We start from the raw sequence: 141,688 nt of genomic DNA, 5'->3' as shown, positions 1-141,688 counted from the left end.
CTCATGGTGCTCATGGTGCTGCTGCGGCTCGGCGGCTGGGGAGGTCTTCTTGCTGCCTGGTGACATGGCGGCCCCTCCCTGCGCCACCTGTCCATCCACTACTCCATGGATGGACCAGTCGTTTGGGAGGACAGAGACTCATCCTCTCATCCTCCCTGGCCTCCAAATCCATAGCACGTGAATCTGGGGATTAAGTTTCAAGGCGGGTTCAACTAGAACTCAAACCACGGTGCCTGGAGAAGCCAGGATGCTTCCCGTCTTTGTTGTTGTTGTTGTTGTTGTTGTTGGCACTGGGGATGGAACCCGGGGGCATTCTACCTCTGAGTTACACCCCCAGCTCTATTTTTTTTTTAAATAAGTCTGGCTAGATGGATGAGAGTCTCACTACTTGCTGAGGCTGTCCTCGAACCTGTGATCCTCCTGCCACCCAAATACTAGGATTACAGGCATGTGCCATCATGCCCGGCTGACCCTGTTTCAAAATTGAAAGGACAAAGTTTGACCACACCAGAGACCACCTTGTAGCCAAGAGATTTATTGGAGGGGCCGGTATGAAAGCAAGAAACATAGAAGGGGAGGGGGGAGAAAGAAGAATCCAGGAAGAGAAGGAGCGCGTGCTGGGATCAGGGTTATATAGGGGTTGGGGTTGCGGATTGGGGGCTCATAGGCTAGGAGAAATGCCCTTTGAACTAATTGGCTGGAGTCCCATGGGAGGGCGTCTGTGGCCAGGTAATTGGCTCGGGGTCAGCGGGGAATGTCCCTTTCACTGATTGTTCAAGGGCACCAGGAGGGGGCAGGTCTCCCAGGTAAGTGACCAGGTGCGGTCAGAGGGGGATGGTAGTTTAACTGGTCAGACCAGGGCCTTTCAGGAAACTTAGCTCATGGTGGGGGGCGTCTGAAGTAAGAACCTAATTCATCTAACAAAAATAAGAAAAAGGGCTGGGTATGTAGCTCAGAGGTAAGAGGCCTCTGGCTCCATCCCCAGAAACACACACACACACACACACACACACATCGCCCTCTTTGAATGCAGCTCCTTGCTACTCACACAACACGGCCTCGGGCCACTGCACTGGGCCCCACAGAGTCAATATTGACTCCTCATTGTCCCCTTCCCATCTGCTGCCCTGCCACGGTGCCCTGCGAGCCCAGGCCTGGCTTGTGCCCTCTGCTCTGGGCTGTGTGTGGTTCTCCAGCCCCGGGTCATTCCAGGGTGTGGGGTCACTGGGCTCCTCGGTGCCTCGGTGAATGACAGCACCCAGCCCTTCTTGTTTGGGGATATAACACAATATCAAAATAACAAAAGAAATGCAAACGGCGCACCTGTGAACTCTACTAGGCAAATGATATGAAAATAAATTTGTGGAGCAGAGAGTCATTATTAAGCACGGGGGGGGGGGGGGGGGCAGGGTCGGTGAAGGTCTGTACCCCACGAGGTGGGACAGAAGGTAGAAAGAAATAGGGAGAGGCGTGGTGGCACACGTTTGTAATCCCAGTACTTGGGAGGCTGAGACAGGAGGATCGCAGGTGCGTGGCCAGCCTCAGCTACTTAGTGAGGCCCTCCGCAACTTAGTGAGATCCTGTTTCAAAATGAAAAATCAAGCCAGGCGTGGTGGCGCACTCTTATAATCCCAGCATTTGGAAGGTGGTAAGTGGGGTCCCTTCTCCACGTGATCTCACAGCGGAACAGGAATCGGAACCCTGGAAGCCAGAAGCGGAGATATCGCGAGACTCCAGGTGCCTCAAGACTCCAAACATCGCGATGCTACAGATGTCGCGAGAAAACCGGCGTGCCTATAGAACAGCGGTGCCTCCGATCCTCCACGTGACTCAGCCGGCCAATCAGGACCGTGCGCAACTCTCCAGACGCCTGGCCCGTCGGTCCCTTACCCCACGGCTGTCTGGCTCTCCAGAGGGTGCCGAGTCCGAATAAAACAGCGGTCTTTGATAACCCGGTTGGTGTTTTTGCCTCCTTCCTAAACCCCTAACTCTATTTTCAACCTAACATTCTGGTGCCGACCCCAGGAGAACTTTTGGTCCCCCTCTTTTTTTTTCTTTTTTTTTTCCTCCTTTCTCTTTTTATTTTTATTTATTTTTATTTTTTGGTGGTACTGAGGGTGGAATCCAGAGGCTTTCTACATCTGGGCTATACTCCCAGACCTTTTTTTTATATTTTATTTTGAAACAGCGTCTCGCTAAGTTGCTGAGAGCCTCACTCAGTAGCTGAGGCTGGCTTTGAACCCGTGCGATCCTCCTGTCTCAGCCTCCCAAGCGCGGGAATTACAAGTGTGCGCCACCACACCCGGCTTCTCTTTTTATTTTTACTCGCTTATTGAGCCCCGGACTTTCCGACCTGCCAGTGGCTCGACTGCGAGGTACCACGCTGGCATTCTGCTTGCAGGTGTTGCTCCCACCGCCGCTACCGCCACCGCTGCTGCGGTGTGCAAGCTCTGCTGGCCGCCAGGCCATTAGTTGCACCCGCCTTGAGCCAGGCTCATTGGGGATGCACGCCCCGCGGCCGCTGGCACCTGCTCAGCCCGCCGACTGCCTGCGCGGGCCAGGACCTCCGCCTACCGCTTGGACCTCCCACCACCACCGCGAACCTCTGGTGCACGGCCCGGCCTCAGCATCATTACAGCCACCCGCCCTGGCTTGACTTGCAGGCGCAGCTCCACTTGCTGCTGCTGCTCTGTTCCGCCCACCCTGAGCCAGGCTCACTGGCGGTGCTCCCCGGGGCCCAGCCTCAGCATCTGCCATGTCCCTGGAAGCCATTTTGTTTACACGCTGCGGGCCGGGCAAGCCGCGCCACCACTCGTGTGTCATCGTTTGATTGCGCCACTCCAGCGCCAATGCCGCCCACACCAGGCACGGGCGCCGCGCACCCCGGTTCCACCGCGCCCCCAGCAGCTTCTCAGCGCCTCTGCCGCAGCCGGCGCTGGCCGGCAACACGTCACTCTGGTAAGCTCCCTCCGCTTCCCTTGCTTAGCGGGTTCCGGACTTGGGTCTTCTGGTCCACTGGGACCCTGAAATCCAAACGCTTGTTGACCCACTGTCCCCGGTCCACTGGGACCACCCTCCGGATGACCAGGTCATCCTCCAGTTTTGAGAAGGGATGGAGACGTCCTTCCTGATCTCTTGACCCCCCGTTTCCGAACAATTGATCAGGAAAATGGGGACGCCTGTTTCCTGTTCACGAACCAATTATGGGAAGTCGAACTCCAAACTAGCGGAGGACTTAAGCCCTGAGCACCTGTCTGGCCTTGATACGAGTTGGATTGTGGTGGCCCGAGAACAGTTAAGAACTTTTGTATGTGGTCTGGTAAATGGTCGAAGTCTGTATGTCCAGGTTTGTTTTTGTTTCCCTGGATTCTGTGCCTCCAAATGCTCTTCCCCATCAGCTGCCATTTTCCTGCCAGCTGCCATTTTGTGATGGCGCGTAGTCGCTGTCTGGTGACGTCACAGTCGCCATCTTGGTCGCCATCTTGTGACATTACGCAGTCACAACCACGTGACGTTACACAGTCGCCATCTTGGACTGCGCCAGCCTGCAATTTTGCGGAGTCACAGGCACAGTCAACATTTTGTGGTGACACATGGATGCCAGCATCCGACCCGGTTGGCTTGTAGGTGTTGCCTTTCAGGTCCTTAGTTTTCCTTTTCTGTCTCGGCACAGAGGATTGACGGCAAGCTCTCCTGCTCACGCACTATACGCCCTCTTTTACAGGACAAGATTGCTCTGCCTGAAGCTCAGGCCAAATCTACAGAGGGCTCCGCCACAACAGCCTCATGACAAACTGTCTTGCACAGTTTTGGGGCCCACTAAGCTTTGTTTGTTCTCAGCAAAATTCTCTTTGGTGTTTTTATTTTAGCAGGCCCTCTCGTTTACATAGTATGACGCTCTCCCTCTCCAGATACCAAGCAGCCATGAGTATTAAATCTCTGAAATCCGTTACTGATACTCCTGACCCAATAGCATGTCTTCATTTGACCAGACTGACCCAAGCCCACTCACTGCTCTCACGATTTGCCCTTACTTTAATAGCTCCTCGGCTGATAAAGTCTCCTCAAACGCACATCACCAAGCTGTCCAGGGTACCCTCCGACTCATGCTGCAGCCATACTCCCACCTGCCCACTTCCAGAGGACCCAACCTCTCCCAGCCAAGGGCCCCCCCTACGACGCCCCCTGACAGCAGGGAGTAGCTTAAGACTCGGTCTCCGCCCATTATCACCAAAAGGCTGGGATGATACGTTGGGTCCCTTCTCCACGTGATCTCACAGCGGAACAGGAATCGGAACCCCGGAAGCCAGAAGCGGAGATATTGCTAGACTCCAGGTGCCTCGAGACTCCAAACATCGTGATGCTACAGATATCACGAGAGAACCGGCGTGCCTATAAAACAGTGGTGCTTCTGATCCGCCACGTGACTCAGCCCGCTGATCAGGACCGTGCGCAACTCTCCAGACGCCTGGCCCGTAGGTCCCTTCCCCCACGGCCGGCTGACTCTCCAGAGGGTGCCGAGTCCGAATAAAACAGCGGTCTCTGATAAACTGGTCAGTGTTTTTGCCTCCTTCCTAAACCCCTAACTCTATTTTCAACCTAATAGAAGGCTGAGACAGAAGGATTGCGGTTCGTGGACAGCCTCAGCTACTTAGGCCCTCTGCAACTCAGTGAGACCCGGTTTTAAAATAAAGAATAAAAAACAGGGCAGTGTTACGGTGAAATATGTTATGGTTTGGGAATGTTATGGCTGTGGGGAAACTGTTCCCGGGGACCCCTGTTAGGGTCCCAGACACAATTTCCCTCAAACCACAACAAAACCCAAAAAACAGAAAAACAGAAAAACCGCAGGTTCTTGTCCTGAGCTAAGGGTAAGTATACATAGCTCGGACACTTACTGAAGATTTAAAGAAGTTTATTAAAAAGATAGAAATATGCCGGGCGTGGTGGCGCACGCTTGTAATCCCCGCGCTTGGGAGGCTGAGGCAGGAGGATCACACAGGTTCGAAGCCAGCCTCAGCTGCTTAGTGAGGCTCTCAGCAACTTAGTGAGACCCTGTTTCCAAATAAAATATAAAATAGGTCTAGGAGTATAGCCTGGAGGTAGAAAGCCCCTGGGTTCCACCCTCAGTACCACCAAAAAAAAAAAAAAAAAAGAAAAAAAGATCGAAATACAGAAGATAGTTACAGCTCCATGCTAGAATGGCATGGAGGGTGGTCCGAGCCAATTCACCACCCCCAAGATACAACACATGGACTGGACTTTTTACATGCATGACCTCCATCTTGTTCACGTACTTCTGACATAGTAACGTTCCTGTAAGGTACCTCCCCCAGCAAGGTGTGGTGAGGTATCTCCTTTCATGAAGGGGAAGGTCGACCCCCTCCTCCACCCTCCCTAGACTATCATGTCGATCTGTCTTTAGACAGAGGAAGTCCTAGCTCCCCTCTCCTATGGACTTGCTAATTACTTTTAGCTAAGTCAATCTAAGTTTCCATAGCTGTTTGCCTCCTGACCAAAGCCAAGCCTTTCTCTCCCCAGGTCTGTCATTTTGACACAATTATTTCTAAAATATATCTATTAATAATCAGAGCTTTTTCAAATCTTCCTAAGCCATTCCCAATACTGGTACAGGCAGGAGGTGTACCTTGGAGGTAGAATGCCCCTGGGTTCTGTACCAGTATTGGGAATGGACTAGGAAGATTTGAAAAAGCTCTGATTATTAATAGATATATTTCAAAAATAATTGTGTCAAAATGGCGGCAGACCTGGGGAAAGAAAGGACGTGGCTTCTGCCAAAAGAAGCAGGCAATTCCAATGTAAATTAACCTGACTAAAGGTAATTAGCAAGTCAATAGGACAGGGGAGCTAGGGCTTCCTCTTTCTCTCTTTCTTTGGTGGTCCTGGGGTTCCTGGAAGCCCTTCTACCTCTGGGCTACACTCCCAGACCTATTTTATATCTTTTTATTTGGAAACAGGGTCTCCTAAGCCAGCGCGGCTGGCTTCGAACCTGCGTGATCCTCCTGTCTCTGCCTCCCAAGAGCGGGGATTACAAGCGTGCGCCGCCACGCCCAGCTAGGGAGGGCTTCCTCTTTCTAAACACAGATCGACATGATAGTCTAGGGAGGATGAGGAGGGGGTTGACCTCAGCCCTTCATGAAAGGAGACACCTCACCACACCTTGCTGGGGGAGGTACCTTCAGGGACGTTACTATGTCAGAATTACGTAAACAAGATGGAGGTCATGGGTATAGAGAAGGTCGGGTCCACGTGTGTCCCTTTGGTGTATTCGCTTGAGCCCCCACCCCTGCCATTTCCGAATGGGATGGGGCTTTAACTGTCTTCTGTATTTCTATCTTTATAATAAACTTCTTTAAATCTCCAGCAAGAGTCCGAGCTAACGTGCTTTTACCCTCGGCTCAGGACAAGAACCCGCGGTTTTTCAGTTTTGGCTTTTTTGGGTTTTGTTGTGGTTTGAGGGAAATTGTGTTCAGAACCCTAACAGGGGTCCTTGGGGACAGTTCCCCAAAACCATATTCTCCCAATCCGTAACAGGTTCCATCCCTAGTACCTCAAAAAATAAAAAATAAAAAATACGTAAAACTAAAAATAAAAAATTAAAATAAAATAAAAACTCAAGCCAGGCGTGGCGGGGATGCTTGTGATCCCGTGGGGCCCAGCACCCCCAGGAGCCCCGCTGTGTGCGGCCGCGTTCTCCCTGCGTGCTCATTTCTTACTTTCCTAGATGCATCTCTGTGTCTCTGACTGGCACCTGCTGGAATTCTTTCCCATCGCATAAGCCAAGGACCCTGGAGATCCTCAACTGAGGACTCAGCCCTTCTCCAGGGACAATCCCAGGAACTCAGGATGGTGAGGTAGAAGAGACAAAATAAAAGTTTATGTAGAAAGAGATGCATTGGGAAGGGAAGGAAGGTATGGTTTTAAAATCTGAAATCTTCAGTGTAACAGAGCTTGGTTATTTTTATTTTTATTTTATTTATTTATTTTTTGGTTGTACTGGGGTTCCTGGAAGCCCATCTACCTCCGGGCTACACTCCCAGACCTATTTTACATTTTTTTATTTGGAAACAGGGTCTCTTAAGCCAGCGAGGCTGGCTCCGAACCAGCGCGATCCTCCTGTCTCCGTCTCCCAAGCGCGGGGATTACAAGCCTGCGCCACCACGCCCGGCGAGCTTGGTTATTTATTTATTTATTTATTTATTTATTTATTTATTTTTTTGGTGGTACTGGGGTTCCTGGAAGCCCTTCTACCTCCGGGCTACACTCCCAGACCTATTTTATATTTTTATTTGGAAACAGGGTCTCCTAAGCCAGCGCATGCGGCTAGCTTCGAACCTGCGCGATCCTCCTGTCTCTGCCTCCCAAGCGCGGGGATTACAAGCGTGCGCCACCACGCCCGGCTGAGCTTGGTTATTTTTAAGAAGCCGGGCCCCTGGGTTCCACCCCCAATACCACCAAAAATAAAAAAAGAATAAAAAATAGGGCAGGGAGTGTAGCTTTGAGGTCGAATGCCCCTGTGTTCCATCCCCAGACCTGCAAATTAATTAATTAATAATTAATTAATTAATTAATTAATAGAGCTCAGGGTGGAGCGCGAAGGTGGGATGCCCCTGGGTTTCATCCCCAGTGTAGCAAACAAATAAAAAAATGGGGGTTGTGTTGGTATTGGAGAATGGATTCAAAATGTATTTGGTTTTTGTTTGTTTGTTTGTTTTTGTTGGTGGTACTGGGGGTGGAACCCAGGGACTTTTCTACCTTCAGGCTATACTCCCAGACCTATTTTATACTTTATTTAGAAACAGGGTCTCATTAAGTTGCTGAGAGCCTCACTAAGTAGCTGAGGCTGGCTTTGAACCTGTGTGATCCTCCTGTGTCAGCCTCCCAAGCGCGGGGATTACAAGCATGCGCCACCATGCCCAACAATTCAAAATATATTTAAAAATAGCTTTGGTATTAGAAAGTCAAAGCTTGGGTGCAGTCAGGCACTCAGACAGGGAAGGGACCCTGCAGAGCTCCCAGCACCCAGGTGATTAGCAAGAAAATTGAGTAGCCCAGTGCCTTTGCATTTTAAAAGCAAGTAACTTCCAGCACAGAAGCAAAAATTCCCCAAGGATATGGGAGGATGCCACAAGCCTTCAAGAGATCTCTGACTCTGATAATTAGCACACTTTGGGGGCTAAGAAAAGGCTTGGGGCCTGTACTGGAGACAGGGCGGGCCTACAGGAAGGAATCCCCACATCAAAAGACCTGCCCTGGTGGCGCACACTTGTAATCCTAGCATTGGGGAGGCTGAGACTGGAGGATCCTGGTTCACGGCCATCCTCAGCTACTTAGTGAGACTGTTTCAAAATAAAGACTAAGCACCGGGCATGGTGGCATGGTGGCACACGCTTGTAATCCCCGTGCTTGGGAGGTGGAGACAGGAGGATTGCGCAGGTTCAAAGCTGCGCTGGCTTAAGAGACCCTGTTTCCAAAACTAAAAAAAAAAAAAAAAAAAAGGTCTGGGAGTGTAGCCCGGATATAGAAGGGCTTCCAGGAACCCCAGTACCACAAAAAAAAAAAAAAAAAAAAGAATAAAATAGGGCAGTTGGTGTAGATTGGAGGTCAAATGCTCCTGGGTCCGTCCCCAGACCTGCAAAAGAGAGAGAGAAAAAAAAAATTTCTGCCCCAGAGAAGGGGTGGATCTAGCTGGGTCAGGAGGATGATTGGTTAAGCCAAGGTTTGGGATAAAATTCTTTATAAAAACTGTTCTATATCCAAAAACTTCAGTAACTTATTTTCAAGTTACTCCCCTACACTCTCCCCTTTGGGTGCAGGGTTTTATTAATCTGTCCCTTCTTTCTGTCTTTGTAATAATAAAATTACTTAAGTTTACAGCAAAAAGAGTTTGGGTTATTCTTTTCTAAGATAGCTAAGAACAAGAACCCACGCTACATCTCACGTGGGTTCAGCGGTACGGTACCACTGTAACAGTTTTGCTGTAACAGGGGTGTAGCTGGGATGCTCCTGGGCTCCATCCCCAGTACCGCAAAGAGCCCTGCGCCCCACAGCTGCCACCACTCCCTGTCTCGGCTCTCCAGTAGTCCTGGCCCCAAAGAGGAATCAGAAAGCTTCAAAGAGGGAGGCCATGTGACCCGACCACCCCTCTCCAGAAAGCCCTATAAAAAACGTTAGCTCTCCCTGGGAGTGGTGGCACACGTTTGCAATCCCCGTGCTTGGGAGGCGGAGACAGGAGGATCGCACAGGTTCGAAGCCAGCCTCAGCTACTTAGTGAGGTTCTCAGCAACTTAGTGAGACCCTGTTTCCAAATAAATATAAAAAAGAGGTCTGAGAGTGTAGCCCGGAGGTAGAAAGCCCCCCTAGGTTCCACCCTCAGTACCACACAATAATAAAATAAATAAATAATAAATAAATAAAAGAAAGACACAATGGAAAGGGAAAAAGATATGGTTTTAAAATCTGAAACAGAGCTTGGTTATTCCTAAAAAACCAGGCCCATACTTTTAAGACATAATGGGCTGGCTCAGGAAATCCTGAGGCGATTAAAACCCAGAGCTTCAAGCCGCGCGCGCTGGCTTAGGAGACTCTGATTCCAAAATAATATATAAAATAGGTCTGGGAGTGTAGCCCAGAGGTAGAAGGGCTTCCAGGAACCCCAGTACCACCAAAAAACCCCACAAAAAATGGCCGGGTGTGGTGGCGCATGCTTGTAATCCCCGCGCTTGGGAGGCGGAGACAGGAGGATCGCGCAGGTTCGAAGCCAGCCGCACGCACTGGCTTAGGAGACCCTGTTTCCAAGTAAAAATGTAAAAATAGGTCTGGGAGTGTAGCCCGGAAGGTAGAAGGGCTTCCAGGAACCCCAGTACCACCAAAAAAAAAACCAAAAAAAAACAAACAAAAAAAACAAACCCAGAGCTTTATCTTTGGTCAAAGGCCACACCTTTGTTAAGAGCCCCAGGTGGACTCGCCTCTGCTCCCGAGGAGTCCTGGCCCCGAAGGGATCCCCACCGTTTGTGAACCAGGAAGCTTCACGGCAGGATCCCCGCTGTCTAGAGGGCTCTTACACTGTGACAAGTCGACCTTCCGAGCTCTTTGCCATTTCTGAGGGGCCGTCGGGGGGCAGCTTTTCAGCTCTCGCTCTTTCTCCCTGGGTCGCTCCTGCTTTCGGGATGGCCAGCTTTCCCCCTGAATGTGTATCTTGACTTTACTTGAATTAAAACCTCCGTCTTCATCTCTGTCCGGCGCGTGTTGAAATTCTCCCCACAAAAGCCAAGCACCCACAGAAGTAGTCACGTGGCCGTGACACTAGGCTGGTGAGTCTCCCACATCCGAGGCTGTCCTCAAACCTAACCTTCCTCGGTTCACGGTGGTTCCTGTGCTCAAGACCATCAGATCTATCGAATGCAAGTCACAGCCGGGCGCGGCGGCGCACACCTGTAATCCCAGTACTTGGGAGGATCGCAGGTTCGCGGCCAGGCTCCGCAAGTAGTGAGACCCTCATCAATCTAGTGAGACTGTTTCAAAATAAAAACAAATACGGCTGGGGCTGGAGCTTAGAGGTAGATGCCCCTGGGTCAATCCCCACCACCACCACTACTACTAAAACTACTACTACTGATGATAGTGAGCTGTAAGGGAGACAGACTGTAAGACCCAAGCCCGCCCGCCGCCGGGCTCCTCCCTCCTGACGTCCAGCTTCTGAAGGCAGTTTCCCGGCACAGCCTTGGCCCATGAGGTCAGAGGAAAGTTTCTAGACTTTTCCACCAAGTGCTGCGGCTGGTCACTGAGCCAGAGGGGGATTAGTAGTGAAATCCCACAGCTGAAAGATAGCAGCGGCTCCAGGGAGGGCCGTGTGTCCACATGGCTGTGTGTCCTTACAGAACTCAATGATGACCACGGATGACCTCCTCCTCCTCCTCCTCCTCCTCCTCCTCCTCCTCCTTCTCTCTCTTTCTCTCTCTCCTCTCTTTCTCATGGTACTAGGAATTGAACCCAGGGGGCATTCTATTCTTTATTTTAAAACAGGGTCTCACTGAGTTGCAGAGGGCCTCACTAAGTAGTAGCTTAGGCTGTCTGCGAACCGCGATCCTCTGGTCTCAACCTCCAGATGCTGGGATTACAAGTATGCGCCACCACGCCCGGCTCCAGGGGGCATTCTACCTCAGAGTTACACCCCCAGCTCTATTTTTTCTTTTTTTCTTTTTTGAAACAACTTATCTCCCTAAGTTGCTGAAAACCTAAGCTTCTGAGGCTGGCCTCAAATCTGCAATTCTCCTGTCTCAGCCTCCCAAGTACTAGCATTACAAGTGTGTACCATCATGCCCAGTAACAGCCCAAGTGTGTACACACATTACAAGTGCGTACCATCACACCCAGTAACATTCACTTTTGCGCCTTTCCCCATAAAGAACCCCCCAGAATGCTCTGAAGAGTCTCCGGCCACACCCGAGGCGGCTCTAGCCCCCGCCTGCCACCGTCTGATCACATGGGATCTGTTTCTGTCTCGTTAGAGGCCATGAGGACGGTATTCTTTGGCTCGGTATCAAGGGCTGGACACACTCAGGGTCCAGTCAGGCTCCGCCCTTGAGCCGCAGTGCCAGGAGAGCTGGGGACACCAGGAAGCCTCGCCCTCTGGGGCTCACTAGCTGCCAACTCGCAGGCTCTGGCTCTGTTGCCCTCCAGCGTCCATGCTCGGACACCTCCTCGTGCCTCAGTTTCCCTGTGTACAAAAGCAACTCGTAATGTGCCTACCACCCGGAGCGGTCAGTGACGTCTGGTGGGTGCCCCATAAAAGCTTGATGAATAAAAACATCTATGTGTCAACCATTCCCCTGCGGGTTTCGCGGGCGGGGTGGGGGGTGGGGGGTGGCCCCGGGCAGCCGCCGGCCTGCCCCTCCACCCCTCCTTGTCCAGTCACCTTCTCTCACAGGGCCAGGCCCACCATGCTGACCCCTTGTCCCCAGCCCAGGGCCTCCCTGGTCACTGACTGCTGAGCCGCCTCCTCTGCCCCCCCCCCACTTGGCCCTGTCCCAGCACCCAGCGGCCGGGCCAGGACGCCCACGAAGCAGAAGTTTCCCAGGCAAAGCGGACCCGCCCTGGGCCAGACCTTTCTTCCCGTGCCAGTTCCTGCTGGGGAGGCGGGCAGGGCAGGAGAGCTTCCTGCAGATGGATCCCTGGCAGCCCTGGGAGGCGGCTGCCGCCGGTCACACCCCAAACACAGCCCCACACTGGACTGGACCATGTCCCCAGGAGCCCTGGGCAGAGGCTCCGGACAGCAGCCTGGAGCCCACAGCCCAGCCCTGAGGCCCGCAAGCCTGGCGTCCCCGTGAGTGCACGTGTGCTAGCGGGGACCCCGGGCCTCATGTGTGGGACGTGGCCATCCACATCGCCGCCAGAATGACCACGGAGGGTATGCGGGACGTGGTAGTGCAGATACAGCCCTCTCCGCCTGTGCCAGTGCCTGCATCCTTTACCCTGCAGACTGACCAGGGCATCCCACCTCTGGGCTGCACCCAGCCGCTTATTGTTTATTTATTTATCTATTTGTTTGCTTTATTTATTTTTATTTTATTATTATTTGTGTGTGTGTGTGTGTGTGTGTGTGTGTGTGTGTGTGTGGTACTGGGAATGGAACCCAAGAGCTTTCTACCTCTGGGTTATACTCCCAGACCTATTTTATACTTTGAAAACAGCATCTCACTAAGTTGAAAACAGGGTCTCACTAAGTTGCTGACTGAGAGCCTCACTCGGTAGCTGAGGCTGGCTTCGAACCTGTGCGTTCCTCCTGTCTCACCCTCCCAAGTACTTGCACTTTTTGTTTGTTTATTTGTTTGTTTGCAGTACTGGGGATGGAACCCAGGGGCATTCTACCTCCAAGCTACCCGCCCCAGCCCTAGTTTTTACTCTTTATTTGGAAACAGGGTCTCACTGAGTTGCAAAGGGCCTCACTAAGTAGCTGAGGCTTGTCTTTTTTTTTTTTTTTTTTTGCGGGTCTGGGGGTGGATCCCAGGGGCATTCGACCTCCGAACTACACCCCCTGCCCTATTTTTATTCTTTATTTTGAAACAGGGTCTCACTAAGTTGCAGAGGGCCTCACTAAGCAGCTGAGGCTGTCTGCGAACCGTGATCCTCCGGTTTCAGCCTTCCGAATGCTGGGATTACAAGTGTGTGCCACCATACCTGGCTACCCCCGGCCCTTTTAAAAATTACTTCTTGTTTGAAACAGGGTCTCACTAAGATGCTGAGGCTGTCCTTGAACATGTGATCGTCCTGTGTCAGCCTCCCAAGTACTGGGGTTCCAGGCTGTGCCACCACATCTGGCTAATAGTTCCCATTTTTGCATTTTTGCTGGCTCTCAGGCAGAGAGGTAGGCTTAGACTTTAACAACCGTTTTTGTTCTGTACCTGAGATGCTCTCAGTGGGCCTCTGCTGCCCGCCTCCTGCTGTGCAGGGTGGGGGGGGGACACCCTTCCTCCAGGTGCTGCGCCCAAGGCCTCCCCTGAGCTCCAGCTCTCAGGCCCGCCTGAGCACCGTCAACAGTAGCGCAGATGAAGACCCACCAAGACCCGCTCTCTGTCCTCGCCCAGCCTGCCGTTGTCTGGGCAGCTCACACCTCCCGCCCCCGGGTCAGCAGTGACCTCCCTCCCGCTCCACGGAGCTGGGATTGCATACAACTGGCCGCTCCCTCGGGCTTGGGCCCGGCCCTGGACTGTCACAGTGGCCGCAGCCAGGGGAAAGCAGGGGTGGGGGTGGGGGTGGGGCAGCGTGTGGAGCTGGGGGCATTCAAGGGCTACTTGTCCCCCCCGGGGCACACGCTGGATGGGTAGGGGCAGCAATAGCCTAACCTCCGGCCGCCTGCGGGGCTGTGCGTGCAGGGCCTTCCCACCAGGCCCGGGCCAGAGCCTGGGGTCATCACAAGCCTTGTCTGCAGTGCGCGGAGCCGGCCAGGGTGGCCATGGACAGAGGGGCTCTGGGGGACGAGGACCTGTGGGTTTGTAGGAGGAGGTGGCATCTGGTGTCGAGGTGGGGAGGGGCCCCAAGCCCAGGACCCAGCTCAGACCCGGGACTCATCCCCCCACCAGCACCTCGGTGGGACCCCCAGGACACCAGCAGCGAGAGCCGAGGGTGCTGGCCGTCCAGTCTCTGCATGGGGCTCGCAGCAGGTGTCACTGAGCTGGATCCTGATCCCGAGATAAACAGCCAGGCATGCAGAACAGTAACTACAGAGAAGACGATGGGATGGCAGAGAAGGACACACGTGGCCCTTGTGACTCCATCACAGGCCGCCCAGCAACACGAACCGCGTGGACACCGAGGGCCGGTGCTTCTGGGTCCCCACTGCCCACGGCAACAGCGGGACCCTGGAGGCCACGTCACCCCAGCCCCAGAGCCTCAGTCCTGCCCACTGCCACGGGAGACTGTCTCCTGCCCACCACCCGAGCCACCGTGTGTCCTGGCGCTGATCGTCCAGGGTGTCAGGGGCCAGAGCAGGGGCAGGGCCGGGGACATTCCCAAACCAAGATGAATGTGTGGTGGTGGGGGGGGGGGATTGAGAAAGTGCTAGCACAGGAGTAGGGGGTTCTGGCCCGTGCTGCAGCCTTCGCCCTCCCAGCTTGGCCTCCACATCATCCTCCATGGAGGCCAGGAGGACGAGGCTGGATTCAGACTCTCAGGACTCCTGGACATGGGTGCCGTCAGCGGACAAGACAGGCAACGCCCTGCCTGCAGGACCTTCATGTTCTACTGCGGCAAGGAGCAGGATAAACAGAACCCAGGCCTGGCGTGGTACTGTGTCCTGGGGATGGCAACAGCAGGGCAGGTTTGGTTCAAGACCATTTTATTTTATTTTATTTTTTATTTTATTTTATTAATTTATTTTTAAATTGGTGCATTGTAGTCATATATCAATCACATTGGAGTACAAGACTTGAGAGGATACACAAGCACACATCATCCAATTAGCCCTCCTCCAGCCCCCATCCCATTCCCTCCCCTTCCCTCCATCCCACGCTTCTTTGGTGATTAACTTTGATACATTTGTTTATGTACCTCCTGCGTTTTAAAGAGGCTCTGTCCTCCAGTATTACATACCCTCTGATTGGTCACATTAGTTGCTTCACTATAGGGCCCTTTCTATAGCTCAACCTCTTCCTGTTGCCCTTTTCCTCCTAGTTATTGCTGATTAAGAGAAGCGTCTGATTTATATTTTCTGCGATATTTCTCTGTGCATGCTGCATTGCAAGTACCGATCCCACTCTTGATGGTCCCAGTAGTGGCCTGGCTACTCAGTGGACTGATCCAGACCTCGCTGGCTCAAGCAGCGGCCTTGCCTCATGGGAGGTCCCAGTTCTGGTCTCGCTGACCCCTGCACCAGTCTAACCCCTAAGCTGGCTTTGGTCCCGGCCTTGGAGGCCGCAGGAGTGAACTTGCCTCACGCCAGGTTCCGATGCTGGCCATTGGCCCCTGCACCGGCCTAACCCCTTGGCAGGATTCCAATCCCGGCCTCCGAGGCCCCGGCACCGGCCTAGCCTCACGGCAGGCTCCAATGCTGGCCTCGTTGGCCCCAGCACCGGCCTAACCCCTCGGCAGGTTCCGTTCCCGGGTTAGGAGGCCCCAGCACTGGCCATGTCTCACAGCAGATTCCGATGCTGGCCTCGCCTCACGGCAGGCTCCGATGCCGGCCTTGCTGGCCCCAGCAGCGGTCTAGCCCTTCGGCAGGTTGTTATCCTGGCCTCGGAGGCCCCAGTACCGGCCTTGCCTCACGGCAGGCTCCGATGCCGGCCTCACTGGCCCCAGCACTGGCCTAACCCCTCGGCAGGCTCTTATCCCGGCCTCGGAGGCCCCAGTCCCGGCCTTGTCTCATGGCAGGCTCTGATGCCGGCCTCACTGGCCCCATCACCGGCCTAACCCCTCGGCAGGCTCTTATCCTGACCTCGGAGGCCCCAGTACCAGCCTTGCCTCATGGCAGGCTCTGATGCTGGCCTTGCTGGCCCCAGCACTGGCCTAACCCCTCAGCAGGCTCCGGTCCCGTCCTCAGAGGCCCCAGCACTGGCCTTGCCTCACGGCAGGCTCCGATGCCGGCCTCGCTGACCCCAGCACTGGCCTAACCCCTCGGCAGGCTATTATCCTGGCCTCGGAGGCCCCAGTACTGGCCTTGCCTCACGGCAGGCTCCGATGCCAGCCTTGCTGGCCCCAGCACCGGCCTAACCCCTCAGCAGGTTCCGGACCCAACCTCGGAGGCCCCAGCACAAGCCTTGCCTCATGGCAGGCTCCAATGCCGGCCTCGCTGGCCCCAGCATCGGTCTAACCCCTCTGCAGGTTCCAATCCCGGCCACGGAGGCCTCAGTAGTGGCCTTGCCTCACAGCAAGCTCCGATGTCGGCCACTGGCCCCGGCGCCCGCCTAACCCCTCAGCAGGTTCCGATCACTGTCTCTGTGGTTATTATTTCAAAGGTTCCAGTTGTAATGTATCAGATCTCTGCCTCCCCCGAATATTGGCCACTGGCATTGCCACTGCCTCCACCGTTTCAAATCCTTCCCAGGCTCTTTTTCCACTCTGAATGTTGTCCAGTGTTCCTAAGCATGCATGATGGTAGCATTCGACATTTGGTGTAATTTCTCCAAAAAAATAAAGTTGGTAAGATCCGGTTTCTGCTTCTCCTGAATACAAGTCTCCACCACCATCGCGGAGAACTCTTTCAACACCGCATTTCTCCTTGGTCTCCGCTAAACTCTCTCCTTACAGGTGATGTCTGAGATTCTTAACAATATAGAGAAATAGCAGTCCTCTTTCACGGCGAATTTTTTCCATAAGTTCCAGTGCATTTAGATAAGTTTTGTCTGTATCTCCAGTGTCCTGGCATCCATAATGGCTTTCTTACCTCCTCTCCGATATTTTTCTTTATCTTTTTCTGTTCTGGGCCCGGTTTCTCCAGGGGTCTGGCGTGCTACTTGCAGTTCGGCCGGGGGCCCAGAGTCCCGCGACCCGGGCCCCAGCTGGCGTGCCCCGCGCGCGACCCCTGCCCAGAACCCAGCGTCTTACTGGGCCCGGTTTCTCCAGGGTTCTCTTTATTTTTTTCAAGACCATTTTAAAATAAAAAATAAGCCAGGCATGGTGGTGCACACTTCTAATCCCCATACTTGGGAGGCTGAGATGGGAGGATCGCAGGTTCCAGGCCAGCCTCAGGTACCTAATGAGACCCTCCACAGCTCAGCAAGACCCTGTTTCAAAATAAAAAAAAAAGGACTAGGTGGGTGTGGTGGGCACACTTGTAATCCCAGCATTTGGGAGGCTGATATAGGAGGATCACGGTTTGCAGACAGCCTCAGCTACTTAGGCCCTTTCCAAGTCAGTGAGACCCTCTTTCAAAATATAGAATAAAAACTAGGGCTCAGAGGTAGAATGCTCCTGGGTTCAATCCCTAGTACCGCAATATGTATGTGTATGTACACACACACACACACACACATGAAAAAGAGCTCAGGGCCTGGCCCAGGCCCTGTGGTGCAGGAGTGAGTGGCACGCTAGAACATCCTGGGGCCGATGTGGCCACAGGAGAGTTGGCCAGTGATAAGTTGGGTCCTGCACTCATGTGACTTTGTGTCACATGACCTCTGCAGGGCAAGGGAGGGGCTGAAACCCCCACGAGAATTGGGCGTTCCCGCGAGTAAACCCCCATGTCGCGAGATGCATACCTTGAAAAGGAGAGCCCGCGTCCTCAAGCTTCGGACAGGCGTGCGGGCCCCACGGTGCCTCGCCCTGATCCCCGGGAGAGCCGTGCAATTAAAACTTTACATGCCACGTGTACCGGACCTCTCTCGTGTTTTTCACACTCCGCCGTACTCACATTATTTTTTATTTTACTCGCATTAATTTTTTATTTTACTTATCAGCCAGGAAGTGGGGCAGAGGCAGGAGGGTTCTCAGGGCTAGAGACCTTGGAACAAGACCCCAGGAAGGTTCTGGAACTTGTGTCCTGGCCCCTGGATGCAGTGAGTTGATGGGGTGATGGCGGGGGCCAGCAAGGAGACCCCTGGGCCTTAGTGTGGCAGTCTGTTCCTGAGAGACGGCCCTGGGCGGGGGGCGCCTCTGAGGGCAGCTTTGCAGCGGGAGCAGTGGGTGGGCTTCTAGACGGAAGGGCGGATGGACCGGGCGCCCCTTGGCCAGCCCAGTCAGTCGGTTGTTTCTGAGGTGTGTGAGCTGAGGCTGGGGTCCTGGGCAGGGCCTGGCTCTGCCATCTTAGTCTAGGGATCTGTCTCCCCAGGAGCCGGCGGCCTGGCCCCCTGGGGTCGCAAAGCTGCAGTCCCTCTCCACCGTCCTGGAGCACCGTAAAGTCTGGAGCCGAGACTGCCAGGCAGCATCCTGTCTTGATACACCCGTTTATCTACACTCCCAGCAGCCCTCCCAGATGATTACAAACGCTGTATTTTTTTTTTTTTTTTTTGAGGGTTTGGGGATGGAACCCAGGGGCATTTGACCTCTGAGCTACACGCCCTGCCCTAATTTTTTATTCTTTATTTTTGAAACAGGGTTTCACTCAGTTGCAGAAGGCCTCACTAAATAGCTGAGGCTATCAGTGAACCGCGATCCTCCGGTCTCAGCCTCCTGAAAGCTGGGATTAAAAGTGTGCGCCACCACGACGCTGGCTGCATTTTAAACAACAATTTGTTCCTGGGAAAGGCTCTGTAGAGCAATGCTCTCCCCTCCCCTCACTCTTCCACCTCATGGCATGGAGGTTCAGAAACACTGTGGGCCCTGGCTGGCAGAGCGTTCACTTTTCAAAGCACCACTGTCCAGCCCCAGCCCCAGCCCCAGCCCCAGCCCCAGATCCAGATCCAGACCCAGGCCTAAGCCCAGCCCCAGCCCTAGCCCTAGCCCTAGCCCTAGCCCTAGCCCTAGCCCCAGGCCCAGCCCCAGCCCCAGATCCAGATCCAGACCCAGGCCTAAGCCCAGCCCCAGCCCCAGCCCTAGCCCTAGCCCTAGCCCCAGGCCCAGGCCCAGACCCAGACCCAGCCTAGGCCCAGCCCCAGCCCCAGGCTCACCCTAGTCCCAGGCCCAGCCTAGTCCCAGCCCCAGCCCCAGCCCCAGTCCCAGCCCCAGCCCCAGCCCCAGCTCCAGGCCCAGTCTCAGCTCCAGCCCCAGGCCCAGGCCCAGCCACAACCTCAGGGCCATCCTAGCCCCAGGCCCAGCCTAGCCCCAGCCCCAGGCCCAGCCCCAGGCTTACCCTTGTCCCAGGCCCAGCCTAGTCCCAGCCCCAGCCCCAGCTCCAGCCCCAGGCCCAGCCTAGGCCCAGGCCCAGGCCCAGCCACAACCTCAGGCCCAGCCTAGCCCCAGGCCCAGGCCCACCCTAGCCCTAGCCCTAGCCCCAGGCCCAGCATTGCTTGCCTGCCAGCCAGCAGGTTCCACCAGGGCCTCAGGCTCCTGTTGCCTTCTCTTTCTCTGGTTTACTCTAGTTAATTATTTTTTTGGTATGAAAATTGAACCCAGGACCATTTTACCTGTGAGCTATTCTCCCAGACTTTTTTTTTTTTTTTTTTTTTTTCAGTACAGAGCATTGAACCCAGGGGCATTCTACCTCTGAGCTATACTCCCAGCACTTTTTTTTTTTTTTTTTATTCTTTATTTTGAAATAGGCTCTCACTAAGTTGCAGAGGGCCTAAGTAGCTGAGGCTGTCCGCGAACCTGCGATTCTCTGACTCTGCCTCCCAAGTACTGGAATTATAGACATGCATCACATGCCTGGCCCTATATTTGATTTTAAAACAGGGGCTTGCTAAGTTGCTGAAGGTCTACTAAATTGCAGAGGCTGGCCCTGAACCTGTGCTCCTCCCATATCAATCTTCTGAATATTGGTATACCAGTATTAGGAAATGGCCTAAAAATATTTTTAAAAATTTTGGTGTTGATGTATCAAAAATTGGTTTATCAAAAGTAGGGTTTAATGTAAAAAGAAAAGTAGTTAGGGCCTGGTTACTGCCAGATACTCCGGTAGCTGTTATAATGCACAGTGTCCTCACTAAAGTAATTAGCAAGTGGATAGAGGAGTTGGGACCTAGGACCTTCACATTTTAAAAACAGGTTTGCATAATAAATGACATCTAGCAAGAAGCTAAGAATTCCCCAAGAGGGTCCTGACCTCTGTGAAAGGGAGCAGAGACCACGAGGCCCCGGACCTTGTGGATCATTCTGATCCTAACACAGAAACCTAGGCTTATCCTTGCAGTAAGGTGGGAAGGTTTTTTTGGCTGAGCCAAAAATCTCCATAATCATAACAGACGGGGCCTGCAGGGACTTAAGGGGCGACTTACACCTAGGTCAAAGGATGGCCTGGTAGAGCAAGTTGGGGGACTATGTACCTATAAAAACTTCTGTATTGGCTGGGTGTGGTGGCGCACACTTGTAATCCCAGCACATGGGAGGCGGAGACAGGAGGATCCCGCAGGTTGGCAAGAGACCCTGTTTCCAAATAAAAAAAAAGTCTAAAAACAGGTCTGGGAGTGTAGCCTGGAGGTAGAAGGGTTTCCAGGAACTCCAGTACCACGAAAAACAACAACAACAACAAAACAACAACAACAACGACAACAATAACAACAACAACAACAACAACAAAACTTTTGTATTTAGAACTCCGGTGACTTCAAGTCCCCCCCATGCTATCTCAGGTTAGGGACAGTATGGGGCTGTATTAAGACAGTCTATCTTCCCATATTTGTAATAATAAAGTGGCTTAAGCTTCCAGCAGGAGTTCGAACTAGTGTTTTTTCTATACCCAGTTCAGAACAAGAACCCGTGGTTACATCTCTCTCACTGGAACAATGTCGGGAGCCCGACAGGGTCTCTGGAACAGTTCCCTCAACCGTAACGATCGGGATTGACACATGGAGCTGGCTTTTCCCCCTCTTTCCTTCCTTTCTTAATTTGTGGTGCTGGGTGTACCAGTATTGGGAATGGCCTAGGAAGATTTGAGAAAGCTATGATTATTAATATATTTCAAAAATTGGGTGAGGGGCAAATCCGTGCAAGGACTTGGTTTCTGCCTAAAAGCAGGGAACTATTCCAATGTAAATTAACCTAGCTAAAGGTGATTAATAAGTCCATAGGAGAGGAGAACTAGGCCTGTCTCTATCTAAAGACAGATCTTAGTTGAGGAGAATTAGGTCTTTATCTAAAGACAGATCTACATGATTGGATAAGCCAGCTAAGATGGTAGGAGGGGTCGACCTTCATGAAAGGAGACACCTCGCCACACCTTATTGGGGGAGGTACCTTACAGGGATGTTTACTACTCAGAGTCACGCAAACAAGATGGAGGTCATGGGTCTAAAAGGCCGAGTCCACGTGTAAGCCCTTGGGTGTATTTATTTCGAGTCACCCCCCCATGCCATTTTGGCATGGGGCTGTATTTCTATCTCCTATATTTCTATCTTTCTCTCTTTTTCTTTTTTTCTCTTTTTCTGTTTTTTTTGTTCCTTTGGGGATTTTTCGGGAAATTATTCCCAGGGGTTTAACAAAGATCCCTGGGGACAGTTTCCCAATCCGTAACACTGGGGATGGAGCCCAGGGCCTTGTGCATGCTAGGCAAGTGGTCTACCACTGAGTCATACCCCAGACCCATCATTTTCAATTAGTAGACCCAAAGTGTGCTTTACAAAACAAATATTAACGTGTGTATGTGTGTGTGTGTGTGTGTGTGTGTGTGTGTGCGCGCGTGTGCGTGCGTGCGATGCCAGCCCAGGGGCATTCTCCCTCCAAGCTACACCCCCAGCCCTACTTTCTGTTTAGAAATGGTATTGCAGAGCTGGCCTAACCCCTCGGCCGAGGGGTTAGGCCGGTGCTGGGGCCAGCTAGGCTGGGATTGAAGCCTGCCGCGAGGCAAGGCTGGTGCTGGAGCCTCCGAGGCCGGGATCAGAGCCTGTTGAGGGGTTAGGCCGGTGCTGGGGCCACTGGCCGGCATCGGAGCCTTCTGTGAGGCAAGGCCGCTATTGAGGCCTCTGAGGCTGGGATTGGAGCCTGCAGAGGGGTTAGGCCGGTGCTGGGGCCAGCGAGGCTGGGATCGGAGCCTGCCGTGAGGCAAGGCCGGTGCTAGGGCCTCCAAGGCCGGGATCGGAGCCTGCTGAGGGGTTAGGCCGGTGCCGGGGCCACTGGCCGGCATCGGAGCCTTCCGTGAGGCAAGGCCGTTATTGAGGCCTCTGAGGCCGGGATTGGAGCTTGCCGAGGGGTTAGGCCGGTCCTGGGGCCAGCGAGGCCGGGATCGGAGCCTGCTGCGGGGTTAGGCCGGTGCCAGGGCCACTGATCGGCATCGGAGCCTTCCATGAGGCAAGGCCGCTACTGAGGCCTCCGAGGCCTGGATCGGAGCCTGCCGAGGGGTTAGGCCGATGCCGGGGCCATCGGCTAACATCGGAGTCTGCTGTGAGGAAGGCCGGTGCTGGGGCCTCCGGGGCCGGGATTGGAGCCAGCTGAGAGGTTAGGCCAGTGTCAGGGCCAGCGAGGCCAGAACCAGGGCCTTCCGCGAGGCAAGGCCGCTGCTTGAGCCAGTGAGGTCTGGATCAGTCCACTGAGTAGCCAGGCCACAACTGGGGCCGTCAAGAGTGAGATCGGTATTTGCAACGCGGCATGCACAGAGAAATATCGCAGAAAATTAAAACCAGATGCTTCCCCTAATCAGCAATAACTAGGAGGAAAGGGGCAACAGGAAGTGGTCGAGCTATAGAAAGGGCCCTATAGTGAAGCAATTAAGGTGACCAATCAGAGGGTATGGAATAGGGGAGGATGGAGCCTCTTTAAAAAGCAGGAGGTATATAAACTAATGTGTCAAAGTTAATCACCAAACAAGCATGGGATCGAGAGGAGGGAGGGAATGGGATGGGGACTGGATGAGGGCTAATTGGATGATGTGTGCTTGTATATCCTCTCAAGTCTTGTACTCCAATGTGATGTATGATTACAGTGCACCAATAAAAATAAATTAAAAAAAAAAAAAGAAACGGTCTTGCTGGGATCCTTACTAAGTTATTGAGGCTGGCTTCCACCCTGAGATCCTGTTGTCTCAGCCTCCCAAGTATTGGGATTACATGCCTGGCTAATACCTTTTATACGGCACTCAGGCAAAATGATTACAAAATACAATAAGACATGAAGGACCAAGGATAAATGGGCCTAGAACAGAGAGATCCTAGGGGCATGATGGTGGGCTCCGTGAAGAGGCAGGAGGGCTGGGGCGCTGCTCAGTGGTCACAAAGCTCAGCCTGCACAAGGGCCGGGTTCCATCCAGCCCCGGCTCCATGAGTCAGGCAATCAACAGTCAGTGGGAGAGACCCAGGCCCCAGCCTGTGGCCTGCACAGCCTCGTTTCAGCAGGGACACCTCACTTCACCACTGTGCTCTGCACAACACCCCACTTACTGCGCTCGGCCCAGACACGAGCATCCCGGCTCCGTGAGCGCACAGGTGAGACGCACATCAGTGTCGCCCGGCCCCGTCTACACGGGTTTATTGCAAAGGCTTTTGTTTAAAAGAAATGCAGCCAACACAATCTGCTGCAACTGTTTATTATATTTAGAAGTCTACAAATTTGAGCTTTTAAGAAAGATTCACAAAATATTCATTTGAAATCACATATTTGGTTCATCAAATTTTAAATATATTTTACTGTGTTGAACAATATATTCTAGTGCTGTCTAAAACACAGCCAAATTATTTTTCTTTATTGATTTACACACATCCCATAACTTTGAAAACCAAGATGAAGATAAAAATAACCAAACTCTCCCATTACAGCTGCTCTTCCCGCGAACTGGGCTGTTTCCCACAGCCGGCCCTCCCACTCACTCAGTTTAACTCCTCTCGGGGCACTGACTTATGAGCACACAGGGAGTTCTCGGCTTGCCTTTCTCTTGGATTCAAAGAGCAACACCTTGTTAGGAGATGCAATTGGTTCCCTTGGCAACGCGGCCCCTCAGGTTGTGAAGCTACTCACCGGAAGCTGTTTTCCACTTTACAGAGCACACCGCGTAGGTCCACAGAGACCGATGATTTTAAACATTATTTTGAAATCACTTATACACGTGGAGATATAAATGGGGCCGGGGTCGAGGCGGACTCTGATCGCTGCCTCTGCCCCTTCTGGGGGACGTTCTCCAGGCTGCTGAGCATCAGCTGGGGAAGCCTGGGCGCCCCAGGCTCTCGACCCTGGTGCAGGGGGGTCTCCAGGCCCCTGAAGGGGGGTCTCCAGGCCCCAGCTGTCGGAGCCAGAGTCCAGGAGACAGGGCAGGGTACGCTTGGATATGCAGACAGGAGGGCGCGCGCAGGAACGGATGCACAATGGAGGTTACGATAAGGTTTCTACTACATAAAAATAGGAATTTCTCAAAGAAATATTAAAATCAGAAGTGTTTATCTACTGCGTGAAAAAGTAGCAAAACAATCCGCAAGACTGGTCCTCGGCGCGGCCTGTGATGTGGTCACTGGTTCACTTGAAGAGGAAACTTCGGCCAGGAGCGGCTGGGCCTAGGAGCCGTAGCGATCCTGAGGAGAGAGGGCGGGAGCGAGCTTACTCAGCACGCCCAGCTCGCACGCCCCGCGTCCCCCAAGGCTGAGCGGCAGAGCTGGAGGCAGGAGTCCTGCAGCTCCCGATGCTGGGAACCTGGCGGGAGGTGGCCCGGGAAGCAGGCAGCCAGGCCCCCGGTGCACAGAGGATGCTCGTGGGCAGGGGCCACGCGCGGGCCTCTGGGCGCCGTGAAGGAGCCCTGCGGCCACAGACCGGTGCCTACCAGAGGGGAGACCCTGCCTGTCCCCAGCAGTGTCAGGGTGCGCAGGCGCTGGGAGTTATTCTCCAAGGGGGCCTCACCCTTCCTCCCGCCGCTGGACTACAAGCCCCCTGGGAGGCAACAGTGGTCACATGACGCGGCCTGCTCCTCAGAGCCGGCCTTACATCCACAGAATCCTTCTGAAATGAGCCAGACAAAAGAGGTTTAAGAGCCGGGCGTGGTGGGCACGCTTGTAATCCCTGCACTTGGGAGGGGAGACAAAAGGATCGAGCAGGTTCGAAGCCAGCTGCGCTGGCTTAAGAGACCCTGTTTACAATTCTTAAAAAAGTATAGCCGGGCGTGGTGGCGCACGCTTGTAATCCCCGCGCTTGGGAGGCGGAGACAGGAGGATTGCGCAGGTTCGAAGCCAGCCGCGCGCGCTGGCTTAGGAGACTCTGTTTCCAAAAATGAAAATGTAAAAATAGGTCTGGGAGTGTAGCCCAGAGGTAGAAGGGCTTCCAGGAACCCCAGTACCACCAAAAAAAAAAAAAAGTATAAAAAAAGGTCTAGGAGTGTAGCCCGGGGTTAGAAGGGTTTCCAGGAACCTCAGTACTACCAAAAAAAAAAAAAAAAAAAAAAAAAAAGAAAGACGCCTTTCACATAATCCAACATGGATTTCATTGTTATATGCAAGTGGGTTCCATTGAGCTGGAGCCGGGCGTGGTGGCGCAGGTTTGTACTTGGGAGACTGAGACAGGAGGGTCGCAGGTTTGTGACCAGCCTCAGCTACTTAGTGAGGCTCTTGGCAACTCAGTAAAACTCTCTCTCAAAATAAAGAAAAAGCTGGGTGTGGTGGCAACTTCAGCAAGTAGTGAGACTCTCATCAACATAGCAAGATCCTGTTTTATTTATTTTAAAGTTTTATTTGTTATTTTTGCGAGTCTGGGGATAGAACCCAGGGGAATTCAATCTCCAAGCTACACCCCCTGCCCTATTTTTTTTATTCCTTATTTATTTATTTATTTATTTATTTATTTATTTATTTATTTATTTATTTTTTGCGGTTCTGGGGATGGAACCCAGGGGCATCTGACCTCCAAGCTACACCCCCTGCCCCGTTTTTTATTTTTTATTTTGAAACAGGGTCTCACTAAGTTATGGAGGGCCTCACTAAGTAGCTGGGGCTGTCCCTGAACCGCAATCCTCCAGTCTCAGCCTCTCAAATGCTGGGATTACAAGCTTGCACCACCACACCTGACTTTTTTCTTTATTTTGAAACAGGATCTCAACTAAGATGTGGAGAGCCTAAGTAGCTGAGGCTGTCCGTGAACCACGATCCTCCTGTCTCTGCCTCCCAAATACTGGGATTACAAGCATGTGCCACCACGCCCAGCTAGGACCCTGTTTTTTGTTTTTTGTTTTTTTTGTTTTTTGTTTTTTAGTGGTACTGGGGTTCCTGGAAGCCCTTCTACCTCCGGGCTACACTCCCAGACCTATTTTTACATTTTTATTTGGAAACAGGGTCTCCTAAGCCAGTGCACGCGGCTGGCTTCGAACCTGCGTGATCCTCCTGTCTCTGCTTCCCAAGCGCGGGGATTACAAGCGTGCGCCACCACGCCCGGCTAGGACCCTGTTTTAAAATAAAAGTAAAACAGGAGCTGGGCGTGGTGGCGTATGCTTGTAATCCCAGTACTTGGGAGGCTGAGACAGGAGGATTGCACAGGTTTGAAGCCAGCTTCAGCTACTTAGCGAGGCTCTTAGCAACTTAGTGAGACCCTGTCTCCAAATAAAGTATAAAACAGGTCTAGGAGTGTAGTCCCGAGGTAGAAAGCCCTGTGTTCCATCCCCAGTGCCACATACAAAAAAAAAAAGAACAAAAAATAGGGCTGGGGTGTAGCTCTGAGGTAGAATGCCCCTGGGTTCCATCCCCAGCAACAGAAAATAAATGAATAAACGAATGAATGAATTAATGAATAAGCTGGGTGTGCTGGCGCACGCCTGTGATCCTAGTACTTGCTAGGGTGAGACAGGAGGATGGCAGGTTCAAAGCCAGCCTCAGCAACCCAGTGAGGTCTTCCACAACTTAATGAGACCCTGTTTCAAAATAAAATAAGAGCTGAGGGTGGAGCTGGGTTCAATCCCTGGTAACACAAAAATAAACAAAAAACAAAAAAATAGATAATTATGATAGTTCCTGTAACAGTTCTCCCACAGTCATAAGCTGAAAACCTTTAAACAAATAGGAAATTGCCCTTGTGGTTTCTACGAGGCCCTGGGTTATACTGTGGCAAACAAACCAGCAATCCACCGTGGACGGGCCGCCGGCCGCAGTGCGGCCCCTCGCCCACTTACCTGAATGGAAGTCATGATGCCATTGGCGAAGACGGAGAGCTTGCCGGCCACCGACCTCACGCCCTGCTTGAACTGCGCCATGTCGGGGGCGCTGGGCAGCACGCTCGAGAGGTTGTAGTTCCCTGCACACAGAGCAGTTGGTTTGTTTTTTATTTATTTATTTATTTTTGTGTGTGGTACTGGGGGTGGAACCCAGGGGCTTTCTACCTCTGGACTATATTCCCAGACCTACTTTATACTTTATTTGGAAACAGGGTCTCACTAAGTAGCTGAGGCTGGCTTTGAACCTGTGATCCTCCTGTCTCAGCCTCCCAAGTGCGGGAATTACAAGCGTGCGCCACCACAACTGACTAGAGCCGATGGTCTGTCTACCGGCTGTGGCACCTGTGACCTCAGTGGATATGGGCAGCAGGCCGGCTGAGGAACGGGAGCCACCAGACTGGCCCAGGATCCAGGGCCCCGTCCTGTCGGCCGCACTGTTCAGCAGCACCAGCCGAGGGCTCCTCCTCCAGGCTCTGTCTGGGGCCACAGGAAGAGCAGGCAGGTTCCACCCCATGCACCCCTGCCCCAATCAGGGAGCAGGTCACGGGCCACCCCGAGGTAGCGACAGAGGCCAGCCTTCTGTTCTGAGGCCAGGGTGGCCCGGCCTCCGCGGGCTTGAGGCCAGGGGGCGAGCAGGCTGGGCTGGGAGGGCCGCAGGCCTGGGTGGAGCGGCTGGGTAAAGGGAGCTGCGCCCACTGCCCACCGCCCACCCGAGCGGGCTCCTCTGGAAATCTTGCTGGGGAGTGGAGAGGCAGCCAGCCTGGCGGCAAGAGGTCACACAGGGAGGACCGTGGCTGGGGGAGGACATCCTGGCTTCCACAAAGTGGGTTTTAATGGAACATTATATACCGATTTCCCCGAAATGGAGACAAGTTGAGATAAAAGTATTTCCAAGATTCCAGGAACAATGAATTTGATATGGACACAACACGCCGTTGGCTGCTGCTTAGGTGGTGTCGCAGCCGGCGCGGGAGCCTCGGTTCACAGCTCCAAGGTCTGACACAGGCTCTGGCACAACCAGGCAGGACCCTGCGAGGGCGCGGCTGCTGGTGTGTGCGATGAGCGCAGGGGCAGGAAAGGCCAGCCCTGCCCGCGCCAGAGAAGTGCTCAGCTGTGAATGCTCAAGAGCTCTTACTCATTTTTATTTTGTGGTGCTGGGGACTGAATCCAGGGCCTTCTACCTCTGACCACACCCGGCCTTGTTTTATTTCTAATTCTTTTTTTTTTTGCGGGTCTAGGGATGGAACCCAGGGGCATTTGACCTCCGAGCTACACCCCCTGCCCTATTTTTTTTTTTTTTTATTCTTTATTTTGAAACCGGGTCTCACTGAGTTGCTGAGAGCCTCACTAAGTAGCTGAGGCTGGCTTCAAACATGTGCGATCCTCCTGTCTCAGCCTCCCAAGCGTGGGGATTACAAGTGTGCCCACCACGCCCGGCTTTTGAGTTAGGGCTTAAAAAAAAAAAATCACATTTCCAGAGTAAATCTTCCAGCAACTGGATTTTTTTTTTTTTTTTTTTTTTTTGGTACTGGGGGTGGAAACCAGGGGCTACCTCCAGGCTATGCTCCCAGACCTATTTTTTATATTTGATTTGGAAACAGGGTCTCACTAAGTTGCTGAGAGCCTCACTAAGTAGCTGAGGCTGGCTTCGAACCTGTGAGATCCTCCTATCTCAGCCCAGCAACTGCATTTGAAAAGCGCTCGAGGCCAGGGCACGCGTACGGCTGCAGCGGTGGCCGTGCTGACCTGCGTGTGGCCCGGCAGGACCCTGGAGTTGCTCTAACAAGGCCAGGGCGCAGAGATCAGACAAGCAGCTCAGGACACAAGCTCGACACTGGCTGGGAACCAGGGATGCCAGTCAGACTGCAGCTGACCAAGAGCAGCAGTCCTGGGCCTGAGGTTGGCAGCAGGCTAGGGGCGTGCCTGCTACCCAGCCCTGCCCAGCACAGCCTCAAAGCAGCGGCCGTGCACAGCCTGCCCTCCTGGCCCAGGCCCGCCGCTCTGCAGCACACGCCACTGCCCGGGACGAGCAGGGGCTGGCCGGCGGCCTTCTCTGCTAGGCTTTTCTCTGTGAAAGGCCATGTGCCCACCCAGGGTGGTCATGATGTGGGATGCACACCCAGCTCCCCACTGCAGAGGGCGCAGGCCTGGAAGGCCCTCCCCTTGGCCTCTGCCCCATGGGGTTGTTGAAGCGAGTTGAGGACAGCCTCTCTCGCACCTGAGCTGGCGGTGCCAGGGTGCGGGGGCACGGGGCTTCCTGAGCTCCTGATGCAGGGGCGGCAGCAGGGGAGGTGGCTCTGGATGCCCAGCCCAGCCCCCAGCCTGGACCTCGGGATCCCACTCTGAGGCAGATGGCGGAGGCAGGCCCCTCCATCTGCCCACCTCCCAGCTGTGCCATCTTCCCCAAGAGCCACCTGCCCGCGGGCCGGACCCCGACTGGGTGCTGGTGCAGTGTGCGTCTATGGCGGCACCTCACTGAGACCCTGTGAGACGGAGGGGAACGCTGAGGGTGCAGCACCCCGACACAGCAGCCGCGCTGCCCCCGGGCCAATACCACACGGCAGGTGTGGAAGGGTGTGGAAGACGACAAGCCGGGCATGCTGGCACTGCAGCTTGTGTTTCATAGCTGGCCTCCCAGGAGCGGCGGTGGCGGCTCCCTCAGCCTCCCCGGGAGGCAGGAGCGCCAGGCGATGGCAGCTGAATACCTCGGGCCTGGGAGATAGAGCATGGGAACGTGGCGTGCGCCTGCGGCCCCTCACCTGCGGTCTGCTTCCTCTGCTCGTCGAACAGGTCGGCTGAGCTTATGGAGGAGCTGGCTGAGAACCGCTCCAGCCGGGCCCTGGTCTCGTACTGGAGAAGAAGGAAAGGGAACATTAGGCCCCAAAGCTTGAGAGCAATTTTGAAAAAGAATCACCGAAGAGCTGTTTCTGATACGCTTCCCCTTCGGCTGTTTCCCACAGTTACTGAGAGCCACCACCAGGCTGGCCTGCATGGAGGCAGCCAGGGGCAGCTCGACACAGACACAGGCCTGCGCGCAGCGGGGCAAGCTGCCGCACGGCGGGCGCTCCTGCTGCTCTGGGGGGCTGGCAGGAGCAGCTGCTCTAGGGAGCCCTCTTCCTGTGCCGTCATTCTACTTCACAACCAAAGCGGAGTAAGCCTGCACGCCATCGACTTCAATTTAAGGTGCTGGGATGGAACTCAGGGCTTCTGCCCATCCTAGGAGAGTGTTCGACCACTGAGCTACATCCCAGCCCTGTCATCGACTTTTTTTTTTTTTTCGGGTCTGGGGATGGAACCCAGGGGCATTCGACCTCTGAGCTACACCTCCTGCCCTATTTTTTATTTTTTGGTGGTACTGGGGTTCCTGGAAGCCCTTCTACCTCCGGGCTACACTCCCAGACCTATTTTTACATTTTTATTTGGAAACAGGGTCTCCTAAGCCAGCGCGCACGGCTGGCTTTGAACCTGCGCGATCCTCCTGTCTCTGCCTCCCAAGCGCGGGGATTACAAGCGTGCGCCACGACGCCCGGCTCCTATTTTTTATTCTTTATTTTGAAACAGGGTTTCACTAAGTTGCAGAGGGCCTCACTAAGTTGTTGAGGCGGTCCACGAACCACCATCCTCCAGTCTCAGCCTCCCGATGCTGGGATTACAGCATGCCCACCGCGCCCGGCTCCTGCCATCGACTTTTCTGTCTCTGCCTCCCAAGCGCGGGGATTACAAGCGTGCGCCACCACGCCCGGCTTGCCATCGACTTTTGACAAATGCAGATACATAATTCCAGTACTTTGGAGTCGGAGTCAGGAGGATCACAAGTTTAAGAACACCCTGACACTTAACAAGACCCTTAGCCACTTACTGAGACCCTGTATCAAAATAAGAAAGCTGGGCATGGTGGTGCACGCTTGTAATCCCGGTGCTTGGGAGGCTGAGACAGGAGGACCGCAGGTTTGTGGTTAGCCTCAGCTACTTAGTGAGACCCTCCATAATTTGGTGAGACCCTATTTCAAAATAAAAAAAAAAAAACACAGGACTGCAGATGTAGCTTGGAAGTAGAATGCCCTGGGTTCAATCCCCAGTTTCGCAAAGATAAAAGTAAAAATAAATAAATAAATAAAAAGGGCTAGGGGTATAGCTCAGTGGTAGAACCCCCTGGGCTCAATCCCCAGTATCACAACATGCATACACAAAAAGGTTATCAAGTCAATTACAGATATATCAAAAGTCACCTGAAACTTTCTCACAAGCTACTGACTAAGGCTAGAAGAGAAAGGAGACCGGTCCCTGGCCCCCGGCGCCCCGTCACTGAGCTGGCTGGTGGTGCGATCAGCCAGTGGCCTGGGCTCCGTGCTCCCCCAGGCCGCAGCGCCCCTGCCCCTGGTCCCCTCCCTCTGCAGCCCTGCCCACTTCCTTCCTCTTTACAGGACCCACAGGGCCCTCTGGACCTTACGTCATTCTGGGCTTGTCTCCCAAAGTACATGTCTGATGAAATGGCCTTGACGTTGCCAAACTTCTTTTGGGCCTCGTCTGAGTTCTCGGCGGGCTCACAGTCAGGCTTGCGGCGAGCAGGAGGCCTACGAGGAAGGCAGCCCACGGAGGTTGGACTAGTTTGTGGCAAGGTGAATGCTTTCTCTTTCACAGTGTCCACATTACATACTGTGTGTGGGGAACTGGGGGCTGGACCCAGGGGCACTCTACCTCTGAGCTGAGCCCCAGTCCTATTTTTTTTATTTTTTTTTATTTTGAAACAGGGTCTTATTAAATTATGGAAGACCGCCGAGGCTGGTTTTGAACCCGCAATCCTAATCTAAGTACTGGGATTACAAGTGTGTGCCACCACATCCTGCTCACGTTATATACATCTATAGTGTAAAAAGCTAACAGCAGCGATTCTGTAAAAATATTTGAGGCCACTTTGGAAAGCCCGAAAATTCTAATAAAAAATGAACAGTCAGAGCTAGGTGTGGTGGCGCACGCTTGTAACCCCAGCATTTGGGAGGCTGAGACTGGAGGATTGCGGTTTGCAGACAGCCTCAGCTACTTGGTGAGGCCCTCCATAACTTAGTGAGACGCTGTTTCAAAATAAAGAATAAAAAACGGCAGGGGGTGTAGCTCGGAGGTCGAATCCCCCTGGGTTTCATCCCCAGACCCGCAAAAAAAAAAAAAAAAAAAAAAAAAGAACAGTCAGATGTGGTGGCACATGCCTATAATCCCAGTTCTTGAGAGGCCGAGCCTGGAGGATTAGTTTCAAGGCTAGCCTTAGCCCTTTAGGGAGGCACAGCACCTCAAAAAAAAAAAAAAAAAGGAGGCCGGGGGTGGAGCTCACAGGTATAATACCCCTGGGTTCCAATCCCCAGTAATGCAAAAAACTCAACAAATGCAGGGAGGACACGTCTACACCGGGTAGGGAGGACACGTCTACACCACGCACGAAGGACACGTCTACACCACGCACGAAGGACACGTCTACACCACTCAGGGAGGACACGTCTACCCCACGCAGGGAGGACACGTCTACACCACGCAGGGAGGACACGTCTACCCCACGCAGGGAGGACACGTCTACACCACACGGGGCAGGCAGGAGACGGCGCATTCTGCATATTGCTCTTGGTGCTGTCACATGACTGTCTGTGCTTGTCAAACCTTGGAGAACTACAACTTAAGCGAGATGGACTTTGCCAGGTGCAGTGGTGCACACTGGTAATCCAGCTACTCAGCAGCCTGAGGCTGGATCATCCTGAGTTCAAGACCAACCTGGGCACAAAATAAAGAAAAAGAGCCCAGCATGTGCAAGGTCCTGGGTTGGATCTCCACCACTAACACACACGCAAGAAGACACGTTACTGCGTGTGTGACACCTTGAGATGGGGAGGGCTCAGGACCCCGGGAAGAGGCCCTGGCACATACACCACGTATGTCTTTTCTTTGTGAAAAGACCACAGGAGATCCTGACACGTGCGTCCAATACAGAGCCACTCGTTTAACATGAGAGGGGGACTCTTAGACGACATCACAGACTGGTGCCCGTGACCCCGGGGCCCGCAGTTGGAGACGCACAGCTCCCGCCGCGGCCCCTGGGCTGTGCTCATACCTGTCTGAAAAGCTTGTGCTGTTTACAGCTGCTGCTACGTCTCTGCTGCTCTCTTTCTTCCAGAAGGAACTGGTGCTGTCATCCCAGCTGGACAAGGAGCTGCCTCGTAACTCCACGGGGTCATCAAAGTACCTGTATGAAGAGAGGGGAGAGTGGTGTGGAGCCCTGGCGGTGCTCACGCCCATGGGGTCTCTGCTGCCAGGTGTGGGGTAGCTGCCCTGCCCTGGTCTGGCCAATGAACAGAGGCCGACACGAGGTGTGCCACTTCCAAGGCTCTCCAATGGAGCGGCTCACTCGCAGGCCCTCATCTCCCTGCTGCTGTGAAGTAATCTTCTCCACATGCAGTAGCGTCAGGGAGGTAAGCCTTCCATCAGCACGGACAGTTGGGGTGCCACGTGGAAGACGGCATTCTGGAGAATTGCCTGCACCTGCAGCTGACTTTGTGTGCACAGAAATAACCTGCCGTGTGTGCAGCCCTTGAGAGCCGGGGCGTTCCTCACTCCAGCAGGACTTGGGTGTCTGAACAGCAGGTGACATCTCTAAGCGTTAGCCACCACAGGCCACGTACTGCACTGCCTTTGAGTCTAGTTACAAAGATGCTGCTGGCCGGGCGCGCTGGCGCATGCTTGTCATCACAGTACTTGGGAGGCTGAGACAGGAGGACTGCAGGTTTGCAGCCAGCCTCAGCAACCTGTGAGGCCCTCTGCAACTTAGTGAGACACTGCTTCAAAATAAAAAATAAAATAGGGCAGGGGGTGTAGCTCAGAGGTTGAATGCCCCTGGGTTCCATCCCCAGACCCGCAAAAAAAAAAAAAAAAAAGCAGCTGCACAAAAGATGGAGATGCAGGTGCCGGAGAGCGGCCACCACGCACGGGCATGGGCACAGTAAGAACCCTCACAACTAGGCCAGGACCAGGAGAGCTGGGATGGGGGTCTTTTTCCTGGCAGAACAAGGCAGAAAAAGGCCAGGAATAAGCCTGCTATTTGAGGTAAGTGGTTGGCCATTTGGACCATAGAGAGAAAGCAGAATTTGTAAAAGTGGCTTCTACCTTCTCTGGCAAAAAAAAAAAACAAACAATAAAACAAAAAAATATTAAGTACATATCTCCTTACACCAGTCTCTTCTCTCCAGGAAGAAAAACAGCTTTCAGCTAGACACCGACCTGCTCCTGTGCTGTGGAGCAGACCAGCGCCACCACCAGGGTTCAGCTCAGAGGATGGAGAAGACCAAGATCTTCAGAGGACAGAGACTGGGAAGGCGAAGGGACTGCCAGCACACTGAAGGCCCCAAAGGTGTGGGACGCACCCTGGCTGGTAAGTGACCCTGGCAAGTTTGATAGGCTTATTTTTAAGGGAAACAGTAAGATCAATTCAATGAGAAATTTATAAACCACCCACAAGCACACAGAAGGGGCTGGACACTGTGCTGGGAAGGACACGGGGCAGGAGAGCCTGCTGTGCCTGTGCTCATGGGCTTGTGCACTGGGTCAGGGGAGAGGCTGCCTGGAGCGCAGGCACCCAGAGAGCCAGGTAAGGCAGGGCTTCGCACCTCCTTTAAGGAGGGGGATGAGTCCCACTGAAGCTGTGTGGTCCCCTGGGGGCTGGACTGGGGAGGATGGGAACCTCCAGGCTGCCACAACATTGGGATTCTGGCACTCAGAACTCTGCACTGAGCACCACGGAAGCAACGCTCTTCATTCACAGAGCCAAGGTGCTCATCCTGGATGGAGAGGCACCGGCCGTCCAGAAGTCAGGAGGCAAGAGACAGCCTCCACAGGCTGTGACACCGCAGTCCACGCGTGGGGCCGCCCTGAGGGGCTCTCTGCTCTGGCACAGTGCAGGAGGCACCCAGACTTGCTAGGAGAAAGAGACCCCGCAGGGCATGAGCGGCGGATGGGAGGTGTGAGTGGATGAATGGCAGCCTTCCCTCAAACCTCCACTCAGTCCTAGTGTTTTGGTTTCTGGTCCCCGCCCTCCACTCTTCTTTTATTTTGACCCTTGTGCGGTATCTTCACTCCACCCTGCATACTCCTGAGGTCCTTAATGAGAGCCCCTAATAGCACACTGTCTGAAGGTTAGAGATAGTCATCTGAGCTCCATGGCTGAGCAAAGTGTTCCAATTTCATTATTTTGAGCTCGGTATATAATTGCATTGTTTATATCCTGGAAATAATGGAACTCAGTAAAAAGCAGAACCCAAGGATGTGTTTTATCTTATTTTGAATAGAAATGACACTCTTTCATAATTCATAGTATGCAAGTTCTAATGGCTAATGAATAATTTGGAAGCAATAAGAGCTCTTCGTGGCACTTATGCTGACTTTCAGAGAGTCCGTGTTTATGTTCCCTCAGGTGCCAAAGTACCTAATAGCGCCCTGCTCCACTCATAGTGGTCATCCAACCGAAGGGGACCAGCGGGGCACATATGTCCCTGGATGACCTATGAGTCACAACAGATGTGGCACCAAGGTTTTCTGGAAGGAGTCCAAGTAGCCTGGTCTACATCAAAATACCACTTGCTGCCAGGTTTTTAGCAGTAATAACTGTTCCATGACAGTGCAGGACTTTAGGGCCAACTCTTTCAATTAAATCTTTAAAGAAAGACTCCTAAGGCCCTATGAGTCCAAGGCCTACAGCTGGACGGAGCCCGCTCATGACCTGGGCCTTTCAGATCTTGATGGAAGCCCTTTCTGGAGCCCCTTCTGCTGCCGGTGATGGTGCTGTCACTGGGAATTTCCTCTCCTTACATCCTGCAACACCCCGAAGGTGGAGAGGGTGCAGGTGAGGCCGAGCTCCTCTGACCCTGACCCACTCCTAATTTCATATCTCTCTCTGAAATGACCTGATGCGCAGAGTTTCCAAATCAAATTACAAATTTAATTTTATCCTCTATAAAATGTATTTGAATGCTTTTAAAGGGCATGATTTGGTTACAATCCCTAGGAAAATGAAACCTAGAGCATTACACAGGTTATAAAAGATAGGTGCTGTGAAAGAATATAGGTAGGGGAGGGGATGCGAAGTTCCTCCCTATCTTTGACCTTCATTCTAATCATTACAATAGAGCCGAGGGCCAGGAGGAATCTTGACCTTTGCACCTAGTAATAGCACTGCCTGGAGACAGGGCGACACCACCTGGTTAAAATAGTTATGACAGAACAAAAGATAGATATAATAAAAACTTCATGTTGTTTTTTTGGGCCCTGTCTGCTAAAATATATTTTAAGTGTTTAATAGGGTGAAGCGTTCAGACGGCAGATGGTATTGAAGACAAAATCCAGCAGACATTCATTGAAATCCTCTAAATCATCACAAATGTACACGAATTTCCCTACGCCAACTACATGTATGAAAGCTGGACTCTCCGACTTCGTCCCCATGCAGCTCAAAGGAGGTTGCTAGACAGAGAAAGACATTGGACTAAGCCCTAGGAACAAAAGGTTCCAAGGGTTAAAGAAAACTCTTAAAAACTGAATTCTTCAAGTGATTTTGGGTGTGACTTTTGTTCCTCTGGAATTTGCCCACTAAAAGCCTCTGCAGATGCAAGGCCAAGGCCAAAGGGGCTGACTTGAAGCACAAGACCCACCTGCAGGGTCATGGAACTGATTTCAATCACAAAGACCTGTGATGTCACAGGCCTTACTTTTGTCTTGTTCAGGGTTGGTGATTTACATGTATATTTCACTATTGTTTTTTGGTGCTTACACTTTTCTACTAGGGAATCACGGGGAAATAGGGAAATATAAAAAATCTTGTGTCTAAAATAAAGTGGTCAACTGCACAAGAGGCAGGTGTCCGCGTCAGTCATTTCAGATTTTTCCCAGAGAGGAATCTCCACTTTTAGTGCCGTAAACAGAAACTTAAAGGAGTTTAATTCATAAAAAGGGAAAAAATCGCTATAGAGAAGTCTCTGCAGAAATACAACCAAAGCCTTTGCCCACCTTTCTGAGAATCTCGGTCCCAAGCGGAATCAGTGCCAGATTTATTGTGCCCAGTGCTGAGCAAGCCGTCGCACCCCAAAACTGCACACCCTTGGAGGTGGGCGCTGAAGCACAGACCCCTGGCCGTCTCACGTTCCCGTCGGAGCGCGGTCCTGCCTTCATGAACACACAGGCTCCGGTGTTTATTTAATCCTCTCCCGCCAGGTGGAGCCCCCTGAAGCTGGTATTGTGAAGCCCTGGGCCCGGCTGCAAGACGGTCCACCTGCTGCACCGATTGCAGCTCCCTCCACGCTTGCAGAGTTTGCACATTCTCCGGTTTCACATTTCAGATAAACACATCTTCTCTACCTCTAATTTTAGCTTGCAGTTGCTTATTTTGTCATCAAACATTTTTGCAAATAATTTCCCCAATTTTTATTCCAAAGTACAGCCGTGGCTGTTTAAAAACCAACGAAGTACATTGATGTTACTTGTTCCTAATGCAAACCAGCTATTAAACCCGTGCTAGTCACTGCTTTCCAAATAACCCTTCAATGACCGTTTTTAATAGATTTACCTTGAGCTGGAAGTAAAATATGGATCATCGTCCTCATGATACTTCCTCCTGGGTTCTGCCAGGGTGGGCGACTCCTGCTCGATGGTCTGCATATCTGAGGTCACTGAATGTGAGATGCCACTTCAGAAAGCAGAATAAGACAGGACAAAATCGCATCAGGGGCTTCATAAAGACTTTATCTCTCACACACACACACAAGGTGGGGAATGCTTTAAGCTCTCTTTTGATCAGAGACAAGTTGATCGGTAGGGCTAAAGACATAAGGGACAACACAATTTTTTTTTATTGTTTGGTGTAATCTTTGAAACATAAAATCTCTGTGAGGACTGTAGCTACCCCAAACAGTTAGCTATGCTGTGGCACTTACACTGGCACATGCGTAATGGTGAGTCAGACCTCTTCATTTTTCTACATCCCTACCCCTGTTTTATTTTTCGTTTTGAAACAGGGTCTTGCCAAGTTACTGAGGGCCTTGCTAAGTTGCTGAGGCGGTTCTCAAACCTGATTCTCCTGTCTCCGCCTCGTAAGCAATGGGATGATAGGTGTATGCCACCATGCCTGGCTCTATTTCTTTTTTTTCCTTCCTTCTTTCCTTCCTTTCTTTTTTGTGATACTGGGGATTGAACCCAGAGGCATTCTACCTCTGAGTTAAATCCCTAACTCTATTTTTTAATTTTTTTTTGAAACAGGGTCTCATTAGGTTGCTGAATCTCAGTACTTGAGTCTATCCTTCAACCTGTGATCCTCCTGTCTCAGACTCCCAAGTACTGGGATTACAGGTGTGTGCCACCATGCCAGGCTCCTATTTTCTTCTTCTAAAAACCATGTTTGCACACCAGGCATAGTGGCGCATGCTTGTAATCCTAGCACTTGGAAGGCTGAGACAGGATTGCTCAGGTTTGAAGCCAGCCTCAGGTACTTACTGAGGCTCTCAGCAATTTAGTAAGACCCTGTTTCCAAATAAAATATAAAATAGGTCTGGGGTAGATCTGGGGTAGAAAGCCCCTGGGTTCCATCCCCAGGACCACACACACACACACAAAGTTTGCAATTTTTCATACCATATTGAATCCTAGAGTAAAGCAAAACAATTAAAGAATCCTAAGAACACACCTCTGAAGCTGACACTAACAGTTCAAGCAACCACTCATGAGAATGAGCGGGCTTGCCTCTGAAGCCAGGAAGCGACCCGTACCTCCTGCAGTTCCCGAGCCCCATGCCCAGCCGCTCGGCTTCCGCTCTTGTTTTACCACTCCTGTTCATCTTTTCGTCCTTCTTCATTTGAATTTCAAGATCCTTATAGGCTAATCGTAACGATGAAACGCTGCCAGAAAACAAGTGATATTTAACTTAGCTTCAGTCCCATGTTCTTAAAACTTTCAGCAAAATCAAACATGTAACTCAGACTTTCAGCTTCCTGCGTCTTCCCATAATTGATGATTAAGAAGGCAAGCTGGCATTTTCCCCAATTAGTCTTCTTTGCGTGGAAGCTCAGACACCTGGGTGTTCTGCAGCGCTTCGGGCTGCTGCCCAGGCCGGCTCTGATGGCCCACAATGGTGCGGCTCAGCGGCTTCTCCAGGGACAGCAAAAGCTCGATGCACCCCCACACGACACGGCAGAGTACTAGGTTAGTCTCGCTGGTCTGCTGTGGTTTAAGGTTAAAACGTGTATAAATTTAGGCCCGGCGTGGTGCATAGGTGGCTGAGACAGGAGGATCGCAGGTCCACGCCAGCCTCAGCTACTTAGTGAGGCCCTGTTTCCAAATAAAAGCATAAAGAAGGGCTGGGGTGTAGCTCAGAGCGCCCCTGGATTCTAGTCCCAGTGCCACACACACACACACACACACACACACACACACACACACGTATATAAATTTGACTCCACAATAAAGGAGAGAACAACTGACAGTGTAGGGGTTCTTTAGTTTACAAGAGAATTTCTCATGGAGTCTCTTATGGTTTGAAAGTAAAATGTCCCCAACCTCACGCTCTAGAGGCAGTCAGGCTAGGACATGGGCCCTGGGGCACGGCCAAGTGCAGTGTGCGCATGGGCGTGGCTGCGTGCATGTGTGTGTGTGTGCGCGTGGGTGTACATGTTCTCTGTGCCTGTCCTGGCCCCACCCAGCTGCAGCCTCTGTTCCCGTCCTCTCTCTGACCTTCAGCTCTTTGCTTCTTACCATCATACCCTAAGAGCCTGCAGCCCCACCTACAGGCAGCTGAAGTAAATACACATATAAATATGGACGCAGCTGTATCAAATCTTCAGGACCATAAACAAATAAGCCTTGCTCCCTCCAAGTGTGGCTGGTGGGTATTTTGAGTCTCAGTGGTGGGGATGCTGACTGAAGCAGGCCCTCTTTACGTAATCAGGCTTCTGAGCACATTTAAAATAGGGCAAGCCGGGCGTGGTGGCGCACTCTTGTAATCCCAGCATTTGGGAGGCTGAGACAGGAGTATCCTGGTTCAAGGACAGCCTCAGCTACTTAGAGAGGCCCTTTGCAACTCAGTGAGACCCTGTTTCAAAAAAAAAAAAAAAAAGGACAGGATATAGCTCAGAGGTCACATGCCCCTAGGTTCCATCCCCAGTACTGAAATAAATAAATAAATAAATAATTAAATAAGGCAGTTATTCACCAGCTGGTAGTCTTTTCAGTACCACCAATCACATACTAATATATTTATCAAATATATGTTATAAATATGCACATCAACAGTGTAAAACATGGTACTCTCAGATTTCTACAAGCGCAATAAATACCTACATTTTCATAAAGAATATGAAATATTAGTAATAGTGGTATTATGTAATATCAGTAAGAGATAACAAAATTGCAGGACCTGAAAAGTGACACACCTACCTTACAAGGACTTCTATCACCCATTTTATAAAATCATGTAGAATGTCATAAATTTCTCATAAGAGAAAAAAATTCCTATTCCATAAAAATTTATTTTTATATTGTATCATTATATACAAATTTCTGCATAGTTACGGGGGATCAAATAGTTTTTTGTTTTTTTTTTTAGTGTGTTTGGTATTTAACTCAGGGGCATTATACCTCTGAGCTATATCCTGAGCCCTGTTTTATTTTTTATTTGGAAACAGGGTCTCCCTAAGTTGCTGAGAGCCTTGCTAAGTTGCTGGGGCTGGCTTTGAACCTGCGATCATCCTGTCTCAGCTTCCCAAGTACTGGGATTACAGGTGTGTATCACCCTGCTAGACTCACACACAAAAAAAAAAAAAAAAAAAAAAAAAAAAAATTGTGGTACTGGGGGTGGAACCCAAGGACTTTCTACCTCCGGGCTGTACTCCCAGACCTATTTTATACTTTATTTGGAAACAGGGTCTCACTAAGTTGCTGAGAGCCTCACTAAGTAGCTGAGGCTGGTTTTGAATCTGTGCAATCCTCCTGTCGCAGCCTCCCAAGCACTGGGATTACAAGCGTGTGCCACCACACCCGGCTACGACAGAATTTTTGAGAAGGAAAAAAATACATTTCTTTTGCTGTTTCTTCTGTTAATGAGTCAAGCAGGAGTTCTTCAGTCTGATTTAATCTGGCAGGCTTCTTTCTTTAACATTACTACTACAGAACAGTTTCAGGCTATTTTATTCCTTAGCAAATGGACAATATGCTTTCAAGCATGATTGTTGGAGGAAAACCACAGACCTGTTTAGAATCATGGACAGGTACCACTGTGGCAAGGGCCTTCTGGAGACGACTGGATGGGGTGAAAAGCCCTTCTAGAGCTGTGACCCGGCTCGGCTTCAAGGACACCGTCAGGCCTGGTTCCACCCAGGAGACCCACTCTGGAGGCACTGACGGAGGCGCAGGCCGCAGGCCCGCCCTGGGCCAAGCTCAGGGCCCTCGGCAGACGGCAGGGAGTCACGCAGCTCTCCCTCCCCATCCTCTCTCAGGCACGCAGGCAGGGTCAGGCAGAGCTGGCGCTCCACCGCCACAGTGTGACAGTGCAAGAAACGCACCAACATTTATTTTTTGCGGGTCTGGGGATGGAACCCAAGGACATTTGACCTCCGAGCTGCACCACCTGCCCTATTTCTTATCCTTTATTTTGAAACAGGGTCTCACTGAGTTGCAGAGGGTCTCACTAAGTAGCTGAGGCTGTCCGCGAACCACGATCCTCCAGTCTCAGCCTCCCGAAGGCTGGGATTACAAGCGTGCGCCACCATGCCCGGTTTTATGTTTTATTTTGAAACAGTCTCACTAAGTTGCAGAGGGCCTCTGTGATCCTCCCGTCTCAGCCTCCCAAGTACTGGGATCAAGTGTGCACCACCACGCTCAGCACATTTTCACATCTTAAAGACCAGACACACACACACTTTCTCCTGGCTGAAACAGCACTGGTTTGTAGCGCCAAGGTGAGACAGGTCTGAGTGGCAGTGACAGGCACTGAGGCGCAGTGCTGTGGGTGCCTGAACAAAGCGAAGGAGGGTCCCACTTGGGTCCCCAAGGAAAATTCATAAGATCCCCAATATGCTTTTATGACATATTAAACATCTCTAATGACAGACCCCAGGGAAGGCGGGCATGAGCCTGCTGTTCCCTCCCCCACACATACACCAGGGAAGGCGGGCATGAGCCTGCTGCCCCCCCCCGACACACACACCAGGGAAAGCGGGCACGAACCTGCTGGTCCCCCCCACACACATACACCAGGGAAGGCGGGCATGAGCCTTCTGGTCCCCACACCAGGGAAGGCGGGCAGGAGCCTGCTGCCCCCCACACACACACACACATACACCAGGGAAGGCGGGCACGAGCCTGCTGGTCCCCACACCAGGGAAGGCGGGCATGAGCCTGCTGTCCCCCCACACACATACACTAGGGAAGGCGGGCACGAGCCTGCTGGTCCCCACACCAGGGAAGGCGGGCATGAGCCTGCTGCCCCCCCCACACACACACATACACCAGGGAAGGCGGGCATGAGCCTGCTGGTCCCCACACCAGGGAAGGCGGGCAGGAGCCTGCTGGCCCCCCCCCCCACACATACACCAGGGAAGGCGGGCAGGAGCCTGCTGCCCCCCACACACACACACATACACCAGGGAAGGCGGGCATGAGCCTGCTGGTCCCCACACCAGGGAAGGCGGGCAGGAGCCTGCTGGCCCCCCCCCCACACACACATACACCAGGGAAGGCGGGCAGGAGCCTGCTGGTCCCCACACCAGGGGAGCCCGGCACGAGCCGGCTGCAGAACCTCAGACACAGCAGTCAGGGCCACGGCCACTCCCAAACAACAAATCTAATCAGCCCCTTGTCCAGGGCCTGAAACCTAGCTTAGGGAGAGAGAGGAAGTCTGACAAGGGCACGGAGATCTCACAGGGAGCATTCCGACACGAGTCGGTGCTGCCCTGTGTTTGGTGAGTTAGTTAAACATGGGGAAGAATCGCCAATTTCAAGTTCTTGGCTTATAAATTTCACTTAGCAAACTGCCAATACAAATAATAAGAAATGACACCAACTGAACACCTACTATGTGCCAGGCACTACTGGGGGAACTTTAATGAACTTTAACCAGGCTAATCCCAGAAACAACCTGATGAAAGCTGTATTTATTTTCTTCAGTATACAGTCTATGGTAACTAAAGCTAAACTGCATGTGTGTGTGCACAAACACACACACAAATGAGAAAAAAACCCACAGAAAGAAATGCACATTAACTGGGCCTCCAGGCACGCTTTCTGCTCTGTGCTGCAGCCCCACAGTGCTGCCTTAGACTGGACCGTCCCACACATCTCACATGGACGAGTCACACAACACGTGGTGTCTGCAATGGCTTAGGGCCGACTTTCAAAGCTTACCCATACTGTAGCATGGATCAGTATTTCGTTCTATGGCTGAATATTGTTCTATTATAGGGATGTCACACTTGTGGTTTATTTGTTCACTGGTTGATAGAATTTAGGGTTGTTTCTACTTTTTGACTAGCAGACTTAAGGCTGCTATGAACATCCTTGTATAAGACGTACGTACGTGTGTGTGTGTGTGTGTGTGTGTGTGTGTGTGTGTGTGTTACTAGGGATTGAATCCAGGGGCATTATTACCTTGCTACCCCCCACAAGCCCTTTATAATTTGAAATAAGATCTTACTAAGTTGCTGAAGCTAGCCTCAAACCTGTAATAAATACTGTCTTAGCCTCCAAAATACTGGGATTATAGGCACATACCACCATGTCCAGCTAGATGTATGTTTTCATTTCTCTTGACTATATACTTTGGAGTGGACATGAAACTTCTGGGTCATAATGTAATTTTATTTATTTTTTTTTCTTTCAGCTCTGGGGATGGAACTCAGGGGCATTCGACCTCCAAGCTATGGTCCCTGTCCTATTTTTTTATTCTTTATTTTGAAACAGGGTCTCACCGAGTTGCCCAGGGCCTCACTAAATAGCTGAGGCTGTCAGTGAATGGTGATCCTCCAGTCTCAGCCTCCCAAATGCTGGGATTACAAGCGTGAGCCACCACAGCCGGCTCATAATGTAACTTTAAATTTAAATTTAACTTATTTGGTGCTAGAAATTGAACCAGGGTCTCCTACATGCTAAGAACATATTCTTATTTTTCTGTGGTACTGGGGACTGAACCACCCAGGGACATTCTACCTCTGAGCTACACACACACACACACACACACACACACACACACACACACACACGTAAAAAAAAATTTTGTATTGGGGGTTGAACCCAGAGACATTCTACCTTCAAGCTATACCTCCAGACCAATTTCCTTCTTAGTTTCCTTCCTTCCTTTCTTCCTTTCGCAGAACTAGGGATGGAATCCAGGGGTATTCTACCTCCAAGTACACCCCCAGCCCTGTTTTTCATTCTTTATTTTGAAACAGGGTCTCACTAAGTAGGTGAGGCTGGCCATGAACTCAGATCCTCCTGCCTCAGCCTCCCAAGTACTGGGATTACAAGCATGCGCCACCACGCCCGGCTCTTATTTATTTAATTTATCTTGTGAAGCCGGGCGTGGTGGCGCATGCTTATAATCCCAGCATTTGGGAGGCTGAGAACGGAGGATTGTGGTTCACAGACAGCCTCAGCTACTTAGTGAGGCTCTCTGCAACTCAGTGAGACCCGATTTCAAAATAAAGAATACAAAATAGGGCAGGGGGTGTATCTCAGAGGTCGAATGCCCCTGGGTTCCATCCCCACACCCGCAAAAATAAATAAATAAATAAATAAATAAATAAATAAATAATTTTGTGGTACTGGGAATGGAACTGAGGGGCCTTCTACCTCTGGGCTACACTCCCAAACCTATATTATATATATATATTTTGGAAGCAGGGTCTCACTAAGTTTCTTTCTTTCTTTTTTTTTTTTTTTTGGTGGTACTGGGGGTGGAACCCAGAGGCTTTCTACCTCCGGGCTATATTCCCAGACCTATTTTTTATACTTTATTTGGAAACCGGGTCTCACTAAGTTGCTGAGAGCCTCACTAAGTAGCTGAGGCTGGCTTCGAACCTCTGCGATCCTCCCAAGCACAGGGATTACAAGCATGTGCCACCATGCCCGGCCAGAAATTTAGCAAGTTTTCTTTTTTTTTTTTTTTTTTGGTGGAACCCAGAGGCTTTCTACCTCCGGGCTCTCACTAAGTTTCTGAAAGCCTCACTAATTAGTTGAGGCTGGCTATGAACCTGCGCAATCCTCCTGTCTCAGCCTCCCAAGTACTGGGATTATAAGCGTGCATGCGCCACCACACCTGGCTTCTTCTTTATTTTGAAACAAGGTCTCACAAAGTTGCGAGGGCCTCACTAAATAGCTGAGGCTGGCTGAGGACCTGAGATCCTCCTGTCTCAGCCTCCCAAGTACTAGGATTACAAGTGTGCTCCACCACGCCCAGCTTATGTTGAACTTTCTGAAGGACCATCGAACTATTTTCCACAGCAGCCACTGCGGTTTCCTACCGTTCTCAGCGATGTCCAGCCTCCATCCCCGGGCTGCTATCTGTTACTTTCGATTTCTCTTTCATCCACTTTGGTGTGGGGATGGGCTGCTGCATACCTGTTCCACTGCCCTCCTGAGTTGCAGCCGTTCTCCCCTAACTGCTGACGTGGGGCCGTCATGGCTAACCACATCTCGGCACCCTCCTCCCTTCTCACGACCCAGTGCAGCCCTCCCAATCCCTCTGGGCTGGCCCTCCCAACCTCCACGTCAATGCAACACTGTTATCATAAACTCCATTTCACATCACCCTCCACATCCCCCAGAGACAGGCGGCATCTGGACAGCAGGTCCAGAGTTGTTGCACGTGCTCTGGAGGGAGCACCGTAGCAAACGTCCACTCACATCGACTCTTCCTTGGGAGCGGCCCTGGCCAGGTCTTCTTGCTCCTTCATTTTATCTACTGCTTGAGCTTGCTTTTCGATTTCAGTAAAGCTTGCATTCGCCAGTTTCTGGGCTCCCAGACTTCCTTTTTTGGCCCCGAGCTGGAACACATACAAGATTATATTCTACCCAAGCTATCGGACGCTCTCGTGACGACAGCCAACACTTACTGAGGCCACGGCCTGGCAGGCTGGGCACGGCACCCGCAGCTGGCCCTCCAGGCACCCCAGGACTCCACACAAGGCTGGCACTGTCACCACCGCGTGCAGACGAGGAACAGGGCGCTTGTGCGAGTCCAGCCACTTGCCGAGGCCCAGACCCTGGCACTGGCCTCCGATGGCATTCGGGCTTTGCTGTGACACACAGCTCTCAGACAGCGACCCTCCTGCCGCCCAGGACAGCTGCGCCCAGAGCTCAACACAGAGAACGCCTGGGGCCTTTGTTAATTTTTTTCAACATTATGTCATAGGAAAAATGTTAAGACATTCATTCTAGAACACAGTCACTAAGTATAATATTCATCTCATTGAACAGGCTATCGAAGCCATATTTACAATATAGTAAATAAGGCTCAAAATAAGAGACAAACTACCAGGTATTTTATACATAATACTTACTCCTTTTTTAGCTTGGTTTGGTTTCTTTTTTATGATAGAGGAAACCTCTGCCAAAAAATTAAAATTAAAAAGTTAGATAAACAAATCATACATTATTTTTCTATTTCATTGTATCTTTATTTATTTACTTATTTTTGCAGTACTGGGAATGGAACCCAGGGGCTTTCTACCTGTGGGCTATACCCCCAGCCCTATTTTTTTTATTTTGAAACAGGGTCTCCCTGAGTTGCAAAGGACTTCACTAAGTAGTTGAGGCTGTCCGTGAACCACGATCTCCCTGTCTCAGCTTCCCAAATGCTGGGACTATAAGCATGCACCACCAGACCCGACTTTATTGTATCTTAAAAAAAAAAAAAATCAGCCGGGCGTGGTGGTGCACACTTGCAATCCCAGCATTCGGGAGGCTGAGACCTGGAGGATTGTGGTTCAAGGACAGCCTCAGCTACTTAGTGAGGCCCTCCGCAACTTAGTGAGACCCAGTTTCAAAATAAAGAATAAAAAATAGGGCAGGGGGTATAGCTCGGAGGTCAAATGCCCCTGGGTTCCATCCCCAGACCCGCAAAATAAATAAATAAATAAATAAATAATATAAATAAATAAATAAATAATAAAAAAAATCTAGGCCAGGCATGGTGGTGCATGCTGGTAATCCCCACGCTTGGGAGGCGGAGACAGGAGGATTGCACCGGTTCGAAGCCAGCCGTGCTGGCTTAAGAGACCCTGTTACCAAATAAAAAAAGTATAAAAATGGGTCTGGGAGTGTAGCCTGGAGGTAGAAGGGCTTCCAGGAACCCCAGTACCACCACACACACACAAAAAGAAATGTACAAAGACACAAACTCTATTAAGCTCTACTCTTATAAAAGTTAGCCCAGGATTATATGTGCAACTAAAGCAGCCAAGGATGCGCTCTTTTATTTCCACTTACATATTCTGGCATACTAGCCACTAGGAAATATAAAGCATTCATTATTTTACAAGCAGTACCTTCACTGCTTCTCCGACTTTGCTAAAATGAAGTATAGTAGTGACTCTTTTTTTATTTTGCAGGTCTGGGGAGGAACCCAGGGGCATTCTACCTCCGAGCTACACCCCCAGCCCTATTTGTTATTCTTTATTTTGAAACCTGGTCTCACTGAGTTGCAAAGGGCCTCACTAAGTAGCTGAGGCTGTCCGCGAACCGCGATCCTCCAGTCTCAGCCTCCCAAATGCTGGATTACAAGTGCGTGCCACACACCTGGCTTAGCAGTGACACTTTCTAAACTACACAAAAATATGTGACGCGTTTAGAGAAAGTTTCTTTTCTTTCTTGTTTTAATTTTATTTTTGCAGTGCTGGAGATTAAACCCAGGGACACTACCACTGAGCTATCACCAGCTACTTTTATTTTTATTTATTTTTTGTGACACTAGGCATTGAACCCAGGGGCATTCTACCTCCAAGCTATATCCCCAGCCCTATTTATTATTTTTTTTTTTTTGTTAGAAAAGGGTTTTTTGTAGCCGGGCATGGTGAGACCATACTTAGTGAGGCCCTCTGCAATTTAGTGAGACCCTGTTTCAAAAAAAAAAAAAAATAAGGGTGTATTCATTTCGAGTCGTCCCCCCGTGCCATTTTGGCATGGGGCTGTATTTCTATTTTCTGTATTTCTATCTTTCTAATAAACTTCTTTAAATCTTCAAAAAAAAATAAAAAATAAAAAGTAGGGCAGAGGGTATAGCTCAGAGGACTAATGCCTCAGAGTTCCATCTACAGACCCGCCCCCCCAAAAAAAATAGGGTTTTGTAAGGTTGTCAAGAGTCTCAATACATTGTTGAGGTTGTCCTCAAACCTCCTCCTCTCTCAGCCTCCTAAGTACTGGGATTATAGCTTGTACCACCAGGCCAGGCTAATTTTTCTTTTTGAGACAGGGTTTTGCTAAGTTTATTTTTTTATTTTGAGAGGCTGGCCTCTAATTTACAATCCTCCTGCCTCAGTCTCCTAAGTAGCTAGGATTAAAGGTATGCAACACCACACCCAGCAGGGTTCCTTTAAAAGTAAATTCTGAGTAAATTTCAATCAAAGGCTATATATTCTGCTTTTACAATTATGTTTAAGCTCGGTACAGTGGTGCATGCTTGTAATCCCAGTACTTGGGAGGCAGAGACAGGAGGATCACAGGTTCTAGGCCAGCCTCGGTTACTTAGTGAGGCCTTCTGTAACTTAGTGAGACCCTGTTTCAAAATAAACAATAAAAGCCTGGTGTGGTGGCACATGCTTGTAATCCCCGCGCTTGGGAGGCGGAGACAGGAGGATTGCGCTGGTTCGAAGCCAGCCGCGCTGGCTTAGGAGACCCTGTTTCCAAAAATAAAAAAAGTATAAAATAGGTCTGGGAGTGTAGCGCAGAGGTAGAAGGGCTTCCAGGAACCCCAGTACCACCAAAAAAAAAAAAAAAAAAAAAACAATAAAAAATAGGACTGGGGGTATAGCTCAGAGGTATAACACCCTTGGGTTTAATCCCCAGTCCAGTACTGAAAAAAAATTATGTTTAAGAGATGCAGAAAGAATAAAACCTTGACTTTTTTTCTTACAAATACGAAACTGTGTGGGCTGCAGTTACAGCTCAGTGGAAGAACACTTGCTTAGCATGCAAGGGGCCCTGATTCCATCCCCAGTACTGCAAAAAACTTTTTAAAAAAGCTGAGCGTGGTGGCGCACGCTTGTAATCCTCCCACTTGGGAGGCAGAGACAGGAGGATTGTGCAGGTTTGAAGCCAGCAGCGCTGGTTTAAGAGACCCTGTTTCCAAATAAAAATATAAAATAGGTCTGGGAGTGTAGCCCGGAGGTAGAAGGGCTTCCAAGAACCCCAGTACCGCCAAAAAAAAAAAAAACACCTTTTAAAAAGATGAGAATGTGCTATAATGGGAAATGGGATGAAAGAAAGAAACCACATATGGCAAAAGATTAGCCCTAACAAGAGAACAACATTACATTTCAGTGTGAAAAAGGTAGCTATTAATGGAGTTTTCTTTCCATCAGTCTTTCCTGGATTTGCGTCCCATGCCACATAACCACCTCTGGTGAGTCTCATACACAACGAACGTGCCAGAACATTCTACACAGCTGAGCTGCTTTTCATCAAAGCAGCTGCTTTTCGATTAATACAGCATGCACCGATTTCCAATTATAATTCCCGGATGACGAAAGGTCAGTACTGAAGTTCACCTATTACATAGTCAAAAAGAGAAGAAAAGCCGGGCGTGGTGGCGCACGCTTGTAATCCCAGCATTTGGGAGGCGGAGACAGGAGGATGGCGCAGGTTCGAAGCCAGCCACGCTGGCGTAAGAGACCCTGTTTCAAAAATATAAAATAGGTCTGGGAGTGTAACCCGGAGGTAGAAAGGCTTCCAGGTACCCCAGTACCACCAAAAAATAATAAAATTAAATAAAATTATAGAATACAATAATAGGGCCAGGGGTGTCACTTGGAGGCAGAACGCCCCTGGGTTCCATCCCCAGTACTGCAAAAAAAGAAAAGAGACAGAGAGAGAGAGAGAAGAAAATCTGCTCTCTTGAGTAAACACGAGCAGAGTGGGCCGGAGCCCTGCTCCTGTGGGGCACCGCCAGCCCCACCTCATCAGCCCGCGCAGGCTCGCGGTGCTGGCGGCGTTACATCCCTCAGGCCGGCTGACAAGGGCGGCCCCACGCGGATACGTCCCACAGATGCTCTCCGCCGCGACGCTGCGTCACTAAATGGAGCCACGAGGGCAGCGTACAGACAGGGCCCCTGCTTTCTCGGGAGTCTTCCTGTTCTGATCAGATACAGCGCTGCACGCGGATTACCTAAGGCAGGCTTCGCTGGGGCATTAAGACCTTCCACACTGGGTCCTTGTTCTGGTCCACCTGAAAATTAAACATGGACATTGATGCAGAGGACATTCTCATCAAACTTGCCTTCCAACGTGTAACGACTCAACTTGCTCAGCACTGTGTACCCGATCTTATCAAAGATCACCTTTCTTTGTTTGTTTGTTTTTCCGGTGGTACTGGGGTTCCTGGAAGCCCTTCTACCTCCGGGCTACACTCCCAGACCTATTTTTTACATTTTCATTTTGGAAACAGGGTCTCCTAAGCCAGCGCGCGCGGCTGGCTTCGAACCTGCGCGATCCTCCTGTCTCCGCCTCCCAAGCGCGGGATGACAAGTGTGCCACCACGCCCGGCAAAGATCATCTTTCTTTTTAGCTCCAGATTCTATTTATCATTATAATTTTTTTTTTTGGTGAAGCTAGGGAGGAAAGCAGGGCCTTGCCCGTGGCAGGTAGGTGCTCCACCACTGAGCCATATCATCAGACCTTACTACAATTCCTTACAACATGATTTGTAAAAAAGTTTTCAGCCGGGTGTGGTGGTACACGCTTATAATCCCAAAACTTGGGAGGCTGAGACACGAGAACACAGGTTCATGGCCAACCTCAGCTACGTAGTGAGGCCCTCTGCAACTTGGTGAGACTCTGTTTCAAAATAAAAATAAAAACTAGGGCTGGGGGTGAATTCAGAGGTAGAATGCCCCTGGGTTCAATCTCCAGTACCGCAAAAAAAAAATTATACATATTTATGGGACAGCATATGACATTTTAATTCATATATCCAGCCGGGCATGGTGGCGCACGCTTGTAATTCCAATGCTTTTGGAGGCTGCGACAGGAGGATTGAGGTTCGTGGCCAGCCTCTGCTACTTAGGCCCTCCGCAGTTTAGTGAGACCCTTTTCAAAATAATCAAATGGGGCTGGGGATGTAGCTAAGATGTAATATGCCCCTGGGTTCAATCCTCAGTACTGCAAAAAATAATAATTCATATATACAAAGTAATGATCAGATCAGGGTACCTGGAAGACCTATTATATCAAAGATTTAGCATATATTTGTACCAGAGATAACTAACATCCCCTCTACTAGCTTTTTTATGTTTCTTTTTGCAGTACTGGGGATGGAATCCAGAGGCATTCTACCTCTGAGCTATACCCTCAGTCCTATTTTTTTTATTATTTCAAAACTCACTAAGTTGCAGAGGGCATCATTAAGTGTCTGAGGCTGTCCACAAACCTGCGATCCTCCTGTCTCAGCTTCCCAAGTACTGGGATTCCAAGCATGCGCCACCACACCTGACTTTCTACTAGCTATTTTGAAATTAGAGTTAATTGTTGTCAACCACAGCATCCTGCTGTGCTACGTATGACGTTAGAAATGATTTCTCCTACCCAACAAAACCTCCATATCCTCTCTACATAACTTTTCCCCCTATCATTAAGAGATCTGAGTTAAAAGTCCACTAAAGTAGCTGGGTGCTGTGTGGCCTATGCCTATAATCCCAGCTATCTGGGAGGCTATGGCAGGAGGATTCCAAATTTGAAGCCAACCCAGAACACTCAGCAAGACCTTGTCTCAAAAGAGAAAAGGAAAAGCTGGGTGTGGTGGCGCACGCTTGTTATCCCAGCATTTGGGAGGCTGAGACAGGAGGATCGCAGGTTTGTGGACAGCCTCAGCTATTTAGTGAGACCTTGTTTCAAAATAAATAAAAAATAAGGTAGGTGGTGTAGCTCAGAGGTAAAAAACCCCTGGGTTCCATTCTCAGACCTGCAAAAAAAAAAAAAAAAAAAGGACAGGAATGTAGCTGAGTGGTAGAGCACTTGCTTAGCACACACAGGGCCTGGGTTCAATCCCCAGTTTCCTCCCTCCCCCTAACCCACTAAAGGAGAAGTGCATTTTGAGAGAGGGGCGTAGGGGATGGAACCCAAGGGCATTCTACCGCCGAGCTACATCCCCAGCTCTACTCTATTTTGAAACAAGGTCTCACAGGTTGATGAGTATCACTCCTTGCCAAGGCTGTCCTCAAACCGCAATCCTCTTGTCTCAGCCTCCTCAGTACTGGGGATTACAAGAATGTACCACCATGCCTGGTTTAGAAATGTATTTTTTAATCCTTTGGTTTTATAGAAAAATTATTACTGGTTTCTTAAACTAATGTCATTCAGAATTCTATCTTATAATCTAAGGTTCGGTTTTGTTTCTTTGATTTTTTTTTTTTTTTTTTTTGCAGTACTGGGGATGGGATGTAACCCAGGGACATCCTACCTCTGAGCTACACCCCCACCCCTACTTTTTATTTTTTATTTTGAAACAGGGTCTCACTGAGTTGCAAAGAGCCTCACTAAGTAGCTGAGGCTGGCCGTGAACTTGTGATCCTCCTGTCTCAGCCTTCCAAGTACTGGGATTAAAGCATGTGCCACCATGCCTTGCTACTAGTTTTAAATGTCAGGCCTAATAGTGGTTCAGAGAAAACTCTCTTTAATTTTTTAACTATTTAAAAGATAAATTCTGGTGAAGGCATTTAAGTAGGCAAAGCAGGATGGGGGAGTTCAAGAATATTCTGTAAGAAACAACTGAGCCCCCACTTCTCAATGACCTACTGTGTGCCAGGACCGCCCTGGGCTCTGGAGAACGGGAAAGCAAGGCCTCCTGCCCGTGCTCCACCGCGCAAAGCTCGTTTGCTTCTCCTCACTTTGCCAGCCTTAAATTAACTCAAGAGGCTGCACCTGTTGCCCAGTGGGGACTCGTGGACACCTAGGTGTAGGCCCAAAGGAAGGGCTCCCTGATCAGCTGCTGCACAGACAACAGGCAGGAACCTCCAGCTGCTGCTGCAGGTGCGTGGGGAGATGGAAGGACACAGGAAAGCAAGCCTTCCAGAGAGCTCGTCAGCTCTCAGCAGGGGCAAGAATGGTGCCTTGTTCTGCACTTAGGTACTCAGGCTTCTGCTCAGAAAACCAACGAAGACACCAGGACTACAGAGGTCACACTTACCCCTGTGGCCCGTAACCTTCCATCTCAAAAGGCCCGCTATGCCATTAAGTTGTCATAGTAACACGAGTCAAGTCAGCATCCACACTTTGAAAAGACACAGCCTGTCCCCTGTCCTTTGTCAGGAGAGTGCTGGAATTGCTTTTCCTCTTTCCTCTCTCCAGTGGAATCCATCAACAGCCTAGGTAGATCCCTCATCTTAAAAAAGAATCTCTCCCTAGAGAAGCTCAGAGTCCAGGGGAAGGGCCTCACGGTGACCTGAAAACTAAGGGACACAGCAACTTCCAGAACTGGGTGTGCTATGCTCTACGGAAGGCAAAGTACATCGATACAGCTGTGACTGGAGTGTTTGCTGGCTGGACTTGGAGCTGAAACGCCAACAAGGAGGCTGCCCATGCCTGGGACAGAGCTGCACGCTAAGCAAAACAGAAGGCCACCACGGGGAGGGAGGAAGGGCAAGTGTGGCGCAGTGCAGCATACGTTAGCAGCGTCTAAGGAACCCAAAAGCTAACTCCAGTTAGGGGGAAATGTCTTCTTTGCAGGTGTCTAAAGTCCTCCGCACACAAGAGGAATGTGACGGGCCGGGGCGGAGCTCAGCGGTGCAGCGCGAGCCCAGCAGGCACGTGGCCCTGGGTTCCTGGGTTCCATCTGCAGCGGAGGGTCAGGTGTATGGAAAAAACCACAGGTTGCAAAACACCGCCATGTCAGAGTTCTTCAGAGGTTAAGGGACAAGCCTTCATCTACACATGAGTTGCACATACCACTTATCGCCCTTTACGGTGTTGTTCAGAAGGGAAACTCTGACCTGCATGAGGTCAGTTCACCCCATTCCATCTGTGGTCTGGAAGCGCAGAGGGGCTCCCCACTCCAGGGTAACAAAAGCTTCCGCTGCGTTTTCTCCTAGGACCACCATGTTTCCATCTAAACCCTTGACCCACTGGAATTTGGTTTCATGTAGAGTAAAAGAATTCTGCTTTGTTTCATTTACCCCCAGAATGTCAGATATCTGTCCCAATTCCTTTTTTTTTTTTTTTTTTGGAGGGGGAGAGTGGGATTACTGGGAATTGAACCTCTGAGCTAAATTCTACCTCTGAGCCCGGCTTAAAGCTGCTCAATTTTAAGAGAAAGAACTGACTAATCATAGTGAATTTTATTTTATTTTATTTTTGGTGGCACTGGGGGTAGAAACCAGAGGCTTTCTACCTCCGGGCTATACTCCCAGACCTTTTTTATATTTTATTTGGAAACAGGGTCTCACTAAGTTGCTGAGAGCCTCACTAAGCAGCTGAGGCTGGCTTCAAACCCATGCGATCCTCCTGTCTCAGCCTCCCAAGTGCGAGGATTTCAGGCGTGCGCCACCACGCCCGGCCTTAAGTGAATTTTAATATGTAAGCAATTGATAGAAGTATATTTACTATAGCTATAGCCAAACAATAAACTCACCAAATGTCAACCACTAGGATTAACTTTTTTTTTTGGTGGTACTGGGGTTCCTGGAAGCTCTTCTACCTCTGGGCTACACTCCCAGACCTATTTTATTTTTGAAAACAGGGTCTCTTAAGCCAGCGCAGCTGGCTTCGAACCTGCACAATCCTCCTGTCTCCGCCTCCCAAGCGCGGGATTACAAGCGTGTGCCACCACGCCCGGCATAGGATCAACTTTTTAAGTAATAGTTTTTAACTTGAAATGTTTTCTGATTATAAAAGTAACACGTACTCATTATAAAAGTTCAGAGACAAGCCGGGTGTGGTGGCGCATGCATAATCCCAGCATTCAGGAGGCTGAGACCTGAGGATCGTGGTTTACAGGCAGCCTCGGCTACTTAGTGAGGTCCTTTGCAACTAGTGAGATCCTGTTTCAAAATAAAGAATAAAAAATACAAATAAATAAATTAAATTAAATTTTAAAAAAATAGGGCAGGAGGAGTAGCTCGGAGGTCAAATGCCCCTGAGTTCCATCCCCAGACCTGCAAAAAAACAACAATAAAAAATAAAATAAAAGTTTAGACACTTTAACATTGTGTCAAGCAGAAGCTAAAAATCCTCAGGAATTTGACTCTCTACCTAGTTAATTGGTATGTACCTTCAAGAATGTCTCCTTTGTGTATATATGTTTTTTCTTTTTTGCAAAAATGGGATCCTATTCCATGTTCAGTAATCTCTATAACCTAGCACAGACACCCTAACCTTCAATAGTTTCAAAGCATGTCAGTGCACGGGAGGACACTGGCGGGGGCTCGAGGCGCCACCTTCCTCACCTTCCTTGTCCTCCGGAGGGGCCCCCAAGGCCCGAGGTGTGCGAGGAGCCGGCTCTGGCTGTGCTGATGCCCACACCGCGTCAGTCACCTGCAGTAAGGTGAGGAAAATCATTATAGACAAATGAAACCGTCACCAAGAAACTAGCCAGGCCCCAGGGGGCTCCAGGCAGAGGGCAGGCTCCCTCAGGGGGCTAGACTAAGTACTTGATGTTGGTGTCCACAGGCCTTCCCCTTCCTATCAAAAGAACCTGGAGAAAACCCGGGCAGTACCTGGATTGCCGGCAGGCTGCCACCAGACCAGAACGACCAGGGTGGCAGTACTTAGCAGTATTCAGAGATAACTTCCCTCTATTAGGAACTAAGCACTCTTTTCTTTCGTTTTTTCTTTACTTACTCAATAAAAATGTTCTCCCTCTCCTCTCCTTTTTCTCTCACTCACTGGAGATTGAACCTGGGCACTCTGCACTGAGCTACATTTCCAGTCCTTTTATTTTTTGTTTTGAGACAGAGTCTTGCTAAATCGCTCAGGCTGGCCTTCAACTGGAGATCCCTCCTGCCTCTGCCTCCCAAACTGCTGGGATGCAGATGTGCGGCACTGTGCCTGCCTAGGAACCAAATACTTTTACCTACGTAAGTAAGTTTAGTTCTTCCAAGCCTGAAGGCATGTACTCTGTACACAGCCACGTCAGGCACTGAGATTTAAACTCCTATTAAAACTGGGCTCATTCTCCAGTTGCAAAGGCAAGTTGACCGTGGCCCGTTACTAGGAATAACAGCTCAGCTTCCCCAGGTCCTCGGGACAGACGCAAGCGGAGTGTTGTGTGGGGCCTCTAGACTGGAATGGCCACGTTAGATAGACCTGGGTGACCTTGGACAGCTGCCTCTCACTGGATGACGTAAGTCAATTTCTGTCTTGTCTAAGTGATTACATTTCAGGATTGTCTATTACAGAAGCTCATCTGTATCTCAACTGAAACATTTTAAATACATACTTTTTACAAGCACACTTTAAAATCATGTGAACATAATATATACCTCAGGAGAGACATGAGAGGCAAAAAAATCTTCCTCCTTTGGTGGTGGGGACGAGGGCGGAACCACACAGCTATCAAGCCACAGCTAGAACAAAACAGCAGCATTAGCATTCCTCATTAGCATGTCATTAGCATAGCATACAGGGTCAGACCACGCCCTCTGCCCCCACACAGACCTGCTTCCTGAGATGGGTCTTTCCCAAAATAAGCAGTCACTACTTACAAAGGGCTCTGAGCACCTTGTAGTAATGAATTAATCCAATCAACTTCACTTCCAAACCTTGCAGAGGTCAAGTGCCCAACTTCAGAAACTCTTTTTTTTTTTTTTTAGTGGGATTGAATCCAGGGGCATTTACCTCCGAGCTATACCCCCAGCTCTATTTTTTATTCTTTGCATGTCTGGGAATGGAATCCAGGGGCATTCAACCTCCAAGCTATACCCCCTGTGCTATTTTTATTCTTAATTTTGAAACAGTTTCTCACTAAGTTGCAGAGAGCCTCACTAAGTAGCTGAGGCTGTCCGCAAACCACAATCCTCTGGTCTCAGCCTCCAGAATGCGGCTAAACTTTATTTTGAAACATGGCCGCTCTCACTAAGTTGCAGAGGTCCTCACTACGCAGCTGAGGCTGGCCACAAACCCGTGATCCTCCAGTCTCAGTCTCCCAATTACTGAGATCACAAGTGTGCGCCACCATGCTCAGCTCAGAAGCCCTTTCTGAAAAGGAAAGATGGCGGACTTCAAATATAAGTGTAGGTTCCAAACTACAGTCAACCTCAATGCTATGGGTGCCACAATTACAGATTTACCTACTTGCTGGAATGGCCTGTAACCTCAAGTCAGTACTTGTGATTCATTTTCCTTCCAGACATGCAGAGCAGGCAAGAGGCGCTGCGTTCCTGGCTGAGGCTGGACAAGGCTCACCCTGCCGCCTTGTTTCCGTTTCTACACTTGGAAACAAGTGTCCTGTTTGCAGTCAACTTAGTGCCATGTTCTTCACATTTTTGTGCTTTTTATGGATAATTTCATTGTTTAAAATGGCCCTCAAGTGTAGAGCTGAAGGACTGTCAAATGTTCCTAAGTTCATGAAGACTGTGATACACGCTAATGAAGAAACACATGTGGCCAGTCAGCCTCTCTCAGGCCAAGTGACGGTCCCTCGCCCTTAGTTCAATGTTCATGAGTCAGCAATGCAGAGTAAGTAAGATGTGTTCTTGGGTACTGCATTCATGCTTCAGCAGCTGGGAGAAAAACTCAGAGCCTCTCATGTTTGGCAAGTGCTCTACAACTGGCCTACGTCCCCAGGCCATGCAGTGAGCTATCTTTACACAGAACACACGTCACGTCAGAACGTGTGATCATCAGGTGAGGGACACGGAGCCTCATCCTCTGGCTTCCCCAGAGCGATGCTTTGTCTTCACCAACTCAGTGTTCCCTGCGAGGTACAGAACCTAACTGCCCCCAGGAACGAGAACAACTGCCCACTGTTTCCTTAGGGAGAATCCAGAATCCAGGTAGAAAGTTGTGCTGTTACGATAAACACTACTGTGTCTACGGAATGAGGAGTTAGGACAGCCGGCCGGGGACTCACGTCGGTGCCGTGCTTCCGTGTAGCCTGGGAGGCCTGGGCCTTGACCTTCTCCCTGTACAGCTGCGCGGCGCGGCTGTTGTACTTGGCATTGGTGTCGCTGGTGACACATCCATGCTGATGGAAGAAGGAAGACTAGGGAGGAGAGAGTGCAGGTTAACAGGGGACTGCGTGAAACCCAACACAACGACCAGGGGTCCAGACAGAATGAGTGAAAATAAAGATCATGAGCAGGTCTGAAAAAATGTCCCCTTGTAGAAGGGATTCCCTAGCCAGGTGTAATGGCACATGTCTCCAATCCCAGTACTCGGGAGGCTGAGACAGGAAGATCGCAGGTTTGAGGCCAGCCTCAGCAAGACCCTTAGTGAGACCTTGTTGCAAAATAAAAAATAAAATAAGGCTGAGGGGTGTAGCTCTGAGGTAGAACGCCCGTGGATTCAATCCTAAGCACCAAAAAAAAAAAAAAAAAGAGAATTCCTTCCACAAATGTAAAGTCAATACTTTAATAAAACCAGATACAAGACTGCCTTCTGAACGTTACTCAGAGGAAAGCTGTCTGCTCAGGACTGTGTGTGAACATGTGCGTGTACAAGTGTGTCACTCGGGACTGAACTCAGAAGCATCCTACCTCTGAGCTCTACCCCCAGCCATTTTTATTTTTTATTTTGAACACAGGGTCTCTCTAAATTATAGTACGCTAACCTCAAACTTAAAACCCTCTTGCTTCAGCCTCCCAAATTCTGGGATTACAGGTGTGTGCCACCACGACTGGCTCAGAGTTCACATCTCAATTAAATCCTGTAGAAGCTGTACAAGCAATCCTTTCATTTTTATTAACCTAATTTGGCTAGTAATAGCATGATTACCCAAGTGTGTCAGATCCTCTCTGAAGCTGTTTGTGGGCATCGTCTCACTAAATCGCACGGGAGTCCACCAGCCAGTCACTAGTGCTCTCTGTACCTGAAGGGAGACCGAGGCAGAGTCGACTCTCCCAAGGCCACACGGACGCCACTCAAGAAGCCCAGCGACACTCAGACCCAGCAGGACAGCTCCAAGCCTGTAACCAGACGCTCACTGCTTAAGGGAACAAAACTGACCTCACCTGGCCCACCTCACTGGCTGGAACAGCTGCTCCCTGGGGCCTGGAAGGGGCTCTGCAACTGTGGGAAGGCTCAGAGGTAAAGATGGGCAAGTCAAACCCAGTTTTAAGATAGTAGTATGAAAAGTTTGTGAGTATCGTGATAATGGGCAAGGGTTTCTGGTAAGATGCTTGAAATATCTATGGTGCACATTCTTTTTTTGTGTATGTGGCATTGAGGGGCGGAATCGGGGTGATCTACCAAGGAGCTACATCCACAGCCCCTTTTATTGTAGTCTGAGACAAGGTCTTACTAAATTCACAGGCTGGCCTTGAATTAGTGATACTCCTGCCTCAGCCTATTGAGTCACTGGGATTAAGGGTGTGCACCACCACACCTGGCTTAAGGCATTCGTTCTTTTTTTTTTTTTTTTTTTTTTGCGGGTTTGGGGATGGAACCCAGGGGGCATTTGACCTCCAAGCTACACCCCCTGCCCTATTTTTTTTTTTATTCTTTATTTTGAAACCAGGTCTCTCTGAGTTGCAGAGGGCCTCACTAAGTAGCTAAGGCTGTCCGTGAACCACAATCCTCCGATCTTGGCCTCCCGAATGCTGGGATTACAAGTGTGCGCCATACATTCTTAAAAAAATGGTAGCTTGTAATTCCAGCATTCAGGAGGCGGAGACCAGAGGACTGTGATTCGCGGACAGCCTCAGCTTCTTAGTGAGGCCCTTCACAACTTAGTGAGACCTTGTTTCAACTTAAAGAATAAAAAATAGGACAGGGGATGTAGCTCGGAGGTCAAATTCCCTTGGTTTCCAACCCCAGACCAGCAAAAAAAAAAAAAAAAACTTACTTAGTGAGACCTTCCTGTTTCCAAATAAAGTATAAATAGGTCTGGGAGTATAGCCTGGAGGTAGAAAGCTCCTGGGTTCCACCTCCAGTACCACACAAAAATAAATAAATAAACTCACATATCTTCAAAAAAAATTTAACTCTTATGCCGGGAGTAGTGGCTCAGACCTATCATTGCAGCGTTTGGGAAGCTGAGACAGGCCACTTAGTGTGGCCCTCTGCAACTCAGTAAGTGAGACCCTGTTTCAAAACTAAAGATAAAAAATAGGGCTGGGGGCGTAGCTCAGTGGTAGAATGCCCCTGGGTTCCATCCCCAGTACTGGAAAAAAAAAATAGGGTTGGGGATGTAGTTGGAAGGCAGAATGCTCCTGAGTTCAATCTCCAATACCAAAACAAAAGAGATTTCCTTAATTACATTTATAAATCTAATTAGAAATCTTCAAATCTTTAAACTTAATTTACAAATTAAATACATGTGATTCTCTCAAATACTACACTGGCAGTCTTTAAAATTTAGCAAACAAAATCTGGTCTTTTAAAACTATAAATTAGCTGGGCGTTGTGGAGCACGCTTGTAATCCCAACACTTGGGAGGCTAAGACAGGAGGATCGCACAGGTTCAAAGCCAGCCTCAGCTACTTAGTGAGGCTCTCAGCAACTTAGTGAGACCCTGTTTCCAAATAAAATATAAAATAGGTCTGGGAGTATAGCCTGGAGGTAGAAAAGCCCCTGGGTTCCACTCCCAATACCACACAAGAAAAACTATAAATTATTTCAATATTTTAAAATTTTTCATAAAGAAACTATTTGTAAATTAATATATATATTTGTCTGTTGGATTTAAAGTACAGGTTCTTAAGCTTCTAGATTTAGTAAATTGAATATTAACTCAAGCCAGGCATGATGGTGCATGCCTGTAATCAAAGTACTTGGGAGGCTGAAATAGGAGGATAGCAGGTTTGAGGACAGCGTCAGCAAGTAGTAAGACTCATCAACCTAGTGAGACCCTGTTTCAAAATAAAAACAAAATACGGATGGTGATGGCTCAGAGGTAGAATGTCCCTGGGTTTAATCCCCATACCACACACACACAAAATTAATTCACGCCAGGTGTGGTGGCACATGCTTGTAATCCCAGTACTTGGGAGGCACAGAAAGGAGGATTGCAGGTTTGAGGCCAGCCTCAGTTACTTAAAGTAATAAAATAGGGCTGGGGTGTAGCTCAGAGGTAGGATGCCCCTGGGTCTCTTCCCCAACATCACACACAGATAAAAATAATTTAAATACATGTCTTCTAGTCTAAGCACAAAAGGCGACCAGGGGCCTTCTACCTCCAGGGCTACGCTCCTAAACCTATTTTTTTTTATATTTGTTTCAAAACAGGGTCTCACTAAGTAGCTGAGAGCCTCACTAAGTAGCTGAGGCTGGCTTCAAACCTGCACGATCCTCCTGTCTCAGCCTCCCAAGCGTGGGGATTACAAGCCTGCACACTACACCCAGCTAAAAGTCACCTTTAGATGCTAAAACAATTACAGGCCATAAAGATGCCTCTGATTCCTGTACACCCTCACTTGTGCTTGAATTTTCTTGAAGCACTCATCACCGCCTGTTATCTTCTCGCTAATGTACTTTACTCACACTCTGAGTCTCTGCTCATGGGAGGGTCTTGTCACCGTAAGCGCCCTGCCCGAGCTCTGCGGCCAACAGGTTTCTGTGAGAATGAGCCCACCCAGTCTGTCCTTCAGGCTCTCCCTTTAGCCCATTGGGCCGCCCAGACGTGCAAGCGCTGCCCTTCCCCCAGTGTAAAATGAGAGGGAGAGGACACGTCTGACATGAACTTACAGCGTTCGCGTTCCCTCCAACTTGCATGCACCGCAGCTGAAACCAAGACCAGTTAGAGTCCAGCTCCGTGGATCTAAACAGAAAGAGAGTCCTACAAGTTAGTGCTTTCCTGTCCCAAATCAAACCACTGACCTGAAAACAAGTCTCCTTGGGCTTCAGGATCCTGAAGAATCCTGTTATCAGGGAGGCACACTTCCAGGATGGTAGGGCTTCTGGGTGGGTGACAGTAGGAGCAGCCTATGCCCCTCCCCCAGAAGCTGAGGTGCCCGTGGCCCCAATGGCCCGCCATCCTCTGCGCTGCCCAGGAGCAAGCTATGCCAACCTGCTGCGCTGAGTGCACCGACCCATCGGCGTCCCCTCTAGGGCACAGGGATGCCTCCCGCTCCAGGGCTGCTGGCGCTGACTGCAGCCCATCCTTAGTGGGTTAAGAGCTTAATTTGGTAACACGTGTTTACTCAAAACATGTTGTTTGGACTTTTTTCCGATCAGCCATCACTTGCACACGGAGTCCCTGCTAGGAGCCTGCAGGATGCACACACTGTGGTCACCAGTGGCAGGGCAACACAAACTACCCCCGTCACCGCCAGCGGGGGGGGGGGGGGGGCAGGATTCCAGGCTCTGGAGCCCACCACGTCCGAGGCCCCACTCATCTCCAGGGGCAGGACGAACCAGACAAAGCCAAGGCAGTACGCGCAGCCCCAGCAACCCAGCCTCACTAAGGGACAACTGAAACCTCAGCTCTGGCCTCTACAGAGTCCACGGAGGTGAGCAAATAGCAAGGCAGCCTTGGCCTTCCGTGACAGCCTGCCCCGTGCCACCGTCAAGGGTGTGGGCCTTCCAGAATGGGTGCAGGAACATGGACAACATGGACAGAATGAGCAGGGCGTGGAGGCACACACTAAAACCCAGTATTTGGGAAGCTAAGACGGGAGGATCACAGGTTCAGGGCCAGCCTCAGAACTTAGTGAGACTTGTTTCAAATTAAATAAAAAGGGCTGGGCGTGTAGCTCAGTGGCAGAATGTTCCTGGCTTCAACCCCAAAGACTACACGTGCACTGAAAACAAGTACAGAATGGAGGTGAGTCTTCAGACACACCCAAAGCTTCCTGAGGTGCTGCCTCCCATTCACTAACTACGCTGCTGCTGGCATTTGGCCTTTCCCATGTTAGTGAAGTTATTCCGATGCTTGACTCGAGTCGCATCGATACTGACACGTAATGACGAATGCGCTTCACGCACAGAAAGAAGAAATAGACATGGAGAACACAGCCAAGCGGAGCCAGACCCGGCTTAGCATTCCTGGCTTCCAGAAAGAGACCAGCAGGTGAACCTTCCACCTGGCAAGCAGTCAGCTCTCTGCAGGCCTGCCTCTGAAAGGCCCCGCTCAGGAATCCTCCTGCACCCAGGGGGCAAAATCTCCACTCTGCCACTGACTATGTGACCTGGGAGAAGGGACTTAGCTTCTCAGGGTCTTACTTTCCTCAGGTGTCAAGCAGGGATGATTACAGTATTATTTATTTTCCTTCTGCAGCGGAATGTCACCTAACTCAAGGGAAACACCGCGTGGCTAGAAGTCCACCAGCAGCGTCCTGTAAGCCTGGCACTGCTCTCCTACTAGGCACCTGGCAAGACTGTTTCAAAACAAAAAATAAGAGCCTGGCATGGTGGCACACACTTATAAATAAAAAATAAAAATTAATTAATTAAATAAAAAGGGCTGGGTGTAGCTCAAAGGTACAATGGCCCTGGGGGTTCAATTCTCAGTACCAATACAAAAAAAAGTTAGACCCCATAAAAAAACAAACCCTATCCCTCAGTGAGTACTTTCTCCCCAGACCTTCTCTTGTCTATACCCTAGACTGCCACCCTCTGGTTTGCAGTGATTCTTTTGCCATACTGTGGATGGAACCCAGGAGCATTCTACCTTGGAGCTACAGGGTCTCACTGAGTTGCACAGGGCCTACGTAGCTGAGGCTAGCCTAGAACCTCGATCCTCCTGTCTCAGATTCTCCAATGAATGCTGGGATTACAAGCGTGCGCCACCACACCCGGCTTGTAGTGATTCTTAATTGTTGTTTTTGAGTCACTTATAAGCAGTGTGATTCATACAGCTATATTTATCTGATTTTTAAAGGCTAACGGGTAAGCTGGCAAAACAGATCCTGCTGCCCAGCCCCCTCAAGATTTACCTCCCTCAACCAGGAACACCTCAGAAAGTTACCTCAGCTCCTGGATGACGCAAGCTGGCAGGCAGTGTGCTTTAGAGGTGAGGAATGGGGTGGGCCACATTATAATGCGAAGGGAGAGAGAAGGAAAGAAGCAGCTCAAAGACAAAGGGAGGGAGCCACTTATGATCAGTCTCAAGTCTAGTCTTCCTCTGCTCTGAGAAGGCTGTTACCATATGTTAACTGCTAATCATCAGTCTAGAGGAAAATACATTAAAAAGAAATCTGGGCTGGGGAGGGAGCTCAGCAGTAGAGTACATGCTTTGCATGAGCAAGGCCCTGGGTTCAATCCCCAGCACAAAAATCAATAAAATTAGTACAAGCCAGGTTTAGTGGCACATGCCTATAATCCCAGTACTTGGGAGGCTGAAACAGGAGGATCACAGGTTCAAGGACAGCCTTAGCAATGTAGCAAGACTCTCAACAACTTGGTGAGACGCTGTTTCAAAACAAAACAAAAAAATTTCAGGTGTAGTGGCACACACCTGTGACCCCAGTATTTAAGAGTCTGAGACAGTATTTAAGAGTCACAGGTTCAAAGACAGCCTCAACAAGTAGTGAGACTCTCATCAACCTAGTAAGACCCTGTTTCAAAATAAAAATAAAATAGGGCTAGTGTTGTAGCTCGGAGGTAGAATGTCCCAGGCTCAATTTCCATTACAAAAAAAAAAAGAAAAAAAATTTACAGAAAAGGACTAGAGGTGTAGTTTGGAGATAGAACACCCCAGGTTCAAGCCGGGCCTGGTGGCACATGCTTGTAGTCCCAGCATTCAGGAGGCTGAGACAGGAGGATCGTGGTTCACGGACAGCCTCAGCTACTTAGCAAGGCCCTATGCAACTCGATGAGACCGTTTCAAAATAAAGAATAAAAAATCAAGCTAGGGGTGTAGCTTGGAGGTAGAATGTCCCTGGGTTCCATCCCCAGTACTGAAAAGAAAAGAAAAAAAAAAGCCCCAGGTTCTATCCCCAGAAGAAAAAAGTAACACACGACAGGCTTTGCACCCAGCATCCTTGGGAGCTGGAGGCTTGTGCTGGAAGTGGCACCTGTCACAAGGAGGGCTCCCGCCATTTACACGCACTCTCCACCTCGCGCAGGGGGTGGGAGACCCGCGGCCTGAACGCCCTTCTCCCACCAGTGTTCTTTGCACTGCCGACGACCCATTAGAAGTGGAAGGTAAAGGAAATGCCTCGCAGCCTCCAGCCTGCCCCGGGCCTCAGTGCCACGCCGCACCCCTCTGCCCAGAGCTCTGCTCCAGACAGACCGAATAAAGATAACACATTTTCCCAGTACTTAGGAATCTAAGATTCCAACCTCCACAACACACACTAATAACCTATACTGTTACACAGTGTCAAAGCTGACCTAATGAAAAGGGGAAGGACCCCGAGGGAGAGTGAGCGAGGATTCACTTACCGAATGAAGCTCAAGTGGACACCAAGTGAGCGGTGCGACCCTGAGCAATCGATGCAAAGAAACACCCCGTAGGTGATGCTTGCCCAGCTGGGGTTCTTGGCTCCACAGTCAAAGCACACCTAAAGGAAATGTCAAGTGCAGTTATTAATTATGCTAGCCAGAGGAGTCATCTGACAGGGCACCACACGGTACGTGACTGGCTCGGGAGCTAGTAGAAAACATAAGCCTGTAATCCCAGTACTTGGGAGGCAGAGACAGGGGATCACAGGCTTGAGGACAGCCTCAGCAACTTCATGAGGGTCTCAGCCATCTAGTGAGACCCATCTCAAAACAAAAAACAAGAAGGACTGCTGGGGGTGTAGCTTGGAGGTAGAATGCCCCTGGTTCCATCCCCAGCACCACAAGAAAGAAAAGGAAAGGAAGGAAGAGAGAAACGGGATAACATCTCATCTAGGTTTTAAAAACTCTCAAATTCCAATGTCTTTTATTAGTATAATAAATATTATATTGGCTATAGCCATATTAATTATGGGCTATTAGCAGAGTAACCATGTTGTGAGTTGTTTCTGGGTCTGGATTCTAGCACATGCTTTGTGTGCAGCGGGAGCACTTGGGCTGTGACCGTCTCAGTCACCAGCGATGCATGATGCGTCAGCGGTATCTACTGACTATGGACATGAGCAGCTGGACCTGCGGGCACCCCAGCTCTCACTGCACCCCACGCGGAGCCCACACACACATTTCCTCTCTAAGCACCACAGCCATGTAACCCTGCCCTCCTTACCAAGCTGGCCTGTGTGACCAAGGGAGTGAGGCAGAAGTGATGATACATGGGTTCAAAGACTAGGTTATAAAAGACACTGTGGCATGCACACACACACACACACACACACACACACACACACACACACGCGTGCACGCACACAGTCCCAAGCTCTGGGTAAGGCCAGCTACCAGGTCTCGAGGACAGACCCCTGGTCAGCTCTGTGTAGAGGCTCGGTGCAGTGGCCGGGTGAGGCCTGGCTCCACAGCCCGTGCGTGGGGAGCCGAGACCTGCCCACACCACTGAGGGTGCGCTCAGCTGACTGCTGCCTCCTGAGGCCCTGGGGCAGGCCCAGCCAGCTCCAGCACCTGCTCCTGAGCACCCTGCAAGAGGACACATGTTCACTGACCTCAGATGCCGTGTGGGGGTACTCTGATACACGGCAGGAGGAACTAATTCACAGCATGCTCCCATAAGAAGCACGGTGTTGTGCTGTCCTTCTGCCCCTCCACTCTGTCCAGGTCACTTTGAGAACTCTTGGACACACAGCTCATGAACCAAGAGATGTGTCCTGGGCCCGCAGAGGGTGCTGAGAGCACCTACGGGGCTGGGACCTTCTGGTCCCTGCTTCCCTCTCTACCAGCATGGGGCCTGCACTGAACAGTGCGTGATAAGCATCTGCACCCCACATCTGCATATGTCCCCATCACCCCAGCATCTGAAAACAGTACTTTATTTGTGTTGGCACTCAGTAGGTACTTGGTAACCAAGTAAATAACCTATAAAACATATTACCAGTTCAAAAACCATCACTAGCCCCTTCAACTGTTAATATATTCTTCATCTGATAACCAGAGTGTAAAAATACTTTAAACAATGTAGAACCTGGAGCAGGGCATGGTAGTGCACGCTTGCAATCCCAGTATTTAGGAGCCTGAGACAGGAGGATCCGGGTTCGTGGGCAGCCTCAGCTACTTAGTGAGGCTCTTTGCAACTCAGTGAGACCCTGTTTCAAAAATAAAGAATAAAAAATAGGGCTGGGGCATAGATTGGGGGTAGAATGCCCCTGGATTCCAACCCCAGTACTGACAAAAAAAAAAGTAGAACCCAAAGCTGGGCGTGGTGGCGCACGCTTGTAATCCCAGCACTTGGGAGGTTGAGACAGGAGGATTGCACAGGTTCAAAGCCAGCCTCAGCTACTTAGTGAGGCTCTCAGCAACTTGGTGAGACCCTGTTTCCAAATAAAGTATAAAATAGGCCTAGGAGTGTAACCTACAGGTAGAAGGCCCCTGGCTTCCATCCCCAGTACTACAAAAAAAATAAAAAAATGTAGAACTTGTCATAGAAATTAGTATTTACAATTCAAGTCAGAATTGCAATAGTAAAAATTCCAAAACTAGGAGAACTGTCTTTAATATTTTTCCAGGAAAAAAACACACCGTATTTTCAATACACTGCGTAAGGCAGAGGCATCTAGATGAAGCCTGTCAAACTACAATCATCACAAAAGACCTGGCTCCTGGTCTTTACGGGCAACTGCCAGAGGCTGAGACAGGAGGATCACAAGTCCGAGACCAGCCTCAGCGACTCAGTGATACTCTCAGCAACCCAGCAAGATCCTGTTTCAAAACAAAAAAATAAAAAGGGCAGGAGGAATAGCTCAGAGGTAGAATCCCCGTAGGTTCAATCTCCAGTCCCACAAAACAAACAAATCAACAGGCATGAGTGACGGAGGCTGGGCAGCACACAGCCTCTGAAGGAGGCGCCAGTAGAGATCTGCAGGGCACGGCTCGGAGCAGGCGCGCTTCAGTCACTTCCGAGGTGATGCAAAGCTGGCCACAACAAGATGGGGTGTGTTTCCAACATGGCACATCAGCAGCCCCCAGCCCACCAAGGAACCCGCGGCAGGCGCTGCTGGAGTGCAGCTGCAGGCGGGCGGGGCTGTCCACCTGTCCACCTGTCCACCTGAGCTTAGCACTGGGCTGCTGCAAAGCGGGCACTCCCTAGAAGGACAGAGTGGCGGAGCAGTTTGCAGAGTGGAGGCTGGGGCCTGTGGAGGTTCAAAGACAGTTTGAAAACAGATCTCAGAGCCGGGTGTGGTGGCGCACGCTTGTAATCCCAGCATTTGGGAAGCTGAGACAGGAGGATTCCGGTTCGGTGACAGCCTCAGCTACTTAGCGAGACCCTTTGCAACTTAGTGAGACCCTGTTTCAAAATAAAGAATAAAAAATAGGGCTGGGGGTGTAGCTCAGAGGTAGAATGCCCTGGGTTCCATCCCCAATACTGCAAAAAAAAAAAAAAGAAAAGAAAAAAAAAAAAAGAAAAAGAAAAACAGATCTTGCTGTCACATGCTGTCACGTGATATCTCAATTCTCCTGTGAGAGACACAGCGCTTTCAGAGCAGGGACTGCCTTTTTATTTCTTTTTTCTTTGTGGTACTGGAGATTATACTCAGGGGTATCACTGAACTACACCTCCCAGCCTATTTTATTTTTTATTCTGAAACAGGGTCTCACTCAGTTGCTGATGGCCTCGCTAAGTTGCTGAGGCTGACTGCAAACCTGTGAGCCTCCTGTCTCAGTCTCCCAAGTACCAGATTACGAGAGTGTGCCACAATGCCAGCCAAGTTGTTTTCTTTAACTGCCTTTCCTGTCTAACTTTATCTTAGAGCTCGTGTGTGTATGTGTGTGTGTGTGTATGTTTGTGTGTGTGTGTGTGTGTAGTACTAGGGTTTGAACTCAGGAAAATTCTACTTTTGAGCTACACCCTCAGCCCTATTTTATTTTTTATTTTGAAACAGGGTCTCACTAAGTTGTGGAGGGCTTCATTAAGTAGCTGTGGCTGGCCAAAAAACCTGCAATCTTAATTGTCTCAGCTTCTCAAGTACTGGGATTATAAGCATGCGCCACCATGCCTGATTAGAGGTCCTATTTATTTATTTATTTATTTATTTATTTATTGAGGTACTGAGGATTGAACCCTGGGGCATTCTACCACTGAACTATACCCCAGACCTATTTTTTATTCTTTATTTTGAAACAGGTCTAAGTTATGGAGGACCTCACTAAGTAACTGAGGCTGGCTGCGAACCTGCGATCCTCCTGTCTGAGCCTCCTAAACACTGAGATTACAAGTGTGTACAACTATGCCCTAGCTAGAGGTCTTTTTTAAACCCCACTTAAAAATGCTTATTGTGCTGGGCTGGTGGTGCATGCTTGTAATCCCAGCATTCGGGAAGCTGGGAGGGTGAGACGGAGGATAGTGGTTTGAGGCCAGCCTCAGCTTCTTAGTGAGGCCCTTTGCAACTCAGTGAGACCCTGTTTCAAAATAAAGAATAAAAAATAGGGTTGGGGGTGTAACTCGGAGGTAGAATGTCCCTGGGTTCCAATCCCTGTAGTGGAAAAAAAAAAACCTGTGAGCCTCCTGTCTGACTCTTCCACACACAAGTCCACTCAGGTCCCTCAAGTGTCTCCTAGTATAATGAAATGGACTTTACTTTGAAACAGGGTCCCACTGGATTGCTGAGGCTGGCCTCGAACCTGAAATCTTTCTGTCTTAGCCTTCCAAGTACTGAAATTACAGGTTGTGCTGCCATGCCCAGCAATGACATCGATTTCTTATTTAAAAGGCCTTCTTTCCTTTGATGAATTCAAAGAGAATACATCTTGATGTGGTACTGAGATCAAGCAGATGAAAAATGTTTCCACACTGCTAACCACAGATTCAATCTCTTCTAGTAATACAGTAACCACACTCTACAGACAGATCAATAGTAAAGAAGTGGGTACTGGAAAATTCCTGGAGCCTTTCTCCTCTAACTTTCTATCACACACACACACACACACACACACACACACACACACACACACACACACGAACCCCCAAGGGTCTGCGGTGCAATGGAGTCCTGGGGGCCTCCACGGAGCCGCCTTAGCATTACTGGACAGCCCCCCCGAGGCCCCGCCAGAGGTCAGCGGCTGCAGGGCTCCCCAGCCTCCCAGCCCGGGGGCGGCGGGGTGGCGCGGCCCAGGCTTTCCAGCACCGTGCGCCTGCCAGCTGGCGTGTCTGCTCCCGCGTCCTGCCCCAGGAGCCCGGGGCGCCCGGACCCTCCCAGGCCCCGGGTGCCCGCCCAGCCGGCGCGGAGCCAGCTGCGCCCCTCGCGAGCCCCCCGGGGCGCGGAGCCAGGTGCGCCCCTCGCGAGCCCCCCGCGGCGCGGCCGGGCACAGTGCGACGTGTCACAGGCGGGCGGCTCCTCCCCCGGCCTGCCGCGGGCGCCCGCAGCGGCCCTCAGGCCGAGCGCGCCGGCCGCCGCTACCTTGTTGGTGGGCACCGAGCGGAGGCGCTTGAAGATGGCCAGGATGTCCTGCTTGCTGGGGTCCCCCATCGTCACCAGACACCCGCGGTGCCGCGCACCCCGCCGACTGCGAAGCCGCGGAGGAGCGGTTGCCGCCTCCCAGAGGCCAGGGGGCGGGGCTGCGCGCGACGGAGGCCACGCCCACCACCCGGCGCCTGCGCACTCCCCGCCTAGAGGCTCCCGCTGGAGCCACGCGGGCGGCCCCGCCCTGCTGCCAAGCCACGCCCCCCCCGCGGGCCGCACGCGCATGCGCAGGAGGCTCGCGCGCCCACCGCCGGCCTGGGTCGCCTTCTTTGCCAGGCATGTGCACGCGGAGTAGCGGGGCGAGGTTGGCCTGGCAGGGGCTCCCACGTGCACACTCCGGCATCCTCCAGCATTTCGGCCTCAGGAGCAGTTTCGCCTGCGAGCTGCTTCCGTGCCCGAGGTCTTGTCACAGCCTTCCCGCGTGGACAGCACAGCCAGCCGTTCCAGATGGCAAAGTGGCCCAAAGGGAGGACACGACCCTGGCGCCGGCCGCCGCTTGTCGCCTCCTTTTGAGAGAGACAATTTTTTGTTTTTTGATTTTTACTGGGGATTGAACCCAGGGACGTTCCGCTTCAAGTTACAACCCTAGCCCTATTTATTTATTTACTTATTTATTTATTTATTTATTTATTTTTGCGGGTCCGGGGATGGAACCCAGGGGCACTCGACCTCCAAGCTACACCCACTGCTCTATTTAGTATTCTTCTATTTTCTTTTATTTATTTTTATGGTACTGGAGATGAAACCCAGAGGCCTTCTTCTTCGCGGCTACACTCCCAGACCTATTTTATATTTTATTTGGAAACAGGGTCTCACTAAATTGCTGAAAACCTCACTAAGTGGCTCAGGCTGGCTTCCAAACTGTGCGACCCTCCTGTCTCAGCCTCCCAAGCACTGGGATTACAAGCGTGCGCCACCATACGCAACTTTTATTCTTTATTTTTGAAACAGGGTCTCACTAAACTGCAGAGGACCTCACTAAGTAGCTGAGACTGTCCGGGAACTGCAATCCTCAGTTTCAGTCTCCGGAATACTGGGATTACAAGCATGCGCCAACACGCCCGGCTCCTTATTTTTTTTATTTTGATACAAGTTCTCGCTAAATTCTTGGGGCTGGCCTTGAACCTGCAGTCCTCCTGTTTCAGCATCCTCCCAAATACTGGGATTACCAGCATGTGCCATCCACCCCCAGCTCTTCCTTTCAAATTCACTCCTGTTGCCAAGCCCGGAGTGGTAATCGGTGCTAGAAACTTGGTTATTGGTGCTGGAAAATTGGTTCTCTGTAAACACTAATCTGAGCGGGGAGTAGAGGTACAAGCTTGTAATCCCAATACTTGGACAGTTGAGACAGGAGGATCACAGGTTCTTGGCTGGCATCAGCACCCCGAGGCCCTCTGCAACTTAGTGAGACCCTGTTCCAAATAGAATAAAATCAGGCTCGGGGTATAGCTTGGAGGGAGAATGCCCTTGGGTTCCATCCCCAGTCCCACATACACACACACAAATCGGTCTGGTGTCTTCCAGTGGGGATGGGGGATCGGAGCACGTGAGGCAGAGTGCTCGTTGGCACTGAGGAGGCCCCTCGCCCTGGGCTCCCTCCCACCCTCGGGTTACAGCCCCCTTACATCATGTTGTATCCAGGAGGTTTGAAGTGAGGCAAAGCTGCCGCCTACAGCGGTGGGTGTGGACCTGCTAGGAAATGTAGCCTGAGGTTGGGGCCCACAGTGGAAAGAACAGGTTGTGCAGTCACGTGCAACACTTGGGCTCCAGCCCCAGTTCTGCCAGCTGCTTCTTAGCTCTGAGACCTCGGTCAAGTCACTCCCTTCCTGTGAAAGCTTGGTTTGCTCATCTGTACAAAGGCGCTCCGGACGGAGCACCCACCCGCAGGCAGCCCCAGAGAGCAGCCCCCCGGGGCAGTCCTGGCAAGGCCTCCGGCCAGGCCTTAGCGCTTCAGGAGCTAGGAACGCTCCTTCTTCCTGTCAGCCGAGAGACCCCAAAGGGAAGCTGGGGACGTTGGAACTGTGGACTCATAAACCCGGGGTTGGACCTTTTCCAAGGAAGGGAAATTTACCACCTTCCAGCAGAGTACATTACTTGTGCAGACAGCTTTGTTGAAAGTTCCTTCTTATGTTGACTTGAAATACATACCCATGGCCGGGCGTGGTGGCGCACGCTTGTAATCCCCGCGCTTGAGAGGCAGAGACAGGAGGATCGCGCAGGTTCGAAGCCAGCCGCGCGCGCTGGCTTAGGAGACCCTGTTTCCAAATAAAAATGTAAAAAGAGGTCTGGGAGTGTAGCCCGGAGGTAGAAGGGCTTCCAGGAACCCCAGTACCACCAAAAAAAAAAAAAAAAAAAAAAAGAAATACATACCCATGTACTTTGTGCTGCTTGGTACTAGTTTGGCCCTTTATAGAACACCCGGCGTTTATGAGAAGCAGTCGTATCTGTCCTGATAGACATGATGGTTCCTTTACGTATTTGGAGCTGAAATCTTACTAAGTTCTATCAGATTGGGGCAGAGAATGGTCTGGTGTGTGCTTCACTTTCGAGATCCCTGAGAATAACCTAGAATGGCGCGAAGTCCAGACAGTCTCTACGTTAACAGAGGAAGCCGGTGGTACTGTGTATACACCTTTCACGGTCTCTCACCCGCTTGTGTGAGACTCATCAGAGACTCTGTGGCCACCTAATATTATATAATGTCCGCTGTCCCTGTCTATCTGCCTCCCCTCAACTGAATTTAGGGGCATTCTCCCTCTGAGCTACACTCCCAGTCCTATTTGATTTGACTTTTTGTTTTGGTAAAAGGTTCTCACTGAGTTGCTGAGGGCCTCACTAGTGACTGAGGGATTCTTCAGACCTACCCAGGGTCCTCCTGTCTCAGCTTTCCAAGCACTGGGGTCACAGGCGTGCGCCACCACGCCCGGCTCTCTGAGGCCAGGTTTTTCCGTCTACGTCTCTATCCTCAGAACCTAGGACAATGCTGCGCACATCGTGCGCATTTGTAAATACTTGTGGACTTAGAAGGCTGAGGCAAGATTGTTGTAGACTCAAAGCCAGCCTCAGCAAGTTAGCGAGAACCGGTTCCAAAATAAAAAGTAAAACAGGAGCTGGGCGCGGTGGCTTGTAGAATCCCAGCTGAGACAGGAGGATTGCAGCTGGGAAGATAGCGTCAGCTACTTAGTGAGGCCCTTTGCAGCTCAGTGAGACCCTGTTTCAAAATAAAAAATATAGCCGGGCATGGTGGTGCACACTTGTAATCCCTGCGCTTGGGAGGCAGAGACAGGAGGATCACGCAGGTTCGAAGCGAGGCGCGTGTGCTGGCTTAAGAGACCCTGTTTTCAAATAAAAATGTAAAATAGGTGTCTGGGAGTGGAGCCCGGAGGTAGAAGGGCTTCCAGGAACCCCAGTACCACCAAAATAAATAAATAAATAAATAAATAAATAAATAAATAAATAAATATATATATAATAAAAAAAAGCTGAGGCTGTCTATGAACCGCGATCCTCCTGTCTCAGCTCTTAGGAGACTGAGACAGGAAGATCACAGTTTCAAGGTCAGCCTCAACAGCTTAGCGAAGACCTCAGCAAATACAAAATTTAAAAATTTATAAAAAATAGGACTAGGAACCGGGTGTGGTGGTGCACACTTGTAATCCCCGCGCTTGGGTGGCGGAGACAAGAAGATCGTGCAGGTTTGAAGCCAGCCTTGCTGGCTTAAGAGACACTGTTTCCAAATAAAAATATATATATATATAAAAATAGGTCTGGGAGTGGAGCCCGGAGGTAGAAGGATTCCATCCCCAGTACCACCAAAAAAAAAAAAAAAAAAAAAAAAAAAAAAAAAAAAGATAGGACTAGGAGTATAGCTCAGAGGTTGATGCCAGTGGGTTCAATCCCCAGCACTAAAAAGAAAGAATTAAGAAAAAGAAAAACAAAGATTTGGCCAACTGGCAGGGTCACATGGCCTTCTGTAGAATTGTCTTTGTTATTTATTTTTCGTGAAGATAAGGCCATCCTGGCATGACTGTGGCCAAGTGAAACAGCACTGAGTCCATCCGTCTCTCTCAAGTTCAACCCAAGCTTGTCCACAGCCAAAGACCAGCCTGAGGGCAACGAGACAGTCACGTGTGAACCCGGGGGAGAGCTGCGCAGGCCTGCCCTGCCCTGCCTGGGGGACACCACCAGGCACTTCAGTCGGCACCGAGAGGAAACACACGGGCACCCTCTGAGACACACGCCATTTCTTTTTTCCTTTTGGGGGGGGGTGAGCGGGCACTGGGGATTGAACCTAGGGGCATTCTCAGAGAGCCAATTTCCCTATTCTGCTTTTTTTTTTTTTTTTTTTAATTTTGAAACAGGGTCTCACCTAGTTGCGGAGGGCCTCGCCAAGATGCTCAGGCTTGTTTTGACTTCTTTTATCATTCTGAACATAAATAGGCACCAATTAAATGGACTGCTACTTAGGCCCTTTGCAACTCAGAGAGACCCTGTTTCAAAATAAAGAATAAAGAATAGGACAGGGGGTGTAGCTTGGAGGTTGAATGCCCCTGGGTTCCGTCCCCAGACCTGCAAAAAAAGAATAAAAAACATGCCTGGGGGTGTAGCTTGGAGGTAGAATGGGTTCCACCCTTAGTAACAGGAAAAACAAAAACAAAAAAACAAACCCAAAAACAGAGTGAAGGGAAAACTGAGATGGGAGAATTTCAGATTTGAGACCGGCATACGGTAATTTAGTATGAGGATTATAAGTGTGCGTCGCACACCCAGCTGCAAGACCTGATTTCAAAATAAAAAACAAGCCGGGTGTGGTGGTGCACGCTTACAATCCCAGCATTTGGGAGGCTGAGATAGGAGGATTGCAAGTTTGCAGCCAGCCTCAGCTACTGAGTGAGGCCCTTTGCAACTCAGTGAGACCCTATTTCTAAATAAAGTATAAAATAGGTCTGGGAGTATAGCCCAGAGGTAGAAAAACCCCTGGGTTCCACCCTCAGTACCACAAAAAAAAAAAAAAAAAAAAGAAGAAGAAGAAACCAGGTCTTGCTAAGTTGCTGAGAGCCTTGCCAGGTTGCTGAGGCTGGCTTTGAACCTGCAATCCTATCTCAGACACCGGAGTACTAGGATTGCTGGAGTGCATCACCACACCCCGGCTTCGCTGACTTCATTTTTATGTCTTTGTAGGACTGCTCATGGTCATGAGGTTTCAGAGGAGATAAAATAAATTCTTTGTCAGATTTTGGCATGGACAGTGGAACCTCCCTATATACGTGGCTTAGAGGAAATGAACTTGGTATTTGGGCAGAGACAACCTTTATAACAGATACCCTTGACCTTGTATAATTATGGCAGAGGGAAGATAGGAGCCATTTGTCACTTTCCAGACAAAAAAATCCCAGGGTCTGGGTGACGAAGGGGCTTGTTTGAGGTCACACAGCTCATCAGTGCCTTAAGACGCCCATGGGACCCCGGGGACACCTCTCTGCTACCCCACCACTCCCAATCCCTCCGGCCCTTGTCTGGGAATTGTAGGGCTATCTCGGCTCAGATGTCGAGCTGTCCTGTGCCTCTCACTCCTTGTCCATCCGTCCCCACCCCTCGGGCCTTGGGCAGGAACCACCGTCTTTGGCGCCCATGACCCCTGTCCTGTGGCCCAGAACTAGTGTAACGGGATGCTTGCCTGCCACCTGGTCGTCAACAAGCACAAAGAATTGCTGGGAGTTTGGGCCGCTCTGACTTGCTTTGGGGCTGGTGTTGTCAAAGTGTGGCCCTAGACCAGCATCACCTGGGATTATTAGATATGCAAATGCCAGGCCCTGTCACCAACCTAATAATCAGCGAATGAGGAATGCCGCCCAGCGAGCTGTAATAAGCCTGCCAGGTGCGTTTGGAACTGAGCGCTCCTGGGGGCAAATGCCAGCTCTGTCTCCGACTTGCTGTGTGGCCTGAGGGAAGTCTCTCGGCCTGTCTTCCTTTCCTTGTCTGTGAATGGGAGAAAGTTTGCATTACCATTCCAGGGAAAGGTGCTCAGCACAGGGCTGATATGAAGCTGATAGATACTAAGTCCCAAGCCAGCTGGAAAGAGTGGGCTGAGAAGCTGCCTTGTTTGTTGACGGTCCTGGGAGTCCCAGTGTTCCACCTGCCATGACGAAGTGCCCCACACTGGCTGGGAGTGGTGGCATGTGTGTATAATCCCAGCATCTCTGGAGGCCGAGGCAGGATTGCGGGTTCAAGGCCAGCCTCACCAACCTAGCGAGATCCTGTTTCCAAATAAAAAATAAAAAAGGGCTGGGGTATAGCTTGAAGATTGAATGCCCTGAGTTTAATCCCTGGTAGTTATATAAATAAATAACCTTTGGGCCTGTGTGTGTGTGTGTGTGTGTGTGTGTGTGTGTGTGTGTGTGTTTCTGGGGATTAAACCAAGGGCCTTGTACATGTCAGACAAGTGTTCTACTATGGAGCAACACCCCAAACCTTTTTACTTATTTTTTTCGGTATTGGGGATTGAACCCAAGGGCATTCTACCTCCAAGCTACACCTCCAGCCTTGGTTTTTATTCTTTATATTGAAAAAGGGTCTCAATAAATTGCAGAGGGCCCCACTAAGTAGCTGAGGCTGGCAGCGAACCCCTGATCCTCCTGTCTCAGACTTCCAAGTACTGTAATTACAGGTGTGTGCCACTATACCTGGCTCTTATTTTTTTTAAAACAGGGTCTCCTTAAGTTATTGTGCATTGGCCTCAAACGTGCAATCCTCCCGTCTCAGCCTCCCAAGGACTAGGATTATAATAGGTATGTATCACCGTGTCTGGCTCTTGGGCCTTTTCTTTTTTTACTTTTTTGGCGGTACTGGGGATGGAAACCAGGGGCGTTCTACCTCCGAGCTATACCCCCAGCCCTATTTTTTATTCTTTATTTTGGGTCTCACTGAGTAGCACAGGGCCTAAGAGGTGACTATGCTTGGCTGAGAATGAGCCTTGGACATCAACTGCAGGCTGAATCAGATTCCGTTCACCCTGGGTCCATCCTCCTGGGCATCATGAAGCCAAATCCTTCTGCTTATTCCCAGCCCAGAGGTCAGGCCCCGAGGTCACTGCCTGTCCATCTATGGGGAGAACCGAGGGCCAGAGAGGGGTGTCTCCTGCAGATGTCTGGGGAACAGGTGGCCAGGACAGGGACCCGCCCTACCTTGGAGAAGGCGTAGGGCAGGATGGGCCTGGGTGGGGGTGAAGGGAACAGTCACCACCCTGGAGGGAGCTTGAACTGTAAAAATAGGTGGGGGCCGCTGGGCATGGTGGCACATGCTTGCAATCCCCGCGCTTGGGAGGCTGAGACATGAGGATCGCATAGGTTCGAAGCCAGCCTCAGCTACTTAGTAAGACTTTCAGCAACTTAGTGAGACCCTGTTTCCAAATAAAATATAAAAAAGGTCTGAGAGTATAGCCAAGAGGTAGAAAGCCTCTGGGTTCCACCCGCAGTACCACCAAAAAAAAAAAAAAAAAAAAAAAAAAAAAAGGTGAGGGTCAGAAAGGTAGCTTATAGGGCACCAATGGACTCGGGGCAGGGTCTCTCGGCTTGTGGTAGATCCTAACGGGTCATGGCCACTTGCAGGCAATGAGGCCCAGGCACCCGAGGGGCTGCGGTGTCCCATCTCCTGCAGTCTCACCTGACCTGCTTACTGCTCCGCCTGTCTGGATCCATGGTGGGCACTCTCGGCAGGCGCCTGCCCCTCCACTCTTGAACCTACAGGAACTCCCCGAGGACAGCTACCAGCTCCTCTTCACATTGACCCTGGCACCATCTCACAGGTCAGTGAATGGCTGCACAAGGTGCCCACAGGTTCCCTGCCAGGGGGAGTGACCGAAGAATTAGGACCGCCTGACCACCCCTCCTGGGCAGGTGTCGCCTTCCTCTCTCTTGGACTCAGTGTCCCCATGACCTCGGGAGCCGGTCAGACGTCCGTCCACAGGGCCTTCCTCTGCCTCCCCCAGCCCCACAGCCTACCCACAAAAGGCCAGGCGGGTGGTGAGAGGCCTCGTGTGGTTTGGGCAGCCTGGGATGTGGAGGCAGCAGTGTCCGAGGTCTGCAGGGGCCTCTGAGGACCCAGGCTTCTGGCTCAGGCCGTGGCAATCCTCCCGGCTCAGCTTCCTAAGTAGATTACAGGTGTGTACCACCGGGCAGGGCTCAAGTTTCTTCTGAAGGTAGGTACTTCCCGCCATCCCTGGGAGGTGCTTGCATTATGGCGGGGAGCGGGGCAGGGAGAGGGGTGACAGGGACCCTCCCTGCAACTGCAGGGATGCACTGACTGTCCTGAGCCAGCTGAGGGCCCTGGGGACCCGCACGGACATTGTGGGGTGTCGGCAGCAGCACGGATCTAGCGCAGCAGCTGCAGGAGGCAAAAGAGGGGCCAAGAGGGCCTGGTGGCCCAGCATGGCTGCTGCAGGAGGAGCAGTGAGCATGACAGAGTCCCTCGGCATCGTGACGACCAGTGCCCCTGAGGACCTGTGTTAGGGTTCCCTAACCCTCCTGCGGGAAGGCAGGCATTCTCCCTGGGGAAACTGAGGCCCAGAAAGCAGGGCAGGTGGGCTTGAGGGGTGGGGCTGGCACAGTGTAGGTCATTTCCTGCCAGCAGCCAAGGCCCAGCGCTGCTCCTCATCTCCCCCACCATGGAGGGCAGCAAGGTGGACCTGGGCTTCAGTCATCTTGTCTCCTCCCGCCCCTCCCTCATCAGTGAGGCCCAGAGGGAGAGAGGGACCCCAGGGCTTTTGCTCAGCAACTCAGACCCCCTGGGCAGAAATGGCTGTTGGGAGGTTCTGCTGTTGGGGGGGGGGGGATGTTTGCAGAGGAGTTATTTGCAGTCTCGTCCTGCTGTGCTGAGTGATGCTGGAGATCAGAGGAAGTGCCAGGAGGATGCACCCAGGAGACAGGAGCCTCAAGTCCCAACCTCCAGCTTGGAAGGGGTCTTGTGCTCTGGTCTCGCCCAGCCCCAAGGACAGTAGCCCCAGAAAGGCCCTGTCACAGGAGGGAGGGCAGACGTGCGGCAAAGTTTCACACAGGCATGCACACAGGAGATCAACTGTTTATTGATTTGCTCTAAAATACTGTACATTTAAAGGAACGCCTAACCTTAAAGACCTGACAATTTTGGTATATCTGTAGCACAGGAACAAGGATTTCTGCTGGTAAGTTGCCATGACAGACAGGCGGGCCCACTCTCCAAGCAAGACAAAGAGCTCACCGCAAAGGAAGAGGAGAGGCGAGTGTCCAAGCGGCGGCGGCTGGAGCCACTGTCCGCGCCCACAAGGGGAAGGCCCCAGCACCCGCCCTCTGCCCAGCAGCATGCTTCTGGTGCAGTTCTGCGGCGTTCCCTGCCAACTTGGGGGACTGTGCTGTGGTGAGCCCATCTTCCATCGGCTGCCAAGGAAGGTGGGCGAAGGGGCCATAGCCAGCCAGAGAGGATGAGCCTTCCCTCCCTCAGCAGCCTCCACTTGGAGGCCCAGGTCACAGAGCAGTGGGGAGAAGGCCCAGGCAGCCAGCCAGGCCTGTGCCCAAATGCAGTAGGCTTCAAGCAGCTTACGGATGACAGCCGTAGTCAGAAGCTGTAAAATTTCATTTACACACTGGGGAAACTCTTTAGATTCTCTGAGTATCAAATAATATGTACAGATATACACCAAGACATGACAGTCTAATGTAAAGCATCTTAATCTGCAGACGCATCTGCTTGAAAAGCTATCTCTTTACTTTTTAACCTTTCAAGTCTCCCATAGAACTTAATTTGTACAAGAGTAAAGTTTTAAGCAATAGAGTGAAAATAAGTTTTAAATACAGTAACTTTGGGGAGCACTATCAAAGGCGATCTCTGCGATACACACTTGCCGGCCCCGTGCCCCGCCAGGGCTCTGGCCAAGGGCTCGGCCTGCTGGCAGGAGCTGTGGCCCTCACACCTGCCCAGAGGTGGCGTGGCTGCTGGGCAGAACAGCATGGAGACAGAGGTATCATGTCCTCTAGAACAGTGTGGACAAATCTATGCCATCATTTACACATGAGTGAATGGAAGAACAGGAACATAAAAAAGTGTAACTGTACATAGCCTTTAAATTAAAACCTCAGCATCTTTACTCAGAAAACGGCATGTAAGTTTGTTCACTTAACTTGCAGGTATGGGACTCGTCAGAGAATAATCATTGGGACAAGAACCAGCGCGGCCCACCTGGCCCTAGGAGACGAGTGGAGACAGACAGATCCGTGGTAAGCCGAAGAGCGGGCAGGGCAGGGTGGCCTCTCTTGTCCTCGTCTTCCTGTGCCCAGATCTCCCCAGTGTGCTTGGAAAGGGGCCGAGTCCCAGGCGAATTGACCAGCTCATCTGCCTTCAAGGGCACCGGGAAGCCGAGAGCAACGGGCCCACCACCTTGGCAGGTGGAGCGGACGCCCGCGTGGCTGCGGGGCCGAGGCTGACGGAGCTCCTAGGCCGGCCGCTTCCATCCCTCCGCCAGCCGCTCACGGCCGGTCACTGTATGGCCTCGACGTAGTTGGCCGGGTACAGGCCAACCTGGCCGCTGTCTAAGCGTCCCTTGCACCAGCCCTGCTCATCCTCGTCCTCTATCTTGGTCAGCTCATCCCCTGCAAGACAGAGAGGGAGTGGACTTAGTGAGGGGGCTAGGGCGGGAGGCACCCAGCAAGGGGCGGACAGGAACCTCCTGGAACATGCTTCTGGGCTGGGCAAGGTCCCTCCCTTGCTCCTTCAGTCACTGGGGCTTCTCACAGTGACTGGAGCCAACAGCCCTCATGGTCACCATGGAGATGAGCTCTGCAGGTCTGGTCTCTGCCTTCCTGCCACAGGCCCTCACTGCCGCCGCCCCTGCCTGGCCCTGCCGGCAGCTCTCCCTGGATCCATCCAGGTTGCCGTGGTCTCTGGCCTCTAGGCTGGGAGGCCAGGGACCACGCCAGACCTGTCTCTCTATCCCCAGCACCTGGCTCAGGGCCTGTGCAAGATAACATTGGTCAACCGCTCCCATCTGCTGAGATGGGAGCCGTGGGTCCCACGCTGGAGCCTTCCCACGGCTCTGTGCTTCAGTGTGGCTTCATTTAGCTCTTGTTCATACTTGAAGGTGGCCGAGGCCAGACCGTGACGGAGAGGGAGACCGAGATGAGAAGAGATAGAGACTGCTCGAGACAGACCTGGGGACAAGATCAGAGGTGTGGCCAGGATGACCGTGGGGCAGTGGCACTGTGCAGAGCTCCAGGCCCTGCGTTTTCAGGTTCAGGGCAAGCAGCGGGGCCTGGCTCCCAGGGGCGGGTGAAGGGCCTGGGTGCTTCTGGCTGAGAGGACCTGCTGGCTCAGACCACCTCAGGAGTAAGCCACGGGTGGAAACCCATAGTCCCAAGGGCTGTCATATCTTTACTGTTGTTTGCAGTTTTGAATTTCTCTTTGGTGTTTTGGCACATTTTTCAGAATGAAACATAATTTTCCTGAGGCAATTACGCTTTGTCTAGCAACATTTTTTCTGACATTTTTTTTGTGAGTCAGCAATACTTGGTCAAGATGCCTGTGGGGCAGAGTCCGGGAGGCTCCCAGAGCTCTCAGGACTTCCAGATTCCCGGCCAGCCCCACTGCTCACAAGCTGGGGACCCAGGTGAACTGCGTCTGCTCCCTGGGTGTTTCCGTCATCCACAGACAAGGAATGCTATGAGGACTAAGCGTTAAACACATCGCCCCTGGGATGCCAGGAGCCTGGCATGCAGCGTGCGCCCAACGCTGTGTGCTATGTGCAGCGGGTTCCCTGCACTTGGAAACATCTAAAAGCTGGAGTAATGGCACGTGTCTGTAATCTCAATAGATGGGAGGCTGAGACAGGACTGCAGGTTCACAGGCAGCCTCAGCAACTTAGTGAGACCCTGTTACCAAAAAAAGAAGAAGAAGAAGAAGAAGAAGAAGAAGAAGAAGAAGAAGAAGAAGAGGAGGAGGAGGAGGAGGAGGAGGAGGAGGAGGAGGAGGAGGAGGAGGAGGAGGAGGAAGAAAGAAAGATCAGAAGCAAGCGCAGAGGCTATAGGCCAGTGTCCATGAAGAGCCACCGTTCTCCTGCCCTCTGGACCACACACACTGCTGGCCTCCCGCCCAGCCCTTGCAGGCGGCTGTGCTCCCAGGCCCAGCTCCAGGCTGCACCCCATCTGCACGGACGCTACATGAGTGGGGCAGGAGTCCAGCGGGGAATGGCTCCCTGATAGCAAGACCAGAGAGGCGGCAGAGCCCAGCCAGGCCAAGCATGAGCAGCACTGGCAAGGGATGCCTTCAATGGTAAAAAGGCAAAGTCACAGAACTTAGATAGAGTGAGCAGACCAGTTCAAGGTGTAAAAGAGACAGCGACTAAAAACATTCACACTTGCAATCCCAGCATTCAGGAGACTAAGACAGGAGGGTCAAGGTTTGTGGCCATCCTCAGCTACTTAGTGAGGTCCTTTGCAACTCAGTGAGACTCTGTTTCAAAATAAAGAATAAAGCCGTGTGGTGGGGCACACTTGTAATCCCAGTACTTGGGAGGCTGAGTCAAGAGGATCTCAGGTTTGTAGCCAGCCTCAGCAACTTAGCAAGGCTCTCTGCAACCCAGTGAGATTCTGTTTGAAAATAAAGAATAAAAAATAGGGCTAGAAAGCTGGGCGTGGTGGTGCATGCTTGTAATCCCAGCATTTGGGAGGCTGACACCGGAGGATCATGGTTTGCGGACAGCCTCAGCTACTTGGTGAGGCCTCCGCAACTTAGTAAGACCCTGTTTCAAAAATAAAGAATATCGCCGGGCATGGTGGCACACGCTTGCAATCCCCGCGCTTGGGAGGCGGAGACAGGAGGATCATGCAGGTTTGAAGCCAGCCGCTCTGGCTTAAGAGACCCTGTTTCCAAATAAAAAAGTATAAAAAATAGGTCTGGGAGTGTAGCCCGGAGGTAGAGTTTCCAGGAACCCCAGTACCACCAAAAAAAAAAAAAAAAAAAAAAAAAAAAGAAGAAGAAGAAGCAGAAGAAGAAGAAGCAGAAGAAGCAGAAGAAGAAGAAGAAGAAGAAGAAGAAGAAGAAGAAGAAGAAGAAGAAGAAGGAGAAGAAGAAGGAGAAGAAGAAGGAGAAGAAGAAGAAAAAGAAAAAGCAGGGCTGGGGGTGTAGCTCAGAGGTTGAATACCCTTGGGTTCCATTCCCAGACCTGCCAAAAAAAAAGGGGGGGGGGGCTGGAAGTGTAGCTAGGAGGTAAAATGCCCCTGGGTTCAATCCCTAGTGCCACAAAAACATTTTTTTTTTCGTTTTTGACAATTTACTTGCAGGTGGAAGAAACATCTGAAACCTATAAAATTGCTATAAAGCCCAATACATAAAATACAAAAATAATTACATATTGGAAACAAGTCAGTAAACAGAGCAGGAGCAACAACCCCAAACATGGATGTCATTACACTGGATAAGGATGGCTAAAGGCATGTAGCTCTCCCTGGTACGGTGCTCCTCTAGCATGCACAAGGCCTTGGGTTCCATCCCCAGGATGATAAAAAAACAAAACAAAACAAAGCGGGGCGTGGTGGTGAACGCTTGTAATCCCTGCACTTGGGAGGCTGAGACAGGAGGATCGCACGGGTTCGAAGCCAGCCTCAGCTACTTAGTGAGATCTCGTTTCCAAATAAAATATAAAAAAGGTCTGGGAGTATAGCCCGGAGGTAGAAAGCCTCTGGGTTCCATCCCCAGTACCACAAAAAAACAAAACAAATCCCAGGTATAGTAGTACATCTGTGATCCAGCAACCTGGGCTGGATTATAGGCCGAGACAGAAAGATTACAAGTTTGAGGCCAGCACAGGCAATTTAGCAAGACCCTGTCTCAAAAGAAACAATAAAAAGGGCTGGGAGTATAGCTCAGAGGTAGAGTATCCCTGGGTTCAATCTTTAGCACCACACACATGAGAAAAGGCAGGGGAGGGGGAGATAGAGAGGAGAGGAGAGGGAAAGGATAAGAGAAAGAAGATGAGAGAGGGAGAGAAAGAGGATGAGAGAAAAAGAGAGGAATAGAGACAGAGAGAGGAGAGAGAGAGAGAGGGGAGAGAGGGGAGAGAGGGGGGGGAGGAAGGGAGGAGAGGGGAGAGGAGAGAGAGGAGAGATCTAGAACTGGCCACAGGGACTGATGGCAATGTTGGCCTAGCCTCCCTCTTGGAGGGGTAGGCCTGGTTCTGGGTGGCTTTGATGCGGGGCAGAGCAGAGGAAGGAGCACGGGCTCCTACAGGCTGTCTGTGGACCGAGGCTACTGCAGCCTCTTTGGGCAGGCTTTAAACACCAATGTCCTTCTTCACAGAGCTAGAAAGATGAGTCCTAAAATTCCTATGGAAAAATAAAAGACCCAAAATAGTGAGAGCGATTCTCACCAGTAAGAACCATGCAGGAGGCTTCAAATTATACTACAGAGCTACAGTAACAAAAAAACAATAAAAAAGTATACAAAAAATAGGTCTGGGAGTGTAGCCCGGAGGTAGAAGGGTTTCCAGGAACCCCAGTACCACCAAAAAAAAAAAAAAAAAAAAAAAATCAGCATAGTATTGGCACAAAAACAGACACAGACCAATGGAATGGAAAAGAAGACACAGAAACAAACGAGGCCCTTTGCAACTCAGCGAGACCCTGTTCCAAAATAAAGAATAAAAAATAGGGCTGAAGGTATAGCTCAGAGGTAGAATGTCCCCGGGCTCAATCTCCAGCACCACAAAAAAAAAAAAAAAAAAAAAAAGAGCTAGTGAACTGAACATTCAGTTGGCCAAAATATATTAAAAATGTTCAACATCATTAACAATCAGGGAGATGCAAATCAAAACTCCACCGAGATTCTATCTAGCCCCAACTAGAATGCCAATCATCAAGAATGCAGACAACGGTAACTGCTGGCCAGCATGTGGGAATAAGTCCTGTCACTGCTGTGGGACTGCAGAGGAGTGCAGCTGATATGCAGACCAGTGCGCGGAGTTCTCAGAAAGCTGGGACTGGTCCACCGTACAGTCCCGCTGCACCACTCCTGAGCACCTCCCCAAAAGGACTGACGTCAGAATATTAGAGCAATACATGCGTATCCATGTTCACAAGCGGCCAAAGCTACAAAGCCAAATCATGGAAGCAGCCTAATGTCCAGCAGATGGCTGGATTACAAAATGACGGGATATACACAACGGAATTCTACTCGGCAGCGAAGAACAAAATGACATCATCTGCAGGAAAGTGGACAGGCCTGCCGAACATGATAGGGAGTGAGACGAGCCCGTCACCGAAGTGAAGGGTCACGTGCCCTCTCTCATATGGGATGGAGAGATGAGCGTGGAGGGGAGGAAGGAGAACCAGAGGGGGCACCCTGCCGCTGACGGCGTGGACACACGACGTCACGAACGCCGGCCTCAGTGTCACGTGTGGGAGGGAAGGGAAAGGAAGGGCGGGAGCGAGCGGAGGCTCAAAGTCCTGTGAGCATGTGTGCCCATCACTGTCAACTACACAGTGCAGTGAGACTACAAAGGCACCAATAAAAGTACTTCAAAAAAATATTGAGGGTTTCAGCCCATTTTGGTGAATTGCCACCAGTATTAAAAAAGAGAAACACAGCTGGGCGTGCTGGTGCACACTTGTAATCCCAGCATTCGGGAGGCTGAGATTGGAGGATCATGGTTTGCGGACAGCCTCCGCTACTTAGTGAGGCCCTGTTTCCAAATAAAATATAAAATAGGTCTGGGAGTGTAGCCTGGAGGTAGAAGGCCCCTGGGTTCCATCCCTGGTAACACACACACACACACACACACACACACACACACACACACACACTAAAATAGGGCAAGGGGTGTAGCTCGGAGGTCGGAATGCCCCTGGATTCCATCCCCAGACCCGCAAAAAAAAAAAAAAAAAAAAAAAAAAAAGAGAAAATGTCCATAGGCAGAGTGCACATAATCAGGATCCAGACTGTCCTGTAAAATCAGGATTTCAGCTCCTGGCCGGGCAGGTGTGAGCGGGCAGGTGTGTGTACAGCACACTGGCTGCAGAAGGAATGTCTGGCAGGCGCCACCTGAGACAGGATACGCTGAAGCTACTCTGGGGCCGAGAAAGCAAGGCTCTCTCCGGACCCACAGGGCTGTGCGCTGTGCGCTGTGCGCTGTGCGGGGAGGAGCCAGCGGTCCCGCCAGCAGCTCCAGCTGCGCCTGCCAAGGGCAGGTGACCTGGGCAGGGGCATCCAGGTGTCGCCCTGCTTTCTGGTTTTGGCAGTGAGTGCCTGCCTCTTTTGCAACAGAGGGGGAAGGTGTCAGAGAGGGAGCCCCAGGTGACTTCGACACGGCCAGGCCAGGCCAAGGGCGGCACCCACCGGCCTTGAAGCTCAGCTCATCGTGCTCCTGCCCCTCGTAGTCGTACAGGGCCCGGACGCGCACTTCTGTGCCCGAGGTGGGGTCCTCGTCAAATGGGTTGGAGTCTCCATTGGCATCCGCGGAGGAGAAGGGGTTGTTTGACTCATCGTCAGACCAGTCGGTGGGGTAGCTCTGGGTCTTCTCGTAGCTGCTCACACTGCAACAAAGGTGTTGGCAAGGGGCTCTCAGCGTGGGCTGGTGGAGGACGTGAGGTCCACCCTGAGCCTCCACCCTCTCAGGGCTGAGGTCTACTTCCAAGGGACCACAGCACCCTCTGGCATGACAGCCTGGTGGGGCCAGAGCCCTGCGAGAATTCATGCTGTCCACGCATCCTGAGCTCCTGATGGAGGGCCCGCGCCAGCAACTACAGAGGCAGGCCCCCCGCGCAGGCAGCCCACCAGTCTTCTTCCTGTGGCAGTGCGGGGTTGAAGGGTTAATGCAGGACAGAGGGAAAGCAACCAGAGTGTTAGCGGTGCCCTCCCACAGAAGTGGAGAAGCAGAGACTGTCCAGCAGCGGCCGCGGGCCTGGGTGCAGAGTGGGCGAGACCCTGAGAGAGCCCTGGATGGGGTCGCAGAGAAAGAGAGCAGGGACCAGAGGGAAGCGTGTTCACCAACGTTTTGGCCTTAATGTCCTCCTTCTCACTGACGGTGCTGCCTGTGTCGTCCTCGTCCTCGAAGGGGTTGTAGCTGGACTGTGACTGCGTGGACTGGGCGGGGTTGCTCAGGACACTAAGGTTGCTACAGGGAGAGACAGAGCTTTCAGGGACCCCAGCTAGGCCCGCCGCGGGCCCTGCTGACTCCTACACGCAGGATCATGGTGCCCCCTCCAGGACACCAGGTCCTCTCTGATCAGAGGAGGGATACACTGAGGCCATACTTGGCTGTTCAACATGATTTAAGATGCCCATTTTCCTTCCTCGAATCTGGAGGTGTCAAGGCAGGGTGGGGTGACTGGGCCACAGGGGTGCACAGCTGCTCTTGGCTCAGGGCTCCTCCCACCCTTGTTGCCACCTAAGGCTGAGCCTGCGGACAGAGCCAGTGGGGCTGCCCGGGGAGGGTGGCAGCCTAGGAGACTGAGTGGGGTAGGCCTGACTTCTCCAGACCCAGTGTGCGCCTCCACCTTCATTACTAAAGGGCCCAGCGGAAGGTTCCCTGGTCCTCTGGGCCTAGAGCTTCCGAAACCAGGCGCAAAGCTTCCCGGGTAGCCCACGCTAGGGAGAATAAAGGGCTCTCTCAGTGTCTGCGAGAGAACCATCCTCACTGCTCTGCCAGCCCCCGTGAGCCAGACTGACTGAAGAGCAGAGATGCTGGGGGCGGGGGGTGAGAGGAAGGGGCTGCAGGTGCCACACCCTGGAGTGGGGGACACAGCAGTAAAGAAAAGGTCGCTACTCCGCCAAGTAACTTGGGGCTGATGCAGTGGGCACAGAGTGCCACGTGGGCTTCAGCAGGGCACGTACAGCACATCTGAGGCCACAGGGCCCTCTGCCCTCTAGGCACCTTTCTCTAGCAGACTCCACACCAAGGGGCCTGGTGCAGGGCTGACCAGCCTGGAGCCTGCCCAGGTCCCCTCCCCAGCTTCTGCTCAGCATGCAGGAATGGCCTGATGCCACCCCCAGACCATGTGCACGGCAGCCAGCAGGCCGAGGATCGCCATGCCTGCGGCCTGGAACCCCGGGAAGACCCAGTCCGGAGCTGCCCACTGCCAAGTGTGGCACGGAGGCCCCTAGACAGGTCCTGAAGGAAGCCTCCTACAGCACAAACTTCTCAGAAGGCTCTAACAACCACAGAGCCACCTCTTCGATCCACCAACACGTATTTAGACACATCAGAAATGACCAATGCTTTTTCTCAGTGAGGGGTAGCTCAGCAGTCCCCTGTTCCTCCCTCACACGGCACTTGCACACACAGGAAGAAAGCACCTGAAGCGCCAGGAGGGCACCAGCAGCAGCGTGCCTTCACCGCCACGTCCATGTGGCAGTGCCCCCAGGGACGGTGGCCAGCCCCCTTGCCCGGGCCCGGACCTGCCGGGGCAAAGGCTCCCTCTGCTCCACCAGCAGCTCAGCACCAGGAAAAGGTGCTCCCTCCTGAGATGCCCTGGCACCCCACCCGGCCAGGGAGCTTCAGGAGAGATGCCCAGGACACGCAGGTGACCTGGCCGCAAGCCAGCGCTCACCTGCTGGGCTTGCTCTGCATGGACTGGTCTCCTGTCTGGTTGATGCCTGTCAGGGTGATGCCGTCGGAGGCCTTCTTCCTCTCCCTCCGGCTCAGAGTCCGGTTCAGGTCTGCTGACCACTCCTGCACAACAGGGCGAGGAATCGGGAAGTTCACTTGTTGGAAGCCAAAGCGATCTAAGCTCCATTACAACCGCAGGGCCCTGCCTCCCGGCCACTGGTGTCCTTCAGTCCAGCCCCAGAAGTCTCCCAACCCCACATCATGCTGGCTATGGCTCTCGGCGCCAAGCCCCAGCAGGCCAGCATGGTTTCCAGTGGCCTCCCCCGGGAGTGGCCGGGAGGCAGCCCTCCGGGGCACGTCGCCTTGTCTTTGTCCTGAGGTACAGCTGCAGATCCTCCGTCTGTGCCAGGGCTAACGGCCGGCTAGAGACCTGAGCCACCGCACAGAGTGGGGGACTCATGGGCCTCCAAGCTGTCTGCCTGGGGCATCCCCTCTTTAACCTGAGTGCACGCTGGTGGCTAGCAAAGCCCCCAGAGGAGATGGTTTATCTCCACAAAGGTTCACTATTTTCCCAGCAATGAACAGACTCATCATCATCAGACTCATCAGTGGGCTCAGAGAAGTACAACTGGGACGAGGTCTTGATTTTCCAGAAAAATCTCATGGTACACATATTTAAAGAATCCTCCCTCTTCCTTCTCTTTTCTATTATCAAACAACTTTAACGTGTGGCTGATAAGACAGCCCAGCTCCCATCCGTTACAGACGAGGACATGAGGCCCAGAAAGAGAGACTGGCCCACGCCAAGTGGCCGGCTCCAAAAGCAGGGCGCCTCATCTGTCAGTTACTCCCTGACTGGAAGTGGCTGACCGGCAGCTCGGTGGAGAGCTCTCTGCCCACCGTGAGCTCTGGGCCGAGTCATGCTTGCGCAGCAAGCAAGTTTGGAGGGAAGGGCGGCCGACAACCCTGACATGAGCTGCGCCGGCTGCAGTGCTGCAGAACCGGGGCCGCCCCTCAGGACTGTGCGGCGAGGACACGCAGCAGGGCCGGGGGCTGTAAGGTAGCCATAAAACAGACTTACTTCATCCTTGTGGCATGGAAAATAAAAACAAATAATTTCATTAGAGAAAGACAGGCAGGGTCCAGGACCAGCAAAGTGTGCACAGAGGGACACACAGGCATGGGTTCCCAGTCCTCAGGGCGGGGACTGGGGGCTCCGGCCAGGACACCCCTCCTCACGGCGCCCATGCCACCATGGAGGCAGCGCTGTGGGCTGGAAGCAGCGGTGCCCACTTCACCTCAGCACGCCTTGTCCAGAGGAGAGGGCGCTGTCCTCTCCAGCCACCCACACCAGAAGTGGCCCACCTCCCAGCGCCTCTGCAAGGGGAGAGCCTGCTGCGCAGCCTCCTGCCAGGCCCACGCCGCCTCCTGCAGACCTCATGGAGTCTAGGGAAGGCGCAGGGGTGCGGGCAAGACAGCGCAGGCAGGCGGAGAAGGGGCCCAGGAGCTGTGTGGCAGGCCCTGGCAGCAGCCACCATTCAGGGCCAGGTCACTGCCCCACGACCACCTCAGGCGGTCACTCCCATCTTACATGTGAGAAGCCAGAGGCGCGTCAAGGGAAAGCGGCCTGCTCACATTTCACGCCTGCTCAGTGGCCAGGCAGGAGCCGGATACCAGCCTAGGTTCTAGCGAGACTGGGCCTGTGAAGCCACGGGAGGTGCTGGCCGCGGCCTTTGGAGCCTCTCCACCACACGGAGGGAGACTCCCTCTCAGGGGACACAGGTGGCAGGACGTTTGGCCACTGCTTTCCACGCTCCTGTGAGGGGTCCAGGCGGATCCGGCAACCCAATCATAGGAGGCATGAGTCCCAAGCTCCCCACGCCCTTGGATTTTGCAATGTAAAGATACTAGAGGGCTCAGACCCACAAAATGGGAAATGAGGAAAGTTCATCCTGAATCACATCCCCGGCTTATTGGCCGAGGCATGGAGAAATCCCTGCTGGAAGGGTGAGGGGCTGCCTCCTGGCTCCCCCCCCAACGTGGTGGGCTCAGGCCTGGGGCACGGTAGCCACCCCCTTGCTGGCCAACCTGCGGGAGGGGCAGGCCCCAAGCTCCTGGGTACCCTGTAGTGCTCAGACACCAGGAAGGGCTTGATGCAGCAAGGGACAGTCAATCGATCCTTTTACCTACAAAGCAAAACCTGTGCCCTCCCTAGAGGCACAAAGGCCCTCAGCGACGCCTGCAGTTTCCAGGACCACCAACTTGGCTTGCACCATTGCTAGACAAAGGCTATCAATGGGGCAATTGCTGGCACGGGGTCTGGAGTAGGAGACACGGGCAGCTCAGCGCTGGGGCCCGGGGCCCTGCTGGGAGATGGCGTCCTGGGCGCATGGCCTCCTCTCACCTCAAACTGCGGCCAGTTCATGGCCATGCCTGGCCCGTGGTTGGCTCGGAACCACCTCAGGTCTTCCACTGCGTCGGCGGCTTTGATGCTCTGCTCCAGGTCGCGGTAAATGGTTTTGTAGCTGTAGCAGGGAAAGAAGCACTGCTCTGCGGGCAGGGTCCAGCCACCACTGGTCCCGCCCAGCGCAAGGCCCATCACAGCAGACCCCAGGTCTCCACAGCCAGCACTAGCTGATTTCCCAGACACAGATCAGGGACACTTTCCCCGCTGCCATGGGCAAAGATGGGGACAGCACCCGCCACAGCAGGCTCGGGACAGAGGGGCGCTGGCTACAACTAGGGGCAGCAAGTGAGCAAGTCGGGTAACACCTGCGAGCCACGTGGGCACCAGGGAGTACCGTCACGCTCAAGCTGAGTAGAGGGAGTGGCAACCAGAGTGTCACAACGCTCCTCCCCACCGCCCTCAGAAGAGCTGCAGGCTAATGTCCAGATGTGCAAACACAGCATGCAAGGACTGCCTCGGTGGAGAACACACTCACACACCGAGGGCCTCCCAGTGCACTCAGGGCAAGCGCTCAGACCAGGGCAAGGTGTGGCTCCTGTGGCCGACACATCGTTTACTTCCCCTGGGCCTCAGTTTTCTCCTTTCTTAACAGTCATGGTACTTAGGCTTAAGGCCTGAATGTGCCCTCCGCTAAGATAGCTGGAGTCCTAACCCCAGGACCTCTGAATGTGACCTTATTTGAAAACAGGGTCTTTTTAGATGTTATCAAGTTAAAATAAAATATTAAGCAGGCCCTTAATCCAACAGGACTGATGTCCTTTTAAAAGGAGGAGTTTGGACTGGACAAAGAAGGGGGATGATGTGAAGACACATGTGGAAAGACAGCCTGGGGACTGGCGTGGTGTGGCCACGAGCTGGGGAGCCAGGGGCAGCACGCACCGCAGCTGAAGGGGCGGGAAGGGCTGCCCAGTGCCTCGGAGGGAGCGCGGCCAGCCTAAGTCTGGATGTAGGATTTCTGGCGCCCAGAACTGTGAGAAGGTAAGTCTGGCTGGTTGTTGGGCAGCCCCAGGGTGGAGACGCTGCCGGCCCCAGGGCAGCCTGCAGGACACGGCGCCAAGTGGCCTGCAGCCCGAGGCCAGTGTGCACACCGGAGGAGCTGGCCAGCCCGCCCTGGCCAGCTGTGCAGCGGCAGGTGGGCCGTCTAACCTTGTTCAGCCTCGGCCTCATCCACACGGTGGGGACAGTACGACCCACTTCACAAGGCTGCCACAAACCCCACTGCCCGGTGGCAGAGCAGCTACGCAGTCACTGTTGCTCTTCTTCTCTTCCCTTTTCATTGGTTCGGGGGACTAACCTCAGGGCCATTCTAACTCCAGCCGGAACTCCCAGCCCTTTTCAGTTTTCATTTTGAACCAGGGTCTCACTCAATTACTGAGCCTGGCTTCTAACCTGTAAATCTCCCAAGATCAGGGTCACAGCTGCGCGCCACCGCGCCTGTTTTGTTTTCTTAATGATGTCAACGCAGGGCGTGTGATTTCCTGTTAACGAGGCCTGGCCTCTGATCCGTCTCTCAATGGTCTGCCAGGTGGTGACAAAAGCAGACTTCTGCCAACGTCCCCAGCGAGTCTAGAGCTGTGACCTGAGGCAGGCGCTGGAGGACTAAGGCGAGGGGAGCACTGAAGAAATATCACAGATCCTGTGTCACGATTCAGAACCAGTCTCGCAGGGACCATGGTTCCCCTGGGGCCTGCAGCCACTGAGAAGCCAGGGCCAGGCTGACAGCGAGGATGAGAAGCCTCAGGCAGCCTGTCCCGGGCAGGGAAGCACCGGCTCCCTCCAGTGGCCTTCACATCTCCAGCCTGGCTGGTGGTAGCCGTGGCCGGGAACACGCAGCCCTCCCTTCATCTGCCCAGTCAGCAGTCGGCTGGCCCAGGGAGGCCCTTCCTGAGCCACAGGACAATGTGCCAGCTAGTCACACTGTACTGCCGTGAGGCTCAGCACAAGGGACCTGGGCGTCAGGACGCAGCGCGAGGCCTCTGGCTAACACTGCCACGCCGCCTGCCGCCCTGTCCAACGCACATCCGAGCTGAAGGGCAACTCACCCAGCCACGTTGGCCAGGTCCAGGTGCTTCTGGACCTCCAGCATGACCTCCCGGAAGAAGCGGAGGCGCTTTTCCTCGAACTGCTGGCACTGCTCGAACACCTGCTCCATGTTCTCCATGTACTGGGGCGTGCCCTGGTCCAGCTCCTTCAGGGACTTCTCGTACTTCTCTTTGGTCTAGATGAAAAGCCAGGCATGGGACAGAGGTTCATGTCCACTCCAGCTCCGCTCGCCTGCCTGCCCCGCAGCTTCGGCGGGCTCACATCCGGGCCCTTGGCTTTGCGTGGCAAACCACCCCAGCATGGGCACAGTCTCTCGCCAGAGTGAGGCACAAACGGGTGGCGTGGCGGTCACCCGTGGGCTGGGGTGGCTGAGCTTGGGTCCTCTGAGAGCACGGGCAGAGGCTGCCCTGTCTGGGCTGGGGCGCTCTCAGTGGGAGCCATGTGTATTCACCAGTGCCATCTACACCGCAGTGCCCACCACCTGGGGTCTTGTGTGAGCCCCTGCCCAGCCGGGCGAGATGCAGGGCAGCAGGCTTGGCAGGCCTGGGGCAGGAGCCCTGGAGCCCCCCGTCTGTGCTGACCATGCTGAGCCTGGGCCGTGCTGGCAGTAGGGCCAGCAGCATCCAGGAGATGTCCAGGGGGTGTTCATGGCTGACGTGAGAGGCGGCCCTCACAAACCCGTGGGTTTGGGCACTGAGAGAGAGAGAGAGCGCGCACTCGTGTGTGTGTGTGTGTGTGTGTGTGTGTGTGTGTGTGTGTGTGTGTGGCCTCCTCAGGACCCCAGGAGCACAAGATCCACTCAGGCCCCGAGGCCACTCGCAGACCCCAGAGGCAGGGAGGGAACCGCTACCGAGGGCCCAGCCACCACACACATGCACGCACGCGCACACGCACACGCACACACACATGCACACGCACCCCACACCCACTGAGGTGCTTCATCTTTCTTTCAGGCGCCTTCCAGCCCTGATTCCCTGGGATCCTGAAGAGATCACAGAGTTTCCCAAGGCCAATTATTATTTCCTCCTCCTCCTCCTCCTCTCCCTCCTCCTCTTCCTCTTCTTTATCCTCTTCCTCCTCTTCCTTCTTTTTTGGTACTGGGGATTGAACCCAGGGGCATTCTACTTCCAAGCTGTATCCCAACCCTTTTATTTTCTTATTTTCTGTTGTGGAACAGGGTTTTACTAGTTGCTGAGGCTGGTCTTGAGTCTACGGTCCTGTTTCAGGTCCCAAGTACTGGGTTACAGGTGTGCACTGCTACGCCCGGCGTCTAAATCACATGCTGCCTAGGTTTTCTAACTCCTACACTCTGGGACCTTCCAGGAAGAATGACTACACCTATCTCTAGAGAACTCCAGTTTATGAAGTGCGCTTACAAAGCCCTCTCGTTTGATCTTCTCAAAGAAAAGAAGAGGCTGGGAGGGAACCACCTGCGGAGGCAGGCCTCCCTCCTAAGGGACAGAAGAGCCCCGGCTGCCGGTGCCCAGGTGCCCAGGCACTGAGCCCTCGCGTCCGCAGCCATCGCCCTGCCACCTGGCCCCCGCAGCCCGTGCCCTGCCTGTGCCGCCTGCCCACCGGGATGTCACGTCCCCTCCACCCTCTGCCTTCCCTCCTTGGGCTCCAGCCTGCTCTGCAGCATTCCAGGCTCCCCACTCTGTAGAACCCTTCACCCCGGCTCACACAGCAGTCGCCGCCATCTCCACGCCCCGCACAGGCCAGTCCTCTCTGCGGCAACCCCAGCCTCCCCTGAAGACTCCCTGGGAGCCACCTCCTCCCCTGGGCTCCAGAGCACCCGCCAGCCCTTGGCTCTGTCCCTCCTGAGGCAGGCGCCACGCTGGGTAAGGCCAGGCGCTACCGAGGTGCCTGAGGGCAGGAGGTATTCCGTGGGTATTTATCCCTCCATCCACCCATCCAACTGCAGACTGCCAAAGGTTCACCACATGCCAGCTCCACAGCAAGCGCATGCTGACGGCGTGGACAGCGCCGGGTGAGCCTTTACCTTCAGGACATCTTGCTTGCACTTCTCGACCTTATCTTGCAGCTTCTTGAGCTGTTCGGGGTTGAGGGACGGATCTGCTTTGCTGTTGGCTTCTCTAGAGATGGCCAGCTTCTCTTCTTTGCAAGCGGTGTGGTGGGCTTTCTTGGCTGCTTCTACCTGCAGGGAGAATGAATTCTTTAGGCCATATTGCTGACAGTTCAGGCTCCTTGCCAGAGGTCACACAGACCGTGGAAAGGAAAAGCAGTACAGACTCTGTGTTCTGTCCTACAAGGGACCTCACTACAAATACTGACCCACTGCCCGCCATGTCACGTGTGCTTCTAGGTGCCGAGGAAACACCAGAGGGCAATAGGACCTGGGCTTCCATGAAGGTTCACGCTCAAGTTGGGGTAGCCAAAGAGAGGTAGGTACATACATCCATGCATTTTATTTACTGGTCCTGGGGATTGAACCCTGAGACGGTTCTACCTTTGTGCTGTATCCCCAGAACTATTTAATTTTCTATTTAAAATATGGTCTAAGTTGCAGAGGGCCTCACAAGTAGCTGAGGCTGGCCGCAAACCTGCCATCCTCCTGTCTCAGCCTCCCAAGTGCTGGGATTACAAGTGTGGGCCACCATGTCTGGCTCAGGAATATTTCAATGCCAGCCTAAGTCAGGGGTGTTAAGTGCTACAGAGGAAAACGCAGCTGGAAGAGAGAAGGTCACATATGAGGGGAGAGCTGAGCACATTTATTCAGAATGGCAGGGGAAGCCAGCCGAGATGACATGCAGCAGAAGTGAAGTGTCATGGGCAGCCGGGGCAAGGGCGTGCCAGGACAGAGACCACAGAGAGAGCTCCAGAGGAGGAGCAGGAAGGGGGTGCTGGGCAGGAGGTGGGCGGGCCGCACCCCACATGCGCACACACCCACAGAGGTGTGTGGGGTTGATTTAAAAGCATCATGCTAAGTGAGACCAGCCAACCTCAGAAAGTCAAGGGTTGTACGTTCTCGCTCATGTGGAAGCTAGCGAGAAAATGGCAAACACAGGGACTTTAAGTCATGCAGAGAGACCTGTACAGTGGGGGAGGGGCTGGGAAAGAGGGAGGAAACAGTCCAAATAATGCTAAGCTTTGTGAAGGTAGACCAGCAATTTCACTAACACGCGGGAGTGAGGATGGGACGTGGGGGAAACACGCTGGGAGCTCTGTGCATGTATGTGTTTACCACCGAACCTCGCTCTGATGTTTAAGTATAGTGCATTAATAAAAATAATTTTAAAAATAAGCAAAAGATAGCCGGGCGTGGTGGCGCACGCTTGTAATCCCCGCGCTTGGGAGGCTGAGACAGGAGGATCGCACAGGTTCGAAGCCAGCCTCAGCTACTTAGTGAGGCTCTCAGCAACTTAGTGAGACCCTGTTTCAAAAAAAAAACAGAAAATAGGTCTGGGAGTATAGCCCGGAGGTAGAAAGCCTCTGCGTTCCACTCCCAGTACCACCAATAAATAAATAAATAAATAAATAAATAAATAAATAAATAAATAAATAAATAAATAAATAAATAAATGCAAAAGATGACACCTTTTTTGAGCCAAAACCTAGATTTCACTCTACAAGTAAAGAGGAGTTTGTAGCAAAGGCCTTGTGTGGGGAGACAGTTCTATTATGAATGGGTCCAGGCCAATACGGAAGAGTAAGACGCTTCAAAAGCCAAGATGCAGAGCCGGGCATGGTGGCACACGCTTGTAACTCCAGCATTCGGGAGGCTGAGACAGGAGGATCGCGGTTCGCAGACAGCCTCAGCTACTTAGTGAGGCCCTCTGCAACTCAGTGAGACCCGGTTTCAAAGTAAAGAGTAAAAAATAGGGCAGGGAGTGTAGCTCGGAGGTCAAATGCCCCTGGGTTCCATCCCCAGACCCACACACACACAAAAAAAGCCAAGATGCAAACTGGGCGTGGTGGTGCGTGCCTGTAATCCCAGTACTTGGGAGGCTGAGACAGGAGGATTGCAGGTTAGGGGCCAGATTCAGCAACTTAGTGAGGCTCTCAGCAACTTGTTTCAAAATCAAAAAATAAAATAAGGCTGGAGGTGTATCTCAGAGGTAGACTACCCACCTCAACACACACAGCCAAGACAGAGGAACAGGGAAACGAAGAGCCTACAAATAAAGTTGTTTTCTGGTTGATTTAAGAAGGCAAGCAGCTTGCTCCTGAGAAAGCCAGGGGTGTGTGTGTGTGTGGGGGGGGGGGTTAGATGCCCAGCAAGAGATGGCCAATCTGCAGGTGAGTGGAGCAAATGTGCAGAGGGCCGTGTAGGCTGGCTGCTGGTTGCTGGCCACGGCCTAGAGACTTGGTGACTCTAATTACTATTTTTAGAACAAGAAGCATCAAGTTGGCTGTGGTGGCGCACACTTATAATCTCAGTACTTTGGAAGCTGAGACAGGAGGATTGCAGGTTCATGGCCAGCCTCAGCTACTTAGCAAGGCCTTCTGCAACTTAGAAGACTCTATTTCAAGATTAAAATAATTTAAAAAGGACTGGGCCGAGTATGGTAGCACATGCCTATAATCCTAGTACTTGAGAAACTGGGATAGGAGGATCACAGGTTCAATCTCAGAAACTCAGTGTGGCTCACATCAACTTAGTGAGATCCTGTTTCCAAATAAAATATAGGGTGTAGCTAAGAAGTAGAATGCCCCTGGGTTTAATGCCCAGCACCACACATACACACAAAATAGGTATCTGTATTATTTTCAAGTTTGGGAGACTCACTCAAGAGAAATAACGAATTAAGCCAATCTTTTCTTTCTGGTCGAAAAAGACTTGTAAATATCGTCACCAGACAGTTGTACAGGTTGGGAGAAGTGCTGTTCGGGGTGAGTGCTTGAGTTTTGAGCTCTACCACTAGTGCACAGTTTGGTTCTGTTTCTAAGCCTGTAGAGTGGCTTGGTAAGATTAAACTTAAGGACCTGGATAACGGCCAGCCACCAGGCTGTGGCCTGAGGGCGGCTCTTCCTCTAGCAGCTGTTACCAGCTGTGCTCTCCTGTGGCTAAGCAGCAGAGGGAGGGAGGCACCTCTTTCAGCTTCTTGGCCCAGGGCTTCTGGGCCTTCCGAAAGCCGTCCTCTGCCTCCTTGGTCTCCTTGAAGCCACCCATCATCTGCTTGTGAAAGGCTTCCTTCTGCCAGTTCTTGATCTTCTCAAAGTCCTCGTTCATCAGGGAGGCCTTCACTTCCAGGTGCAGCTCGCTCACCCTCTCTGCCTCCGACATGACCGCTATCCACGCCTTCTCCACCGTTCCGTACTGCGGCCCTGGCCAGGAAAGGAACCGGGTCACTTGGCTGCAGCAGGCTGAGGATTTCCTATTATCTGCAGCTGTTCGCCTAGGAGCATCTTGGCCCACACTTACTTCCTTCTTTTAAAAGCCATCGAGCTCATTAAAAACTTACATATTCGGAAGCACTGATCGGTCTAAAGATGGCCAGAAGGCCACCACTCTTGGTGGCCCCTGGCCAGGCCCCTGCTGTCTCCCTCTGATGGGCCACTTTTATTCTATCCCACGAGGGGCGGGGCCTAGAGCGGAAGCCAGGGAAGGCAAGGGAGGCTAGCTCCACCGCCAGGACACTAGCTGGTCAGCACTGCTCAGGCTTATCTGACTTGCTAAATGGCCAGGCTTAAAAACAAACAGCGAGGCCTTTGGGTTGACAGGAGCATCAAGTTTCAGCCCTGAGCAGCTGAGTTAAAATGGCAAGTGCGTCCTGCTGAGGACAAGGGCTGGAGCAGGGAACTCGAGGGCCACTTGCAAAGAGCAGTCCAGCACCCCAAGGAAAAGGGACAAAAGCTTATGCAGCCAGTGCCTGCCCAGTGACCAGCGCCTTGCTGTCCCCACAGAAATCAGCCCCACGAGCCATCAGGCACTCTCCCACCTGGATCCGATAAGGGAGGAGAGGCCCAGAGAGGGTCAACAAGTGGCTGCGGCCTGGCAGAGAACAGCCGATGCCTACCCTTCTCCACTAGCTGCTTCCACCGCCGCGCCCACTCAGTGAGCTGCTGCGCGTACGCCTTCTCGATGCGCGCCCGCTCGTGCAGGCAGTTCATGAGGTCGCTGCACAGGCGGTGGCCGTCATCGATCCGCTTCACGGTCCGCTTGTAGTTCCCCACCTAGGAGACAGAGCCACACGATGAAGAGAAAGCCCAGGCGGTTCACATGCCAGTACCTCCCCGGAGTGGGCTGCCTCCTCTCTGCCACACAAGCCCCCATGCTCACCCCGGGCTCACCCCGTCTCCTCACCATTTGAGGAGTACTGAGCAAGAACCCAGCTGTGGGGTGGGGGTGAGCAGGCCAGAGAGCAGGCTGAGGTGCCTGGGAGAGCAGAGCAAGGCCTGGGCGGTGCTCCAGGCAAGAGGCCGCCCACCTAAGCCTTCTGCTGGGTACGCTTCCCAGTGACAGCAATAAACACCCCCAGCCTCCATCCAGCACGCAGCATGTGAGTGCGCCCCACCTCCAGAGGTGGCCACCTGACCAAGTGGTTCACGAATGAGGAGACCAGGCCCAGTGCAGTTACAGTCTGCCAGGGGCCCGCAGCTGCGGTGCCTGGGCGGCAGCTGGAGGCAGTTTTCAAATGGATTCAGATAGGACAGCCTCGGCAGCAAAGCTCACACTCTCACCTGCTTTTGTCATGGACAAAGTGACTTTTGACCATCTTTTTCATAAGTTTTCCATAAGAAAAACTAGCTTATTAAATTAGACATAATAAAAGCTGGGCATGGCGGCACACGCTTGTAATCCTAGCATTCAGGAGGCTGAGACAGGAGGATCACAGGTTTGCAGACAGCCTCAGCTACTTAGTGAGGCCCTTTGCAACTCAGTGAAACCCCGTTTCAAAATAAAGAATAAAAAATAGGGCTGGGGGTGTAGCTTGAAGGTAGAATGCCCCTGGGTTCCATTCCCAGTACTGCAAAAAAAAAAAAAAAAAAAAGACATAATAAAATTATAATTGGGAAGGTGCTAATGGGTAACTTGGAGTGAAAATCAGCGTGTTTAATGTTTCATGTGCCAAGCCACTGACCTGAGGGCGCAGGGAGCTGACACGGGAGCACCAAGGGGAAGGACAGAAACGGGCCTGCTACATGCTGGCTCTTTTTCTCCTGCTAACATCTTGGCCAAGCCCTTGCCTTCCCTAGCAGTCACCGCCTGGCTGGTCATCCAGGCTGTCCTCAGCTTAGTGTGGATCTGGAAGCTCCCAGAGGTCAGCGTGGAAGTGCACCTGCTTTTGCAGGAAAGGGCACTGTCTCTGTGTGGCCCCTGGCACTACCATGTCTCTCTTCACCTAAGCTGAGTTAGGCAGGTGGGGAGGAGGGCTGAGGGATGGGCTGCCAGGAAAGGATGGTGGTGGTAAGACTGTGCAAAGGGACAAATACTCAGGCCCTGCATGCAGGTGGCAAGGGGAGGGAAGGGGGCGGTGGCATCTTAAGGAAGAGCTGTCCTGGAGGCCCAGCTCTCCACAGGGTACGATGACCCCCTCCTGTGGGATCCAGAGTCCTGCTGCACAGCACAGAGCCCTGGAGGGTTGTTAGACTGGGCAGCCTTCTCCAGAGGCCTGACGGGATTTCCAGACTGCTTGCTGAAGTGTGGGAAAACCCTTGGACCCACCGCCAGCCACTCCCTCCGCCGATCCCTCCAGCCAGGGGTGAGGCCTGGCAGGAGCTCCACAGTGGCTGGGCCCGAGCTGCAGCCCCCTCTGGAGGCCAAAGCAAGTGTTTTCACAACACTTTGAAAGTGACATCACACACTTACTACTTCCTTTGAAATAGCGCTGTCATTCTGAAATTCATGGCAGGATGAAAATACCTGACAAAACACAGCTTAGTGTTGCTGAGGTGGGGGCAGGAAGAGCAAAGGTAATCACAGACTACATTAAGTTTCGACAGTCACCATGAAACTGTGCTACAGAGCAGCTTCTGCCTCCGTCAGCAGCATTATTCAAATTGGCGACAGCCATCAAAATAGTCTTCTTGCCTCTACAAAAACCCATCTACTTCTCTGACTTTCAAAACCTTTGGGGAAGCCGGGCGTGGTGGTGCACACTTGTAATCCCCGCGCTTGGGAGGCTGAGACAGGAGGATTGCACGGGTTCGAAGCCAGCCTCAGCTACTGAGTGAGGCTCACAGCAACTTAGTGAGACCCTGTTTCCAAATAAAGTATAAAATAGGCCTGGGAGTATAGCCTGGAGGTAGAAAAGCCCCTGGGTTCCACTCCCAGTATCAGAAAAAAATAAATAAATAAAAAAAAGAGCCAGGCGTGGTGACACACACTTGTAATCCCAGCATTCGGGAGGCTGAGACCGGAGGATCACGGTTTGCGGACAGCCTCAGCTACTTAGTGAGGCCCTCTGCAACTCAGTGAGACCCTGTTTCAAAATAAAGAATAAAAAATGGGGCAGGGGGTGTAGCTCAGAGGTAGAATGCCCCTGGGTCCCATCCCCAGACCTGAAATAAATAAATAGTAAAAAAAAAAAAAAAACTAGGGCTGGGGTTGCAGCTTGAAGGTAGAAGGCCCCTGGGTTCCATCCCCAGTACCACAAAAACAAACAAAATACCTGTACTTCCTATTTGCTTATTTATTTGGTACTAGGGATTGAATCCACAGGCTGAACCTCTGAGCTATACCCCCAGCCCTTTTCATTATTTATTTTGGAACAGGGCCTGCTAAGTGTCTGGGCCTGGCCGTGAACCTGTAGTGCTCTGGCCTCAGCCTCTCAAGTACTAGAGTGCAGGTGAGTGTCGCCACACCTGGCTCTGCACTTCACATTTAAAGGGTGACTTTCGAAATCTGAAGCTGCCCTGAACGCTGAAGAGCTGTCTTGGGTTCTCATGCAAGATGTCATGGTCCTGGAGGTAGCAGTGGGGCCTGTCCTGGCCCCGTGGCCACTGCATGGGTGGAGCCAAGGGAAGAAAGGGCACGCCACATAACAAGCACCAAGAGACTCCCAAACCACTGGCTCACAAAGCAAAGGCGCCTTCCTGTTCCCAAGCAAGGCACTATTGTGGTCCTAGTAGCGGAGCTACAGCCCATGGCTGTCTTCTAATTGAGATGGATTCAGGCACAGGCAAAGTTGCCCTTTCCAGGGATACCCTTAGAGAAGTCTGGACTCCATCCCCACAGTCAAGGTACAGAACATCTCTACCTCCCTACAAAGGTCCCTGGTACCCCTTGCAGGCCATCCCCTCCCTACAAGACCAGCCAGCACAGACAGGATTTCTGCCGCCCTTCTAGGATGGCCCATGTAGTCTGGCTCTTGTGACTGGCTTCTGTCCCTTACCATGATGCCTTTGAGACTCGTGCCCAGTCTTTTTTTTTTTTTTTTGGTGGTCCTGGGGATGGAACCCAGGGGCATTCTACCTCCGGGCTACACTCCCAGACCTATTTTATTTGAAACAGGGTCTCTTAAACCAGCTGAGGCTGGCTTCGAACCTGCACGATCCTCGTCTCCACCTCCCAAGCGCAGGGATTACAAGCGTGCCCACCACACCCGGCTGTGCCCAGTCTTTTTTATTGCTAGGTAGCATCCGTTGTATGGCGAGGCTGCCGTGGTCTATCCCTTCCTCGGAGCCACAGGCGCCACATGCGGGTCTTTACAGAGGCCTCCACATCATTCCTTTTCATCTACCTTTGGTCAAGCTCACCTCACAGGTAAGTCACCCACTGCCTCGCTTCTGAGGCACGCAGGGAAGCCCTTCCCCTCCCTGAGCGGGCAGACCTCAGCGCCATGAGGAATCTCGCAGGCCTGACCCACAGCGGGCCTGCCAGCTTCTGGCTGTGCCAGTGCTGGCTCCCGAGGCACACGGAGCGAGGGAGTGGCAGCCCCCAGCCTCGAGACTTCAGGCAAGGCTCCTTAAAGTTTCCAAAGCTAAAGCTATATGAATGCACATACACATTATTACATTAAGAACTGGGTATTTCTGTTTAGAAACTGACTACAAGTGCTGCCTCCCAGTTGGAGACAAACCAACGAAGGACAGCAGTCTAAGCCTCCCAATACTCTACACACCAGCAGGAGAAAGCCAGGCCCCGCAGGAGGCCAGGAGAGGACACAGCTCAGGACCCGAGAACTCAGCGAGCTCTCTACTCCTGCAGACTGCGAGCAGCTGAGCATGCGTGCAGAGGTAGCATGTGGCCCCTACTGGGTCTGCCGGGAGGAAGATGGCGGCAGGCTGGCCACCAGCAACCCGGTGGGGACTGTCATTTGCCCACACGTGCCCTATGACGACCCTGCAATTCTGCTGCAGACCTATATCCCAGAATGCTCTCTTGTGCTCGCATTCAGGCAGGGCAGCACTCCTGTGTGGCGTGGCACGGCTCAGGAACACACCGCAAGCTGAGCAGAACCAGAAGGGTGTGGACGCCCGCTGGGCAAATCACAGTGCCTGCAGGAGAAGCGCACCACCGGGTGGTAACTGCTGGAGGGCAAACGGGCAGCTCCCCGCGCTCCCATCACATGACTGGAAGAGCCGCCCAAGCACAACCAGCAGGGCTTCGTCGCTCACCTAGGAAGCATCGGCGACGTCCAGGGCCGAGTCAGCCCGTCTCCAAGCCCACCGGCTCCAGGGCTGAGTCTCTTCTGCCATCAGCAGCAGCATCGCTGCTTCTCACAGATGCTGCACCCTAAACGCACCCACTGGCGCCCCTGCTGGCGCGCCAGCCGGCCACCGCAGGACGCTGCTGACCGGCAGTCCCAGTCATTACTCTGAATCTTCCTTTCCAAACAGGGCCGACTACTGGTCTTGGCTTGTGAAATCTGTCGTGTGCCCGAAGACACCAAAGCATTAGGGGATACCTCTGGAAACCCGCTGGATCTGGGCCTCGCATTAGGGAATACCTTTGGAAACCCGCTGGATCTGGGCCTCGCATTAGGGGATACCTTTGGAAACCCGCTGGATCTGGGCCTCGCTTTTTGGAGACTAAACTGTGCTCTACTTCGCATTTCTACAAAATTCTGTATTTCCTATCCCCAACCTTCCTTCCACCTCCCTCTGGACGCTGGCTGCTCCTCTGAATCACAGCCTAGACACCCCCTCACCGGGCCATCGCCGAGGAGCGGGCTCAGCCTCGCAGGCAGAGGCGGCCTGCTGCCGCTGCTCTCTCTCACAGCCTCCCTCCCTTCCCAGCCCTCCTGAGTGCCCGCCTGCCTCAGCCCAGCGCAGCTCCGGCCATAGCCCTGGGCCTCACTCAGGCCCCGGCGCCCAGCATTCAGCTCCTGCCCCATCGGCTGGCCCCATCCTCTGATCCTGGATCTGCTGACTGCCAAATGGGAGGGGGAAGAAAATGAGGCTCCCTGCCCTGCAAAGGCCTCCCCTGCTCTTCAGTCCCAGATTTCAACAACTTCAAAGATCAACTGAGTTATCTTTAATAAAAATAGTCAAAATGACAAACTAAAAAGTAGATGAAATGAAAACCCAGAAACTTCAATTTTCAGATCCTAATTCCAATAGCAGAACACATAAAATAAATAACATAAAGAAGCAGGCCGCGTTAAAACTGAGCTCTTTTTGAACTGAACTCTTTCCTCTGAGGCTGTCAGCCATGTTCTCTGTGCTCCTTGCCCTCAGGGAAGGTGGCGTGTGCTGCCCAGTGGAGAAGGGCCCCTAGGTACCCCACACAGCACAGGCCAGGCCTGCGCGCCATGTCTCCAAGACCCCTTCTGGAAAACCAGTCTCCGGGCTGAGCTCGAGCCTCGCTCCTCCTTCAGCTGACTGCCCAGCAAATGGCAGGAGCTTGGCCCGGGTGCCGAGGCCAGGCGGCTGCCCTCTTCATCCACCCTGCATCCCAGTGAGGGGCCTGCTGTTGAAGAAGAAGACGGCAACCTCTTCTTCCTGGTGTGTAAGTGCTCTCCGAAGGCCAGCTCTCAGCAGAAGCCCAGAGGCACCCTAACAGTGAAAGGAGCAGGGACTCGAGACATCTGGCATCAGATAAGCCCTAAGTACAAGCCCACCAGGTGGGAGTGGCGGTCCCTCCAGGAGTATGTGCCCCTGGCCCCTCACCTCAGTCCACCTCTACCCTGGCCCTGGCCTCCTGCATCTGGACACCTGTTTCCTTCACAACTCCCACTGCCTTACCAGGCCCACCCCGGCCCTGTCAGCTCCAACCAGCAAAGTCTCGAGGAGCCTGTGTAATTAGACTTGCTGCTAATCCATTACTGTGCTAATAGTGGGAAATGTGTCTCCAACACGTCAAACAAGTTGCTTCCACATCCCTCAACTCCAAGGAGAAAACAAATGCCTCTTCAGAGGGTAAGCTTCTTGACAGCACAAGCCATTAAGTGTTCAAATCCTCTCAAGGGAAAATTTAGCCGCTCTTGATCTAGCATTTAGAACCGCCCTCCAGATGAGGGAGAGGCAGGTCTGCACCAGGGGCCCACCCCTGCCTTCCTGTCACCGTGTGTGCAAGGCTCACGCGTGCTACACAGGAGCCAGCTCAATGCAGAGCTGATGCTGAGAGGCCTGGGATTCAGGGGTCGCTGGGACCCTCCCGGCCGGGCCTCAGGATCCCAGGGCTCCGGAGGTCCTTGCGCGCGTCAGTGCTGCTGGCCTAGCGTCAGCCCGCACCAGCAGGAGAGGCACTGCACACAGGCAGCCCACCACGACTTGCCTCAGAAGGCCAGGGCCAAGAACAGGGCCTGGCACAGGAGCACTGGCTTTTTGCTGTAGATAACGTGCCCACAGAAAAGTTCACAGATCCTAGCACTCAGCACATGTGTATAAGCTGGATGCACCCCTGCAAATGGAATACGTTAGGGGAACCAGAGAGTACTGCTCCCCAAAGCAGACACCCAGTGCCCCTCAACCCAGCTGTACAACCAGTGAGGAGAGCGCGCCACCTTCTGAATCCACACGGCCTCCGACTAGGACCGTTTCACATATAGAGACTGGAGTCAAGGTCTCACTAGGTTGCCGAAGGCCTTGCTAAATTGTAGAGGCTGGTTTCAAACCTGCAATCTTATTGTCTCAGCCTCTGAAGTACTGGGATTACACCTGTGCACCAACACACCATTTTAAGTCCCTTCTATCTGCATGATTCACATTATATCCTCAAAGCTCAGAAAAGGGCCTGCTAGACAGCAGGTGCTCTATCAGTGCTATGGAAGGGATGACTTCTGGTCAGTAGTATGATCTGTGCACCAATGTAAGATCCTACGAGCAGGCGTGGCTCGCCACTAAGCACGTGGCCTCGTCCTTTGAGATCTACTCACACCCGTGGCCGCTTGTTCATTAATTCATTCAATCAGTAACCTTTAAGGACACTTCACAGAGAGATACTTGTGCCTCTGCATCCCCCCGGATATTCCCTTCCTCAAAGGTTCTCTGTGTACACAGAGAGCGCAGGCAGGCCAGACCAATCCGGGTCCACCCGGGACATCTGACCTCTGAATGCACATGCGGCTGATGGCTGAGCAAAGTCCAGCCTGGGAGGACTTCTGATGAGGCCCACTCGGGCCCCACAAACCTTCCATCATTATCTGCACGTGAAGTCTTTTCCCTCCAAATGTCACAGCCAAAGACTTCTGGAGGGCAGGGTATGCCCCTCCTGTGCGGCACACAAGATGGTTTCGGAACGGCCTTCTCCAGTTAGTACCTTTTGGTGGGAAGGAATAAAATGAAACACAAAAGACGTCCACCTTGAGAACAGTAGCCTTTTGTGGGGAAGAGGAATCTGCTGAGTGCCTGGACAGAATGCAGCTGGCAGCAGGTGCCTGGTCACTCAGAGCCAAACAGGACCAGCTCCAAGCAGTCACACCTCCACTCAACAGACAGTTTCATGGGGACACACACCACCACCACCACCAGCAACAACAGCAGCAACACCAACACCAACACTGATATAGCACAAGCTGAAGCGTCATTCAGAGACCAGGGACAGCACCGCAGAGGCAGAGCCCGCCTTGACACGCACTCTCAGGCACAAGGAGGTGTCTCGTCTACTGACATGATCTCAGCTAAGGACTTAACTGGGAGCACAGGAGCCTGTCAGTGACTGGACCTGTTAGAGACACCTGCTTCAATGTATGCTGACAATATTTTCTGCCACCGTCCACCTACTTCTTTTAAGCAGCAGCAGAACAGCTGTAATAGCTCTATATTTAGCTACTGCTTTTCCCAGCAGCCTCTGCCACCAAGTGGGTAATTAAAACCCACTGCAAAGGCACTGCAGGAGCAGGAGGCAGGGTGCGCTGCTTCCACGTTACAGGGATGGCCCCCGCCAGGCCCACGCGGCCCCGTACCACTCATACTTCCGTACCTTCAAGCCTCATGGCAACCCCAAATTGGGCACATTATTACCTCTAGTCTACAGACTGGGAATTGAGATGATGAAAAACTGGGAACTTGCCCACAGTCACGCCCAGGCAGTGCAGGGCAAGGCCAGGCCCCCGGTGCCAAGCATGTCCCCACCTGCCGCAGTGGCCCCTCAGGCCTGTCACTCACCGGGGCTGCAGGGTGAGCTCACCTTCTGACCATCCCCGTGCAGGAGGCAGGGAGGGATTACTGCCAGCCTGCAACATCACTGCAGGTAACTAGAGAAAGGCTCCCTGGGTTCTGCAGGTTTCTACCCACCGTTGTTTTGTTTCGAGGTACTGGGGCTGGAACCCAGGGGCATTCTACCTCTGAGCTACACCCCAGCCCAATTTTTTATTCTTTATTTTGAAACAGGACCTCACCGAGTTGCAAAGGGCCTCACTAAGTAGCTGAGGCTGTCTGTGAACTTTCCATCCTCCTGTCTCAGCCTCCCAAGTACTGGGATTACAAGTGTGAGCCTCCACGCCCAGCTCTACCTACAGTTTTGAGAAGAGGGAGGACCTGCATTTCTTTCTTTTCTTTTCTTCTTTTTTTTTTTTTTGTAGTACTGGGGATGGAACCCAAGGACATTTCACCTCTAAGCTACACCCCCAGTCCTATTTTTTATTCTTTATTTTGAAACAGGGTCTCACTGCGTTGCAAAGGGCCCCACTAAGTAGCTGAAGCCGTCTGCGAACTGCGATCCTCCTGTCTCAGCTCCAAATGCTGGGATCACGGGCGTGCCCACCACGCCCAGTAGAACCTGTGTATCTAAGGCTAGCATCAGGAGTGCACGGGATGGCTCAGCACAGCCACCGTGGGCTCCTGCGGGGCCGGCGTGGCTAGGCCTCCTTGCAGCCTGCAGGCAGGGCAGAATAAGTCCTGGATCGCAGTTTTGTCCCAAACACAGCACCAAATGGCTTCTGGTAACTGCTGCTTCGAATGCAGCTTCACCGGCTCTGTCCCAGCCCCTCCCAGCAGTGGAGTGCACTAGGCAGTGTCTGTTGCCACGTGACTGGCAATGTGTCCAGCTGCCACTGCGCCTGTCTCTCTCTCTTGCCCCCCAAGTGAAGTGATTCCCAGGCACATGTTCGTCCTGTCACTGAAGCTGGAGCTCTGGCCTGGACCCCCAGGAAGGCTGCCAGTCAGGTAGGGCAGAAAACTCAGCTCCCTCCACAGTTCCTGCACATCTATGCCTGCAGAAAGCGCTCTTCAAGCACAGGGACTCGGGCTCCCCGCTCCCTACCCTGTCTGCACAAGGTCTAGCACACCGCCGCTGCTCAGCAAGATGCAGTTCTTTGCTTTTGCTTGGCTTTCGCCCAGGCTGGCCTCCAGCTCCTGGGTTAACTGACCTTCCTGCCTCAGCCTCGCAAGTGCAGGCCTACAGGCTTGTGCTGCATCATCTGGTACAAACAGTTTTTGTTGTTGTTTTTGTTTTGTTTTTGTGGTACTAGGGATTGAACCCAGAGGTATTCTACCTTTGAGCTATACCCCCGCCTATTTTTTAGTCTTTATTTATTATTATTATTATTATTATTATTATTATTATTATTATTATTATTATTATTGGTGGTACTGGGGTTCCTGGAAGCCCTTCTACATCCGGGCTACACTCCCAGGCCTATTTTATATTTTTATTTAGAAACAGGGTCTCCTAAGCCAGCGTGTGCAGCTGGCTTCGAACCTGCACGATCCTCCTGTCTCAGCCTCCCAAGTACTGGGATTACAAGCGTGTGCCACCACCCCAGCTAAATACAGTTTTAATGGAATGAAGAATTTAGCTCAAAGTCAATCATGACTTTCTCACCAAAACACAGGGAAGTGCTGAGACTTGTTTAAGCTCCTTACTTTTTTATTTTATTTATTTATTTATTTATTATTATTATTATTATTTTTTTTTTTGGTGGTGGTGGTACTGGGGTTCCTGGATACCCTTCTACCTCCAGGCTACACTCCCAGACCTACTTTTCTGTTTTCATTTGGAAACAGGGTCTCTTAAGCCAGCGAGGCTGGCTACGAACCTGCGCGATCCTCCTGCCTCCGCCTCCCAAGCGTGGGGATTGCGAGCGTGCCCACCACGCCCGGCGCTCCTTGCTGTCTTTTAAAACTCGTGCTCCTGTACCCATGAAACTTTAATGGCAGTGGTGCTTGATTTCAGACAAACTTAAGAGTCCTGATTAGTTTGGTTTTATGAAGCCACCTCGTGCTAGTCCCCAGCAAGCACCAGGTGCCGCCTTCTCCTCTGGTCAGGAGGAAGCCGCGGGCGCATCCTCGCTCAGGGCCGGTGTTATTCCTCCTCTACGGAACACGACCCCGGTTGGAGTCGGAGCTGAGTGACCGCCGTGTAGCATAGCTACCGACAGATTTGGGATCAGAGCCCAAATCTTTCCAACCGCAAGGCAGTGCAGAGTCCACGAGGCCCACCATGGCCGGAAAGCTCCATGGGTTCTGCCATGGGGACAAAATGTGATCCGAAGTTGACTTGCTAAGCCGGGTGTGTGGCGCACGCCTGTAATCCCCGCGCTCGGGAGGCTGAGACAGGAGGATCGCACAGGTTCAAAGCCAGCCTCAGCTACTGAGTGAGGCTCTCAGCAACTTAGTGAGACCCTGTTTCCAAATAAAATATAGAAAAGTCTGGGAGTGTAGCTCGGAGGTAGAAAGCCTCTGGGTTCCACCCCTAGTACCACACACACACACACACACACACACAAAAGTTGACTTGCTAGGCTGGAGGATAGTATAGCTCAGTGGTGAAGTGGTTGCTTTTCATATACAAGGCTCTGGGGTCAATCCTTAATATTGGGGGAAAAATGTTGACTTTCCTTTAACCAGCAGGCAGGAAAAATAAATGAGACTCAGGAAAAATGCCTTCAACAAAACAAAACCCCATAAAATACATGATCAGGAAGGGCTAGAAGCGGCCTGTTCAGCCCTCCCGACGCTCGCCTGCACTGTCACGTGATGGCTCGTCAAGCATCCACGCTTCTACTCGAAAGTAAACCTGCTGCTCAGGCCGTGCCGGGTAACTGCCGTGCGCCGCCTCCAGTCACATCGTGGCCGAAACACCCGAGAATGGACAGACTGACGAGGCTTTTCATAGCCACCTTTAAGAGTCACACTTTTAAACCTCTTCAAGTACCAGGGTTTCCTAGCAAGGTAAGCCCGCCACGTTCTCTGAGAGCAGAGGCACGCCTGAACTGGCGAAACACAAGTGCCACATCTCCTCCGCTGCCAGTCTAGCTCTGAGCACAGTGCCGGCGGCTTGGACTGCGCGATTCTCATCTGCCTTCGCCAGACCACGAAGGCTCGCCACGAGAAGAAAGCGAGGCTTTACCTCCCAGAAGCTGTCACTCGAAACTTCCACGCCCACGGAATCATCGTAGGTGACAGACATTTCTCCAGAGGCCGCAGGGGCAGCAGCGTGGACTCAGGGGTCAGGGGTCAGTTTCAGATGCTCAAAATCCGCAGACAAACCTATGAAAGAAAACAGGTCATTGTGGTTTTCATGTTCCCAAGGAAAAAGCAAGCCAGCCCACCGTAGAAGTTGCCATTGACTCTGCCGCCCTCCAGGCTTAAGGCTCAGCTGTTGAGTTTAGGTCGAAGAAAGAAGGTTGTAAACTCTAACCGGCTCTGGGCACCAGTGTGCACATGTGTGATGTGTGTGTTCCAAAATACAAGGAAACCTCGACATCTTACTGAAAAGCTCAAAGAACTCTTTGAAGACAGTCTGCATTCTTAGATCCACGGATGGTGCCTTATAAATAATCTTCCCCATCACTCTGAGGCGGGGCAGAGGCTGTGGGAGGGTCCGTGCCCAAGCGGGCAGTCCTGGGTCATCCTGACCACCTGGCAGGGCGACTCCCCACCCCCACCGCTCTCCTCAGTTTCCACTACGTTGGCCCCACACCCCCATCTTGTTGGACTCATCTCAGTCAAGGGAGCCCCAAATTCAGACCAGTTTTTCTTACCACCCTCTGTGTGCGGCTTAGCTAGAAAAAAGGGACATACTGATCATTCCTGAGTAACCGTTTGGCTTAGGCTGGGGCAAAAGGCAAGCATTTCCCTGCTAGCGGGAAGAAGCCGAGGGGCCTGCCATGCTCCTGAGCACAGACGGCTCTCCAGAATGCCCGGCGGCGGCCCTCCTGTCCCCACACTTCCCGGAGGGGCCAAGAGGACGATGCTGGTGCTTACAACGGGAGGGGTGGGGTGGAGCCACCACATTCTTGGACACATTTCATACTTCTTAAGCTCCCATCAATCCCCACCATCCCCTGGGAGACAGCCCGGGAGCATCGTAAGGAGCACAGGAGCTAGAGGTTTCCACCTCTGTGCCCAGACTCACCACTCACTAGCTGGCAACAGTGGGCAATTACCTCCCTCTCGGTGCCTCAACTGCCGCTCCGTAAGAGAGAATAACGAGACCTGCACAGATGGCGTGAGGGTCGAACACAAAGCACTCAGAACAATGCCTGGTCCACAGCAAGTGCTATGGATACAGTAGACACTAGCTTAAATACTGTCCTCATTATTGTTAGAGAGTAACTATAATTACTATCATCACTTTTTTTATGTGGTTCTGGGGGTGGAACCCAGGGGCATTCGACCTCTGAGCTACACTCCCAGCCCTATTTTTTATTCTTTATTTTGAAACAGGGTCTCACTGAGTTGCCAAGGACCTCACTAAGTAGCCGAGGCTGGCTGTGAACCTGCGATCCTCCTGTCTCAGCCTCCCAAGTGCTGGGATTATAAGGGTGCACCACCACGCCCGGCTCTATCGACACTTTCGTCTATTTTACAGCTGAGCACACTCATGCTTGGGAGGTTAAACAATCCACACACAGTCCCCCGGAAACGAATGGCAGAGGCAGCATTTGCCAACTCTCCTGTCTGCTAAGGTAGTGCTTTCTCCACCATACCAAGATGTTCTCCAAACAGTCTCAAGTTTAGGTGAGCTAAACTCTGACAGGAAAGGCTCACTCTAGTGGGCTGCGTAGCTTCTAGCCATAGTGTGGCCCTAGATACCTAGTAGGTATTGTGAGCCAAGCACTGTGCACCACTCAGGCTGAGGAGGCAGAACTGTGGTCACAACTGCGCACCCTCCCGACAGGCTCCACCACCAAGGGGACGCCAGTGAGGGCGCACGTGGCCGGGCACTGCTCTGCGAGCAGCCTGCCGGGATGTCACAAGGCCACCGGGTGTAGCGACAGCATCCCCTCTCCTGCGGGTGGACGCCCATGCCACCAGCCAGCCCCCGGAGTCACCCGGCCCATGGGGCTGCAGCAGCACAGCCGCCTACCCAGAGCACCTGTCTATGCTCAGCCCCTCAGGGAGTATCAGGACTTTTGGCCCCGACAAGTCTCCATGTGGCCAGATGGCGCTGCCGCTGGGCTGCCTGGCCAACCCCTGCGACGGCACCCTGGGCTGGGGAGCAGCCTGAGACCCACGACACTTGGACAAGGGACTCACGCTCGCCTGGATGCAGCAGTGTTCAGACACTGCCAGAAGGATTGGTTCTGCACGAGATTTATTACGAGCCTACTAAGTGCCGGAGCTAAGGAGCCCCTCAGCACATGGGTCAACTTTAAGGGGCAAGAGCCCGAATCACTGAGGGCAGAGGGAACCAATCCAAGACACACGGGAGCAGCCAAGGTATTGAGAGGACGGGAAAGCACTCAGGGAGAAGAGGGACTTGCGCAAAGGAGGCGAGGACCCACGCTCCCTCCCTCACAGTCCCACTCAGCGACTGTGACATCCCTAGATCACTATCAACCTGCCGGCCGCCCTCCTTGTCCTTCACAGGGCTCAATCCTGCAGCCTCACCTACACTAGGTTAAGTATTCTACCACTGAGCTACACTCCAACCCCAGTTGTTTTTTTCCCAGCAGTAGAATGCCCCTGGGTTCCATTCCCCAGTACAGCAAAAAAAAAAAAAAAAAAAAAGTAAAGCTAGTGTCCGCATGATAAAAGCCACAGGAATCCCAGGCTTCCATAATCCTAGTAATGGTGGTGTGCTCCATACTCCTGGTATTAGGGGGCTGAGACAGGAGGATCTCAGATTAAAGGTCAATCTCAGCAACTAGACTCTGTTTCAAAATAATAAATAAAATACGGCTAGGGATGTAGCTGAGAGGTAGAGCAATCCTGGGTTCTAGCACCAAAAAAACAAAAAAGACAAGTAGGGAAGTAACACTGGAGGCCCTCCTGGCTGGCTGGACCGGGCGCCGCCTGAGCCCCATGTGAACCTCACTCACTCCTTGCCTTGGCGCCCACGAGGTGCCAGGTGTTGCACCTCGTGTTCAGAACGTCACTGAAGCCTGGGCGGGTGGGTGGGTGCGTGAGTGGAGGGACACACGGACGCCCAGCCTTCCCCACTCTGGGAAGGGTGCAGAGCCACTGAGCAAAGTTGCCCTCGGTGGTGAGCCACGGGCGAGCGACCCTTCAACCCAGCTCTCAGGCCCTTAGCACTCCAGTTACACCCGGTGGTGTGCACCCACCCGGACCTGTGGGCCTCGTCCAAGGTGCACAAGCAGCAAACCTGCAACCGGACGGCACGAAAGCCCAGGATGCGTGAAGTACCACCCTTTCCTCTCATTCTCCTGAAAGCACATTTGTAAGCCCTCCGAGATCTGGCTGTACACACGCTCTATTCTATGACACACTCTTCAGGAATACAGAATGGCTGAGATGGCAAAAGGAGCCGGGCCTCTGAGGGCAGTGACATCGGTGAAGGTGGACACTGAGTCGGCGCTGCTGAAACAAGGGCAGAGGAGGCCCAGGGTGCCCTTGCCCCAGCCCGGCCCCAGCTGGCATAACCTTCCTCCTCCCTTCAGGCTTGATAAAAGTTATCAGGTAAACAAAAGCTACACTGGTACATACGCACCTCTAACTCCCCCTAAGGCCCTGTAGTTTATTCCAAAAAGAAAAAACAGAAGAGGTCATTGTTTGGGCCAAAAGGCTCCTGCTTAAACAAAACCCTTCTGAGTAAACTGCTCGTCTCCCTTCTCAGCGCCGGCACTGGGAGAACGCCCTCCGATGCCTGCTAGCCACAGAGGCAGCAGAGGCTGTGTCCTCGTGCAGGCCGCTGGATCAGAATGCATGGGTCACCTCACGGATTTCTGCTTCCTGGTTACCTGAGTCAGGACGTTTTTCAGTACTTAGGAAATGACCACAACTTCTCCCAAGCTACTCTTCAGCCAGGTGAGGGTAGGATCTCTCCTTAAGTAAGGAATGTGTTTACTCATTCCTTCTACAAACATTTACCATGTGCCAGGCACGCCCTGAGCCAGGGACAGAGCAGTAAGAAAGGCAGACCTCCTTCTAGGGCGCATCAAACAGCTCAGCGTCAGGAAACTCCAGACCAGACAGAAATGGGGCCCTAGAAAAGGACTGAGGGAGGGGCTTGCTGAGAGCCAATGTGGCCTCTCTGAGGACCCCAGGAAGATGAGGAGTGGGCACAGGGATGGCACGGGCGAGGCATTTCCAGCAGAGGTGGAGGCAGGAAGTTGGCACTGAGGACTCCAGACAGGAGTGGTGTGGTATCCTCAGTAAGCTGCCTGGGAGCACAGATGTTTATATCTGTGTTCTGGTTTTAAAAATCAAGCGTGTGCGTTCATATTCATGTCACCGCCGTCCTCAGACCTGCAGCCTCATGCAGTGACACGTGCCTTCTCACTGCAAGACGGATGCAAGCAAGCACCTACCTGCAGACTCAGCACTGCTTCTGAAGGTTTATCCTGCAGGTAAACTCACCCAGGTTCAAATGTTCACTGTGCCACTGTTTTTAATAGCAGCAAACAAAACCAACAAGTGAAAGGCACCTCAGTGTCCATCAAAAATACACACTGCAGCTATGCCTGTGGGTAGAACCCCAGGCAGCCAGTGGAGAGGGGGGGGAGGGACTGCACATCAGCGTGAGAACAGAACGCTGCAGAGCAGCGGACAGGCTCGGATCCTGCTGTATTAAGAACAACAGCCACAGAAACTTGCCTTCACACGAGTCCTTACAGGGCTGGCCACGTCCTTAGGAAGCTCCTGAACTACTTGCAAGTGCTGACTATTAGCATGCAATGCTTTTAGAATACAAAATTAGTTAATAAAACCCCAGTGCTTGCCAAGTGCAATAGTGCAATCCTAGTACTTGGGGAGGCTAAGACAGGAGAATTACAGGTTTGAGGCCAGCTTGTGGTAACTTAGCAAGACCCTGTTTCAAAAAAAAAAAAAAAAAAAAAAAAAAGGCTGGGGGTATAGATTAGTGGTAGACACAGTAACAGTCACTCCATTACAACTTGCCAGAGGACTTCAGGTAAGACAGGCTGAGCTGGGCTGGGCCCTAGCTCAGTGGTAGGGGACTTGCCTACTGTGCAAGGGCCCTGGGTTTGATCCCCAGCACCACAGAGAAAACAAGAAAGAAAAAAAGGGAAGTTGGAAAGCGTAGGTGATTTGATTCACGTAGACCAAAGATCCAGAGACAGAAACTATCAGAACATTTATTTGAAGATGCTTTAACTCTAGAGGCTAAATTCTTTTCTAAACACTACTGCACACATAACACCAAACCAACAGTGGGTTTAGCAACCATCGTGGGGAGGCGCAGCCCGAGCCCAGGCGTCTACCACCAGCCACAACAGGAGGCGCTGCGGCCGACAGCCCGCTAGGACCCCAGGCCCTCGGCCCCTCTGCTGCAGCCTCGGCTGGCTGTTCCTGTACGTCCAGTCGCTCCCTTGTAAGGAAGGGCAGGGTCTCCTGCATCTCTAGCCCCCGAGCCTCCCCGTGTGCTGGGTACTCAGAGAATACGGGCCAGTGCGTTGCTGTGCGCCATTAGCAAAGCAGGAACACTTGTTTTAAAGGCTCAAATGCCTGGTGCAACCTATTCTGTTCCCAATTATTTCATTTGGAAAAGTGAACATTCCTCAAAGGAAGAGATAGAGATCAGCAAATAAAGTGACTTATCTATCTAGAACATTGTGTAGTGCTCTTAGTTCAACAATGAAAACAGCACGTGCCTTGCAGGGTGCTGGGTTTTAAAGGCTGTCTAGCAGAGAGGCACGCTGAGGCTCGTGGCTTGACCAGTCCTGGGCCCCTCCAGAGTACCCCCCAGTTTGAGGGCTAGAATGCACTTGAAAGAAAGAGGAGGGGAGGGAGAGAGAGGAGTGTGTGTGTGTGTGTGTGTGTGTGTGTGTGTGTGTGTGTGTTTACTGAGAATTGAACAGGGCAGTCTACCTCCAAGCTACACCCTCCCCTTTTAAATTTTGAAACAGGGTCTCACTAAGTTGCTGAGGCCAGCCTCACACCTGCAATCCCATCTCGGCCTCACAAGTACTAGGATTATAGGTGGGTGCCACGGCGCCCAGCAGAACACTCTTTTTAATTTTCTGCTTTCAGAAATTCAAAAACTCAGCATCTCCAGGCAGACAGAGCTTGTAGTTGCCCTGGAAACCATTACCTGAAAACTAGTTTGGCTAGCACAGGATGTCAAACCACCTAGTGTTATGGACTAGCCACAATGTACTGCAGAGTAAGCAAGTGAGAGGCAGGGAAATTTCAATATAGACCCAATTCCATGGAAACAAACATGGCTCAGACTCTTAAATACCACAGTAAAGAAAAAACGAAAGCCAGTATGGTGGCACAGACCTGTAATCCCAGTACTTGGGAAGCTTAGGAGGATCACAGGTTCGTGGCCAGCCTCAGTAACTTAGCAAGTCCTTCCACAAGACCCTGTTTCCAACCAAAAGGGCTGGGGGTATAGCTCAGAGGTAGAAAGCCCCTGGGCTCCACCCCCAATATCACAAAAAAGAAAAGAAGGGAGGGCGGGATTGCGGGGGAAATGCATCTTGTCTTGTTTTATTCAACACAGAAAAATAGATCTCTTCTTTTTTTTTTTTTTTTTTTTTTGGTGGTACTGGGGTTCCTGGAAGCCCTTCTACCTCCGGGCTACACTCCCAGACCTATTTTTTACATTTTCATTTTTGGAAACAGGGTCTCCTAAGCCAGCGCGCGCGGCTGGCTTCGAACCTGCGCGATCCTCCTGTCTCTGCCTCCCAAGCGCGGGGATTACAAGCGTGCGCCACCACGCCCGGCCCTGGAAGCCCTTCTTCCTCCGGGCTACACTCCCAGACCTATTTTATATTTTTGAAACAGGGTCTCTTACGCCAGCGCGGCTGGCTTCGAACTTGCGCGATCCTCCTGTCTCCGCCTCCCAAGCGCGGGGATTACAAGCGTGCGCCACCACACCCAGCGAAAAATAGATCTCTTCTTGCAGGAGGGAAAAAAAAAAAACTATCCTGGAGAAGGTTAAGGAAAAATGAGTCTCTTTAAACAGATTGAGCCGGAGAGGGTGTTGCCACCATCACACACTCATTAGCTATGCTATCAGTTCTAAAGCCCGCGTCTCCTCCGCAGGGGCGGCAGCTTTGCTCTTCCCAGGCGGTCCTCAGTTCAAGTCTTCTCCCCCAGCGAGGGCCCATCCGGGCTCTGCTCCACAGCCTTCTCGCTGCTCAGCCTCTCCTGCCCTCAGAGGCCTGGCTTCCCTGCAGCTGGGGCCAACAAGACACCCTGTGGGCTGCTCTTCCCCGCTCCCTTCCTGTAGTTGTCAATGGCTTAGAGCATCTCGCTGTAGTCCACGCTGTACGTCACCAGGCCCTCACGTCTGAGGTCAGTGGTTTCAGACCATCCCAGTCAGAGCCAAGGTTGGGAGGTCACAGTTTGCACTACTCCCCCCCAATTTTTTTTTTTTGGTGGTACTGGGGGTGAAACCCAGGGGTGTTCTACCTCCAAACTACAGCCCCAGTCCTATTTTTTTAGCCTTTTATTTTTATTTTTTATTTTTTTATTTTTGGTGGTACTAGGGGTAGAACCCAGGGGCTTTCTACCTTCGGGCTATACTCCCAGACCTATTTTATATTTTATTTGGAAACAGGGTCTAAGTTGCTGAAAGCCTCACTAAGTAGCTGAGGCTGGCTGGGAACCTGCCCGGTCCTCCTGCCTCAGCCTCCCAGCTCCATCTGCATTTCAAGGGCGGATCCCACTCGTGAGAAGGGATGGATGATGGGAACCTTCTTAAGAGGAGTAGAAGGAAAACACCCAAGGACACACCTTGGCAAAAAGTATTGCTGTCCTGGAGCGTATTTAAAGTAATTAACTATCTGAGCTGGGCGTGGTGGCGCTTGGGAGGCGGAGACAGGAGGATGCACAGGTTCGAAGCCAGCCTCAGCTACTGAGTGAGGCTCTCAGCAACTTACTGCGACCCTGTTTCCAAATAAATTATAAAATAGGTCTGGGAGTATAGCCCGGAGGTAGAAAGCCCCCGGGTTCCACCCCCAGTACCACCAAAAAAATATAAATAAATAAATAAATAAATAAATAAATAAAATTAACAATCTACATGCTGAGCCAGAATATTTTAAGAGGCAAAATATCACAGATGATGAGAAATGGACTGAGAAGGAAAAAGAAGAGACTGAGCGCACATGAAAGCAGACTCCTGTACTGCGGGGACTGCGAGCCTCTCCATGGCTCCTCATTTAAGTTGCAGGTATCAGGTTGGTTTTGTTTTTAAGAAACTTCAAGAAAAAGCCAGGTACACTGGTACGTACCTGTAATCCAAGTACTTGGGTGTCTGAGACAGGAGGACAGGTTCAAAGCCAGCCTCGGCAATCTACCACGGATCTCAACAACCTAGCAAGACTCTGTTTCCAAATGAGAAGTAAAATTGGAGCCCGGCGTGGTGGTGCACACGTGGAATCCCAGCACTCGGGAGGCGAGACCAGGGGACCACAGTTTACAGACAGCCTCAGCTACTTAGCGAGGCCCTTTACAACTCAGCGAGACCCTGTTTCAAAAAAATAAAAAAAAGAGTCCAGGCGTGGTGGCGCACGCTTGTAATCCCTGCGCTTGGGAGGCGGAGTCAGGAGGATTGCGCAGTTTTCGAAGCCAGCCGTGCTGGCTTAAGAGACCCTGTTTCCAAATTAAAAAAATATAAAATAGGTCTGGTGTTGTAGCCCAGAGGTAGAAGGGTTTCATCCCCAGTACCTCAAAATAAATAAATATTTTAAAAGACTTAAAAAATAGGACTGGGGGTGAAGCCCGGAGGTAGAATGCCCCTGGGTTCCATCCCCAGAACCAGAAAAAAGAAAAAGAAAAAAAGAAAAAGAAAAAAATCAGGTGTGGGGAGCCATTAAGGTTTTCCCCTTTAAGAGTACTTCTGACTATCCTTTGCCCAGAGCCAATAAGGTTTGGGGTCATGGAAAGTTCAAGGTCTGAGAGAAGCTCAGGTGGACTTGATTGCTTTGACCCTTACTGCACAGGTGGTGACGGCACTAGAGTTGATTGACCTGGAGCTGTATAAATAGGACGAGAGTCAGTCAGTAGAGATATCGACCCGGGAGTGTACTGGTGATCCTTCCATGACAGAATTAAATATTCTTTGAGTCAAATTCTTACAATTGAATTCTTTTCATCCCCACTCCTCTCTTCGGAACCCGTACCTTTGCCGGCTGGCTCCAGCAATCAGGCTGGTGGTGTAGTCTATGGGTTCAGTTCTCTGTAACCCTCGCCCACACACAAACTTCAAGTAAATAAGTTTATAAAATCTTATTTTTTATTTATTTATATTTTGGTAGTACTGGGGTTCCTGGAAACCCTTCTACCTCTGGGCTACACTCCCAGACCTTTTTTTTTTTTATACTTTTTTAAATTTGGAAACAGGGTCTCTTAAGCCAGCACGGCTGGCTTCAAACCTGCGCGATCCTCCTGTCTCCGCCTCCCAAGCGCGGGGATGACAAGCGTGCCCGGCCTAGAATTTTAGATATGAAAATTCATTCACGCAAGTTGGTGGAGTGCTTCACCTATGGCGCCCACAGGACCACTGTCCTTTACACTCAGCGAGAGTGCTGGTGTCCACACCCTAAGGCAAGGATGGTGATGGCGGCACTTTTGTGGTTGATCTGTCAGAAAAAGGGAATCACTGCCAATACTCTGCCTCGAACGCCAATTTTTAAAGAAAAATACACAAGCCATCCACATACCCTTAAATGAAACCAATACAACTACCCTAAACAAAACTTAAGTTTTTACTTATGTCAGTATTTTATTGTGTGGTGTGTGTGTGTTGCCAGAGATTAAACCCAGGGGCTTCTACCTCTGAGTTATACTCCTAGCCCTATTTATGTTTTATTTTAAAACAAGGTCTCACTAAGTTGCTGAGGCTGGCCTTGAACCTGTGATCCTCCTGTCTCAGCCTCCCAAGTACTGGGATTACAGGCATGCACCACCACACCCCGTTTTTATTTTTTTACTCTCACAGCCAAAATGTGGAAGACTTATTCCAAGTTTGCTAACAAATAGTGGAGGGACCGTGGGCAAGTCCCTTATCTTTTTAGCATCTTGCTGCCTTCAGTTGAAGAACAGAGTAGGATTAAATACACTCAAACGCTGTAAAAGGGCCTCTTACTGCAACGACAGCGGGTAAGTACTCGCCAGGCTGAAGCTAAGAAGCCACATGAGTGCGTACTTGCGGTGACCCTCACAGCTACGAGCCCCCCCACTTCACCACCGACGCGGAGTCCGAAGCCACATGAGTGCGTACTTGCGGTGACCCTCACAGCTACGAGCCCCCCCACTTCACCACCGACGCGGAGTCCGGATCTGATCCCCTTCTCGGGGTCTCCTGGTAAAGCTCGTTTCCCAAGCACGTCCACATCACAGAGTCTCACTGTGACACAGGACCTCATCCAGGCCACGAGTCTCAAACGTACGAACTGCAGAATTGAAAGGGAAGGCTGATAGCAATTAGCACGTGCATCTTGGACAGAGCAAAGAGCCGCCGCCACAGACAGCCTCGCTTCCTCGGCCAGGACCCGAGGTCAGGAAGTCAGTCACAATGGGGGGTCAATCTGGTGAGGACGGTCAGGCGGAAGCAGCACCTGAAAATGGCTTAACCCTGCTGCACTGTACTGCCTGCAGTGAAAGAACGCCTTTAAAAGGGCCTGGGTTTCTCAAGGTTAGTGGGTCCCGCTCGTGGAATGTCTGTCATTCTGCCCCACAGCCAGGGCATTCTGCGCCCGCACGGTATCCACTGTAGGGTGATCACCTGCTCCCACCTCTCCAGCCTTGCAGCCCACCGTCAAGGGGAAGCGGCCCCTTCAGGCCCTCTGGCCTGCCTTTCACTTATCCTTCTCTTGGCAGCGCCTCCCAGGTGAGATCAAAGCACTGATTATGCTTCAAGGTCATCGTCTGGTGCCAGCTCCTCCACGAAGCAGCCCTTGTTCCCACAAAGCCCAGCTCTGCTGCCTGGCCTACCCAAGCACCATGTTTCTTGCTCTTACATGGAGACCAGCTGTCCACACACCTGTCTCCTGCGAGAACAGAAGATCCTTGAGGGCAGGAATCACATGCAATTTATTTTTGGATCCCAATCCTAGCACAACGCTAGCTGTACTGGAAGCGAATGCCATACTTCACCAACTGGAACCAGGACATAACCCGGGAGCGGAGCTGGGCAAGAGAGGACACAGGAAGCCTGAGTCTCAACACTGGTGTGCCACCAGCCCTGGGATGCTACCTCTGGGCCCTCCTGTCCTCGCGTCTCAGCAGAAGGAAGCACAGGTAGATACCCACTCAGTCCTAACCAAGACGCACAGGGATGCCACATTCACACCATGCTAGGAGGGGGCACTGCTGCGTAAATGAACTTTAAAAGGGGGCTGGAGGTGCAGCTTGGAGGTAGAATGCCCGTGGGTTCAATCCCCAGTACCACACACGCACACACAAAATGAAATGTTTATAAAATCTATTTAGAAGTCTGAAAGCTGGTCACTTTGTGAGAACGAAGCTGGGCACAGTGATGAACGCCTGTAATCCCAGCATCTGGGAGGCCGAGTCAGAAGGATTGCAGGCTATTTAGTAAGACCCTGATTAAAAATAAAAAATAAGCCGGGCATGGTGGCGCACGCTTGTAATCCCAGCATTCGGGAGGCTGAGACCTGAGGTTCACGATTCGCAGACAGCCTCAGCTACTTAGTGAGGCCCTCTGCAACTCAGTGAGACCCTGTTTCAAAATAAAGAATAAAAAATAGGGCAGGGGGCATAGCTCGGAGGTCGAATGCCCCCGGATTCTATCCCCAGACCCGCAAAAATAAATAAATAAATAAAATAAAAAATAAAATAGGGCTGGGGGTATAGCTCAGAGGTAGACTGCCTCTGGATTAAATACTCACCAAAGAAGAAAGGAAAGGCAGAAAGCAAGCAATCAAGAAAACAACAACGCCAGTATTCTGTAATCCCAGCTACTAGGATGACTGAGGCAAGAGGATTACAAGATGGAGGCCTGCCTGGAACTTGCAAGACTGTTTCCAAATAAAAAGCCTAGGCAGGTGGCTGAGAGGCAGAGTGCCCCTGGGTTCAAACCCTGGGGCAAAGGGTAGGGGAAGCTGATAAACAAAATCCCTACATAGTTTTGGTTATCCAATCTTTTTTTTGCATCAATGTAAAAATGTAAGGATTACAAAATGGAAACTTTTTTACCAAATTCAAGTTTATCTCTGAATTAATTATATTTCATTGCTTACTGATTATTTCTAATCTCAGAAAGATATTAAAGATTTTAATTTGAGCTAATGTTCAAGTCCGTGCTATATTACATTCCTTGTAAATTAAGTATATTTACCTGTGATTCCTTGACTAATACAATGAAAACAGCCAGCACAGGGGGGCACACCTATAGTTCCAACTCCCCAGGAGGCTGAGGCAGGAGGATCGTAAGCCAATTTAGTGAGACCGTCTCAACACTGGGAAAAAAACAGGGCTGGGGATTTGGTACGGTGGCAGAGTGCTTGCCTAGCATGTGTGGCACCCTGGGTCGAACCCACAGTGCCGAGAGAAAAGAGCCAAGCGGATTAATCATTTCAGAAACACCCCCAGTGAGGCAGCACCAAAGACCTAAAAGGCACTGGGCATGATGGAAGAAGACATCGGTTACAGGGCAAACACGGCGAGGGGGCTGGAGTGCAAGGGAACATGAAGGGAAAGGGAGGCAATGGGGCCTGTCCAGCCAAGCTTGGCCTGGAAAGCTGAGCGCAGCGTCAGCCCCTGCGCCCTGCCCCGGCTCCCAGGCAGCGGCAGGGGCAGCTGGGTGGGCCCTTCCCCAGACGGCCATGTTCCTATCACCAGCCCAGCTCAAGGACAATGTCCCTTCCTGCCCGACTCTGATGCTCAAGAATGACGGCAGTTTTCAAACACGCAAGTGCTGCGGGACGGTGACGCAGCTCCGGTCCTTGCCAGACAGCAGAGCTGACCCGCGCCTCTGGCGCTGGGAACTGTTCGCTCCCCGGCAGCCGGCAGCCCCATGTGCAGCCTCTGCTGCCGTCCTCACTGAGAGAGGAGGGGTCTAAAAGTGCACAGGCGCTCCCGGCACTTGCCCGGGCACACCACAAAGTGAGCTGCCTCCTGGGCGAGGTGTGTGCCGCGATGCATCTGGCTCTGTGAACGCTGCCTGCAGGAGGTGACCTATTCTGGAAGCCTCCTGCTCAGGCAGCTGGAGATGGTGAAGGAGACAGGTGCGGAGCCACGCCTGCCATGTTCACGGCCATAGTCCAAGGCTGGGCGTGGGGTCTGGCACACAAGGCACTGAGGTGCAGAGGAGGAGGGAACCATGGCTCACGCGCTGCCGAGCCACACACCAGCTGGATAACCAGGGACAAGTTACTTAACCTCTCCTCACTCATGAAACAGAACTGAGGCTGCCATCCCCCTCGTGGACACCACGGCTGGGGGAGGAGGAGCCGCTCCCCGGCCAGCGGCACTGGGGAAGCAGTGGGCAGGCGGGCAGGGGAAACCTTAGGTAAGGGTGGGGTGGGCTGAGGGGCAGAGGAGAGCACAGGGCATCCTGAGACTCGGGAGCGGCTGGGGAGGGAAGGAGGAAAGGTATCTCACTATGCAAAAATCCCCATGTGGTTTCAACTGGATGGCTTTCTCAGACTCCGTAATCTTCCAGCAGCTGGCTAGGCTGAAAACTATTTTGCACATTATTAATATCTTTTAAATTATCGGGCCACACAGAGGTCGTATTGCTATTGTTACTAATGAGAGTGCTTACGTACACAATACCTCTCTTCTAAATGAGCACAGAAAATTCACAGAATCCCAAGTTATAACATATGCAGGTAGTGTCGATAGCTCTACATTTTTAAAGATAAGCGAAAGCAGAAGTTTAGGCTCCCCTTAGGAACCTCAATGTTCGGGAGAACAGAAATCCACCCTCGCTTCTAGTTTCTAGTCTCCTCAGGGCAAGGTTTGAAAATACTCAGATCACATTGCGTCCTGCTCCCCACCCACCCTATCGGTGTGAATCCCTGATTCTCCCTTCATGGCAAGCCCAGGCCTGGTTGGGCACGCCTACCCGTCTACCATGCCCTCTGCGCCCTCACTGCTGGCTCCAGCTCATGGTCTCCCCACAGTCCCCCATCACAGCAGGCTCATCCCACCTCAGAGCTCTTGCCGTCGTCCAGCTCACCCGCAGCACATGGGCTGTTCTTCGGGGAAGCCTCCCCGATGTCCCATCTCATTGGCCACACTGCCCGCCAGCAGCTGCAGCTTTCCCAACCTCGCTCACCTCCGCTGCCGAGCGTCCAGAGCAGCCCGCGGCCTTCCCCTCAGGAGGCTCTCACCTACACAGGCCCTCTCTAACTTGCTGGAACTAAGAGACACATGCTGAGACCTTTGCTGGAGAAATGGTGGCAAAGAGCGGAAAGTGTTGACTTTGGAGATAGGCGTATCAGAGGCGGCATGGTGGCGCTCGCTTATAATCCTAGTACTTGGGAGACCGAGACAGGAGAATTACAGGCTCACGCTGCTCAGCTACTTAGTGAGGCCCTCTGCAACTCAGTGAGACTCTGTTTCAAAATAAAGAATAAAAAATAGGGCTGGGAGTGTTAAATAGGAGGTAGAATGGTCCTGGGTTCAATCCCCAGCCCTGGAAAAAAAATATAAGAGTATCAGAATCTTTATATATAATGTGCTGTCATTACCAATTTCATTTATGAAATGCATATACTGACACCTCTTGGATTATACAGGAAAGGAAAAAGAAAAATACTATGACTAGTTACTCAGATTAATCACAAACATTTCTTGAACTAAAAGCAAAGCTTAATTTGTTGGCGATTCTTAATAGGCCAATCCTAGCCCAGCATGGTGCACACACCTATAATTCCAGTGTTTGGTAGGCTGGGACAGGAGGTTCGCAGGTTCAAGGATAGCCTCAACAAGTAGTGTGACTCTCAGCAACCTAGCAAGACTCTGTTTCAAAATAAAAATTAAAAAAGGCTGGGAGTGTAGCTTGAAGGTCGAATGCACACTGGGTTCAATTTCCAGTACCACAAGAGAAAAAGAAAAAGAGTCAGGTGCCAATTCTTCTACAATGACCAGAGGGCACAGCCACTAGGCTGCACCTGGCCCTCCTGGCTACCCCGGAGCATCCCAGAAACAGACACGTTATGTTGCTCTTGTTCTTCAAAGGGGGCCTCAGCAGAAGAGGGGCCGACTGTGTTAGGAGATAAGCCAGGTGCACCACACTTTACTTTCAAGTCAGCGTGTATATTTAGAGCAGAATTTTAGAACATCTGGCAAATACGAATTCCTTATAGGAAGTCCCAGGCACATGCTCAGAACCTAGACTGATGTTCCTGTTATATGCCAGAGAGAAACCTACTTATCCTTGAAAAGTGGAGGAGGCCAAAGACTTAACGAGATTGGGCACAATTATCTCCAAAGCTCCATGTGCTTCTGGGACTCTCTTTAAACCCTTAACAATCCTTTAGTAATTACATATTTCTCAAGGCACTGAAATGCAGAGAAAAATCTCCTTGAATGATCCTAAATACCCAGAAGAGAGGGGAGGCAAATGTGGCCAGAGACGCCAGGACCAGCACAGGTTTTCTTTGGACTGAGATTCTCGAAACAGGGAACTGCCTAAAGTGAAAGCCCCCACCAAGTCCAAAAATAAATGACAAACTAAATAAGAGCAAGAGAACAAAAGCACACTCATGCCCAAGGGGACCCAGAAGCCAAGGGTCCATCACACGTGGACCAAACTCCAACAGCGACACTTCCAAAGCCAGCGCCGCGCCCACCCAAGACCCATGGCACTGGAGGGCGGGCCAGGGGCTCCACGACCTGCCCCTACCCACGGCGCCAGCCTTCACCGAGCCTCCCCACGCCCACGGGGGGCTGAAACAACCAACTCTTCCCACTGGGAGAAAACTGCTATTGCAGCTGGAGAAACACTGGTAGACGTTATGAATAAGAGATTTGGAGTCTAAGGAAATTGCAAGGTCGATGCCAAAGTGTGTGAAAGTATGAACAAGCAGATTTGGGGAAATATTATGGCGCCATGGTAACAGAAACCAGCCAAGAAACTCCAGTTGCACACAACTGTTTAAAAATAAACCGGATACTAAAATACCAGCAAAGAGCTACAATGACTCACACTGTTCTTGGTGCTTAGAGGACAGCCAGTTCTTTAATGCGCTTGTCTTCCAGGCTTTTTCCCCCCAAAACTGGAGAAAGCAAAGTGAGACAAAGAGTGAAAAGCAGCTTTGTATCAGCTCTAATTCTGTCACAGGAATAAGATCTTTTATGTTTTAGAATTAGAAATACAGAAATGTACATCCACGCGGAGAGCATAATAAAAGGAAATTAAATTCAAAACCCATAGGCAGGCCCCAGAGGAGCCCGGCGCGCTCAAGCAGCAGTGGCCCTGGAAAACCAAGGGGCAGCTCTCTCTGGCCCCCCTCTGGGCCTGTGCGCCACTGCCCACCTTTCCCTCCCCTGCCTACCCGTGTGCACAGTTTACCGCGGACCGCGGAGCCTCCTGCTCTGGCCTGCCCTACTGCCCAGCGGCTTTGGCCTCCCTGGCCAACCTCATGTGTGGCATGCTGCTGGGACTGCCCTTCCGAGCTGGCTCGTACCCACCCTGCGAGGCCCGCTCTGAGTGCCACCTCCTCTTCCACCCCAGGACCTTCTGCCCTCGCTGTCCAGTTATGTTCCTCCGGGGTGCCGTAACACCAGGTTGTGAGCACCTGGGACCACACCCAAGCACCGGGCTGCTGGCACCTTCCGCTGCTCAGTGAGGGCTGGTCCAGACCCTGCCTCCTCCCAAGCCCTCCCGCACCCTAACCTACGTAGGTATCCTCTCCTCCTGTGGAGATCTCTACTGCCACTCTCCCTGCGCCCAGAGAGCTCATGTGGGCACATTGGCACTCTCATCTGGAGTCAGAGCTCAGGAAACTGGCTCACAACAAACTTTACTGCAGCTGGTGAGCAGTTTTGATGAATTATGCTTAGGCAGCCCCGAAAAAATCGACTTTGTGAGGGCTGGTTTGTTAATCTTTTGCAACAAAGATTATTTGTTAAGTGCCACAATCACTAAATTTCAATTTGGCTTGTCACAAAAAATCCCCAGAAAACTGTCCAACACACACCAGCCTCAAGGAGAAGAAACTGCTTCCTGTGGCGAGGACACACACTGACGAGCCACTGGACGCCGGCCCAGGGGACGCAGGCGCCTCGAGCGCGCAGACCTGGGGCACCCCAGGAGGGCCTGCGCAGTCGGCTAGGACAGGGAAGCCGTCAGGTCTTGCTAACCATGACACCTGAGAAAATCCCAGCGCAGCCTTCCTGTGGGCACTTCAGACTCCATCCTGAAACAGGCGTGGCGGCGCGCCTGTTGGCTCGTTACTGACAAGGAGCTCGGGGATGCAGGGAGGCACAGCAACAACACCTGCTGGTTCCCTTCCCCGGCTCTGCATAAATCTGCACATGCGCACACCACCCTTTTTGGAAACAGGGTCTAAGTCACTAAGGCTAGCCTCAAAGTTACAACCCTCGCGTCCCAGCCTCTCAAGTACTGGAATTGTAGGTGTACACCACTGTGCCACAGCTTGGCTCTGGAATAAATCTAACCAGACAGAGCATAGTGACCTTGGACTTGGCACAAGTCTCCTTGGACTTTCGATTTCCTTCTTCATAAGGCAAGTGTCTTTTCTGTTCTACTCAGACTCTAACATCCTAAGGGAGGCTGGGAGCTCATGCAAAGGATGAACTGATTTGAAATCTTAAGTGAAAATATTTATGATACTTCTATGTCAGAACAAAAAAGATGATTTTTATTTTTCTTTCTTTCTTTCATTTCTTTTGCAGTACTGGGTACCAAGGGCATTCTACATCCAAGCTATACCCTCTGCCCTATTTTTTAGGGGTGGCGGCGCACGCTTGTAACACCCGCGCTTGGGAGGCAGAAACAAGAGGATCGCGCTGGTTTGAAGCCAGCCTCTCTGGCTGAAGAGACCCTGTTTCCAAATTTAAAAAAAAAACATAAAATAGGTCTGGGAGTGTAGCACGGAGGTAGAAGGGTTTCCAGGAACCCCAGTACCACCATAAATAAATAAATAAATAAATAAATAAATAAATAAATAAATAAATAAATAAACAAACAAACAAACAAACAAATGCAGAAATGAAACGGGGAGCCAGGCGTGGTGATGCACACCTATAATCCCAGTACTTAGGAGACAAGAGGATCACAGATTCAAGACTCTTGGCAAACTAATGAGCCCGGTTCAAAATAAAAAGGGAGGGCTGGGGATACAGCCTGGAGGTAGAATGTCCTGGGCCAGTCCTCAGAACCACACTAGCGGGGCTGCTGTAATTAAATGAGCATGCACACACAGGGACACACGAGGACACACGGGGACACACCGCAGCCAGCAGTCGACTGCTTTCCATTCTCCCAGGCCCACGTTGTAGGAGTCTGGGTGCTGGGAAATCCCACTGGGCACAGAACACATAAAAATCTCCGCAATTAAATAGTTTATGCTTTAGTACGGGTGACTGACAGAAGGTAAATCTCAGAGTAGCTATGAAGTAGAGAAACAAAGCAAGGAACGGGGCCGGGGTGGGTGGGCTGGGAGGAGGCAGGCGGCTGCCCTTTGGAACAGGGACGAGAGGCCTCCTTGACTGGGTGACGGGGGAGTCTTCAGAGCAGAGCCCCCCAGAAGGAAGTGCCGGTGCCGAGCAGGGGAGGCCACCTGGCAGGGTGCGGAGCAGCGGACCACAGAGGCAGCAAGAGGTGACGACAGACAGGACCTCACCGCTGCGAGTCCCGTCCGACACCAGAGTCTACCCCGAGCCCGTGCCCAGGTCTCCTGGCTCGGCCACTCCCAAGGCTGTGCTCAGTGGCGCCTCGTGCCAAGGGCAAAAGTGGGCCCGTCCTAAGAGTCCTCTTCAGGGAGGAATCGCACGCTCACGTGGACACCAATGCTCTCGATGGCCACAGCCTCCCCCGTCACAAGTCCTCCATCTTCCCAGACTCAGCTCCCCCGGTGCCGACTCTGCCAGGACTCACCATGGGCCAGAATTGGGGATGTGGCCTTGGGCCCTTTCGCCTAGCCCACACAGCTCCGGGGAGCAGGAAGGCTCCGCACCTGGGTCTGCACCACCTGGGTCTGCACCGTGGGAGATGAGTCACACAGACGCAGAAGCCTGGGCCTTGGCTCAAGCCTCCCTCGGCCCGTCTCCAGAAAACTCCAGCCTTCCACTCGGCCCTTCCCAACCAGGCTGAGCATCAAGAAGCCGCGCCTGTCCATCCCAGGCCGACTTTCCCTGCCCACTACTCGTGTGCACATGGTACTGGGGACTGCGCCCAGGGGCATTCTACCTGAGCTGCACCTCCAGCCCTGGTTTTATTTTTTTAATTTTGATTCAGGGTCTAAGTTGTAGAGGGCCTCATTAGGTATCTGTGGCTAGCCTCAAACCTGCAATCCTCCTTTCTCAGCCTCCCCAAGTACTGAGATTACAGGTATGTACCGCCACACCCAGCTAAGCCATGCCATTTAAACTGAACAGAATTCAAAATATTTTTGAAACGAACTTGGTTAACACTTGAGGAAATTTGAGTGGGGGTCTTCTGAAATTACTCTATCTGGACTAGAACTCTCATTTCTGAATTGTTTTCTGGGCTCAGAGAGAAGCATAGGTGGGAATAGAGAATATCAGGCCAAGGATGAAGATAAAGGGGTTCTAGAGCCTCTGGAGAAAGAGGAGCCAGTCATTTGCCTGTTAAAGTCAGCCAGAAAAAGGAAGGAATGCTCCGGTGCACATGAAGCCGTGCGGAACTCATGGCTGCCGAAAGGCTTGACTGTCTCCCCTCCGACCATCTCGCAGGAAAGGAGAGCAGAGCACAGGTCAGGCCGCCCTACACCAGGGGCTCCCAGAAGCTTAGGGAAGCGCTTTCTGAAGGACCGTGCTGTGTACCGAGGCCCAGGCCAAGGAGGAGGTGTCAAACACAGCTGCCCTGTACAGGCCACCTGTTCTGCAGGGTCCCAGTAGAGACTGCCAAGCCAGCACCGAGTCTGGGCTCCCGCAGCCTGGCTTCCCACAAGCCTGTTCTCTTCATCTTCCACCTGGAGCTCCATGGGGAAGGGCTCTGTCCTGCTTATTTATATGGGACCCAAACCAGGTGTTCTATAAACAGGACAGGAAGACAATGGGAAAGGAGGAGAAAGATGCTGTCTGCCTGGATCCTGAAGGTAGGGAAATGAGAAATCAGCGTGCATAGTACTGTCTGTGAGGAAGCAATATAAAAAAACACTAGGTGTGGATTCATGTACTAACCCTTAAAGTAACTGTCTGGCCCTTGGTGTCTTTTACATCCTGACAGTGCAAAAAAAAAAAGTGGCGGCGGGCGTCTGGTCTTGCAGACGGAGCGCCCCGGCCGGCCGCAGGGAACAAGCAGAAGTAGGAGGCCCCAAGTCACAGGTCTGGACCCAGCCACAGCCGCCACTCGCCACAGGATGAGACGAGCGAAGGGCTGGCGCTCAGGGCACGCAGTGGGAAAGTCCCCCAAACACGTGTGCTTACGTGGCGGAAACACGATCTGTGTCTTAAACGGATTTTATAGCAGTATTTTTTAGACATCTCGTTGGCAAACACCCTGGGAATGTGGAGATCCAGCCTGAAGATTTTCCCAACCTAAATAGTGAGTCCACGTTCCACAGGTTTAAAATAGACTTACTTTAAGAAGGACAGAAAGGACACACTTCCAAATCAGATATTAATGTGAGATTGCAAGTAGCAGTGCTAGAAAATATTTGTCCAGGAAGCACGTAAGGGTTTGAAAGACAGATCGTTAGAGGTGACCCATTTCAAGCAGGCCTATGTGAGCCAGAAACATGGGGCCTAACTCCGGCCACGGTTCTCCCTCCACAGGAGCTGGAGGGCCAGCACCACGTGGGAGGGGATGTCTGGGGATGTGCTCACAGGGCAGCACTTTATGAGAAATATAAAGCTACTTTTTTTTGAACCCAGGGGCAGTCTACCTCTGAACTACACCCCCGGCCCGATTTTATTTTTATTTTGAAACAGGGTCTTACTACTTGCTGAGGCTGTCCTTGAACCTACAACCTGGTCTCAGCCTTCCAAGCGCTGGGATTACAAGCCCGTGCCACCATACCCACACTTTACTTAATATTTAATTGGGTTCTTTATCTTTTTGTTGTAGAGTGTTGAGTTCTTTATATGTTCAACATATAAAGTACATACCCTTCAACAGATACATGACTTGAAAGTACTTCCTTCCATTTTGTGGCTTGTCTCTGACAGTATCCTTGGAAGCAAAAATGTCTTTAATTATGCCAGGCGTGGTGGCGCACACTTGTAATCACAGCATTTGAGAGGCTGAGACAGGAGGATCATGGTTTGTGGACAGCCTTAGCTACTACTTAGTGAGGCCCTTTGCAACTCAGTAAGATCCTGTTTCAAAATAAAGAATTCGCCGGGCGTGGTGGCGCACGCTTGTAATCCCCGCGCTTGGGAGGCGGAGACAGGAGGATCGCGCTGGTTCGGAGCCAGCCGTGCTGGCTTAAGAGACCCTGTTTCCAAATTAAAAAATAGGTCTGGGAGTATAGCCCGGAGGTAGAAGGGCTTCCAGGAACCCCAGTACCACCAAAACAATAAAATAAAAAAAAAAAGAATTAAAAAATATGGCTGGAGGGGAGGTAGAATGTCCCTGGGTTCCACCTCCAGTACTGGGGGGTGGGGGGTCTTAAACTCTGGAACCCAATTTTATTCCTTTACATGTAGATATCCAGTTGTCTCAGCACCACTTGTTGAAAAGACTATTATTTCCTCCATTAAATTTGCTTAGCATCCTTGTCTAAAATCAACTGACCATAAAGGTGGGTTTAGTTTTATGGTGTGTGTGTGTGTGCGTGTGTGTGCGTGTGTGTGCATGTGTGTGTGTGTGTGTGCATGTGTGTGTGCATGTGTGTGTGTGCATGTGTGTGTGTGCATGTGTGTGTGTGTGTGCATGTGTGTGGGTGTGTGTGCGTGTGTGTGCGTGTGTGCGTGTGTGTGTGCGTGTGTGCGTGTGTGTGTTAGTGACACTGGGGAATTAAACCCAGGAACATTCTACCTCTGAGCACCACTCACATTCCTAGTTTTTATTTTGAAACAGGATCTACATTGTGGAGGGCCGTGGTAAGTTGCTGAGGCTGGCCTTGAACCTGGGTCTTCCAGGCTCAGCCTCCCAAGTCCTGGGATCACTGGCAGTCCCGCCGTGCCCGGCTGACTTGCTGATTTCTAAGAAAAAGAAGAGGAAGCAGTAGCGGCGGCGGCGGCTGGGCTTCTGACAGGAATCACAGTGGCTATTCAGTGTGGGAAGTGAAGCCGTCTTGAAAACTTAAGTCATGCTCTTAGCAATTCAAGCAAGACCATTTCCAAATATAAAATAAAATAGGGAGGCTGAGACAGGAGGATCCAGGTCCACGGACCACCTCAGCTACTTAGTGAGGCCCTTTGCAACACAGTGAGACTGTTTCAAAATAAAGAGCAGAAAATAGGGCCGGGGTGTAGCTCGGAGGTAGAATGCCCCTGGGTTCCATCCCCAGTACCACACACACAAAAAAAAATAATTAAATTAAATTAAATAGGGCTTGGGGTAGAGCCTGGAGGTAGGAGGCCTGTGTTCTACTCCTAGCACCAAAAAAAAAAAAAAAAAAAAAAAAAGCTTAAACCTTCCAATCCATGTACGTGGGATATGTTCCTGGTCCTCTTTAATTCATTTAATTACTTTAACAATGCATTGTTGTAGTTTTCAGTGTATGTATCTTGCACTTTTTTTTTTTTTCCCAGTACTGGGGATGGAACCCAGGGGCTCTACTGGTCCAAGCGACACCCGCAGTCCCATTTTTTATTCTTTTTTTTTTTTTTTTTGGTGGTACTGGGGTTCCTGGAAGCCCTTCTACCTTCAGGCTACACTCCCAGACCTATTTTATCCTTTTTATTTGGAAACAGGGTCTCTTACGCCAGCACGGCTGGCTTTGAACCTGCGCGATCCTCCTGTCTCCGCCTCCCAAGCATGGGGATTACAAGCGTGTGCCACCACGCCCGGCTTAAGTCTTTTTTTAATTAATTAATTAAAAAAATTTTTTTTTGCGGTATTGGGGATGAAGCTCAGGGACTTTCAACCTCTAAGCTACACCCCCAGCCTTATCTTTTATTCTTTATTTTGAAACAGGGTCTCACCGAGTTGCAAAGGGCCTCACTAAGTAGCTGAGGCTGTCCTTGAACTACGATCCTCCAGTCTCAGCCTCCCAAATGGTGGGATTACAAACATGCGCCACCACCACGCCTGGCTCAGAACTTTTATTTTATTATTTATTTATTTTTGTGGTCCTGGGGGTGGAGCCCAAGGGCTTTTTTACCTCCAGTCTTCACTCCCAGACCTATTTTATACTTTATTTGGAAACAGGGTCTCACTAAATTGCTGAGGCTAGTCTCAAACCTGTGATCCTCTTGTCTCAGCCTCGCAAATACTGTTTTACAAGCATCAGGTATGGCATGTTAATGTTAAGTGCTTTGTTTATGTGTGTTTGTTTTATGGTACAAGGGGCTAACCCAGAGGCATTCTACCTCCCAGCTATACTTCCAGCCCTTTTTACTTATTTTTGTTGGTTTTCAAACAGGGTCTGCTAGGTTGCTGAGTCTCACTACGTTGCTAAGGCTATTCTCAAATCTATGATCCTCCTGTCTCTGCCTTCTAAGTACTAGGGTTGGTTGATCACAGGCATGCACCACAATCCCCAGCCGCGTTAAGTGTTTTCATCATGAAGGGATGTTGCACTACTGTGCACAGAAGTTTTTCAACGTTGCAGAACAGGCGTCATAAAGGACCAAAGCTAACTTTGATCAAAGTGACCTGACATTACATACCCTGGCAAATTTGAAATGCCATAGGAGCCAAGTGAAATCAACTCAGAGGAAACAGTTTTCAGGCTCTGAGAAAGGAGTACGTTGGGGAGATTAAAGAAACATAAATTGCCGGGCGTGGAGGCACACGCTTGTAATCCCTGCCCTTGGGAGGCTGAGGCAGGAGGATCGTGCAGGTTCCAAGCCAGCCTCAGATACTTAGTGAGGTTCTCAGCAACTTAGTGAGACCCTGTTTCCAAATAAAGTATTAAAAAATAGGTCTGGGAGTGTAGTCCAGAGGTAGAAATCCCCTGGGTTCCACCCCCAGTACCACCAAAAAAAAGAAACAAAAGTTATCAGAGAAAAACATGGACATGACCTAAGCATGGAATCACAACCTTAGATGAATACAATACATTGTAGAAATCAAAGAGATACAACTAATTAAACATTTTTTACCTAAAATATACGTGTGTTCAGGACTGATGGGAAGACCAAGGATCCCCTGCTCAGGTGCAAAGTGTGAGAAGGGAAGAGACAGGCAGGAGGAGTGCGAAGCCAGACACAGGAGTGCGTATGTGGCCTGGACACACCCGGGGATGCCAGGCCAAGGCCCAGCCCCGAGGAGCTGCTGAGTGGCACCCTAGGAGAGCAGGCACCCGCCCGGCCCGGGTGGTCGTGTAGGCTATCCTCCAGCCACCACCCAAGAGGGAGCAAGAAGGCCATTTTGTGAAGTTTACCCTCTGAAAGTCGAGGTCCGCTCGTTACTACAGTCTAACATGGCCAAATATAATACGAAGGGTTACTGGCGTGGGGTGGGGGACAGAGCCTCTTCAAAATGGAAATAACTCGCCAACTATGACAAATGAATATGACAGTGCCCGTTGGGCGGGGCTGTAAGAAAACAGGAACGTATTCTAACACTGCTAATAAGCTTCATGGAAAAATCGGGAAATGCGTACGAAGGCATGACGGTCACCAATCTCTGACCCTGCAGTCCCACCCTGGGGAATACGCCCAAGCAAATAAACTCAGAGGAAAAAATAGCCTGAACAGAATGTTCATCGCAGTAATATTTATTTATAACTGCAAAAACTGGAGGTAAGTTGAATGTCCAAGAGCTAAGCAACAGAGGCCGGCTGACGGGACAGACAGCACGCGACCAGCATTAAAGCCAGCCACTGGATTGCTGTTTTATAAGTTAGATGAGAAATAAGCCAATCGGAACGGACGTTCACTGCACACGCACTTCACGAGCGAGGGTTTGGATTTTCATCCTGTGTCCCCAGCACTTAGTACGAGGTGGACATTCAAACATTTGCTCAGTGCCTGGATGTCTGAACCAGTACGTACCCAATGGACGAGCCACAGTGGCCAACAAGGGCTGGGAGACCGGGGAGGACGTGGGGCACCTGAGCCTCGGTTCTAGAACATGACCTCAGCGTGTGCGCTTTAAGATGCCCGTATTTGAATTAGAGAAGGGGAATATTATTCTCCCTCCGTACAAGAAAGCTGCACTGATGCTCCAACAGAATGGCTATGACCCGACACAGAATCTCCTCAGTGCAGCCGGCGTGGGCGCGCTGTCACCCCAGCACTCGGGAGGCTGAGCCAGGAGGATCGCGGTTCGCGGACAGCCTCAGCTACTTAGTGAGGCCCTCTGCAACTCATGAGACACCCTGTTTACAAATAAAGAATAAAAACTAGGGCTGGGGGTGTAGCTCGGAGGTAGAATGCCCCTGGGTTCCATCCCCAGTAGTGGGGAAAACCAGACCCTCCTTACTTCTGAGTCCTGTGGTCTTGGTCACACCACAGCTCCCCTTTCTCCATTGTCCTGGGTTGGCACTGCCCTGGGTTCAATCCCTAGTACAAAAAAAAAAAAAAATTGACAGATATGGCTGCTTCTGTCCCAAATGTAAGCATTCTACACGGCTGCCCAGGGAGTCACATTTAACAGAAACTCACTGTAGGGCTCTGATTTTCCAGCATGCCCACATGGTAAGGAGCCCCAGCTAGGTCAAGGCGGGGAAAGCTGCCTGCCAAGGACCCTCGGAGCGGCAGGTTCCCACGCGATCTCAGACCCCTTCACAAGCGCCACGCCACACACGCCTGTTCCACTCTCACGTCCAGCCAGGTGCCAGGACTGGAGGGCCACAACTGCCCCTCACTCCAGAGTGTCTTCACACCCTGGCTGCAGAGCCAAACACGTGACAGGTGGCTGCAGACACGAGGCGTGAGGAGGATGCAGGGACTGGGCCATGGACTCGGGCACCTGCGCTGCAGCTTTATTCCCTGCGCTTCTCCTGAGGCCCGCTCCCCTCTGCCCAGCCTCGAGCGGCGCCACCAGTGCCAGCTACTGAGACACGCCAAGCACCTCCCCAGAGAGTACTTCTCTCAGAAGCGCCTGCCTGGAGGGCTATCTCTTCCTTAGGCAGCAAGTTTTCCCATTCAAGAGATGAATTTAAGCCCTGAAAAGGAAGTCTCATAGGCCCAGATGAGTCACAAAATTCTTTTGGCAAAAGTAGGAAGAAAGAAATATAGAATGGGTTAGGAGGTTGTTCTCTGTTTAGGTCAGAAAATGGGGGCATTCACCAAGGGCAGATATAGAGGGGTAGAAAAGACAAACGCTCACCATGGGAGCAGCCAGCTCTGAGGCCAGTTTTCCAGGGCTGCTGAAACAGGTTCCCAAGACAAGACAAAGGGCATTATTAACAACCGCATGAGTCAGAGCGGCCCCAGGTCAGCCCCTCCACTTTGAGGCAGCCCCTTCTAGAAGCAGGACTTCCTGTCACACAAAGAGCCTTTGTGGTTTCTAGTCTACAAAGGAGGAACAGATCCTTTTCCTCTGCAGACAGGCAGCAGTTTCAGGGGCTCTTCCCTACCCCAAAGTCTGACAGAAGAACCCTCAAGGCGGCTACAGCTTTGGTTAAGGGGTGAAAGTCACCAAGCTAAAATGAGAGACAGCAAGAGGTATGTGCATGAGCAGCCAGGATGCACAAATCTAGAAGGCCCCTGACACCTGCAGCTGTTTCTTCAGACGGCAAGACCTTTCAATGGTCTGATCACCTCAGACGAAAATACCTGCTCACCTATAAAATGGAAGCCATGGTGGTAAAAAGGCATCCATCAAGCAGCACAGAATCAGGCTGGTTCTGGGGGCGAGCCCTGGGAAGCCACTGTGGCCTCTAAGGAGGGGGCAGAGAGTTTACAAGCCAGGGTGATACCAGCCTGCCTCACCAAGTCACCGTAAGAGTGACCGGTCCCGTCCGCCCCACCTAACAGCAATAGAAAAGCACCACATCCAACTCAGAGCGGATCACCTGCCACCCAGCCTGCCGCGAGCGTGCCAGAGCACGCTGGGAGGCCACAGACGCTGTCAGGACACGAGTGGCTCAAACGCTTCTCAGCAGTCCTATGAACGTGAGCCTTCCAAGTTACAGAAGTCGGCAAACCACACGCAGATTTGGTTTTTAATATTCATTAAGCATCTCTGCAGTCAACCAAGGTGCCACTTATCCGGACACCGTTCTACCAGCCCAGTGTAGTCGTAGAAGACATCACACTCCTGAGCATGGCGCACTCTTCCTGGCCTCCCTGCTGTGCATGTAGTGTTCGCTTGGCTTCCCTCCGTCTGCCTCACAAACCCTCTCCAAAACTCACCACCAGGCTGTGAGGATCCGCAAGCCCTCACTCTTCACAGGATACGCCCTCATAGCTCTGCTCTTTAGTGTCTACCCCCATGGTCTGTGACTTTTCAGGGGCAAAGACGCAATCTCAAACAGCCGTGGATCCCAAGGTCTGGCACAGCGCCTGATGCAAAGCTGAGTGGCTACGTTAGATGGATGCACACATTCACACACAAATGAACACACCAAGACACCAGCCAGCATGCAGGTGGACTGTCCCTCCAGACTGCCCTCCTGCAAAAAAGCACAGGGCTGCCAGGCGTGGTGGCACACACTTGTAATCCCAGTACTTGGGAGGCCAAGACAGGATTGCAGGTTCACGGCCAGCCCCAGCTACTTAGTGAGGCCCTCTGCCATTTACTGAGACCCTATTTGAAAATAAAGGAATAAAAACAGGGCTAGGAGAACCCAGGGCTAGTGCTCCGAGGTAGAATGGCCCTGGGTTCCATCCCCAGTACCAACAACAAAAAAAAAAGCACAGAGCTTGCTCAGATGTCTGCACGTCTATCAGTGAACGCAGTGAGTGCCAGGACATCCACATTACAGAGGCCTCACACCAGGACTTTCCATCATGACCACCTCTGCCTCCCAAACTGAACTGCTCGACCTTACCAGTTCACTAGATGTGCCCAAGAAGCAGCAGCTCAATGTCTTAACAGTTCAATGTTAAAAGTGCCAAGATTTGCCGGGCATGGTGGCATGCTTGTAATCCCCGCACTTGGGAGGCGGAGACAGGAGGATCGCGCAGGTTCGAAGCCAGCCGCGCTGGCGTAAGAGACCCTGTTTCCAAATAAAAATATAAAATAGGTCTGGGAGTGTAGCCTGGAAGTAGAAGGGTTCCATCTCCAGTACCATTAAAAAAAAAAAAAGCCAAGATTTTTCCTCTAAAAGTGGTCTCACTGCTTTTCTACGTGGCCTTACAACAGTCTTCCTGCACAGGAACGGTTGGATCTGACCAAGTGACTCCCGAGCCGACCGCCTCCTAAGTGAGAAAGGACCAAACGCGTCTGCTTTCCAAGTCAGTGGGCACTTGTGATCGCCCACCATGCCCAGCACCTTTCTTTTTTTATGCATCAGTTGAATTAGAAGCAACAGTAAGCCAGGCGTGATGGTGCACGTTTGTAATCCCAGCATTTGGGAGCCTGAGACAGGAGAATCGCCGTCCAAAGACAGCCTCGGCTCCTACTTAGTGAGGCCCTTTGCAACTCAGTGAGACCCTCAAAATAAAGAATAAAGAATAGGGCTGGGGGTGTCACTCAGGGGTAGAAAATCACTTCACTGTCCCCAGATTGCCCTGTCCTTCATTTACTGTCTTAAACTAGCACCACCAATATATGTTGGGAACCTAAGTGCCAAAGACAGAACTTCAGATTTAAAACCTCGACCCTGAGGCTCATTAATTTACATCAACATCTTCTCAGGTAAGCCTCTCCCACAAATCATTCCTCTCTCATCTCCCATACCACTGCGATGACCGCTGGTACACATTTCAAATTCAAAATACTTTGTTAGATTAAGTTTCTCAAATGGAACAAACAATACACTCAGTAAGTTCACATAGAGCTTCATGCCTTATGATTCATGGATGACGAAGTCTAAAAAGAAAAGCATACAAGATCCCCAGGGCCAGAAGACACACTGAACAGACACGGAATCTGTCAGCTGGCACCAAGACAGAACTGTGATATGCAAATGCCGTCACAGCCATCCTGCAGAACAGGACTAGAGCACCTTCAAAGTAGCCTCGGGCTGGATGTGGCTCAGGGGAGAGAGCTCGCCCAGTGTGCTGGAGGCTCTGTAGTCAATCCCAGCAGCAGCACCACCACTGCCACAAAAGGCTCTACAGACCTGGGCATGGCGGTGCACGCTTGCGACCCCAGTGGTGGGGAGGCTGAGACAGGAGGATCGCAGTTTCCAGGCAAGTCTCAGCAACTTAGTGAGGCCCTGTTTAAAAGTAAAGAATAACCAGGCGTGGTGGCGCACACTTGTAATCCCAGCACTTGGGAGGCTGAGACAGGAGGATCGTGCAGATAGGTTCGAAGCCAGCCTCAGCTACTCAGTGAGGCTGTCAGCAACGTAGTCAGACCCTGTATCCAAATGAAATATAAAACAGGTCTGGGACTATAGCCCAGAGGCAGAAGGCCCCTTGGTTCCATCCCCAGTACCACAAGAAAGAAAGGGAAGGAAGGAAGGATAAAATAGGGCTGGGGGAGAGAGAGAGAGAGAGAGAGAGCGAGAGAGAGAGAGAGAAAGAGAGCGCGCGCGCGGGCGGGCCGGGGGTGCAGCTCGGAGATAGAGTGCCTTGCGTTCAACTGGCAATTCATTCATTCAGTCACTCATAACCTTTGTTTCACACTGTTGCCATTTCTCACACAGGCAAACTCCTTTTTAGCC

The 141,688-nt window shown here is 51.7% G+C and overlaps 2 protein-coding genes across 3 annotated transcripts; both read right to left on the bottom strand.

Annotated features, from left to right (window-relative positions):
• Nucleotides 1-24,524: 24,524 nt before the first annotated feature.
• Nucleotides 24,525-70,995, bottom strand: ARFGAP3 (ARF GTPase activating protein 3; the record flags this gene model as incomplete). Its single annotated transcript, XM_080706396.1, has 16 exons — nt 24,525-24,542; nt 27,116-27,237; nt 29,917-30,007; nt 31,608-31,731; nt 33,252-33,383; nt 37,749-37,868; nt 38,944-39,072; nt 46,067-46,206; nt 46,723-46,769; nt 50,544-50,603; nt 55,813-55,900; nt 56,848-56,931; nt 58,437-58,568; nt 62,210-62,282; nt 65,849-65,967; nt 70,927-70,995. 16 exons carry the CDS (start codon nt 70,993-70,995, stop codon nt 24,525-24,527), a joined length of 1,548 nt encoding a protein of 515 aa, XP_080562522.1.
• Nucleotides 70,996-81,495: 10,500 nt separating this feature from the next.
• Nucleotides 81,496-111,762, bottom strand: PACSIN2 (protein kinase C and casein kinase substrate in neurons 2; the record flags this gene model as incomplete). Of its 2 annotated transcripts, XM_080705050.1 has the most annotated exons (10): nt 81,496-81,608; nt 87,343-87,539; nt 87,998-88,120; nt 89,556-89,677; nt 91,959-92,079; nt 94,064-94,239; nt 96,064-96,219; nt 99,115-99,350; nt 100,043-100,199; nt 111,703-111,762. In XM_080705050.1, 10 exons carry the CDS (start codon nt 111,760-111,762, stop codon nt 81,496-81,498), a joined length of 1,461 nt encoding a protein of 486 aa, XP_080561176.1. The 2 variants fall into 2 exon arrangements, with proteins under 2 accessions (XP_080561176.1, XP_080561177.1); XM_080705051.1 differs by lacking the exon at nt 87,998-88,120.
• Nucleotides 111,763-141,688: the final 29,926 nt, after the last annotated feature.

The sequence above is a fragment of the Muscardinus avellanarius genome, assembly GCF_963383645.1.
Source record: "Muscardinus avellanarius genome assembly, chromosome: 11".
Taxonomy (NCBI): Eukaryota; Metazoa; Chordata; class Mammalia; order Rodentia; family Gliridae; genus Muscardinus; species Muscardinus avellanarius.
This window is presented reverse-complemented; position numbering and strand designations above follow the sequence as displayed.